Source organism: Arvicola amphibius, chromosome 1, assembly GCF_903992535.2.
Source record: "Arvicola amphibius chromosome 1, mArvAmp1.2, whole genome shotgun sequence".
Lineage (NCBI taxonomy): Eukaryota > Metazoa > Chordata > Mammalia > Rodentia > Cricetidae > Arvicola > Arvicola amphibius.
This window is the reverse complement of record NC_052047.1, coordinates 170807487-170951665: the sequence shown is the minus strand read 5'-3', so window position 1 is coordinate 170951665 and position 144179 is coordinate 170807487. Positions and strand designations below refer to the sequence as shown.

Sequence of the window (144179 nt, the reverse complement as noted above, 5' to 3'; positions counted from 1 at the left end):
TATTTGGATTCTCGCTAGAGAAAACATTGTTTCTAGGAACACCTTGCCTACAATCCCTTTTCATATGACCTTATTTACCATAATTAAAACATATTACCTTTTGAATTTTTCTTGAAGTTACTAGAAATTACTTCTACCAAAGTAGCATCATAAGCATGAGATCCAATATCAGCCATATTTCTAATCCATTCATCTATTGGTACTAATTGTGCCTTTAACGCCCTAATCACCCTTTTACATTCTGAATTAGCATTTTTAAAGCCAAAGATTCAGTTAATATTCATTTGACTTTCTGGATCTGATACTATTCTATTTACAAAGTCAATCTTTGTAAATAATCAGTGAAGGTTTCTTCTGGACTTTTATAATTTTAGTAATTGCCACATATGATTACACCAGAGAGTACACTTGCGATACACATGTATGCATACATATGATCACATACAAACACATACACCATGTGCCACACACATAAAAACAAGACAGTGTATTGTAAGATTTTGAAAGCAATCCTACTAGGGGATGGAAAGATGGATGGGTCAGTGGTCAAGAACACTTGATGGATTTGTTGAAATTTTTCCTATGAAGATACAGAGCAAAATGTGTTACAGAGAAACTGGAGAAAAATAATTTATGATGTTTCCCAGAAATAAAAATAAAGGTATATAAATAGCAATCACTTTACTAGTGGCGTGGAAATAAGGCATGAATATTTTTAAATTTGTTTTTATAACATAATTTTAAAATAGAAACTAAATGAAAACTAGTATATTGGATTCAGAAAGATTTAAGAATCATATTCAAGTAATACTTCATTTCATTGAAAAGAAGAAATGGCCAAAAAGAGAGTCATTTGAACATTTTTTGTTGTATATATTCATTGTGTATAATACTGTCTTACCTAAGAATGTTTTCATGCACATATATACCATAGAGTGAGGATATCCAGGTACACGCCTGCTCCTCCTCTTCTCCCTCCACCTCACATCAGTGGCCTTGTCCCCTACACAGTTTTACTTCTGCTTCATTGTAGCCACAGATGTGAGCCTGTTCCACTTTGACTAAAGGTCAGAGAGTTTTGAGCTTATTTTTGCTCTCTTGAAGCTGTTGACAACACGTGTGGCTAAATACCCTGACCTAGGGTGTGGTTACTTGGTGTTTTGGATATTAAGATGGCTCATAGAGGTGGATCTGCTTCACCTTGACCAAAGGTCAGAGAATTCAGGCCTACTCCTGTGCTCCTTCTTTTAAAATAGGAGTTTTGATATCGGGAGTGACTGCCTACAGGATACTTGGTCTAGGGTGTATTAGCTGCATACTCCTGTCCAAACATCAAATGCTTTACTCAGGAAATAATGGCTTGATGTCTCAAGTATTGAAGCAAGTAACTGTTCGGATTGTCCTTTGAGTCATGTTAAAGCAGTCTTTTGCTTTCTTTCCCCCTTTTGTTTTGGAATATAGAGGCATATTCCAAAATATAGAAGATTAAACGTGGAGGAATTCAGGATTTAGTATTCAGTGAATATCCCTCCCGAAGCTGTTCTGTGTTTCTGTCTCTTACTTCTCTTATATCTCTGTTCCTTTTGCTCAGTAATTCTGATCCTCACGCTCCTACCCTGGAATGTACAAGTTATGTTGAAGTTGGTCTCCAACACTTCATCATATGCAAATGATTTTATGTAGCTATACAAAATCAAAGAAAAATATGATATCTATCTTTCTTGAAACTGATTTAATTCACTTAATATTACTTCCAGTTGAATTCCATTTTCTGTAAATAATGTAGCTTCATTCTTCTCTGTGGATGAAGACATCCCATTGTGTATCCATCCCTCTGTCGTAGCCACCTGTGCTGGTTCTGTAACTTAGCTGATGGGAATAGTACTGCAATTAACAGTGGCATGAGTGTCTGTGGGGTGCAGTGACTTAGAGTCATCCAGATAGATACATAAGAGTGTTATAGCTGTGACATATGATAATTCTACTTTTAAATATGTGTTACTTGTTTGGTTAAAAACATCACCTCAGCTCCCTTACACCCCATTATACAAAGAGTCTGAAATGTCTAGTTGGGGGCTTCACCCCAGCCCTCTGGCATCCATCTTAAAATGTTGGGCAGAAAACTCCATTCCAAGGCCCCTCCCCTGGGAGTGGTTGCAGTCTGGCTGCAGTCCAAGAAAGCCTGGCAAATGGTGACTCCTCTCCAGGGAGGGTCAAGACCACTCCCAGAAGTTATTTAAAAGTCCCCCCCCCGCCAGAATGAACACATGGTCTTCTGGTTTTCAGTGGTCTTTCGGTTCTCTGATCCCCTTTCCATGCTTTCCTGGGAGGGGGGCCACCCATGAGTATTGCCATCCATTAAACCTGGGGGTCTTCTAATTCAGTCTGATTTGGTCTGATTGGGATTATTGCATCAGCACAGAGGTTTGTCAGCTAAGGAAAAATACTTAACAATACTTAACATTACTCTCATTATTAATAAAAAGCTGACTGGTCAATAGTTAAACAAGATTATCGAGTGAGAGAGAATGCTGGAGAGAAGAAAGGCAGAGTTTGAGAGTCTCGAGTCAGACAGCAAAACACAGAGAAACAAGGTAACAAGCCATGAGCCACGTGGTAGAACTTGGGTAAGAAATATGGATTAATTTAAGTTAAAAGAGCTAGCTAGTAAAAAGCCTAAGCTATCAGGTGAGCATTTAAAATTAATGTAAGTTCCTGCGTGGTTATTTGGGGAGCAGCTGGTAGGACAGAAAAGCTTATCAACATATAGTACCCAAATGTCCAGCACATAAAATCTAAGAAAGGTTTAAAAAGTCTTTAACACACAAAAAAATGGAGCCAAACACACTTCCTTGTCTTGTGTCTCCCATGCCAGCCACAGTACAGAAACATGTCTATTGGCACGTGCCAGCACACCCTGAGCTAAGCCATGTGGTGGGTTTCTGCAGTCTCTCACATGCAGCAGGAAAGAGAGGAACCTCCCCGCCACTGTCTTCATGCTTGAGTCACCAACTCTAGCTCTACCAGTGTGCTGCATGGAGGATTTGAGATTTGCTCATGCAACAGAAAAGGTTACAGATGCTCAGTAAAGACAGATCCAGGGGAAAACTTATAAATGGGTTACTGTGTGTTTAAAAATGTACAAAGTTTTAAAATAATAAAGTCCTTTAAAAAGGAGTAAAGTAATGTAAAAGAAAAAAGCCACATAAAAATGGGAAATACACAGAGTCTGAATTTTGTACTGAATCTGCTTTAATCCAAAAGAAACCAAACATTAATCTCTAAGTATTTTACATTGGTATGAATTTTGGTTTATTGATACAAATTTAAAGTTAATTTTATTATACTGTATTATGTTTCTACTTGTTTGGGGTATTGCTTTTACGCAGTTCATTTTAAAATGTAATGTATAGTTAAGAAATACAGATTAATAGTCATCTATAATACCCAAACTTATAGTCATGTTAGGTACATTTTCACGGTCATAAACAGATATATTGAGATAGATAAATGGTTTTCAAACACTTCAAAGGCCTACAGAATGTGGCATTTAAAATGTTTCAGTGACAAGACTTTTCTTGAGAGTAAAACATGTCTGTTCCTGGCAGCACCAATTACTTTACCAAAAAATAGATGATGGGCCATAAGTAGTTTGCTTTATTTATTGGAAAAGCTAGCCACTTGGGCAAATGAGCTGCCTTTTCCTTAATGGCTGACAGTATACTGTCCAGACTGGACCAGCAAATACAAAAGAAAGAGACTTCCAACCTTTGCCAAGACAAGGTAGGACAGTTCTTCAAAATTCCCTGCTTCCCAAAAATGTTTATCAGATATTCTAGACCTGCAGGCCACAGCTGGATGTCTCAACATTACAGAAGAACTTTGGGTGACTGTCCAGGCAGCCAGATGTTCCTGTTGTTAGGTAACATTTCACCCTTCTGGGGTCTTTGAAGGAGTTAAAGACTAAATAATTAGACATAAAGCTTTCCTTAGTGTGATAAAAAGTAAGTTAGGTATAAAACTTTGAGTCACAAGGATAAGATAAATAATAGAATGTTTTTTCTAATTTTGCCAAATATAAATGGTCTGAATATTATAACCATCATTCTTACTTGATAACTGTTTGTGTTGTATATAATTTTACTATGTTAAAGTTAAAAAAATCTTCTTTTTTAATTAGACAAAAAGGGGAATTGCTGTGGAACAATCTTTGTACATTGTAAATATGTGTTGCTCTCATTTTTAGTAAAAAGCTGATTGGCCAATAGTTAGGCAGGATTGGGGGGTAGAGAGAATGCTGGGAAGAAGGGCAGAATCTGAGAACCTTGAACCATATGAAGAGGCAGCAGGATGTGTAGAAAATGAGGTAACAAGCCATGAACCACATGGTAGAACTTGGATAAGAATTATGAATTAATTTAAGTTATAAGAACTAATTAGTTACCTATACTCTACAATGATTTCCACAGTAGCTAGACTAATTTACATTTCCCTCAGCTGATTATAAGGGTTCCCTTCTATACTTTCTGCTCTTCAACCAAGACTATACCAACAGCTCAATTAATGACTCAGTCAAGATCATTATAATGAGTAATTGAGTTAATTATGAACTACTTAATGGAGAAGTAGATAACTATGAACGGCTTCATTTTCTTGTTGCCACCCCAAAGTACCACACTCCCAATTAGATATGGCTCCATATCTACAACAGACTGATTTAAACTTGGGTTCTCATGGCTAATTACAATTAAACCAGTAGAGGTGACTGCAGACTCAGAAAACAGGCACAAACAAAAATCACACACTGGGAAATTTATTTTTATGTATATCCCACCCTTGTCTATACCAAGGAGTTACTGTCCACCCATTGGAAGAGCAGACTGTTTTGCTGCAATTTTGAACATAGAGCTGAACATTAGCTACAAGACAAAGTTACTAGAGTTACTAGAGTTGGGAGGCCTTGCCTCAATCTAAAGCAAAATAGGATAGCTAATACAATACTGATAAAAATTAGGAATATGAATGTTGCTTAAAGATTTGTAGTAATCATACACCATGCTGAAACTGAAATGACAGACACAGAAAGATCAGTGACACAAATAGAAAAATCCAGAAATAGAAATCTCAGAAGGTGATTTTAGGCAAAAATATAAGAGCACTAAATGGACAAAGGACAGTGTTTTCCAAAAATTATATGGAAAGCAGTGACCACCTGTATACAGAAAAAGAGACAGACTTTATACCTTATACCAACACTAGCACGAAACAGATCTAAAGATCCAAATACAAAATTATAAAAATTCTAAAAGAAAACACAGAACATTGATGTGACCCTTAATTTACTGATGAGTAATAAACAAACTCAAAATTCTTGAAATAAAATATGGACACTTGGTAGTTTATTAAAATTAAAAACTTTGGTTAAAGGTACTATTAAGAAGATGAAAATGTAAGCCACAAACTAGGAAAATACAAACTACAAATGTTTTAAAGGGCCATAGCCAAAAATATATAAACTACAGCTAAAATTCAATAGTAAGCAAATTTGAAAATTAAACAGATCTGAACAAATATCTCATCAATGAAGTGATAGATGGTTGGAAGGGGAAGACTTAATTACTGTCCAGTAGAGAGGTGTAACTAAAACAGCAATCAGGTATCAGGACACTTCTATTAAAATATTTCAAATCCAGCACACTGACATCACCCAATGCTGATGAGAACGTGGAGCGACAGAGTCACCCATGGCTGGAAGAGAGTGTGGTTATTTCTAACAAAGGTAGGCACATTCTCAGAGGACAGTTCAACAACTGCACTCAGTTTGTGCCTCATTCACCCAAACATGTTTGAGAACATGTTCACACAAACACCACACATGCATGTTTAGAGCGATGTTATTCATTGTCACCAAAAATAAGAGTACAAGAAAAAGATTTTAAAACCAGCTAAATAAAAATGTAGAGATACTTAAAGAGGAAATTAAGAAATCCCTTAAAGAAATCTAGAAAAACACACAAAAGAGGGTTAGAGGGAATGAATGAATCTCTTAAATAAAGCTAAGAAAAGATGAACAGTTGAAGGGAACAAAACTGTTCACGACCTGAAAATAGACATAGAATCAATAATGAATAAACAAACTGAGGGAATTCTGGAAATGAAATATTTAGGAATTTGAACAGGAAATATTGTGACAAGCTTCAACAACAGAATACAAGAGGTAGAAGAAAGAAACTCATGCATTGAAGAGATGATAGAAGACATGGATATATCAGGCAAAGAAAAGGTTAAATCCAAAAACACAAAATGTCTGGGAAATCTGGGGCCCTGAAAAATTAAAACTAGGAATAATAGGTATAGAGGAAGGAAAAGAAACTCAAGTCAAAGGTCCAGAAAGTGTCTCCAACAAAATCATGGAAGAAAATTTTCCTATCCTAAAGAAGGAGAACCTGTATCCACAGGTTCCAGACTAATGTGGTTTGATGGACCAATACCCTCTGAAAGGTTGCCCTGAACACCCCTCAAAAAATAATTTTGCCCAATAAACAGCAGGAAGTAGTTTAGAGAAGAACCATGCCCATATTCCCAAATATTGTCTATAAATGTTTGTTTATATTTAAAGGGGGTTATACTATAGAGATTTGCATTGGTATGGATCTTGGTTTATTGATACAAATTAAAGGTCAATTTTGCTATACTGTGTATATCTATTTCTGCTCGTGATTAAGGTATTGTGATATTTCAGATAGCTAGGGATTCTTCAAATCTTTAAAAGACTACAGAATATGGCGTTTAAAATGTTTTAAGAAGTTAGGACTTTTCATTACAGTGAGACACATCTGCTCCTGGCAGCACTAATCTATTTCAAGAGGATGATGGGCATTGAAGAGGCTCCTTATGGAGTTGGTTAGCCATTTGAGCTAGAAACTGCTCTTTCCTGGACTGCTTGATGGTATGCTCTGTGAACTGGACATGCAGGACCCACAGAAAAATGACTGCTGAACTTGCCAAAAGGTGAAATGATCTTTCGGGGTTCATGCTTCATGAAAGACTCTGCTGGACATTCTGCAGGACATAGAAAAAAGTTATGGACAAACTGCCAAATAGGTAGAACTGTCTTTGAAATTTCCAGCTTCATGGAAAAGTCTGCTGGATACTATGGGTCTGTAGGCTGAAGATGGATGCCCCAACATTACAAAAGAAATTTGGGTGACTGTCCAGACAGTGAGATGTCTCTGTCAATTCTAGAGTTTTGGCAGTTGCTTATAATAAACCTATTGTTTACTTAGGTAATATCATATCCTTCTGGAGTCTTTGATGGAGTTGAATAATTGATAGTTATAGTTTTCCTTAGTTATGATAAAAAGTAGATATAAATATTGTAACTGTAATTCTTGCTTGATACCTGTTTTGTTATATGCAATTTTACTGTATTAAAGTTAAAACCTTTTTCATTTAAACCAAGCAGTGATTTAAAAAAAAAAAGAATCATACAGAACAAATAAATTGGACCAAAAATGAAAATACTCTTGCCACATAAAAATCAAAACACTAAACATACAGATCAAAAAAAAGAATATAAAAAGCTGTAAGAGGAAAAGACCAAGTAACATGTAAGGCAGACCTATTAGAATTACCCCTGACCTGCACCCAGAGCAGCTGGGGGTCACGTTTATGTTCTGTGCTGTCACCAAAAAAGATGAGAAAGCCCATGATCTGTGGTCCCACTGACCATAAAAAGCAAGGAAGCTACTTTTGCAGTGGTATCAGTGACTGCAGACACACAGCTGAGAAAGAGGAACATGGAAGTTTTCTCTGACAATACCTATCCCCACCCCAATCCTCCTCCTCTCCTCCAAAAGTAACAGCCTAAACAGGAAGCCATTGAAGGGGATTCTTAAAAACTGTAACAAGGATGCTGATTGTAGTCTCTACAATTGATGGCTTCTGGCTGGGATATAGGAGGTGACAGATTCAGTTCTATTTAAGGGACATGTCATGGAGAATTTGACCCTGCTCCAGAGAGTATATAGGTAAAACCAACTAGAGTTGTCTTTTTTAAGTTTCTATTTTTTGAGGGGGTTAAAAGGGTGTTGGTACAGACATGAAAGGACTGGGAGATTAGTGTAATCAGGGTGTATGATGTGAAATTCCCAAAAAATCAATTTTTAAAAATCAGATAAACAATTTTAATAGCACTATAATCCTTAGTGAAATAGAAGCAGTCATTAAAAATATCCCAGACAGTTTTAGCACAGAATTCTACAAGATTTTCAAAGAAGAGATAATGCCAATACTCCAAATTACTCCACAAAATAGAAAGAGAAGAAACATTACCTGATTCATTTTATGAGTCCAAAGTTACCCTGATACCCAAACTGAATAGGGACCCAACAAAGAAGATTACAGACTGATTTCCCTTAGACGCAAACATAGATGCAAAAATATGCAATAAAATGCTTGCAAACTGAATCCAAGAAGACATTAAAAATATCATTCACCTAGCGAGCCGCGCGGTGGCTCATCGTGTAGGGCGCTTGCGAGTGAGTGCGTGTGCGTGTGTCTGCGAGTTCGAATCCCGTGTGTCTGTGTGCATGTGCTGCTTGTGCAAACTGTCCGTCCCACAGCTTCTTGTGGGAAAAAAATATCATTCACCATGATCAAATAGGCTTCATCCCAGAAATGCACAGATGATTCATTATAGAAAAATCAGTAAATGCCATCCACCATGTGAACAAACTCAAAGAAAAAAACCCACTTGATCATCTCAGTAGATGCCTTTGACAAAATCCAGCACCCCTTCATGAGAAAGGTCCTGGAGAAAGTACTTGTATCAAGGGAATTATCTAAAGATAATAAAGGTAATTTACAACAAGTGTATAGCCAACATCAAATTAAATGGAGAGAAACTCAAAGTAATTCCACTAAAATCAAGAATAAGACAAGGTTGTTCACTCTTTCCATATTTATTCAATATAATACTTGAGGTTTTAGCTGGAGCAATAAGACAACTGTAGGTCTTCAAGGGCATACAATTTGGAAAGGTAGAAGTCAAAGTATCTTTATTTGCAGATGATATGATACTATATATACATAAGTAACCCTAAAAATTCCACCAGGGAACTCTTATGACTAATAAATACTTTCAGTGAACTGGCTGGATACAAGATTAACTCAAAAGAATCAGTAGCCCACCTATATACAAATGATAAATGAACTTAGAAAGAAATCAGAGATATAACACTTTTCACAATAGCCTCAAATAACAGAAAATACCTTGGGTAACTCTAACCAAGCAAGTAAAAGACATGTATGACAAAAAAAAAAAATACCCTTTAAGTCTTTGAATAAAGATATTGAAGAAAATATCAGATGAAAAGATCTCCAATACTCATGGATTGGTAGGTTTAGCATAGTAAAAAAAAAATGGCCATCCTACCAAAAACAATCTGCAGATTCAGTGCAATCTCCTTCAAAATCCTAACATATACCCATCCTGAGTGAGGTAACTCAGATCCAGAAAGATAAAACATGATATGTACTCACTTATAAGTGGTTATTAGCTGTTAAGTAAATGATAACTAAGCTAAAATCCATAAACCCAGAGAGGTTAAGTAAAGAGGAAGAATGCCACACACGGTGCCTCCGTGTCTGCGTTCGGTGCGCTGGCACCCAGTTCGCGAGATTCAGGCAAGGGGCAGGAGGTTAAAATACACAGACACACACAGACAGAGAGACAGAGACAGCGGTCATCCTTGAATTCCCCAAGAATGCCCTGTTTATTGTGTTCAGGGGCAGATTATATAGAGATAGCCATGCCCCAGCCAAACCCACCAGAAACCACTCTGCCATCAGGAACTCCTGAAGGTCTCATGCTCAGAACAGCTGTAGACACTCAGATCAGGGAATTACAAGAAGGGATCTGGGGTGTCACTGCTCCCAACAGAAGAATCTAGAGGAGATGCATGGATAACCCTAAGAAGGGGAAATAGAATAGAGTGGGAGGGGTGGAGTTAGAGAGTACAGGGAAAGATGGCTGAAATTGAGGACATTTGAGGGGTGTTGAGAAAATCTAGGCAGTGAAAACTTCCAGGAATCTATAAAGGTGATCTTAATAAGAACTATTAGTAATGGGAGACATGAAATCAACTGGCCATATCTTGTAGCCAGGTAAGACTTCAGTGGTGGGGCTGGGTTGCTTTCAATTGAGTTGTTGGCCAAGGGTGAGAAGTCCCATGGAAATCCTCAAAAAACCCAGACTGACAAAGGGCTGCTCTCTGGACACTGACAGTGGGCTCCCACTGTTGAGGACAATATCCACACAACTCATTGAACACGGAAAAGTTGAGCTGGTACTGATGTGGAGCCTTCATCCCTAAGTTCTAGTCTCTTTGGTGCAGGAAGGTACTCTTCAAGCTACTAAAAATGAAATATGGGTGCCAACCCAGTCACTAAACCTTTGACTTACAATCTGTCTCTCTTGCAAAATAAGCTAGGGCAATGCTGACATAGAACTGGGAGCAATCAATCAATGTCTGATTTGACTTAGGGCCCACTCCGTAAGAAGTAGCCCCGCACCTGACACCAAGAACTAGATTGATGTAGAAATGATGAGAGAAAAGGGTAGATTATTGAATCTACTTTGATTCAACAATAAAAACAGCTGTTAATCTCAAAATATTTTACATTCACATAGATTTTAGTTTATTGATAAAAATGTAAGGTGAATTTTGTTATACTGTATATTTACTTCTACGCTTGTTTAAGGTATTATGTTTATGCAGAACATTTAAAAATGCAATATATTGGTAGTTTCTCAGAAAATTAGGAAACAACCTTCCTCAAGACCCAACAATACCACTTTTGGGTACATATCCAAAGGTTGCTCAATTGTACCACAAGGACATGCTCAACTATGTTCATAACAGCATTGTTTGTCATAGCCAGAACCTGGAAACAATGCCCTTCTACCAAAGAATGGATGAGGAAAATGTGGTACACTTGTACAATGGAGTACTACACAGCAGAAAAAAAATAATTACATTTTGAAATTTGCAGGCAAATGGATGGATAGAGAAAACATCATATTGAGTGAGGTAACCCAGAACCAGAAAGACAATATCATATGTACTCACTCATAAGTGGCTTTTAGACATAAAGCAAGGAAAACCAGAGTACAATTCACAATCCTAGACAACAATGAGGACCCTAAGTGAGACATACATGGATCTAATCTACATAGGAAGTAGAAGTAAATTGGGAGCATGGAGATTATGGGAGAAGGTTGAAGGGGAGGGGAGAGGAAGGGAGGGGAACAGAGAAAAATGTATATGCCAATAAGATCAATTTTTAAAAATGCAATATATAATTAAAAAGAGATTAATATTCATCTATAATAGTCAAACTTATAGCCTTATTAGTTAGGATGTTTAGGTATACAAAGATGTATTTCAATTAGATAGATAATCTTTAAACATTTCAAAGACCTACAGATTATGGCATTTAAAATGTTTTAAGAACTTAGACTTTTCTTAACAGTGAGCCACATCTGCTCCTGGCAGCACCAATTACTTCAAAGAGGGATGGTGGGCATCCAAAATATTCATTATGGTGTTTGCTTTCAATGTGGCAAGGCTAACTATTTGGGCAAGAAACTGCTCTTGCCTGGACTTGACAGTAGGCTGTATAAACTAGACATACAGGAACCACAGGAAAATGACAGCTAAACTTTGCCAAAATAAGGTGGGATGGTCCTTCAGGTTCCTGCTTTACAGAAGAAGCTGCCAGATAATCTGCAGGTCACAGAGGAAAGCAACTGATGGACTTTGCCAGAATGGGTGGGATGGTCCTTCAGGTTCCTGCTTCACTGAGAAGTCTGCCAGGTCTCTAAGCCTATAGGCTGAAGATGGATGCCCTAACATCACAGAAAAACTTCAGGTGACTGTCCAGGTAGCCAGATGTCTCTATCATTTCTAGAGTTTTGGAAGTTGCTTGCAATGCACTTCCTGTTTGCTCAAGAAATATATACTTCTGGAGTCTTTGATGGAGTTGAAGAATAGATAGTTATGTTTATAGTTTCCTCTGGTTATGATAAAAAATTAATTATATATAAAACAAGACTCACAAAGATAGAATAGATGATAGAGTATTTTCTTTAATTTTGGCAAATACAAATAGACTAGATATTGTAACTGTAATTCTTACTTGATAACTGTTTTTATATGTAATTTTGCTATGTTAAAGTAAAAACCTTCCTTTTAATTAAACAAATAGGGGGGAAAATACAGGCTGGTCTTTCTACATGCTGTGAATATGTGTTGCTCTCATTGGTTGATAAATAAAGCTACTTTGGCCTATGGAAAAGCAGGATAGAGCCAGATGTGAAATCCAAGCAGAGATACAGGAGAAGAAGGGAGGAGTCTAGGAGATGCCAGCCAGCCACTGAGGAATTAAGACATGTAAAAAATGGGGTGACAAGCCACAAACCTCGTGACAAAGCATAGATTAAAAATTATGGGTTAATTTAAATGTAACAGCTAGCTAATAATAAGCCCGAGTCATTGGCAAAACATTTATAAGTAATATTAATCCTCTGAGTGTTTATTTGGGAACTTGCAGGAAGGAGAGAAACCTTTGATTATACTAGCTAGCCCAGAGACCTAGGGTATAACCAACACTATTTGTTGGCTATATCAAATATATATATACATATACATATATATATATTAACGATGTGCTGCTACACTCATATATCAATGCCTTATCCAGCCCTCATCAGACAGGCTTTTTCTAGCAGCAGTCAGATACAGATGAAGAAATCCACAGCCAGACATTTTGCAGAGAAAGAGTCTAAATTAGAGGTCTCCATCAAATTCCTCCCCTCAAAGCTCAGGGAATCTCAAAGAAGAGGAGATAGAAAGATTGTGTCGAGGGGTTGGAGGACACCAGGAAAACACCAGGACACTTCTGAATCAACTAAGCAAGGCACATATGAGCTCACAGAGATTGAAGCAGCAAGCATGAGGTCTACATGGTTTCTCCCCAGGTCCTCTGTGTATATAGTATAGCTACTAGCTTAGTATTTGTATGGGACTCCTCACTATGAGAACGAGAGGGTCTCTGACTCTTGTCTGCTCTTGGGACTCTTTTTCTCCTGTTAGTTTGCTGTCTCCAGTTTTAAAACAATAGTTTTTACTTCATCTTATTATATTTTATTTTGTCATATTTGGTTGTTATCTCTTAGTAGTCTGTCCTTTTCTAATGAAAGGAAAGGGGGAGTGGATCTGGTGGAGAAGAAAGGTGAGGGAAAACTGGGAGGAGTAGAGAGACGGGAAACTACAATCTGGATAAATTGTATGAGAAAAGAATCTCTTTTCAATAGTGGGGGGAAAAACAAGGAAGGAAGGATGGAGTTCAGTTCTAAGAGCTGACCCAGATTCTGATGCTCCTGAGGCACAGTTGGACTGTGTGTTTATTTACAGAGTTGACAGCACTAGAGGGAAATCCACAGATTCCTAACAGTGTTTGCCTCTGTGAGAACCAGGAGAGAAATTGGCCCACGAATGTGAAGACAAGTGAGGAACTGGAAAGTCTTAAAATAATCCTACATAGCTTTTCTAAGTAAATACTCTGTGGCCTGCGCATACTTCGAGCATGCCCCACCAAATATGGTTCATGAGCTTGTGGACACAAGCCTCTGAGCTTGTGGCTCAGTTCTGGTGTCACAACCCAGAGGAGGTAGGAGCTTTAAGAGGTGGGAGTAGAAAGTAGATGGATCATTGGAAGAACTACTCTTGGTAATGGTTAATAAAGCTTTTCTGTTTGTTTGGCTTGAGTTTTGGTTTTTTGAAACAAGGTTTCTCTGTGTAGTCCTCACTGTCATGGAACTTGCTCTGTAGAGGATGGCCTGGGACTCAGAGAACTGCCTACCTCTGCCTCCCGAAGTGCTGGGATTAAAGGTGTGTACCACCACCTCCTGGCTAATAAAACTTTTGTAGGACCCAGGTTAGCTCCTGTGTGAGAAAAGAGCTGGCCTGGGCTTCGTAGCCTCCTGTCTACAATGTGATCTTTCTATCAAATCACAGTGCCATCTACTATGCTGTGAAATAGCCAAGATGGTTCCTACCAGATGGGGGCTGAATAGACAGGAACACCCAATCTTTCTTTACAGCCCCCAAAACAATGTGTTAAATAAGCTTATTTACACACAAAAATTTTAAAAAGTGACGTTAGGGCAAGCTGTTATGGGTAAATGTTATTTCTGTCTTCCAATGGCAGTGCTACACAAATTACTAATTTTCTATATAGTTACAATTTTAGCCCTAGTGAGAATACTTCTGATTTTATCTGGATATTTCGTGTAGCTTCCTTAAAGCTAAGTTCAATGATGTGGCTAAATTCTCATCGGTCAGGGTTCAGTTAGATGTTTGCATGGTCAGTGTCCAAAGCTGTATATGGTATACTTTGGTACTTTAAAAATATGTTTGAGCCCATAGCTTTTTCTACTCTCCAATGTCTCGCCGTAGCTGTTGTTCCTATTTCCTTAGCATTCAGAGAATCTGAAGTTAGTAAAGCATTATGCAATCTATTTCTGGGAGTCTTTTTCATCACTTCCTGTTTATTTGATATGTCCTTCAGAGTTCGATTTGATCTTTCTATAACTGCCTGCCCTTTAGAACTGTGTGGTATACTTGCAATATGCATTATATTATAATAAGCAGAAAACTCATTTTCTTAGAGACATATGCTAGAGCATTGTCTCTCTTTATTTGTACAGGTATACCCATGATGGTCATAACTTCTAGCAAATGTGTGATTACCAAACCAGCCTTTTCCAAACTCAAAGCAGTTGCCCATTAAAAATCTGAATAAGTATCAATGGTGTTGTGTGCATATATTTTTAGTTTTCCAAATTCTACAAAATGGAACACATCCATCTGCCAAATGCCATTCCTTTGAGTTACTTTGGGTTACTTCCTACAAGTAGTGCTGTTTGATTGTATAAATAACAAGTAGGACATTTCCTTATCATTTCCTTGGCTTGTTGTCACTTGATGGAAAAGTCTTTTTTATAAGCCTTTGCTATTGACATGATTTTTATAAAATTCTGAGGCTTCTAACACATTACCAATCAATAATTGATCAATTTCTACATTACCTTGTGCTACAGGACCTGGCAGACTAGTATGGGATTGGATGTGTGTTATGTATATGGGATGATACCTATTCCTGATTATATCTGGTACCTGAATAAATAATGAAGTAAAAAATATGTTAGAACAAGCTGGTTGAGCATAAGACTTCCATATGTCTCCTGAAGAGAAACAAGATGAACAATGCCTTTATCCTTTCTTCCAACCTGAGTTTTGGAATACCAACACTTAACTGTGTGAATTGCTTGGACCATGGGGTGAAGACTAGGAGCAGAGTAGTGACCGGAAGTAATTCTTATAACTACAAAACAACAACAACAACAACAACAACAAAAACCCTTATACTATGACATGGCCTCTCTGTACTTCCTTTACATACTAGTTAAAACAACATCAACTTTTTTAAGCTACTGGATTTTTTTTACTTATTTCCAGCAAACCCTAGTCTTACCAGGAGCTATGATTCATCTTGTAACAATAAAGTAGCAAAGTAGTTTCCAGGAAGATGGCAGAGAGCATGGGAGTGTCTCAATTAGGATTGAACTCCGGACAAAAGCCGCAGTTTTAGCTGGACAGAAGTTTATGTTTCTCCATTTGGTTTGGTCCCACTGACTTTTTCATAGCTACCCCTGAACCTGTGGGATGGGACACGTGACGCTTTGCTTGCATTGCCATGGAGTTTCCAAGAGGACTGCTGGGCACCTATTTGGGTACTGTGAAGGACCAATGCTAAGGTAATCTTAGTGAAAGGTGTTTGTACCTCTCCAGCTAGTAAAAAAACATAAAATGGATACACTTACATGGAGGTACCCAACTCCTCACCATTCTACAAACACAAAATGTAGTAATTCTACAAGCCATGAATGGGATAAAACTCAGCCTTACGATGTATGTCACTCCTGACATAGAACCTCTCCTAGGTCCCTGAGCAAGCCCAGCTAAGGCTAGGCCTACTTGGCATGCACATTGGATGGCTGAAAGAAACAGAGATAAGTCCCTGTCTCCTGGGAATTGCAGCTTAACAGATGTGAATGTGTAGGGACTGCCAGCAAAAGGAGATGCAAGACCTTGTCTACCAGAGAGATTTCACTTCTGCTTGACCCCCCCAGAGGATGTGAACACTCTTCAGGGTAAAACTCAAGAGGCCTGAGAAGACATGGGAGTCCTGAAACAAACTGATTCTTCAAGAACTACAGGGTCAGAGCAAGAGCCGCTAAACAGAGGCTGGGGGTCATGGTACAAGACTTTACGGCAGTCAGGAGGCTGAGGCAGGAGAATCACTACAAGTCTGATCCTGCTTTGACTATGCAGTGGGTTTGAGGTGAGACTGGACTACAAAGCAATCTCCTATTTCAGAATACTTAAGTGATATAATGTATTTTTTTTTTTTTAGTCTATCAGCCTTGCCTGGCTTTTTACATGAGAGCTGGGGATTCAAACTCAGGTCCTTGTGTTTACACAGCAAGTGCTTTACCCGTTGAGCCATCTCCACAGTCATGGATATCACCTACTTTTCATCCCAATGAAGGCTGGAAACGATCTGGGTTGCAAAGTAGTTATGCAGAACTGCAGGGCTGGAACAAGGCTTCCCAGATGTGCAAAGGCAAGAGAGCCGTTTCCCAGCTGTTTGGAGGTTTATAGGCCTGTGACTTCATGTCTTTTCGCTTCAGCTCCATTTAGTCCTAATTAAAGAGCAAAGACAAAAGGAAATTTCTCTTGTCCAACATTAAAGGAATACTTCTAGTAGATCTCCTGGTGCAATGACAAGTTTTGGTTACTTTCTTGACACACGTAGAATTCCTTGGTGGAAAAGCCTCAGTGAGGATTGTCCATAGTAGGTTGGTCTGAGGGATTTTTTTTCATAATTGGGTTAATTAAGTGAAGACTATGGCCATCTAAATAAATGTCCTCCACTGTCTTTGGCACTATAGGACAGTGAGGACAACAACAACTTCCTTCTCCTCCTCTTCCTTTTCTTCTCTTCTTTTTTTTTTTTTTAATACTTTTGAGACAGGGTTTCTCTGTACAGGCCTGACTGTCCTGGAACTCACTCTGTAGACCAGGTTAACCTCAAACTCACAGAGATCCACCTGCTGTCTCCCTCATGCTGGGATTAAAGGCGTGTGCCACCACAGCCTGGTCAATGAGGACTTCTTAATCATTGAGTAGGAGAGGTGAATTTTGGTGGTCGTGGTTGTGTGTGTGGCATTTGGTTAACTTTTCAGTGTTGCTGATCCCTTCCTTCTCTTTCTAACCTCATACTTCTCTATGGTCTCTTGTAACTATGACTACCTCGAAGAAAAATTTTCCAATTTTCCTTCTAGTTATTTGATTTTTCTAACATCAAACCAGACACTGAACTGTAATCACCATGACTTCAGGTCCCCCCACTGATTCGTTCACCATGTTCTCCAGAACCCAGCACAGAAAAGGTATTATGTAATATGAGTTGAACACATAAAGAATTAAGCGCGTGATTTCATTTTGCCAGGAGATAGCGGGCATATTGCAACACGAGTCAACATCATGTTTCCTCAAGACATGGCTCTGCCATGCTGGCTGTGATACTTGAGTGAACTCTTTGGGCCTCTGTCTTAAGGAGAAAAGCAAAGGCTATCTCATAGACGTGGTCCAAAAATGAATGACTGCATCAATAATGGAGACTTTATAATTCATTTCCTTATAAAGGCATACCTTCATTGCTCTTGTGTTTGTGTCTGCCACAGATCCCCTCTCTGTCTTGTGAGTTGTGCTTCCCTCCACCAAGAATGTCAACATTATTAACGAGGATAAAATATCACATTGTTTCTGTTGAGCCTGTTGTTAGGGAGGGAGCAGATAAGGCATAGAAGTTCACCTTCTGGATGCAGGGCTTAGCCCCGGGTGGGCACCCTTGGACGATGGCTCCTAAAGCAGACAGAGCTGGTGGACAAGAACGTTTGCATCTTTCCCCCATCTTCAGCAGTGGGGAGATGATACTGAGCTCCAGCAGTCTGGGGGGTATTTTCAGTCTATCAGGGGTATTGTTCTGGAAGTAGTGTGAGGGGATTTTGGACACTTAAAGAAAGGATTGTTTGCAAAGAATGTGAATAATGGAAGGTGTGCAAGGAAGGGAAACAGTACTTCAAGCCAAGAGGGATTTGTTCATTTTAACATTACAACTCAAATAATACAAGGGCAGGAAAGAACATGTACTTGAGTTCTCTTGGAAAGTTGCATAACTTTGATCTTGAACATTAGCTTTGGCTAGGAATGCAGGATCAAAGATAATTAGAGTAGCCTGGGAACCCGTGGGGGGAGTATGTGGAACAGATTCCAGAGACGATACAAGTGGCCAGGCAGCCCCTCGAGATATTTTTATCAAAACATCTGGCTTCTGGGCTTTGCTTGGCTACCTGACTGTGTCACCTGGGGTACACATCTTCACCAATGTTCACTTTCCTGTATGAATAATGGAGATAGAAGTGGTACTCACCCGAAAGACCCACTAAATAGTGCCCATAGTTCTCCTCATCGCCCCACTTCATAGGAAGCTTTCAACAAGTACTAGTCACTAGTTAGATTAAACTGTAAAGCCCATGCAAATGAAAGAATATCATCTCCTTACGTTTGTCCTTCAATATTTGTATTTCAACAGGGACTTTTTACAAACAGTGAAATAATTAAATTAAGAGATATTCATTACTGAGCTTCTTTTCTTGCTGAGTTTGAGAGATGATAATCTTCTCCTTCTTGGGCAACAGAGAGTTTGTTTAGCATGTGCAAGGCTTTGGGTTCAATTTCCAGTACTACAAAAAGAAAACCAGAAATATATTTTTGATGAAATCTTGGAGGTTACTTAATAGCATCACGAGAGAATGTAAAAGGCAATTCCAAGCCAGCTCTAGACAGTTCATCTCAATGTGAAATGCGTGTGTCTTGAAGCCACAGTTGTCTTGGAGCCGCTGGCATCTTGGCAAGGTGGGGAGAAAACACTGAGCCACGTTTCTCAGTTATTGCACCCAGGGGAATTTTTGCTAGTCTTGAATGAGATATTGGGAAGCTAAAGGAAACAAAACTGTCAACCCTTCAACACATCTCGTCTTTTGAGCATAGAATCATTTTCATCAAAGGAGTTTTGTGTTGAATTCTTGTATCTCAGTCTTCTTTGTCAGTTATGCCGTACTGGTCCTGGGGCTGCCTAAACGCCAGCTACGCCTGCGGGGCTGGAGGAGGAAGAAAGATGTGTGTTTACCTGTGTCTCTCAAAAGGCTTCTGTCAGATCACCATGTGAGTTCCTTCCACACTGGCAGCAGATTCCAATCGGCCGTCTTTCCAGAATTTACACAGCCAGCTTCATCATGCTTCTAACCTCAGGCGTAATAAAGAGCCAGTATCTCTCCTTACGGGCTTTGGGTTCTGGCCCACAGGACTCCTTGTTCCAACCCAGAGGCAACAGCTCAAGCTAAGCACAACCCTGTAGCTCCTCTCTTTCCCAGGATTGGAGACTGAAGCTTGTACCTGCACATTCTAGGCACGTTCTCTAACACTGAGCCATATTCCCTGCCCAGTTGACACATCCCTGTTGTGAAGCCTTGAGTTCGACCTCTCCCAAGCCCCTTCTTTAGTTGTCTAAGACCTAATTTATCAGCCGCCTCCTTCTACTTCTCCAAGACCCTTCCACAGTGGTAGGTCTTCTGGCAGTCGATAGCCACATGATAGCTCTGTGTTCTTTTGTTTTCATTCTTCAGCTTCCTAGTTATTGGCCTTGCATAAAAGTCTCTGTTAAGTAATTGGTGTGGCTTCTGTCTCCTGCTACAGTGTAAATAAATCTGTTTTCAAGACAGCTTTAAATTTTCAAGCGCAATTGCACAGCTTACTTTTAGGCTTGTAAAAACAATTACATCTATGGAGTACTCTTAAAATTTCAAATATAAGAAAGCACAGCCATTTCTGAGCAGCACTCTGTCTTGAATGATTCTACTCAACTTTATTTAAATGTTGAAAAGCAAGGAAGCCCTTCCTTACCAGTTCTGATCCAGGCAAGCTTTGGTAGTTTTTTCCTCTGGGAAGTATATATATATGTTTTTCACATTATGTACCTTGATCCCACTCATTCCTTATCCCTTCACATCTGCCCTTCACCCCTACACCCCTACCAGAATAAAATAAAATTCAAGAGAAAAAAATGAAGAAAATAAAATGAGAAAAAATTAAAGGGAAGGAATTAAAATTCTCGTCATGGAAATTTAATATTAAAATAGGCACAAGAATAACTCAAATTAGAATCTTTACTTCCGCCATATACTTAATCTAAAATAGAAGAATGATAATGAGTCTCCACGCTATGGTGGGTACCTATCTCTCAACACCATCGATTAAAATTTTTATTAGTAAGCTTCAATCTTGCTTCAAAAAATGTAAAACTATTCCATTTCAAATTTCAACAAAATTTAAAATTATAGTGGCATATTATTTGTACTTTAATAAATAAATCTTGCCTGAAGACCAGAGGCAAAACTAAAGCCACTAGAGGTCAGGTAATGTGACACATACCAGGATTTGGGAGACAGAGGCTGATGGATGTCTGTGAGTTCAAGGCTACCCTGGGCTACACAAGATCAATGCAGAAACATAGCCAGGTGGTGGTGACTCACACCTTTAATTCCAGTCCTAGGGAGGCACACGCCTTTAATCCCAGCACTAGAGGGAATATAAAATGAGAGGCGAGAAAGGCTCTTTCTGCTTAGTCAGTTTGGTCTGCAGTCACCCAGCTCTGGTAGAGGTAAGACTTCTCTAGTGATTTGGCTGCTTTGCTTTTCTGCTTTTCGGGTTGAATCCCCCCACTACCCCCACAAAAAAATCTTGTCATGGAAGATGCAATGTGACCCAACAGGTCATGCTGTATCCTCTTGGTCCATACATCTCAGCTTGCAAGTGTTCATTGCAAAGAGTCATTGGTCGGGTTCGAGGCCCCTGGTCTCCACTACACGTTTGATGCTGGACCCCCACTAGGATGCTTCCTTGACTTCCCGCTGGTGCTCTGTGTCGTGGAGATCCTGCAGCTTCGGGTCTGTGGGTCAGGTCCCTTCACATGCTCCAGCAGGTCATAGACAAGGTGAATGCTGGGACCGGCCAACTCATAGCCCTGGGTCTGGGTCTGGGCAGCTGTAGGGTTGGTCCAGCAGATGGGAAAGAGGCATGTTCTCCCATGGTTACAGTTTTGGGACAGGCTAACACACACCTGTGCTACCTGTATTGGCTCTAATGTGCTGCCCTGGCGAGGTGCAGGACCTGCTCTCCAGAGTGTTGCAGCTTGTAGGGGTCAGGGGTGATTCTCCCACTCTTGTGACCACTGGGCTATTTTTCCCACCTGCCTCCAACGTTAATGAGTGGAAGAAGGGACACTTCTCCCCTGCCCCTGTCGCCACAAGGCAGATGGGTAACAGGGACAGCTGTCCCACGCTCATGGTTTTGGAGCTGGCTCACCCTCACCTGCCCTGACTCTATTGTGCCCTTCTGGCGACCTGCAGAACCCACTCTCCTGAGTATTACAGATGGTGGGGGTCAGGGATAGCACTCCCGCTCTTCTGACCACTGGCGAGTTCTGCCCCAGGCATTGATGGGCTGGGGGAGGGGGCAACTCTCCACTGCTCATACTGCCATAAGGCAGATGGGTAATGGAGACAGCTCTGGGAAGTGTATTTTAAGTTGCATCACATGGCCGTCAGTTTGGTGGGGTTTAGAAGGGTATGCATGCACTTGAGGATCAGTTGACTCCAGAAATTTTTCTCTGACTCCACATTTTCACGCCCCTGTTATCACAGGATGTTTCTATGTTACTAAAATGGAACAGAGAACTCCACACCAATTGTGATCATATAGAGAGAATGAGTAGGCAAGGGCTGGGGTTCGGAGCCAATTTCTGTCAAGTATTTCTTCATCCCTGGTCCCGTCTCTTGCACACCTCCCAACAGTCCAGCCTTGCTGTTATCTGTATGTCTGCTTCACAGGTGAGTACAACCAGGGATCAATCTGTTCTGAGAGTATCCTCAAAGTCAGATTCCAATTCAGCTCCCTGAGATTCAAATCCCCTCTTTCCTTTAGAAAGTGCTAGGGAGAACTTGGCAGGGTAAAAATATTTGCTATTTAAGCCTAACAACCTGAGTTCCAACCAGGGAACCAACAGGAACCATCAGATGTGGTGGTGGCATCTGTCACACCGGGACATGGATAGCAAGACCAGTGACAGAATAAAGAAAATCACCCAGATGCTCTGGAGCCAGCTAGTCTGGAGTACACCATACGGCAGAAATAAGGGACACCCTGCCCAACAAGAGGAAAGGCAAGGATTGAGGACTGGTTCCCCAAAGGGAGCCTCTGACTTCACATGTATGTGATGGCATGCACATGTGTGCGGACAGGCACTCACACTGACACAGACACACACACACACACACACACACACATACACAGCCTCTCAATTCTAGGAACAAAGTGTAGTGATAATGCTGTAAACAGGTATTACTTGTTGACCGTGTCAATAGCAATCCAATTGTTTTATCCATTCACCTAGTCCTGCTTTCCCCATGCCCTTTATAAAAAGTTCACTGCCTTCTATCAGGAAAGCAGCTTTCAGAGCATATATCTCCGGGAATTTCAGAGCAACCAAATACCTGCATGGCACAATTTTCTAATATTTCTCCAGTGATGCTTGGCATACAAAAAACCTTCAGCAAGACACTCTGCCAAGAAAAATTAATATGGATCCAGGCATAAATACTGATGGAGATAAAGATGTTGCAGACATTGTGAAGAAAAATGTGGAAGAATCTGAGAAGAAGCCAACAATGGGAACCATGATGATGAAAACAGAGAGAGATAGAAATAGCAGGGCGAGATGAGCAAGCCCCTCTCAGCCTCCACCCCCACAGCACTGCCTGGTAGAAGAAAAAATACCATTTCTTAATCTCTGCTCCGTTTCTCATCTGGATCTTGCCTATGTCAGAGATTTTTCAGTAAGTGTGGTTTTCTGAATAGTTCTGCATTACTGTGGGTGGGACGGATTTGAGAGAAAGGGGAACCAATGAATGCAACGCTCGACAATTCCTAGGACAGTTCCCAGAAGCGGTTACTTGTTGCCAATGTGATTCCTTTCAAATGTAATTTCTCTTTGGGGGAACTAGCCTGAAACAATCCTTTTGCATATGTGTGTTTGTGGCATACACACGTGTGAGCACATGTGTGCAAGTGTGCCTGCCTGCAAGGGTGCAGATGAAGACCAGAGGTGAACATCAGAGTTTTCTTCAGTCGCTTCTTTGCCTTGTGTTTTTGAAACAAGGTTTCTCATTGAACCTGAAGATCACTGTCTCAGCTAGCCTGACTGGCCAGCAGTCTCCAAGAACCCTCCATCTCCACCCTCCACCCCAAAACATGGGTGTTACAGATGCAGGGGGCCACATTCAGCTTTTATGCCAGTGCTGGAGATCCAAAGTCAGTTCCTCACGTGATGTGGAATTCCCCTCTGTATGCTGTGAATACCATTACTTAATAACAAAACTGCCTTGACCCTATAACAGAGCAGGGCAGAACAGAGCTAAGTGGGGAAAATTGATGTGGGATTCCCCTCTGTATGCTGTGATTACCATTAATGAATAAAGAAAACTGTCTTGAGCCCACAATAGGGAAGAACTTAGGTAGGCAGGGAAAACTAAACTGAATGCTGAGAGAAAGAAAGGCAGAGTAAGAGAGAAGCCATGTAGCCCTGCTGGAGACAGACACGGGAACTTTTCCCAGTAAGCTACAGCCTCGTGGCAATACACAGATTAATAGAAATGGGTTAAATCAATATGTAAGCGTTAGCCAATAAGAGGCTAGAGCTAATGAGCCAAGGCAGTGATTTAATTAATACAGTTTCTGTGTGATTATTTCGGGGCTGGGCAGCCAGGAACCAATAAGCGGCTTTCCTTACAACAGAAAACTAAACTGAATGCTGGGAGAAGGAAGACAGAGTGAGGGGAAGACTTGGAGCCGCAACCCGAAACAGACATACTGAAATCTTGCTGGTAGTCCACAAGACTCATGGTAAAATATAAAATAATGGAGATGGGTTAATTCTAGATGTAAGAGCTAGCTAACAATACACTTAAGTAATTGGCCAAGCCATTATTTAATTAATACAATTTCTGTGTGGTTATTTCCAGAGTCTTGGAGGCTGGGAAATGAACAAGTGGAGGGCTGCCAGGAACACACTAGTGGCCTCCTACTACACTCATGCTTATGCAGCAAGCATGTTAACCACCAGGCTATCTCCACAGCCTAAGATTTTTTGAAATCAGCTAGGTTTGCCTCTAATACTGTTTCTTACCATTGCTCTGCTTCCTTTTCAAGGAGCCCTTGCTATGTGCAACCATCACCCACACTACCCCACCCTCCTGCCCTTATTCAGGCTTTTACCCTACCGAGTAACATACTAAGCATATAATGTACCCATGACGTCACCAAGAAGGTGCTGAGATATGGGGGTGGCTAAAAGCTCACCACCAAGTTATAAGAACTTACAATGTTTTCTGCTCCTTTTTGCCACGTTCATCGCTTCGATGGGTGAGGAACAGCAGTAGTATTATGATATAAGTGAAATTAAGTGCCTGAAGAAATGTCTGCATCCCCAGAGAGTCAAAATTCATCCCAAAGGGAAAATCCCACCGATAGGTGGATACCTCAGTAGACAGCGGGGGGGTGAGGGGGGGCTGGGGTCGTGATGCATGTTTAAGATATCACAGATAATTATATATATATATATAGTTATTTACACTTATTAGTAATTGTTTATCTATGTTAAATGGGCTCCACAGAACAGGTGAAACCCCGATACATTGGCATCTTGGGAACCCGTAAAGAAGGGTAATGGTAGACAGAGACACAAGACTTCAGGTTAACGTCAAGAATGAACAATTTTTATTTTCTCACTGCTGATTATATATTGTTTAGCTAACTATTAGAAATAGCATTGCAAGCAGCGTTTCAGCAAACAGAATCTTTGACCACCCCCCATCATCAATTCTTTTGGCTGTTCCTCCTTGTGGCCTTGTTTTGGCCCAGATGGCATTCCTCCTAGGCTTTATATTTCCTGCTTGAAGTTTTCCATGGTCATGGGGTCACATCAGGGTCAGAGTTTGTGCTTCAAGAAGGAACTTCAGAGTATCTGGACCCCAACAGATGAATGACCGACAATAATGGTAATGTCTGTGAAATCTTGTTACCTCTGTAATAAAAAAGAATTGACAAAGCAAGAAGAAAAAACTAAAGCCATCCTGGCCAGAGATGCTGAAGGACAGTCCTGAAACTCCTGGGGCTGGAGAAACAAAAGAAAGAGTTTGAGATGAAATCTTAGATGCTTAGTCCCATTGAGACAGAAAAGTACATAAGAAAAAAAAAAAGATAGCCAAGAATAGTGGTAAATGCTTTAAGGCCAGAAGGTAGGGAGTTCAAGGCCATCCTTAACTACACAGAAAGCTAAAGGCCAGTTTGGGCTCTGAGAAATGCCTCTCCCCAATGTAAACATTGCTTATTACCAACAAGTATTATAATATAATCGTATCATCCATAAAAATCCCTGATAATATATTAAAAATGATATCCATAGTGTAAAATGATTGAAAACTACACACAAAGATATAAAATGGAAATTAATGTACCCTCCTCAAATTGTTGTATTGAAGAACTTCAGAGACCTTACAAACCAAACTGCAGTATCTGTGGGTTTGGAGTCAACCTAATAATTTTTAAAAGATACTTACACTATATTTAGAAAGGGCTGAGCATTAGGATCAAATATATGAAAATAAGGAAATAAGTTAGGCTCAGAGATAAATATTCCTGATCTCATTTATATGTGGAATCTTAAAAAGTTCTTCCTGTTGGAGTAGAGAATAGGATGGTGGCTATCAAAGATCAGTGGAGGGCGGGGCTAAAAAGAGGACATACTGGCCAGTGGGTACAGTAATACAGTCAGAAAGAATCAATGCTGGTGTTCTAGGGCAAAACATAAACATTACATTCTTATATGTACTGTATTCCAGTTATTTTTTTAACAAAAGTCTTTATGTCAAACAGTTGTCTTGTCCAAAAAGGCACATACGGCTGTTTATATTTGGATTTAAGTCAGCGTTTGAAAATCTTAAGGACTTTCCTTCTTTTGTCACATTGACTACATTTCAAACACTCAAAAGACACAGACAGCTAGTGGTTCTAACAGAGAACGGATCTATAGAATACTTCCATCCCTGCAAAGTTTTATTAGACAATGCAAGGATTCACACAGAAGTAGCCGCTGGTGATTTTGTAGGTTGAGATTTGCTTGAAAATAGACCAGCGGAGATAGAAGTAGAGCAGGTAAAAATTTAGATAAAACAAGGTTGATCCTGAAGGGCTGATCTTTGAACCTCAGTATTGAGAAAGAAAGGATTATATAATCCTTTCTACTAACCATATATTTACATTTTTTTTTTCAGAAGAGAAAATTAAAGCATCTTTAAAACTCCTTGCCCCAATCATTTAAGGTGTGGGGTATACCTTCCTATGAACTGTTTTCTTCGCAATCCTTAAAAAAATAATAAAAATGGTCCACATGTGTTTGCAACAACATTTCACATATTATTGATACTTTAGCATGTATGATATTTGGTACTTTGTGACTGTTAAATAAAATATCTCAGAAAACTTTTTATCAAGCAAATGCATTCATTCTTTCTAAAGGCTACTGGGTTTTTACATAGTTTGAAGCAGTCATATTCAGATCGACGTAGAGATTGGATTGGGGAGGATCCTGAAATGTAAGAGGAAAAGACCTGAAGTTACCTCCCTGAGAGGAAATGATTCTGACAGAGCAATTGAATGCTATTGAGAAGAGCGTGCACCCACAAGCCTGTGGTTGATTACGTTTTGACAAAGCTATCAAGAACACACAATGAGAAAAGGATAATCTTTTCAGTGGGATAATCTTTTCAATAGACGGTGTTTGGGAAATGGAATATTCACATGCTGAAGAATGAAAACAGACCCTTCTCTCACTTTTTATGCAAGAATCGGCTAAAAAATAAAGGCTTAAATATAAGACCCCCAAATTAAGACTACCAGAAGAAAATGTATGGGAAAGACTCTGTGAAGTATGGAAGAGATTTCTTAGCTATGACCCAAAGATATTAACACTGTAAGCAACTATAGGCTAAGAGAATTACATAAAATGAAAAGGTTTCTGATGACAAGGATAAAATTAATGAACACACAGATTTGGAGAGGATATTTGTAAATATGCATACCTGAAATATGCAAAGAACTCAACAGCAAGAAAATAACTTTAAATATAGACAAAGGTCCTAAATGAACATTTTGTAAGACAAGACATACCAATGGATGACAGATAAATGAAAAAACACTTAACATCTCTAAACACCATGCGCATGCAAATTTAAACCGCAATGACTATCACTGTATACCTGTTATACCGGTTATGATCTTTAAAAAGAGATTAAAGATAATGTGGGAAAGGATGTAGAAAGGAGAATCCATACGGTGTTGCTGATTACATAAAGCCATACCTTCATTTTGGGAAATGTGAAATCTCCTCAAAACACTGGAATCAGCACACGATTCAGCTATCTCGCTGCTTGGTTTATCCCCAAAGTAAGTGGAGAAGAAAAAGTCTCCAGACTCGAATAGTCACGGCAAGATTATTCAAAACTCCAGACGCGAAAATTCATTATGCAGAATAGCTGTGATATGGAAAGACCCCAAGTACTCATTGATGGATGAATGGATGTTTTAAAAAGACATGCTTTAAATGCGGAATGGAATACTATCATCTTTAAGCAAATAAACAAAATGAATAGGACATTCTGTCATTTGTGGCAATGTGGGCAAACCTAGATGTTATATTGAACTAAGTTAGACACACAGAGAAATACTACATGATGTCATTTATATGAGAAATCTTTAAAAGGTGCACTTGTGTATTCAGTAGAGCATAGAATGGTGGTTTCCAAAGGCCAAAGGAGGGAGGAACTGATAAAGGACACATTGACAGTAGGTACACAGTTGCCTAGACAGGAAGAATTAATGCTGGTCACAGAGCAAAGCTTTGTGACTACAGTTAATAATGTAGGGATATTTTAAAATAGCTAAAAAGTATATTTAAGTGTTTTCACAGGGAAAGAATAAATGTTTGTGGTGATGGATTGGACAGTTAGCCTGACTTGGTCATTCCATAATGTACACATATAACAAAATATTGCGTTTTAATCTCATAAATATATACAACTATGTCAATTAAAAATAGGTTCAAAAAATAAACTTGCATGGTGTGGAGGATGAATATGAGAAGCTGACTTTCTGGAGTTGGTTCTCTCCTTGTGTATTTACATAAACTCCAGGACTGAACTCTGGTCATCAGACTTACAGACCAAGCATTTTTATCCACTGAACCATTATTGGCCTAGAACACAACTTTGGAGTTAACAAAACAAAACAAAACAAAACAAAACAAAAAGCAGAATTACATTACCAGCTACAGTGCATGAACTCTGCTGGTTTGGCTCCTTAAGTATGAAGAATGAGAGGACAGGAGGAGCACCTATGTCTTTCCAATTTGGATAAATTGCAATGCGGGTCCTAATGTGGCTAGAGGGAATAAACGGGTGGTTACATGCATCTAAAGAGAGACAGAGACTCTGAGGCAGAGACACTGGCAATACATTTTGCGATAGACACAAAATGAATGGATGAAATGACCTCTGGCTCTTCTGCACCTCATTCCCACCTCCATCTCTGCATCCTTATAGAGTGGGACTGTTCCCACGCCAAGTCCATGAATGTACTGCTGTGTGGCGCGCCCAGTGCTTACACAAGCATCCTTTGTGAACACAGAGAGCAATGTGATTTGTGCATCAGAAAGATTACGTGCTGGAAGAGGGAAAGTCGGGTTCTAATTGTTATTCTAATCAGCTACATCAAAAATAATGAAGGACTAACCTAATTAGTGCAATGGGCATAAACATGAGAGAACAGACTTAGGGAATACTTATGCTAATTAATCACTCTTACAAGATTCGCGGCACATAGCCCTCTCAGATTATCTCAAGTGACAGATTGTAAAGAGGAATGAGGAAATTAAAAATGAAACAATATTTACAGTAGAGAAATGGTTCATTGTCAGGATGTTACACATGCATCCTGTTATTTCAATTTTCTCAGATTTCTGGCTACACATGGCTTCAATACCCCATGACTTTTACTTTTAAATCGCTCCCCTCTCCCATTTCTGTATTCTTTAGCATTTGGATGCCTCTCAGTCTGTCTTACAATTTAACTCCCTAGGAGGAAATACACTGGGTTGAGTAAGCCATTAGCAAATATAGGATGGCCTTGTTAAAGAGAAAGCTTTTCTACTCCTTTGTAGTTTTCTTCTGAATCAGATTCCAATCATTCTTTATCTTAGTTTGTGTAATATGAGCAAAAATATCACCTGTTAAAGTTCAAAATAAAATTGAGCTTGCTTCCACTGTTGCCTGGGGAAGCTGGTAGGTGTCTATCTCCTGGAAAGTTTCCAAAACGATGGATTTCTCACAATTTCTTCCTTGGTCTTTAAGTCTAAAAAAGGAGTTTTTAAAAAATGTGCCATGATATCACTCAAGATGAATCACCAATAAAGATCCACAGAGTCTAATATAAAAAGCAGAGTGCCATTTACCAATTTGCAATGGGGAACTTTAAGTTATAAGGACCTAAATAATTGGTATGCAACTTCCACATTCTCTCCACTAGAAAGACTCATCTGCTACAAGAAGAAATATGCAGTCAACAATCCAAAAATTAAACTAAAAAAGTAGAAGGCTCATGGTACCAAGGAATCCATTGCAAGAGAAAAGTAGAGATGACCAAGATTGACAATGAAGGGAAGTTCCAGGATGAGAGTGCACAAAGCCTACAGAGGACCAGGTACACACGGCGTGTGAAACATGAGTTACCCGTGCATGCAGCAGATGAGTATGTTCACACCAACACTAGGTATGCAGCTCTGGTAGAACTTGGCACTTATTAATTAACGAACGGTACAGACTATCTAGCAATGAAAACAAAGGTGAGTAGAGCTACAAGAGAAAGAACTTTAAAGACATAAAATGTGATAGAGGCATTCTGGAAATGTATGGTGCATACTTTTAAAATATCATTGAGTCTCCATACAAAATTAACAACTGGTTGCCAGGTGATGGTAGTACGCACCTTTAATCCCAGCACTTGGGAGGCAGAGGCTGGCAGATCCCTGTGAGTTCGAGGCCAGCCTGGTCTGTAAAACTAGTTTTAGGACAGCCAAGACTACACAAAGAAACCTTATCTCAAAAAACCAAAAAAACAAATAAACAACAACAAACAAGCAAACAACTAGGCCTGGAAAGACAGCTCAAGTCTGGCAACCTGAGTTCAATCCTTGGGCCCCACATAGTGGAAGGAGAAAACGGACTCCTAAAAGTTGGCTTGAACATACACACACAACATGGCATGCACATGCCTTCTCTCTCGTGCACACATTCATAATATAATAGTAATAGTAATACAAAAACTTTAAAACTGCAGCTATATAGTATATCAAAAGACATCATTTAACAGTACAATTCTAAAACACAAGTAGATACAAAACTCCCAGAAGAAAATGCAGAAGAAAAATTCTGTAGTCTTTAGTGTACACAAAGATTTTTTAGGATATAAAAATCATGAATCACAAAAGAAAAGTTGATGATTTTAATATCATCAAAATTAAAATAATCACACTTCAAAAGACATTACTAATGTTCTGAAAAGACAAGACTGGCATAGTAGCAGACACCTATAATCCCAACACTCTAGAAGCTAAAGCAGGAAGGTGGAAAGCTTGAGAACAGTATCAGCAACACAGTGAGACCTTGCAACCTAAAAATGGATAGTATATACAAGATTTTATATAACTAACAAGGGACTTATATATTAAATAAAGAACTTAAAATTCAGTAAAAAGAGAACAACTTGATTTTAATTTTTTTAAAAGATTTATTTGTTTAATATGTGTACAGTGTTCTGCCTGCAAGTATGCCTGCAGGCCAGAAGAAGGCACCAGATCAGCTAAGAGTCAAATAAGAGTAAGTAGATCTACAGAGTTTATTTAGGTTTTCCCTCAGTAATAAGAATGCCAACTGTTGGTGAAAGCATAGGTCAGCTGCTTTCTTATGCTCTGGCCAACAAGGGAAGAGAAAAATTATTATGGTACACAATCGATTAAAGCAATCTATTAAGGGTTTACAATATACCTACCTTAGGACTCATCTGCTCCACCCCTAGCTATTAACCCAAGAGAAATGTAAACATACATTGCAATTCAAAATGGTTTTATTTAATAGTCATCCCAAATTTAAAATGATATAAATGTCCACCAAGAATGAAATATACCGATTCAAAAAAGTTTACTGAGCAATAAAAAGAAGCAAACTGCTAAACCAGGCTTAGCCATGTGTTTTAGCTTTCAAAGAACAGCGTTACAATGTTGTAAGGAGAGCGGGCTGCTTGTTGTCCCGCCGCCCAGCTATCTTCTGTATTTGTGTTGCTTTCATTGGTTAATAAAGAAATTGCCTTGGCCTAGTTGATAGGGCGGAACTCAGGTAGGCACAGAAGACAGAACAGAATTCTGGGAGGAAGAAAGCAGAGACAGGCAGACGCCATGGCTCTCCTGCCCAAAACAGACGCAGGTTAGACTCATGCCAGGGTAAGCCACAGTCAAGTGGCAATACACATTAATGGAGATGGGTTAATCAGGATGTGAGAGTTAGCCAATAGGAGGTTAGAGCTAATGGCCACGATGAAGGAAGCAATTGGGATGGAAAGAATCCACTGGGTTTGGCAGTTAGGTGGGTTCGAAAGCCTTGATTGCTGTGCAGGAGCCTGCAGATCCAGATGTGTGAAGACATCAATTCTTATGGGGAAGTAAGGAGTCCTACTCAACGATCCCATTTCCTTATTGCCTAGTCTAGTGACATTTCTGGGACAGGAAGGCTTTGCTTGGGACTAAATTGCTACCCGTACTTGACTTCTAGAAGCTCAGCTATTAACCCGCTCTTCCTGGTGTTTCTCATGATGAAGGATGAAGAAAGGCTACGCTTCCCTGTTCAGAACAGCACACAGGTGAGATGATGCTGGGATATCAGCTTAGGGACCACACTCATCCTTAACTCCTAACTGACGGCACAACACAAGAACTAAAAGTCAAAATGAAGAAATCTTGCTGTTTAACCCAACACACCCCCAAACTAGTGTGAGCCTACATGGCTTTTTTCTTTTTTAGGAATAGTATATCTTTTAAAAAGTTTTCTTGCTGTTTGCTTTTTTTAACATTTGTTTGTTTCCTTATTTATTCTATGTGCATACATCAGAGAACAACTTGTACCGGTTGGTTCTCTCTGTGCACTGTGTATGTACCAGGATCAACTCAGGTTGTTAAAATTGGCAGCAGGTGTCTTCATCCTCTGAGCCATCTCGCTAGCCCTAAATATTTTTCCAATTAACAACCAACAATTCCTGAGGCAACATTCCCTGGGACATCTTTTGAAAAGTATCTCTAGACGGTTCTCAGAACCCACATGGCAGTTCACACGTGCCTCTAACTCCAGTTCCAGGGGCTCTTATGCCCTTGACTTCCTCCCGCCTCCTCAGGCATTGAATACATGTGTTGTACATACATGCACGCAAGCAAAACACTCATACATATAAAACAAATTTCTTTAAAATTCTGCACCTTGAGGGATGAGGAGTATGTAATAATGGGACGGAGTAATGAATATCTGAACTGAATTCAAAATCGGACTGAGTAGAGTGAGGGAAGGAGAAAGAAATGATGAAGAAAGGAGAAGAGGAAGCTGTGGAGTTGAAGCTAGAACAATTCTGTATGGTGGGGATCTTAGATGGGAAGTCTTGAAGAATGTTTCTGGGAAGAAGAAAGAAATGGTCAAATGGCACATGACTGTGTAAGTTGAAGCGTCACATGGGGGTGGGGTCAAAGGAACCATCATGTCTGTGGGGGTTAATTAGGTTGAGCCAGTTCCTATAGTGATTTTGTGACAATCAGGCATTCTGGCTTGAATATGCTTCATCCTTTCTCAAATTCATGTTGAAATTTGGTCCTCGGTGTAACAATGCAGAGAGACTATCGTGGCCTGGAGCCTCTGCCCTCTGGAATGAATGGACACAGCTCTTGCAGGACTAGATTATCCACTCTAAGGATGAGTAATTCGAAATGAAGGTATGCTGGTTAGTTTTTGTCAATGTGACATGAACCAGGATCATTTGGGAAGAGAGAACGTCAATGGAGAAAATGCCTCCATCAGATTGACCTGTTGGTAAGACTGTGGTTCATTTTCTTGATTGATAGATGTGGGATGGCCCAGTCCACTGTGGGTGGTGGCATCCTTGGTCAAGTGGTTCTTGATTTTATATATTTTTATATAATGGTATATAATTATATATAACATTATTTATATTTATATACTATATAAATAGAAATACAAATATATTATATTTGTATATAATAATATATAACATATTTCTATTTATATAATATACATGTATTTACATGATTTCATATATATATGAAATTACTTCATATATATGTGAAAATATATATTTCATATATATATATATTGAGCAAGCCAGTAATCAGTGTTCCTCCATGGTCTCTGCTTGAGTTCCTGCCTCCAGGCTCCTGCTTTGAGTTCCTTCCCTGACTTCCCAGAGTGATGAACTGACCTGGAAGTTATTAAATGAAGCAAAGAGTTTCCTGCCCTTTGTTGTTTTGGGCCACAAAATATCACAGTAATAGAAGGCAAAGCAGGACACAAGGTCACCTCCTGTCCTGTGCATATTGTTTCTCACATCCATTTTCTAATTTCCTACGCTGCAGCTCTGGATCAAAAAAGTCATAAATCAAGTGAATGTATTCTCACTATAAATTATGCAGTCTCCCTTAGCCCAGTATAGCACAGAAAGCCGAGGTAGACCAGATGCTAAGAAACCATCATTCTGATTATTATGGGATTGTTGCAGAGGGGAAGTTATGATGGCAAGAGAAGAGCCAACCCACTAGAAATAAAACTCCAATATTGGAATGTGTCTGGAGGTAGTTAAATAAGCAGTGGAAAACATGAGTGAGGGCCAGGAGATGCCACCGTTGGTAAAAGTACTTGCAGTACTTTTGAATCCCTGGAACCCATGTGAAAACATGCTCTACATGTATGTTACAGCATGTGTTCATCCTCATGCAGCAACAGGTACAAACACATACACAAAAATAAATGAGTATTCAAGAAAGGTAAGAGGAGGGAGAGGAGGAGAGGGAGAGAGAGAGAGAGAGAGAGAGAGAGAGAGAGAGAGAGAGAGAGAGAGAGAGAGAGAGAGAGAGAGGAACAAACTGAGCCACCTTTGGTGTTCTATTTGGGAACTCCTGGCCATATTTGTTCCAGTGGATCATTGCCACGCACCCCACCCCCGTGTCTGCGTTCGGTGAGCTTGAACCCAGTTACCGAGCTTCGGGCAAGGGGCAGGAGGTTAAAATACACAAAGACTCACACAGAGAGACAATGACATGGATCATCCTTGAATTCCCCAAGAATGCCCCCTTTATTGTGTTCAGGGCAGATTATATAGAGATAGCCATGCCTCCGCCAAACCCACCAGAAACCACTCTCCTGCCATCAGGAACTCCTGAAGGTCTCGTGCTCAGAGCAGCTGTAGGCACTCAGATCAGTGGATTACAAGAAATTCAGGATCTGGGGTCTCACTGCTCCCAACAGATCATTAATATCACTAACATTTGTTTGATACCTACTGGACAAGATGACCCTTCAGAGATGTAAAGGAAATGACCACTTCCTGATGAAGTCCTGAGTGAGCTGGTAGGACCTTAACAATAGATACAATGATTTTAGGCCTGGGTCTATTTTAATAAATTGGGAGAATACTTAAAATAGTATGAAAGCAATATGTGTAAGTCAAAGACACGCCATTGCTAGGAAAAAATCATAAAGCGTGAAATCCAGCATCTTTCCAAAGTCTAGGTCAGTGCTGCAGCTGAGTTAACAGCCACAGTAATAAGAAAGCAGGAAGCAGTAGACACAAGGAACAGACAGAGGGGTGGTTTAGGGCTGGATCTCTGAATGCCATGTTAAGTTGGTGCTATGTGTGATCCCATGTCTATGCTCAGCATGGTTCCTGCGGCTTGGGATGAGCCTGGTGGAATTGTTCCAGCCAGCAGAAGAAAAGGAGGCAAAGGCGAAAGGATGGAGACTTGGGCTTGGGCGTTTCTCTAACGAGCTTGTACCGAAGAGTCTGTCATCTCAAAAGGATGGAAGAATCTTAAAGGCACAACTAAGTTGTCTATTAGATTAGAACATCCTAGTGATCCAGGAAGAAATACATTTCCTTATGTTAGTCAGCATCATACTGAAAATTTCTTACAGGAACAGAGAAAGCAACTGATGCCATGCTCCAGGGTTGACCCTCAGAAAAAAAAAGTAAACGAGTCTTTGCATAGAATCAAGTCCATTTTAGACTTTGTTTTGGCTTTTTAAATTTGTACCATTTTTAAAAATGTTTTTTTACTGAAGCAAAAGCAAATTTTCACTTGAAAAAAAAAAGTCAGTTCAGAAACAACTGTGGTTCTAACCAATTCTAGAGAAAGCCTTTGTGGAGGTATCAGGTGTCCCAGAAGACCCATGTCTGGTTTCTTAGTCCCTACAAACTCAGAGTCCAGACCACCTGTGAGCTGTAATAAAGTTATCAGTTCAAACTTGGATCCTACCATCCAAATTTGAATGTTTATCATCATTTCTGCTGGCAAGACCCTGCTGCCATATGCTTTGAGTTTTCTAGATTTCCTACCTAAGTGTCTGCCAAAAGAATATTTCTAAAGGCAGAATTACGACTATCTTGCACATAAAAACTGAGCATGTGCCAAAAGACTTTAACGTTTTGCCAAGGAACTAATAACTTTTTTATATCCTTTTCTGAGGAGAACTTGGAGATACATATGTGTACCTAGAGAGACAATGGGAATGCTGGAAATAACTGAAAACTGCAGCAAAACTGGATGAGAGTAGGTAAACAGATCGTCCCTCAACGAGACGGAACTCGCTTGCCCAACGTGAATTAGAATCTGGGTTGCTATTCGTTTTCTAAGTTTCTAGACCATTAGAGACACAAGCCTCATAGAATCCAATAACCTGGAAGGGGTTGTGCTAAGACTGCTGGATCCTACAGTCTTTCACAAGTTTTCCCTCCCTAACCCATCGTTGTGTGCTACTCTACTCTTCTACCGTGCATCCTTAAGGCCATATCTTTGACATTATTTTCCCAGAATAGAGCCTTCTAGGAATTAACCCTTCCGTGAACAAGGCTGCCCCAGTTTGCCAGATTTTCTGCAAGATTGCCATTCTATTGATTTTTGTTTTCCGTTCTCCTCTCTTTGTGTGTGTTGTGACATGGTTTCCTCAGGCAGCACCAGTTAGTCTTTAAATCTCTATGTGCTTCCTCCCACAGCCTCCAGACTACTAGGGTTGCAAATGCTTACCACCATAGCCAGCATGGGTTTTTTTTTTCTAAATTATTCTCCCTGATCTTTCTAGCTACAATATGAAAGACTGTGATAGTCCATGGCCTTCTGAATGTGAGCTCTGTTAAAGAGGAAACTGTAGTAGGCCATGGAATTTCATTGACAACCAGTCTATTAGAAATAAGTAGCCATGCAGTTCAGGAAGAGAGGAGGAACTGGGTCTGGGTGGAGTAAGTGGGGATTAGAGGCTATTAAATAGGGCTAGCTACTTAGGAAACAAAGATATGGTTGAGAGAGGAATAATGCTCTGGGAAAATGGGTATCGTATGACAGAGTAGCTTGACCCACTATGAAAAGATGAAGGACTACCAATTGCTCTGGAGAGGATGCAGCCGTCCTTAGTCATAGCATTGTGTTCTTTCCTTTGTCCAGAGTCCAAACTAAACACAGAAAGTATGCGCTGTGACACTCAGAGCTGCTATAGAACAAAAAGTCTTTATAATGCATTTCATGGCCTCTTGGCTTCAGGAATTCAGAAAAGAAATAGGACTGGTGTATCAAATTCCAGTGTTGTTTCCTTTAATGCCTTCAACTTTCAGTTAAAATATCTGCCCCAGAATGGATTTCCTCCTCACTGTTCTTACTACAGGTAAACATATAAATATTCTCAGGAACCCTGGGGCCAGTGCAGAGGCCCAAGGCCCACCTATATCTTGCCTCCAGGGTCTGGAGGACCACAGAAGACCTGCAGTCAAGTCAAAACACCAAGCAACCGGACTTGTTATCCAGTCAAAAGTCACTACTTGGGGGCTGGAGAGATGGCTCAGTGGTTAAGAGCACTGCCTGCTCTTCCAGAGGTCCTGAGTTCAATTCCCAGCAACCACACGGTGGCTCACAACCATCAGTAATGAGGTCTGGTGCTCCCTTCTGGCCTGCAGGCATACATGAACACAGAATATTAACATATAATAAATGAATAAAAAAATAGAGGCTGGCAGGAGGGCCAGCAAAACAAAAAAAAAGCAAAAAAAAAAAAAAGTCACTACTTGGCTTTCGGGTTATAAACAGAGGGAAAGACACTCATTTTAAAATAAAGCTTTTCTCCCAAGTATATTACCTAGAAGAAATTAAGTTCACTGGAGAGAAAATATAGAGTATAAAGGAGAAAAAAATCTAAAGTCCTACCAATAGCAAGGTTTGGTACTTGTGACAATTTCTATTTTTAAAAGTGGTTCTTGGCTGGGGAGATCATGCAAGTGTATGAAAATACTTCCCACACAAGCATGATGACCTGAGTTTAAATTCCCAGAACCTTCGTATGCCCCCAAAAAAACCCTAAACATAGATATTTTGCTTGAATGTTTACATCACAGTGCTCCTGCAGGGAGATGGAAGGCAGAAACTGGAGAGAACACACACACAACACACATACATACATACACACACATGCACACACATACACACATATCCATACACACATACACATATATACACACATACATACACACACATACACAAATACATACACGCATATACACACATACCCATGAATACACACATGCACCCAATGGTTCTGAGCCTACTGTGTGTGTGTGTGTGTGTGTGTGTGCGCGCTGGTTTTCATTAAGCATTTTATTAAAACTCACTAAGCTGAGACTACAATGTGTTCAGTTGGTAGAGTACTTTCAAACAATGAACAAAGCCCCAGGTTCCCTTCCAAGCAATACACAAATAGGCCTTGGTCACACATGCCTGTGCAATCCCAGAACTTGGGAGCTGGAGATAGGAGGATCAAAAGGTAAAAATCATAAATAAATAAAGGTAAAAGTCATCTTCTCTCAGATATAGAAGAGAGAGAGAGATAGAGAGAGAAAGAGAGAGAGAGAGAGGAGAGAGAGAAACTTTTTACTTAAAAATTTTCCTAAAACTGGTATTTACATAAATAAATATTAGTCTGGACCCATAACTCATACAACATTCACAAAATTCATTCTTTGTGGATCAAAGTTATAATAAAAACTGTGAAGCTAAACCATGAAATCCAAATGCATAAGCTTAAACTATGAAGAAAGTAGAAAAATATTTTTACAGTCGAAGCAAAGTATTTTTTTTTTTTTTTTTGGTTTTTCGAGACAGGGTTTCTCTGTGGCTTTGGAGCCTGTCCTGGAACTAGCTCTTGTAGACCAGGCTGGTCTTGAACTCACAGAGATCCGCCTGCCTCTGCCTCCCGAGTGCTGGGATTAAAGGCGTGCGCCACCACCGCCCGGCGAAGCAAAGTATTTTTAAAACAAAAAAGCCACTAACCATAAAGAAAAACAGATTAGATCCACTAAGCTTTAGATATCCTGCTCTCCCAGAAAAGCTCTTTTTAAAACTGAAAGAAAGCCTTTAATCCCAGCACTCGGGAGGCAGAGGCAGGCGGATCTCTGTGAGTTCGAGGCCAGCCTGGTCTACAAGAGCTAGTTCCAGGACAGGCTCTAAAAAAGCTGCAGAGAAACCCCGTCTCGAAAAACCAAAAAAAGAAAAAAGAAAAAAAAACTGAAAGAAAGAAGAGCAAGTGGAGACGTAACATCTTCCCACAGTGAAGTATTCTGAGTACCCACATTTCTCGAGCTATGTGGCAGTTTTGAAGCTGGCCCTGCTACAGTAATGAGCTGATGCAGAGGGAAAGGAAAACACACTTCTTTGTATAAACACCGTGTCCCAAGTGGAAAATGCAATGTCTAAAAGAAAACTATTTAAAATTAGCACCCCCAAAATAAAGAGAGAAGTAGCAGAATTGGAAGAAAATATTTACAACTCAAAAATCAAAGGATTTGTATATGAAATGTGCGGGTGATTCCCTAAAACAGTGGTCCTCAACTGCCCTTATGCTGAGACCCTTAAATACAGCTCCTCATGTCGTAATGACCCAACCATAAAATTATTCTACTGCTTCTTCATGACTGTAATTTGCTACTGTTATGAATCATAATGTACATATCTGATATGCAACCCCAAAGGGGTCATGACCCACAGGTTGAGAATCACTGCCCTGTGAGCTATAATGTGAAAAGGATAATCTAGTTTCATGGCTTGAATTCATTTCAAGGCATGGTCAGGTAGTCGCAGAGCAGGGGGATAGAGGCTGGGCAGATGAGCTCCTTAGCACTCTCCAAGGAACAGTGACATTAAAAGTATTTTAAGTCTTAAAACATATTTTTCTGCCCTGTGTGTAACCTCTGGCTATGGAAAGGGAAGCTTGTTACTCTTTGGGGAGACTATGAAGTTACTTTACATTTTGTAGTTAGCCATGGACAGTCAGGGCCTCTTATCCCTTGGTGTCTGAACAAAGGATAGAACTGAGGTTAGGAATCCGTGCAAAGAGTTAATGACTGTTTCTGGCACCGTGATTCCTTCGCATTATTTACCTTGGATCAATAAATGACACTGCTGGGTACGCGTCCTTATAAATAAGATTGTATTTTTCTGGTAAGAGTTTATCTTAAAATCCAGTAGCAGGACACCTAGTCTGATAAAAGGCTATTTAAATTTTGTATCAGTTTATAGTATTGGGCTATCTTGCAGCTGATTTTCTTAAGCTGTGCTCCAAGACAGTTCTTGATGGAAACTTATAACTCCCAACTTGGGCAGCATCTCTTTGTATTTATCTTATTCATCATAGGCTAACATTATTAATAACAATTGGACAATACAGCTAAGGAAAAGCCATCTTCTTGACACTCCACAGATAAAAAATGCCCAGTAGATAGGGACGGAATTTATTAAAAGCACATACACAAAATATACAGACTATGGGGAAATTCCCCACAGCCGCCAGGAAAAGAATTCAATCCGGCACATGTGTAAAACTACAGGCAGAAGTGACAGATATGCTGAGTCCACATATCTCACAGACTTTACAAAACAAGGTCCTCTCTCTATCAGAAATTATTGTCTGGTGGGTTGACGCCTTGAGTATCAATTGCTATGTCATATTTTTATGTCAATATGGCTTCCAGCAGGCTAAGATATCTCCACAGGGAGACCCTGTCTCAAAACAAAACAAAATGTGGGAAAACCACAAGACAAACAAATGAACAACACTCTCTGCTTTCAGAGTCGTGGCTTCTGGCTGGGGACAGTGTCTCTCAGGAGGACACTGATGATAATCATGCGGCACCTAGGGCTGCACACACAGTGCACGTGATGAGAAATGATTCTGATGGGTTAGAAACCAGGGGTGCTGCCAAAAACAAACATCCTGATGTGCTCAGGGATAACCCCCACCACACACAGCTGTTCCCCAAAATTCACTCTGTCTAATATCAGCTTGCTGACATTGAGAAACCCTGATTTAGAAGGAAAATTGACAAATTAGGCAATGATAGAGGGAAAGATATTGAATTGGGGCCATTTATTGAATCCTGACAGAGCTTAAATACTCTTATTAGGATTCCTCGCTGAAAGTTTTCATAAAGAGTTATCATCTAAAATTATGAAAAAGTGAAAGCTCTAAGCCTATAAGAAGTAAAACTTACGATAATAAACCTAACCTCGCAATTATCTATTAAAAATCTTTAGCTTCTGGATTATTTTCCCACGCCTTGTGTATTGGTTAGTGTTGTCAACAGAATCTAGAATCATCCTGGAGAAGGATCTCTGGGCATGCCTGCGAGGAATTACTTTGATTATGTGAGCTGGGGCGAGAAAGTCCACTAATGTGGATGGCATCCATCTCCAGGGCTGGGATTTTAGACTGTATGAAATAGGGAAAGCTAACTGAGTGTAGGCATCCACCACTCTCCACTTCCTAGTCCTGGGGTGGATGTGATGAGGCCTCGACTCCCCTACCATGATGGACCACACTTTGGTACTGTGAACTAGAATGACTCCTTCTTCCTCTAAGTGGGTTTTGTCGGACTTATTTTATCACAGACTCAGGAAGAGGAAGTAGACAGACCAAGAAGTGAGTGTCGCTGTGATAAATCCGACAATGTGGTTCTGAGGCCGTTGGCACTGTTTTGTAGCTGAAATGTGGAAGAGTTTGAGATCTGGGTTTAGAAAACTACAGAATGTGGGAAGCCTTCACTGTTCTCTGTTGGCTGCAGACACATAGGACCAGCTTAAAGCCGCTGATGCCTTAATCCCTTGCCTTTGTGGAGCTGTGAGCTAAAGCAAATCCTTTCTTCCTTAAGTCCCTTTCTTCAGGGTATTTCATTACAGCCAGAGGAAAAGAAACCGAGGCAGAAATAGAGATGGCATTGGGACGGTTGGGGTTAACTGCCAGCTTGACAGAATCTAGAATTCCCTGGGAACATCTGTGGGTAATTATCTTGATTATGTTGAGGTGGAAAGACTTGCCGATGAGGATCCTGGGCTGTGTGAGATGGAGAAAGCAAGGTGAGCACCAACCCTCCTCACTGCTTCCTCACCACAGACTCATGTGACCTCGACCTCCGGAGGTCATGACTTCCCCATCTCAAACTGTGAACCCAAATAAACGCTTCCTTCCTCGGGTTGTTTTTGGTCGGAGTATATATTTTTTTTTTTCAAGACAGAATTTCTTGGTGTAACAGCCCTGGCTGTCCTGGAACTCACTTTGTAGACCAAGCTTGCCTTGAACAGAGGTTCCCTTGCCTCTGCCTCCCAAGTGCTGGGATTGGATTACGGGCGTGCATCACCACTGGCTGGCTGGGTCAGAGTTCCTTATCACAGCAACAGGAAGAGAAATGAAGACATCCTGGCTCCACGCACTTCTCAGAAGTGATTAGTGTGTTGGTCTTGGATGCTTACAAGTGCTGTAGTTTCTTGAGCATGTAAATCTCTGTTCACAAACATGTCACTGGCAAATGTGCACAATGTCATTTCTGAAGCAGTTCGGGAAAGGGAGAATTCAGAAAAATATCCCCAAGAAGTCAAATTCCGGCAGTATTGCCTATTTTCAAAATCAGTGTCTGTTGACGCCAGTCCCTCTGGACTGGATGTCTGGCAGGAGATGGTCGTTGTTACTGTAAAAGTTAAAAACATTTCCAGAAGATGCCGGTGGAGGGAAGTTGGGTCAGATCCCTGATATCTGGTCTTGACCATAAATGACATTTCTTTTTTTTTTTTTTTTTTTTTTTTTTTTGGTTTTTCGAGACAGGGTTTCTCTGTAGCTTTGGAGCCTGTCCTGGAACTAGCTCTTGTAGACCAGGCTGGTCTCGAACTCACAGAGATCCGCCTGCCTCTGCCTCCCGAGTGCTGGGATTAAAGGCGTGCGCCACCGCCGCCCGGCCATAAATGACATTTCTAATGGTCCAGACTTTATGTTAGGAGCATCAGTAAAACTTTTAATCTTCTACACACCTGCCTTTAAATGTTACTTTAGAAATTTCTGTCTTAAAAACCAAACATCACGCCGGGCGGTGGTGGCGCACGCCTTTAATCCCAGCATTTGGGAGGCAGAGGCAGGCGGATCTCTGTGAGTTCGAGACCAGCCTGGTCTACAAGAGCTAGGTCCAGGACAGGCTCTAGAAACTACAGGGAAACCCTGTCTCGAAAAATCAAAAAAAAAAAAAAAAAACCAAACATCACAAACAAGGGAACAAAAAAGGAAAACTATCATATTATCACTGAACTTCATTGTAAAGTTAAGGTATTGTCTATGGGTGCCCTGAAATGTCACTTTGCCACGATGTGATTGGATGATGGCATTCAGTTACAAATCCATTTTCCCTTCATTAAAGGAAAACTTAGTGTAAAACATTATGGTCAAATTAAAAGATAGAGATTTAAAGCAGAAATCAAAATGTTAGCCAGTGAAAATTCCAGAGTATTAATACATATATGTAAGGATTTGGCTGATATGAACCTTAAATGATAGCATTTGCCTTTCAGGACCATATTGTTAGGGAACTTAGCAACCAACAAACAGAATTAACAACAGTTTAAGAAAGGAGAAAGAGGAGGAGGACAAAGGGGAGGAGGAGGTAGTAAGGGGATGCATTGAAGGCTACCTAGTTATTCACAGACTCTCTTGGCAGACTAGAAAGCAAAGGAATGCACAGCCTCACTGTGGGTGGAAACTAGCTTTCCTGGGTTCATCCCTGCCACTACCCTAAGTGCCAGACATATTCAGGCACCTATGATGCTTAGGACACAGGGCCAGAAGTTTATTTTCTTCCTGAGTCACACCATCCCTGCTGGCTCTAGCCCCTCTCCTCACTCTGCACTGGAAGAAATTGAAATCTGCTGGGAATCCATGTAGACTAGCAACCACCAACAATAATGTCTTAAATGAAACAGAAACGTGTTCCTGCACGGTCAAAGTCCACATCAGAGATGCGAAGACAGCATGATACCCAGCGGGATGGAAGCAAGGAGAATCTTCTGACCTTGCTAAAGTCCACAGCTTTCGCCTACAGGACAAACAGATGGCATGCTTGTGTTCTCTCTAAAACTGTCCCGTGAGATAAGGGAGTCCACAAGGGAAATCTCTGGTTCCTTGTGTAACTTCAAGCATTTACTGAGCCTGAAATGGGTTGAGCCATCTTGGCCCCACGATAGTCCAGCCTTTTCCTGACCTTCTCTTTGAACTTGTGCTTAGAAGGACAGCATCCCTAGCTATCCACTCATTCTCCCCTAGCCAAATACCACTTTCCCACACTTGCTCCTTGTCCCAGCTTTGTGCTGGTACTTAAACTCCTCATAGTCTTTCAGGGATATGCCATAATTTTCCATCTTTGGCACCTAACAGAAGGTCATCTCAGGAGGGATGGATGAGCAAAGACTCATACTGTGCAGAGGCTGCCCCCGGTTGATGTGAGAGCGCCTTCTAGAGCCCAAATGGGGTGTGAGGCAAAAGCCCTCTCTAGTCACTGCCCCTCAGTCTTTCTTCACCAGAGTCCTTAGTGGCCAGAACATGACACTCATGATTCTGGCTTCCTGCAAATTGTGTCATCTTCATCCTAAACTCTTTATGTCTTGGAAGAGCCTTAATGTTAAACAGAATGTGGAAGGGAAAATATTCAGGTTTCCAGTAAGATAACTGACTACATTACTAATAGGATTAGGAATAATTTTGGGTTTAATAGAATTACAAACTTTTTTTTTTCCTTTTTTTTTTTTTTTTTTTTTTTTGGTTTTTGTTGGGACAGGTTTCTTTGTTGCTTTGGAGCCTGTCCTGGAACTTGCTTTGTAGACCAGGCTGGCCTTGAATTCACAGAGATCCTCCAGCCTCTGCCTCCCAAGTGCTAGAAATAATGGCGTGCGCTACCACCTCCTGGCTACAATTTTTCTTTTAATTAAGAGACTAGAGTGCTGTGCTTGTATAGTAGATTAAATTGTTATTATTACTTGACCTTGTAAAACTAAAAATAGAAATTCCTCATTTATCTTATTCTGAAAAATCTTTTAAAATGGGGGTTTTCTCGGAGCACTGGCTGCTCTTTCGGGAGACACAGGTTTGATAGTTGCTCACAACTGTCTGCATTTCCAGTTCGGGGGGAGGGGATCTAATATCACTGCAGACACTTCATGCACATTGTGTGCATCGATACCTATAAAAAAATTTAACTCAAGAAGGGAAAACAAGGATTTTCTGAATGCTAAGGAAGAGCAGTTGAAAGGATTTTTTTTTACCCCCTTGTAGCGAGAACATGAGTGGAAACATTCATATATTTTAAAGTAATTTTATTAGCGCTTCAAAAATAATAAATTCCATGAATATATGTCTAAAACAATCTGGGAAAATCTTTTCTCAGAAGACATAAAACAGATTCCTTAAAGCAAGTATCTTTAAACGAATCATTGCTAATAATAATGAACTAGCTAGGTCTTCTCTGTTTTTTAGCCATGAAGAATTTACAGCAGTAAGAAGGAACATTGTCCCCCACTCCTTCATGCCTAAAGAAGCTATAATTCTTTGTCTTCCCCAATTCCAGATCCTCTACTGATGCTGTGACTTATCTCCTTACCCCAGACAAAAGGACAGGACAACTGAAATGTCACTAAAACGCTGACTTTCCAATGTTGAAAAATTGGTTTTCTCAATAAAAAAAAACAGTTAATCAATTGAGGCTTGAGCGGCATGACTCAGTAGTACACATTCATATGGTTTATTCATTTCCTGTGACCCACGGCTTCCTCTGTGGCGATACTTATCCCTTCCTTCCTACTAATTCTGCGGTTTGGTGTGTATTCTCACACAGTCTGCTTTGAAATTCACAAGTTCAGAAGTTCAGTCCTTTGACTCTGTTATCTTAAATATACATCGATTTTATTCCGAATGAAAATTTCAAATATATACACAAACATGGATTATATAAGAACCCTCTATTTATCACCCTGCTTTGGCAAGAGTCACTCAGAATTCTTACTTCATCTGCCCACTTCCCTACCACCACCTTATCCCCCCCCCCCTTTTTGGAGGAAAAAAGATTATTATTTGCAATTAGGTGTTGATTTTGTCACTATAACCGGCTCTGTGTTGTGCGGGTCCCTCTGTTTTACATACAAGACCATAACATCTTAGCTAGTGGACTTGCATTTTATTTGATAGAAATTTATAGCTTTCACTTACGATTTAGGAATATTGTACCTTTCTGGGGCCAATTCTCTTGGACTGTTCCTTAGCCGACTATGAAGTCCGGCCCTCTTGCCGTTGGCTCCCTCTTCCTGACTCTTGAAGCAAGGGTGCCACCTACTGGCAAGATTTAAAATGCTGTCTCACGGTGATGGTGATTTGAGAATGGCGCCCATAGACTCCGATGTTTGAATGCTTGAATCCCAGTTGGTGGGTATGTTTTGGGAAAGATTAGAAAGTGTGGCTTTGTTGAAGGAGGGGTGTCACCGGCGGTGAGTTTTGAGGTTTCAAAAGGCCAGACCATTTCCAGTCAGCTCCTTCTGCCACCTGCTTGTGGATCAAAGCACAAACTCTTAGCTATTGCCAGCCTGTAAACTGCAATCTCCCCGCCATGGTAGTCATGGACTCATCCTCTGAAACTGTAAATCTCCAATAAGCTCTTTCTTCTCTAAGTTGCTTCGCTCCGGGTGGTTTGTTATAACGATAGAAAGGTAACTAAGACATTGATTGAACGTAAAATTCTTTACCGTATCATTCCAGTTTGCTTTCTGTTATTGTGACAAATACCATGAAAAAGTAACTTGGAGAAGAAATTTCTTCTCGTCTTACAGTTTTACCTAGGGACGCGAAGGCAGAGGGACTCAGGGCAGGAACCTGGAAGCAGGAACTGAAGCAAAGACCCCAATCAAAAGCGGCTTACAAGCTTGCTTCCCTGGACCTGCTCAGCTTCCTTCTTATACAACCCAGGCCCCCTGCCCAGGGATGTTACCCTCCTCCACCAATTAGCAAATGAGAAGATGTTGCGCAGAGGAGCCCACAGACCAATCCAATAGAAGCATTTCCTCAGTTGTGACTCCCTCTTCTCACGCGTGTCAGCCTGGTTCCTGATACTGACTATGACACGTGCCAAGGAACTCTGCGGCACACTGGATTTTTAAACTCCTTCTCAGATTGGTTTTAACGTGTGTGTGTGTGTGTGTGTGTGTGTGTGTGTGTGTGTGTGTGTGGAGAGGGGAGAGTGAGGGAGGTCGGTCACAAAGGAAACAAATTGTGTGCGAACACTGTTGCAGGCAAGAGTCTATTGATTCCAATAAGAAACCACAACAAACTGAAAAGCTGTGATTATGTTTCCTATAGAAACAACTCCTCTCTCTTATTTTATGATTCAAGAATCATTATTCCAGAAAGGCTAATTACAATGTACCTTGTCCTCACCATTGTAAATATTTATATGTAATAAAAATGTAAAAAGGGGGCCGGGCGGTGGTGGCGCACGCCTTTAATCCCAGCACTCGGGAGGCAGAGGCAGGCGGATCTCTGTGAGTTCGAGACCAGCCTGGTCTACAAGAGCTAGTTCCAGGACAGGCTCCAAAGCCACAGAGGAACCCTGTCTCGAAAAACAAAACAAAACAAAAAAAAATGTAAAAAGGGTTATTGAACACATAAAGGAAGTTTCTATGTAATAAAAACTATTTACTTGGGCCCAGCAAGACAGTTCAGTAGGTAAAGGTATTGGTTGCCAAAACTCATAAACTGAGTTCCATCCACAGGACCTATGTGGTAGGCGGAGAGAACTGACATCCTTCAGTTGTTTCTACACACACAGACACACACACACACACACACACACACAAATTAATGAATATAATTTAAAATTTTTAAATTGGTGATTTGGAGGAAAATATTGGGTTTTGTGTCTAAGTTCTATAAATTCTGGAAATTTTGATGGTTTTGTCTAGGAGAAAAAGTAGGCTCCACAGAGCAGCTGAGAAGAGTGCTCTGTAGTGTCCACGCCTTCCTTCCCTGAATGGTTTTGCAAGGCCTACAAAGCAGGGTAGAGGACAAATAAATGCTATTCTTCAGCTCCTCAGTAGACCTGCAACTGAGCTTTCTGCTTTGTGGTTCTTATCCCACTAGAGGGCACTGTGAGCGCTGGTCAGATGGTGGGGCAGGACAGCCCGCCCTCTGGAATGAGATCCAAGATAGAGGCCTTGAGCCCCTTCCTTACAAATAACCTTCAAGGAAAAGGCGCACAAATGACCTCAGGAAGTGGAGAAGAGAAAACCAGAGACGGCAACGTTGTACAATGTTTTCTAAATTCTTATCCTCTCTCATTTAGATGCCACAAGTAGGGAAGTAGGTTTTATTATTCCTCATTTGAAATAAACATAAATTTTATTGTTCCTCGTTTAAAATAACAAAGAGGCATCTACTTTAGATCTTCCTGAGTTCCCTAAAGACCAGAAGTATCCAAGATAGTTATTCTACTAGCCTGAGACCCTGAGCAATTAAAAGGGGCAATGTCTGCCTGCTGATCCATGGTGGCCGTGTGACATCTGGAGATATTTGGAGATGAGGCATTATTACTCTTTACTCCAACATAATACATCTCATCTGCAGAGCTGTTTGAAGTCACTGAGAGCGAGGTGGGGTCATGAGCAGGGGCATCTTGTCTGTTCTGAGGTATTTCCCATAATCCTCCACCACTCATCCATTTTAGTGCTCCACAAACACTTCTCAGAACACCTCACATGCACCAAGTGCTCAGTGTGCTTTTTTTCTTTTATTTTTTGTTTTGTTTTGTTTTTTGTTTTGATTTTTTTCGAGACAGGGTCTTGCTGTAGCTTTGGAGCCCGTCCTGGAAATTAGCTCTTGTAAACCAGGCTGACCTCAAACTCACAGAGATCCTCCTGTCTCTGCCTCCAGAGTGTTGGGATTAAAGGTGTGCTCCGCCACCACCAGGCTGCTCAATGTGCTTTTAACTTTTTAAGAAATTAAATATTTGTACACACATTCCACAAAATGCACTTTTTCCCCAATCAAAAAACTATATAATGCTACATACCAGAGTTACAGACAAAATTCCCTAACTTTGTGAAGCTTGTAGTCTAGAGAAGAAAAATAATGAATATATATATATATACACACACACACACACACACACACACACACACACACACACACACACACTAAAAGGTACATGCTACATGCTAAGGACCTCCACAAGTCAGAGACAGCAGGTAAGCGACTCCTTGCATGAGATATACACACACATATTAAAGTTTGAGAAGTTCTGATAATTATGGAACAATGATCCATGTAATGATGTGATGTGGAATAAAGTACGGAAGCACCTGTCAGAAGCAAACCAGCTCTTTGGTAAGCAGGGAAAGACTGCACATCAGTTCCGGTGGGGGCCGGAGAAGCCTGACACTAACAGATACGGAGTCACAGCCTATCCTAAGTTTGGGGGCTTTTGTTTTGTTTTGTTTGTTTTTGTTTTGGGGGGTTCACTTGTCTCTGCCTCCCAAGTGCTGGGATTAAAGGTGTGCGCCACCACCCAGCAGCATCCTAAATTTTTTTTAAGGTGTTTCTTGGTTTTTATTTTAAGGCAGAGTTCTCACTAAGTCAGCAACACTGGCTGGCCTGGAACTTATATAGACTAGGCTGGCCTGGAACTCACAAAGATCTTTTGTATCTGACTTCCAGGTATTATGCTTAAGTAGCTCCATACTTAGCCCAAGATTTTTAGCCTTATACTTTAGATATGAGTATGTATGTATTTATATGTGAATGCTTATGGGTATTAGTGTATCATTAGAAGAAACCTTGTTTTTTTTTTTTTCCAAAATGCTTATAATACTGCCTATTTTGTTGCTATAGCAAAAATAAGCCCTAGACCACAAAGGATACAGAAAGATTACATTCACATTTAACCAGATCAAGCCTGCTTCTATTCCAAAAACTTATGAATTACTTTTTTAAATCAGAATAAAATGTAAAGCTCTCTGTGCCTCATATTCCTTAGTCATTATTAAGCTCTGCTTCCTGCGCCAAACACCTGGGCCCTTGCTTCATTTCTTCTAAGCCTTGGCTCTGGTTCCAGCCATGGCTACAGACGTCAAAGTTCCCTTCGAGGGTCACTCTCTTAGAAACGGTGCCTCATTTCAGGCATATGTCTAAGGTTCAGACACCTCCCGTTCAACTAAGCTTTTTGTGTTGTTTTGTTTTAAAGTCCCAGGGGCCTTATCAAGTAAAAAAAGCAAGTTGAGAACTCTCTCTGGGCTTTGGCCACAAGAGCCACCGCTACAAAAACCACCACTAAGATACTCATTACTCAAAATCAAGTGGCCCCTTTGGAAGTAGGCGGTTGTCATACGACCTCATTTTGTACATACTGATAATTGCCAGGGCTAGGAGCTTTGCAATTAATTAGCAACCAGTCTCCCCTTTCCAGCATGAGCCCTGTGAGAGGACCCAGCTCCGAAAAGCATAGTTCCCCATCCTCACAGAACCTCTCCCGATCCTGGCAGAAATAGCCGCTCTGCCATCTATTCTTAATTCTTTCCCTGAAAGGGCAGCCAGCATCCTCCCTGTTCCTTCTTCCCTTACCACACCCCTGACACAGTCTCCTTGACGAGCTAAAGTGTCTACAAAGTAGAGAAAAACTATCTTCAGGCAAAGGCTCCTTCCTTATAAATAGCCCCAAGAAAAAGTGCATAAATGACCTTGGGAAGTGGAGCCTAGAAAAAGTGAAGAACACAGTCTCGTATCAATTAATGTCATATAGTTTTTCTACACTCACATTTTCTCATATTTAGCTGCCATATTGACCCCGTGAAGTAGATTTCATTATTCCACACTTAAAACAAACAATGGTTTGGGGGAATGACTCAGTGTTTAAAGCCTTGCTGGGCAAGTGTGAGGGCTGTAGTTGGGGTCCCCGGAATTCACATAAATACTGGGAGCGTGACGGCAGCCCACCTGTAATTCCAACTTCCAAAGGCAGAGACGGGCTCCTCGGAGCAAGCCTGCTGGCCAGACTAGCCATATCTGACCTCTTTAGATATGATTGACAGATCCTGCCTTATGAAGAAGGTAGACAACAACCTTGAGCCTCCATTTGCAATGCAGTCACACACCTGTTCCCCCAACATATACACATATTCAGGTACACACCTGACGAATGGGGAGAAAGCAGATGGATGATAGATAGATAGATAGATAGATAGATAGATAGATAGATAGATAGATAGATAGATAGATATGGAACAAACCAGAAAAATTGGTAAATGCATGTGCTGCTTCAAGCCTGATGACCTGAGTTCAACTCCCAGAACCCACAGGGTGAGACTAATTCCTTCATATTGTCTCCTGACCTCCATATTTGAAGTTGGTGTGTGCACGGGCACCTGCATATGCATGTGCAAGCACACACACACACAACTCACTATGGATGGTATTTATCAGTATGGAATTTCATTTTGACTCTTGGTCTTTTGTCTTCAATTTCTGCTTCCTTTATTAAGAGAATCTTATGCTCTGGTGTTATTTCACGTTACGGGCATCTTCTTGTTTACCTTCCTCTGCTGTATTGATCCTTAAAGAAAGACCGAATTGAAGAATAATATTTCAAGAAACCAATTAGTATGCTTTAAAATTTCTGCTGAGAGGTGGGTGTGGTGATGTACACCTTTAATCCTAATACTTGGGAAGCACGGGCAGGCAGATCTCTGAAGTCAAACTGGTCTAAATAAAGATTATTTATGATACTGGACCCACCATGTAACCACAGTATCAACCCCCACCCAAAGATCTATATTGATACAAGTATAAACATAAAGAGAAATTCTGGGTCAGCCATAGAATTTCTACTATTACCACTTGTCACAGGTGACAGAATAGAACCTGGAATCCTTTGCCGTAGCTAGGAAGTTATCAATATCTAGATAAATGTAATCGTATCAGCCTTACAGCTCTTTTCTGGTGGCAATGGGTTCTAATGGACAGAAGTAAGCACTGTGACTCTTTGGCCTCCCACTCTAACAACAGCTGACCCAGATATCACTGTCTTTCCAGGACTGCCTCTGTTTGAAACTAAGTGACTTATGGGGCAACTTCATGCTGTGCAGGAAGGAGCCATGGCGGTGTTTCGATGGCTCTGAAGCTCCAAGTTTCCCTAGACAGGTTCTGGATCCTCCCTGTGGCAATGAGGACTCACACTCAAGTCAGGCACCAACAGACCACCATTTCACATTCATCGTGTTCTACACAAGTAGTGCAAAAAAACCACATCATTCAAAAGACTCAAACTGTACAAAAGTATGTAGACTAAATAGGACTGACCTTTTGTTACTGGGGGAAACTGGGGGTCTCTTTTCATGGCTCTTAGTCATTAATGAAACAAATTTAAAAGGGACTGAGGAGGAAATTCATGAACAGCTTTATTCAAGCTTGGAAGAAAAAGAAATAGGTGGGTGAACAAAAAATCTTGGCAGGTACCTAGAGGAGGGAATGGAGAAGAGGAAACCCAAGCCTTTTGCAGTGGAGGTTGGTAAGCAGCCATACGACTGAGGGGATGGTGGGCTTTAGAGAGAGAATAAGAAAGTCATGTGTGTCCGGGAGCGCATGCTTAGGCTTTGGGGCAGTGTAAGAAAGAAAAGACAGAGAGGAGAAAATAAGAAAAGTGTCGCACTCCTACTTCTCTGGCCCTGTCGTCTACAGCACACATGCAGCTGGTCCTGTTGGCTCGGGCTGGCTCTAGTCCACATCTGCTACTGTCCCCAGGGCTTGTCCAGTGGTCCTGGCATTTTGACTGTTAGGGGTCTCTACTGTAACTGAAGCTTCACATACATATGCACACCCATTCGTATATATGCACACATATTAAAAGTCAGGGGTATTGTATAATTTTAACGATGGCCACAGGTCTTACTATTCATCACTTCCCTTAGAATTCAGAGTAATGAATAAAGGCAGTTTACACAAATAAAACTTTTATGAACACAGTTAACCAAAAGCTACAGAATATACCAAAAATTACAACTCATTGAAATAAAAGGCTGTTATAGGAAGTCCCTGACCACATACCATTGCAATATATGAAGTTACCTAGAGTTCTGAGATTAATACTACAACGTTCAGCCCACTGAGACTGTGGCCAGACAGTGTTAGATTGCTTTATTGATGCCCACTGTGGAGAGACAAAAGGGGAGCAAGAGTCCTTGTGCCCTTGGATTTCCTCCTGGACGTGTGACCCGGTGTCACAACCAAAGTGAAGATGGTGGCCTAGAGCAGAGACTTCCCCACTGTGTGGTAACCCACCTTCTTGATGGTTTTATTAATTTACTTAAAAATGCCTTTATTTCTGACTTTCTTTGTTCTGCTACTATAAAACTCAATGAAACTATTGCAATATTAGACCGTGGAATTTGGAGTAACCTAATCTGTATTCCCAAGCCATGCTCCTCACTCACACTGGGCTGCTAAATAAACTATCTCGTATTCCCTCAGAGATGAGTTCTCTCCCTCCCTCCCCCCTCCCCCCCTCCCTCCCCCTCTCTCTCTTTGTGTGTGTGTGTGTGTGTGTATATGTGTGTGTGTGTGTGTGTGTTTAAGGGCTACAAGATACAAGAGAACCTTAGCATCAGAGAACTGATTATACAAGTATAGGCGGAGAGCTTAAGTCAACTGGCAAATGGTACTTCCAGTTTAAACCAAAAGTTTAAACAATGATTTCCAGTAGCTTCAGCCTAAACTCTCCACTTTAGAATTCCCAAGGTACATCTATCTCATCTACCAGTTTAACACCTGTTGGTTACCACTATCTTGATGCACTGCTTTGTTTGGTGCTGTGGAAGAGCAATTCTCTGACTGAAGCATCCTTTTTGCAGTTATTAGGTGGAGTCTGTACAGAGAAACATTCCCTTGCCAACTATTTGGTTGACTGTGAATTACAGTTTGTGCAGGAAAAGACAGAAGAAACTTGATTATTGCTCTTAGCCAACTTCCAGAGTTACCGACTTAGGAATCTAAAGATAATCAATGTCTTAGTAACTTTTGATGCTAGAAATCTGTAACATTTGTTCATATTTTTGTCTCTTTTAATCTACTGTAGGCCATTATTCTCTTTTTATATTCAGGTTTGCTCATTTTAGGCCATTTAAGTGTTCATGGCATTTTCAAGGCATTTTGTTTTGGTTTATTTTCTGTAATTTTTTTAGTTTTTCTGGATTATTCTTGAAAAAAATATTATGCATGATCAACTTAATCCTGTCCCTTTCATTTGACTCTAAATCTTTCAGTTCTTCTGTGAAATTAGCAACTTATCTTGAACTTTCCCTGACTTGGTAAGATGCTAACAAACACCTTAATTGTCTGGTGTTGGGCTACTCTGGGGAAATAATCTTGAGATGCCCTCTCCATTGCTGCAACAAAGCTACAGTTAATTACAGAACCTAAAATTGTTCAATTCTAACCAAACTGGAGTTTATGTGCACTTCTTATATGGGGAAAGGGAGGGACAATAACAATAAAAAGTAACTACAGGATAATTATTCATTCTAAAATGCAAGCTAAGATTTTAAATCATCCTGCATTTTTTCAAAAGTAGGAAGTCGTAAATGATTGCCTTAAAATGGGTTTAATTTTGCTCTTACTGTTGAAATTACAGCAGTCATGTTAGCGTGTGGAGAGCAATAAGAGAACAAAATGTGGACCCCCAAGATTCACTTTTCAGGGAAAGGATTTTTTCCTCCCAAATAGTACTGTTTTTTATTCTTTTAGAAATATATAAGCTGGCAGATAACAGCACCTTAAACCAAATGACCAGGGCAACTCTTGAGAAGATGTTTTAGTCTCCCCCTCGGATACTGTGTGCTATTAATACCTCTCCAGTTCTTGCCTTCTTTCCCACCATCAAAATTCAGCTACTGAAAATTTAGACTTTCTGGTTAACTGAACTGGGTGATTGACCAACATAATGTTTCTATTCTTTATGCATCAGATTTCCTGTTCTTGACAAAGAAATCATTCTAAAATTTGATTTATAGCACTCGATTAAAATCTTGCCACCATTAGGGAAAGAACCCACATTTCTTAGCATGGACTATGACACCCTTGATCATTTGGTCTCAACTTGTCTCCCTGTCTTCCTCCTCGCTGTCCCAGGCCCCTCGGGCCCCACACCTAATGCTCTGACTCTGGAACATTGGCAGAGAGTTCTCATGGTTTGCTTCAAGGCCTCTGCATTTCAGCAAGCTGCTCTCTTTCTCTTCAAATGGTTAGGACCCACTCATTCTTCAAAAGCCAGTTCAGATATCACCTCCATCTGACATTCCCATCACCCACTCTGAAAACTGACTAAGAGGAAATAATCAAGTTTTCTCCTGCCTTTCCCTGCACAAATTGTGGTTCACATTAACCAAACAATTGGTGAGGAAATGTTCTGGGCATACCCCAGAGTGTTAGGTGGCTTCTTAATGTCTCGGGCAGAATTGTTATCACACTAATTCCTTGAGTGTGTGACATTTCTATCTCCCGTAAGCATCTTCATGAAGTTGATCTTTGTGTGCGTGGTGTATGTGTGTGCTCATGTAGGTTTGTGCACATTTGTGGAAGTGGAGGTCAGAGGCCAACTTCTGGCGTCTTCCTAAATTTCCTGAGCTTATTGAGAAAGGGCCTCTGACTGAACTTAGAACTCATCAATTTGTCCAGGCTGAACACTGAGCTCTAGAGATCTGTTTGTCTCTTCCCGCTTCCACCCAGTGCTGGGTTATATATGTGCAGGGGGTGCCCAGCTTTCCCATAAGCATCAGAATCCAAACTCAGGTACTCATCGTGTTTACATAGTGGGAACTTTATCGACTGAGCCATTTCCCTAGCTCCTCTTGTATTTATAGCTTCAGTGAATAGTTTCTGGTGAAATAAATGCATGACTGAACAGCATTTCATCTATTCTCTCAAGTTGTACTACATTATATACACTCCCAATGTAATATAACCCAGCTCCCTGATGCTCTGCGTCTGCACCAGCCTTGGCTTTGTCAGTTATTTACATTCTGAGCACAGCAGTGGCTCTGTCATTGTACCTGACTGTAGCTTTAATAAGCCCTTAGTATGCTAATGGCTGGAGCTGTAAGGAAAACGTTTCTCCCACATTCATTAACATTTCCTAAAACTGCGGGCGCAGAGGCTTTTGCAGTAAGAAAACCAGGAAATGTGGTACAAGATGAAGAACTATAGGTAAGACCTTAGAATCAGAACAAAAACCGATTTGATCCATAATTCTCAAATTTGGGTATTTATGTGAATACTCACTGTGCATATTCAAATTACACATGCTGGGATTACAGGCCTCAGAATGCTAGGGTCGCTGTTTGGAAGCTGGTCCTAATACCTGCATTTTAAAATAAACATCCTAAGTGATCTTGACATGGTCCACAGAATGAGAAATACTATTCAGAGAATAGTTTCAAATTACAAATTAATTTAGGAGACCAGCTATTTGGTCTATCATCTTGTTAATGTGGAAACTGTCCTTTCTCCATCTTGTGGGTATAGACAGCAGAATTTTACAAAACTGAAATTCAGACTGCTTGGCCAAGTTTAAGACAAAAACAATAAATGAAGGTCTCTGATGATGTTGCAAAAGCAAGCTTAGTTAAGGAGAAATTTACCAGTAGTGAAAAAAGACACCACTCTAAGAATAGGCAGACTTTAGACTTGGCTGTTATCTTAGGTGAGGTCCTCCCGTCTCCCCAGCTCTCCACTTCTCACCTAAAAGCAGTACTATCCGGCCCTCAGCCTTACAGAATTACACAAGGCTTAAAGTGAGTGCGACAGCTGCGGACAGGACGATCTGACCACAGACGGTTACAACTTATAATTATGGTTTCAAACGATACACCTGTCTAAATTAAAGATACATAGCCTCGGGAATTTGTTCTTAGGATAACCTTTGCAGCGTCCTATTAAAGAGCAATTCGGATTCTAATCACAGAACGCGGTCATATTACAGTTTAGAAACACGTGTAAGGAGCATCTTGAGTAACAAAGATACAAAATTAATTTAGATAGAAGACCAGAATTGAAGAAGCTTATTATTACTCCAGATCATTTTCCCCATACTTATTTAGTAGCTTTTCCTAATCTCTATTATAATCCACAGGCCAAGGGATTCTGATGTACACCCGAATTTGAGAATCACCGGTCGTTTTCATTGGATGTGATAGTGGGAAGGAAATCGTTATCCTTTAATTGAGCTTATTGTGCAAACAGCTTTATTATGGTATTATTTATATACCCTATTCACCAATTTAAATTGTAGAACTCAGTAGTTCTTAATATAACAGTATGGCATTGGGGAAGCATCATCACTATCAATTACAGAGCATTTTCATTAACCCGCAAAAAGAAATCCCCGGAGCGGACAGCAGTTATACTCCATAGCAACCGCTAATTAAAATCCGTATAGACGAGCTTATTTGAGATCTTTTATAAAAGTAAGGGCATACAGTATGCAGACTTTCGGAGCGAATTTCCCCCCCATCTCCTTCCCGCCTCTGCAGGCGCACACGGATCGGGAAAACACAAGGACGATACCCGCAACCCGAAGGCTGCTCCCACAGAACCGTAAATCCCTATCCCCCGCCTTCCAGGGTTACCCCGGCGTCCGCCTGGGGAGCGCGCCCCGCCCATCCCCGCCGTCGCCTCATTGACGTCACTGCTCCAGCCGCAGACTGCTTGCCTCCTTCCCCGTCGCGGTAGCTTTGACAGGGCGCGATGGCGGCGCTCGGGTCTGCAGGGTTGCCGGCGACCGTGTCGGAAAAGCAGGAGTTTTACCAGCTTCTGAAGAACCTGATCAATCCCAGCTGTATGGTGCGGAGGCAAGCCGAGGAAGTCTATGAGAATATCCCAGGTCTGGGTAAGACTACATTCCTCTTAGACGCCGTCCGTAACAGAAGAGCAGGTTATGAGGTGAGACAAATGGCTGCCGCACTGCTACGACGGCTTTTGTCCTCTGGGTTTGAGGAGGTCTATCCAAATCTGCCTTCTGAGGTGCAGAGGGATGTCAAGATTGAGCTGATACTGGCCGTTAAGTTAGAAACACATGCTAGCATGAGGAAAAAGCTTTGTGATATTTTTGCGGTGCTGGCCAGGAATTTGATAGATGAGGATGGCACTAACCATTGGCCAGAAGGTCTGAAATTCCTCATTGATTCGATTCACTCTAAAAATGTGGTTCTGTGGGAAGTTGCACTTCACGTTTTCTGGCACTTTCCCGGGATTTTTGGGAACCAAGATCGCCACGATTTGGATATCATCAAGAGATTGCTGGACCAGTGTATTCAAGATCAAGAGCATCCAGCAATCAGGACATTATCTGCTAGAGCTGCAGCTGCCTTTGTCCTTGCTAATGAAAACAATATTGCGCTTTTCAAAGACTTCGCAGACCTGCTTCCTGGCATCTTGCAGGCTGTGAATGATTCCTGCTACCAGGATGATGATTCGGTGCTAGAGTCCCTTGTTGAGATTGCGGACACGGTGCCCAAGTATTTGGGTCCCTATTTAGAAGATACTCTGCAGTTGAGCCTGAAGTTATGCGGAGACTCTAGGCTTAGTAACCTGCAACGCCAGCTGGCTCTGGAAGTAATAGTGACCTTATCCGAGACGGCAACGCCGATGTTGAAAAAACATACGAATATTATTGCACAGGCTGTGCCTCATATATTAGCGATGATGGTTGACCTGCAAGATGATGAGGACTGGGTAAATGCTGACGAGATGGAAGAAGATGATTTTGACAGCAATGCCGTTGCTGCCGAGAGTGCACTAGACAGACTGGCTTGTGGACTTGGTGGAAAAATCGTTTTGCCCATGACCAAGGAGCATATCATGCAGATGCTTCAGAGCCCTGACTGGAAATGTCGCCATGCTGGATTAATGGCCTTATCGGCCATCGGAGAAGGTTGCCATCAGCAAATGGAACCGATTCTAGATGAAACAGTTAACTCCGTTTTGCTTTTTCTTCAGGATCCTCATCCAAGGGTGAGGGCTGCTGCCTGCACCACACTTGGACAGATGGCTACCGATTTTGCACCTAACTTCCAAAAGAAATTCCATGAAATAGTGATTCCAGCTTTGCTGCGAACCATGGAAAATCAAGGTAATCAGCGTGTGCAGTCTCATGCAGCGTCTGCTCTTGTTATTTTTATCGAAGACTGCCCCAAGTCATTGCTAGTTCTGTATTTGGAAAATATGGTAAAAAGTCTACATTCCATCTTGGTAATTAAACTGCAAGAGCTGATTCGGAACGGAACTAAGTTGGCCTTAGAACAGCTTGTGACAACCATTGCCTCAGTTGCAGATGCCATAGAAGAAAGCTTCGTTCCGTATTATGATTTATTTATGCCCTCCCTCACACACGTTGTTGAGCTCGCAGTTCAAAAGGAACTCAAGCTTCTTCGAGGAAAAACTATTGAGTGCATTAGCCATGTGGGTCTTGCCGTGGGGAAGGAAAAATTTCTTCAGGACGCATCGAATGTGATGCAGTTACTGCTGAAGACACAGTTAGACTTAAATGCTATGGAAGACGACGACCCTCAGACCTCCTACATGGTGTCAGCCTGGGCTCGGATGTGTAAAGTTCTTGGGAAAGACTTTGAGCAGTATCTTCCACTGGTGGTCGAGCCCCTCATTAAGACTGCCTCGGCTAAACCTGATGTCGCTCTCTTGGACACCCAAGATGTGGAGGCCATGAGTGACGATGATGGCTGGCAGTTTGTAAATCTTGGGGACCAGCAGAGCTTCGGGATTAAAACCTCAGGACTCGAGGCAAAAGCGACTGCTTGCCAGATGTTGGTTTACTATGCTAAGGAGTTAAGAGAAGGATTCGTGGAATATACAGAACAAGTTGTGAAGCTGATGGTTCCTTTGCTGAAGTTTTATTTTCATGACAATGTTCGGGTGGCGGCTGCAGAAGCCATGCCCTTCCTCCTGGAATGTGCAAGGATCCGGGGCTCGGAGTACCTTTCACAGATGTGGCAGTTGATATGCGACCCCTTAATCAAGGCCATTGGAACTGAACCTGACACAGATGTACTCTCAGAAATAATGAACTCTTTTGCAAAGTCCATTGAGGTGATGGGAGATGGTTGTCTTAATGATGAGCACTTGGAGGAGCTGGGAGGCATTTTGAAGGCAAAGCTCGAAGGGCACTTTAAGAACCAGGAGTTGCGGCAGGTGAAAAGGCAGGAAGAAAATTACGACCAGCAGGTCGAGATGTCGCTTCAGGATGAAGATGAGTGTGACGTGTATATCCTGACCAAAGTGTCGGATATCCTGCACTCACTATTTAGCACTTACAGGGAGAAGATTCTGCCGTGGTTTGAGCAGCTCCTTCCGTTGATTGTGAATCTAATTTGCTCAAGTAGGCCGTGGCCAGACAGACAGTGGGGACTGTGCATATTTGATGATATCATTGAGCACTGCAGCCCAACCTCGTTCAAATATGTGGAGTATTTTCGGTGGCCGATGCTACTCAATATGCGAGATAACAACCCCGAAGTCAGGCAAGCTGCCGCCTATGGATTGGGTGTGATGGCACAGTTTGGTGGAGACGATTATCGTTCTTTGTGTTCAGAAGCTGTTCCGCTGTTGGTAAAGGTCATTAAGTGTGCAAATTCCAAAACCAAAAAGAATGTCATTGCCACAGAGAACTGTATCTCAGCAATAGGGAAGATTATGAAGTTCAAGCCCAACTGTGTAAACGTAGATGAGGTTCTCCCACACTGGCTGTCATGGCTTCCGCTGCATGAAGATAAAGAGGAAGCTATTCAGACTTTGAATTTTCTTTGTGACCTGATTGAAAGTAACCATCCGGTTGTGATTGGTCCCAATAATTCCAATCTTCCTAAAATCATCAGTATAATTGCAGAAGGAAAAATTAATGAGACTATTAGCCATGAAGACCCCTGTGCCAAACGCCTAGCTAACGTTGTTAGGCAGATACAGACTTCTGAAGAATTATGGCTGCAATGTATAGCCCACCTCGATGAAGACCAGCAGGAAGCTTTACGAGAATTGCTCAGTTTTGCTTGAAGTACCTTACTGTCACTTGAGTATCAGCTATCATACAAGTAGCTACAAAGTGTTGTGAGTGGAGCCGTTACACATGAGAGACACCACTTCTCTCTGCTAAGCAGTTCATACTTCCGTGTCTCCCCAGGATAGTGTTGAGGTCTTCTGTTTATTTTGCATGTGTCATCTCTTAAAGGAACTGTGATTGTAACTCGTGCTTCCAGTTGTCTTAAAGTTATTTGTCACCTGCCCTATTTAGTGTGAAATGTATAACTCACTGCTGTTTGTCTCAACTGTTGCTGCTGGGTAAACGGTATTCGCAGTGCCAAGATGTCTGTGACATCTTGTAAAGAGCTCACGAAGGAAGGGAAACTTGCGGGGTAAGCATCTTTGGAGTTGAGGGTGGAGTGTGTTGGCAGGCTCTCTTCCTTGGTAATACTTCTGTTCGTTATGGTGATGGAAGGAGGCAGAATGGAAAGAGTTTCAAGGTACTGCAGTGGATGTAGGAGGTTTTTTCCTATAATATAAGTGAACTTTTCATACAGAGCTCCTGTGAAGTGGTCGGAGCGTGACTAATTCCAGTTCCCAAGGTGTTCAGCTGAGAGCTATAAGAGCCAAATTGGTTTTAAAAATTTGTCAATTGAAACATCCATGGGTGTGGAGAAGGAAGTGCTGGTACAGTTCATCCTGTAAGCATGTGACAGGCCATGACAGAGCTTAATAAATAATCAATAGTCAATGCTTGTGGGTGTCAGTTATTGTTACATGTTTAGCAGAATATTGCTCTGTGTTTGTATGTATTATCCCCCTACCCTCACACCAAACAAGGAACCCTTCCTTTCAGGATGGGGCTTAAATAAATTTCTGTTTTGAAGCAGTTCCTGACAGATTCTACAGAAACAGTGAAACAAACTTAATTTTATCTTTAAACATTAAAAAGAAAAGAGCTTTAAGATTAGTCATGTATCCGTGTATTCTATAAAACAACTCTATGAATTTAGGGTTAGTTACATGAATCGAAATGTCTAACTGCTGAAGGTGTTTTGTAGAGTAGAAAAAAGTTTCTACTTAGCAAAACTTCATTCAAAACTTACAAACAAGAATGTCTCTTGTGACTCCCTGAGCCTGTTGTGAGTGCTGTGTGTGTAACAGAGCAAATATCTCAGACCCAGTAAGTGTTCAATAAATTGTCAGTGTTACTACCATTGGTGTTTTTCTGCTGTGTTCTTTATACTTCAGAATTTGGTTTACACAGAATCTCTTCCCTACTAGGTCTATCTAGATTACTGTGGACAGGAATATAAAGCTTTTTTTTATATTTTTAGGATTTTTATATTTCTGGATAGTTCAGAATTTGATATTTGGTATGGTTACAAGTATATTTAAGATAAGTAGAAAAAAAGCTACCTTGATGTGGAATAGTTTTCTCTGGGTGGTGGGATTAAACGGCAACTTCTCCTCTTGTCTATTATTTACCTACAAACAATGCATTTTCATCAAGTGTTTTGTAGCCTTCAAGGACCTGGTTTACTATCATCTTGACCCCTTCATGAACTGGAGTTAAGGCTCCTTCTACTCATCTATAACCCTTTCTCATCAATGTGTGGTTTGCAATTCATACAGTCTTGTGAAACTCAGGCGAATGATTTGTAATTGGGTACTTGAAGTTTTGAAGTAAGGGAGTTTTTAAATTTGAATCTTGGCAAACTATTTTCCCAAGTGTTTGTTTCCCCATCTGCAAGATATGAATAATACGTAGTTTATGTGATTGTTGTGAGAATCAAAGGCGATAATGAACACAAGTGCTGAGCAGCACGAGGTCAATAAGTGGAAGCTATTGTGTGAGAATTTTCAAATAGATCTGGTGGCTAAAAGGGAGTGGGCATTTGCTTGAGTTTGGTAGGCTTTAGATTCTTCAGTTTTGTCAAAGGAAACAAAGGAAGCCCAACCAGACATATTTGCCAGTTCATGAGCTATGTCTGCATGCATGTGTGTAATCCAGATGGGTGCATGCATGCGTGTAAGTCTGTGCATGTGTCTGTACTCCAAGAATTCATGTTCCTTTTTCACTATTTTTACCTACAACTATTATTTAACTTATTGAGGCCCCTCCCCACACAAAAAGTCTTAAGGCATTACATTTTACCAGTCCTTTTGTTTATACAAAAGTAAACAATCTTGAAGGTGAGAATATCTCAACCATTCAGTTACAAATTTCATGTTCAAATTGCATTTCTATAGTATTGGTTTGATGTATCATTTCAAGTTTCAAGCAAGTAAGTGAATATCATGTGCATTAGAAAGCAGTAATATGTTTTATATCTAATATCTCATTTCCCTTATTTTATGCAGTATGTTAACTCTTGTGAATGATGAGTCCACTTTTTAGTCGTTTACAAATAAAAATATGTAGCGAGATTGTTAAAGCTACACCAATCACAAGCTGTACAGCTTAGTTTGAGTAGAAATGTTTGGAGACATTTGAGCGAGATTGCATTCCCATAATTGTTAGCTAAACTTAAGAATCCAGGTGTTTTCCGTTTTTAAAATTTCAATAGAAAACAGGATTTGGTTGACAAATATGTTTTAAAGTGTTAACCGGGAGCTGGAGTTTCGAGAACTAAAGTTCTACAATCCTCCACTCTTCTTTTGCGCAGTGCTCAAACTTTACTTTCTTATTTTTCTTAACTGCTAGTTTTATGTAGAGACCGGCAAGTCACAGGGAAGGGTGCAAAGATAGTATTTTACAACGGAGAGGATTTACTTTTGTGCGTTCTGGTTATTCATTTGTCCTTAATAAAGGTCAACTAGTTAACTGCTTTGAAAAAACTTATATTAAAACTTTTAGGACCAGTAAGGGTCTCACGAAGGTAAGTTTTACGCTTTTGGTCACTTTCCCGAGACCGTGCGCTCGCGCAGGCGCTCTGCTTCTCCCTCCACCCCACCCCTCGCCCAAATCCGCATATTGATGACATCATCGGCCCGCCTCCATACTCGGCCTCCCGGCCGGCGGAGGAGCCAAGTCGGCGGGACGAAAGGGGGCGGGGCCACCTCGTGCCACTACGCATGCGCGCCGGGAATGGCGACGGCCCTTCTTTCTTTGCCGCTCTACACAGCGCTCCCCGGCCGGGGGGGCTGAGTGCCCTCCCCCTTTCCTCTCCGCCCCTCCCCTCGCCCCCCCCCCCCCGCCCCAGCAGGGCTTCTAACTGACAGTTGTCGCCGGCCCGGTCAGTGCGCCGCCTCCTCCTGCCCAGGTCCCCCGCAGGTAGACAGGGCCGGGAGGGGGTGTGAGGGAGAAGGAGGAGCCCGAGCCGCGGCGGCCCGGTGCTGCGGCCCACTCGGGAAGGAGTAGCGCCCTCTTCCTCCTCGCCCCCTCCCAGCGCCCCGTCGGCCCGGGAGGGGGTGGGGCGCCGAGGCCCCGGCGGCCAGGCCGGTGAGCGGGCGGGCGGAGGGTGAAGCCGGCGCGGGCCTCGCGCCGCCGCGGGGAGGGGAGAGGAGGGCACCTAGGCTCTCCTCTCCCCCCCTCCCCCGCGCGCCATGTAACCCCGCCCCGCGGGCGCGAGCCTGAGACCCCCGCGCGCGCGGGTCCCGGCCGGCGACTGGAGAGCGAGGCCCGATGCGGCAGGGGCTGCGCGGCGGCGCCTCGGCTCTCTAAGGAGGCGGCCGGCGCTCACGCGTCTCCCGGCGCCTCGAGCGGTCGCTCCTCACCGCCCAGCCTGGGCCTGCCGGGAGACGTGAGCGAACCGGGGACGCCGGGGGAGATGGAGCGGGCCGCGGAGGAGCGGCCGCCACCGACGACCCGGGAAGGGAACGAGGAGGAGGAGGAGGTGGCAGCGGCGGCCCGGGCCTCGGAGCTGGTCCGCAGGAGGAGTGCCTCCTCGTTGGAGGACGACGACGAGGAGGAGGTGGCGGAGGCGACGGTGGTCGCGGGCGGTGGCTGCAGGGAGCAGGACCTGACCTACGAGCTGCAGCAGGGCTACCGCATCCTGGGCGAGTTCCTGCAGGAGAAGCACCGCGGCCTCACCGCCCCTTTCCTGCAGCCCTTGGGGGGCGTTGCCGCCGGGGAAGAAGAGGTGGCCGAAGGGCGGCGCGCCGGGGGCCGGGGCGGTCGCGTCGTCCCGCCGCAGCCCGGCCAGGGCATGTGTCTGTTGAAGATGGAGGAGAAGTTCTCCAGCGGCCAGTACAGGGGCATCACCGAGTTTGTGGCGGACTTCAGGCTGATGCTGGAGACGTGCTACCGTCTGCACGGAGTCGACCACTGGATCTCCAAACAGGGCCAGAAGCTGGAGATGTTGCTGGAGCAGAAGTTGGCCCTTCTCTCTCGGTAAGCGAGCCGGGTCCCCAGTGGGACTGACAGACAGACACAAACACACCCGCACACGTGTCCGAGGAGGGGCTGGGCCAGGGCCTGGGGGCGGCGCTGATAGGTGCTGAGTTGGTGCTGGCACCTCGGGAGGAGGAGCAGCAGCGCTGGGCGCGGAACCGGAGGGGTGTGATGGGCATGGCTCGAAGGGCGAGTGCATCCACGGAGAAGCCCAGAAGGAACCCCAGTCCTGGGAGCCCAGAACTCCCGAGGACATCAGAGAGGTTCCAGATGTCACACGAGTCACACGAGTAGGCAGAAGGGAAAGCCTTTTGTAGGATGGAAGCTGAACCCGCCACTTGTAGACATTTTTAGCATGGCGTCTAAAACAGCATGTAGGGCGAAAAACCTTTAGAAAGTAATTTTGGCTCGTGTAGAAAGATGATCCCTTAAAATTTTTATCTTCTAGCAGTTTCAGCCATTGGAAATTTAGTGTTATTAGGTGTTTGTTTCATCTGAGGAAGTTAAATTTTTGCAATGACACCAAATGAATGCATCAACACAACGTCTTTCATAGGTTTAGACTTGTACTGTGTGTGTGTCTGTTTGTCCGTCTTTTTCTTCTTCCAGTGCTAGATAGAACATACGAGACAAGCAATCTACCACGGAATTAAGTATAGAGCCTTAGAAATTTTTATTCTACTAGAAATTATAGGTAGTTCAAATTGTACCATCGTTTTGATATACATCACCTATATCCTCCTCTCCCCCCTTTTAGGAAGATAAAATAAGTTAACATAGGACACTAAAATTGAACAATCTCTATATACTGGACATGAGCTCGGTTAATTAAAAATTTTCAGTAATAGAAACGTCTTTAAATATTAGGAGTGTTAATAAAGGTGGAATAATATATTGCCAAGATTTTATACTTTGTGTGTGTGTGAGAGAGAGATATGTGCTCCTGCGTGTATGGGAGCATGATCAGGAAGTGGAAGCTGGGAGCAAATGTCTAGTGTGTGCTATTACCCTCCATCTTTTCCCGTGCGGCATGGCTCCTCCCTAAATGTGAGACTTGCATTTTCTTAGGGATTGGAAGCCAGCAATACCCAGCTAGCCTTCTGTCTTCGTCTCCTGTGGAGCCGGGGTTATGGGCTTGTTCTGTGGTAATGGGATCTGAACGAATCGAATGGATCGTCTTGATTGGGTGTCAAGGGTTGGTTAACTACTGAACCATCTATCTCTCTAGTCCTCGGAATAGGAGTTTGGCTATTTATTAGCTGAATGAACTTGACTGATTGAATTTTTTGGCCTATTTCCTTGCATGTAAAATGGGAATAGTATCATCTCATCTACTTCAAAAAATTACTATGAGAACTAAATGGGTTTTTTAAAAACAAAGTCAATACCGCTCGTTGGTCATGTAACTCAATGTATTAATCACAGTAGTGCAGTAAAATGAATATTATCTCAAATCTGGACCTGGGCATTGCATATATGTAAAATAATCTATTCTTCATTTGTCTTTGGCTGCTCATATACTAATTCCAAATCTGTTGCTTACTAATTTCACTAAAAGAGTAATATAGTGAGTGCTTAAGTCACTAAAGGCAAATTCCCTTTAAACAAACTAAAGATGTTTTTGCATTCTTCAATAAAATAGAATTATTTGGCAATAGGTTAACTATTTGCAAATAGCTATAGATTATTTTTAATATTTTTATTTGGTGATTGATATTTCTTACTGTGTTTATAGCTTACCTTTACAGGGCATTGTGGCAGAGATGGTACATATAAAAAGCCAGTTTATTCACATGTCGTCATTTTATAAAGAAAGCTTTTTAAAAAAAGATTTTATTTTTAAGTGTGTATGTGTGGTGTGAGTGTGTATGCACGTGCGTGTGCACACATGTAGTGGGGTGTTAATATGCATGCGAGTGCAGCCACCCTTGGAGACCAGAAGAGTTTGTCAGACCCGCTGGAGCTCCATTTACAGGTGGTTTGAGAGCCGAGCCACTGGAAGTGAGTGCTAGGAGTCCAGCTCTGGTCCTCTGGGGGAGCAGTAAGTGCTCTTAACCATCTGAGCCATCTCTCCAGCCCCACATGTCACTATTTTTAAATAGCGAAATATACTCAAAACTGATGTCACAGGATTTTAAACACAGAAGGAACCTTAGCATTCTTGTAGTCCATTCTAGTTTGCAGATGGAGAAACAGGCATGTAGAATGAGATAAAATAGCTACCTAGAAGTTGTAGAAAGTAACAGATATAACTCGACTGTAGATATTTTCAAAGTTACTGTGCATAAGAAATCTTTTCCTTTAAAAGGACAAGTTTTTTTCTTTCTCATAAAAATTTACAAACATCATTATGCCCAGTGACTTATGCTCAGAAATAATCCCATGTGATCAATAGTGTCTACACTTAGAAGTTAAACTTACAATGTTGTAAAGTTAATAAAAATAATGTAGCTCTGATTTTTTTAGGCCAAAAGAAAGAAAAGTCTTGCATTTTAGTAGTAAAAGTAATTTGATAGTCTCAAGTAGATAGTTTTGAATCTCTCATGTTTTTGTACCAGTATACATGTATTTGATGTATGCAAACATTTTGTAAGTGCTAGACTATATTTGTAGATACTAAAAAAGATTCTTATATATTAGCTTAAAATATGAGTCATAACTGAGTAAGTGTTTTGAGTGGGCAGAACTTGATGAAAGCTACAGTTGCTGGAATATAAGTTAGATAAATAGATGTGCTAGAGCAGTGTTCTACAGACTTATGTGTTTCAGGAAATAGATGACTTTGTAACTATCTTAAAGTCATGTGTGCTATGTTAGTAATTAAGCCAGTATCACAGATTGTTTTCATTTGTCTTTTGAGGTGTATTTCTTAGACACCTAGTTAACTATTGTTTTCAAACGGTAAAGATTACTTTAAAGGTGCTGCATATATGAAGCTGACAAGAAGGCTTAGTAGGTAAAGGCAGCTGCTGCCAAGTGTGAGAACATGAATTTGATCCCTGGAACTCGTGGTAGAGGGAGAGAATAGATTCCGGAAAGTTGTCCTCTTTCACTTGTGAGGATACACACATACCCTCTAAAAATAAATGTTTCTTTTTTTTTTTTTTTGAGCTGCTACACATACTGTTGAGCTTTCCATTAAGCATTTGATGAGGTATAATAGGTAAAGAGGATGTCACATTATCATTAGAGAACAGCTTAGTGATACTGGAGCTAGGAACATGTATAACAAAACTCAGTTTCTTCATCCATACAACAAAAATGTTAGACTAGCTTAGTTGGTGGTACAAATATTTCTTTTTTTTTTTTAAGATTTATTTATTTATTATGTATTCAACATTCTGTCTCCATGTATGCCTGCACGCCAGAAGAGGGCGCCAGATCTCATTACAGATGGTTGTGAGCCACCATGTGGTTGCTGTGAATTGAACTCAGGACCTCTGGAAGAGCAGTCAGTGATCTTAACCACTGAGCCATCTCTCCAGCCCCTACAAATATTTCTTTAGTGGAGTTAGGCATTGTTCTTGAAATGAAAACATCAAGGCCAAGAGTGGTTTTGCTCACCTTTAATCCCAGCACCAAGAGGCAGACAGGTGGATCTCTGTGAGTTTGAAGCCAGGCTAGTCTACAAAGCAAGTTCCAGAACAGTCAGGGCTACACTGAAAAACCCTGTATCAAAAAAACCAACCGGGAAGGGGGGGTAGAAAAAGAAATGAAAATATTAGTTCTTTGCCTCCAAGTGGTATGGAAACATTTAAAATAATACTTGTATATGATCATTATAATAATTGTATAATGGATATACAGAACAGAAATCTAAAGGAAGTTGACTTAAAGCTAAGGGAGAGTAGGATGGCAAGTGGGGGTTGGGAGGAGAAGGGGAGAGAGTAGTTTAAAGCTGCTAGAGAGGTTACACTTGAACTGATTCTTAAAGGAACTGAATAATGCTCGTGGAATTTTCAGGAGTTATATGGGGACATTCCAGTACACTACAGTGAATGCAAGGTGTGAAACAAGTTTCTAGAAAGCACAAATTATTCTGTATGCTTTAGTAGGGGTCTAAATCATATCTATGCTGCAGGAAGCTATGTAGTATCTAGGAAGGGAAGAAAATATTAGAACCTAAGTAGACTCTTGTTTTGGCTTGTATCTTTGTGGCATTTATAGTAGTGCTATAAATAGAAACCTATAAGCAAAATTTGTATATGTTATTGAATTGTTCCTTTCAGAAGTAGGATTGAGGCTTAGGTCTTGTTCTTTCAATTTCCAAAACCTAATTAAATGTTTGCATACATTCTGAATTGAACTACAGATGTGTATGTTTCTTCCCTAAAGTGACACCATATTTTTGAAAGACACAACATAATTTTTTAAGTAATTAATTTTAAAACTGTAATTTATACCACTTGTCTTAGTTTCTATTGCTGTGTTAAAACATCATGACCAATAGCAACTTGAGGAGGAAAGGTTTTATTTCATCTTACAGTTCCATAGTACACTCTGTCACTGAGGGAAGTCTGGACAGGAACTCAAACAAGGCTGGAACTGAAGGAGAAGGCAGTGAGGAGTGCTGCATACCGACTTGCTCTCCATGCTCTCTAGCCAGCCTTTTTATAACTTCCAGGACCTTCTGCTCAGGGTGTCACTGCCCACAGTGAGCTGGTTTCTCTCACATCAATCATCAGGCCAGGTTAGTGGGGGAATTTTCTAAACTCATGTTCCCATTTCTAAAATGATACTAGCTTATGTCAAGTTGACAATTAGCCAGGATTCTTTCCATCCCTTTGGACTCTCTTCTCTTTAGACAATGTGTGTATTTAGAAGGAATATCATTTATCATTTAAGGCAACTGAGAAACACTAGTTAGCATTACAAATAGGGATTAAGCTCGGCGTGGTAATGCACACCTTCAATCCCAGAATTCAAGAGTTAGAGGACAGCCTGCTTTTATATATCTCTGTCTCTCTGTCTCTCTCTCTCTCTCTCTCTCTCTCTCTCTCTCTCTCTGTCTCTCTGTCTATCTATCTATCTATCTATCAATCTATCTATCTATCTATCTTGAGATCCCTGTAGGCCAACTGGAGCTACATAGTGAGACCTTGTCTTACAAAAATAAAAACCAGAAATTGAGTAAAGTTATATAAGTGGAAAGGAATAGAATAGATTGTAGTAGGAAATTATGTATACAAGATTTAGGAAAATGGACTGAGAGCTGCTTCAGCATTTGTTGATCTTCCAGCAGGCCTTATTCCACATCGCAGCACGTATGTCAAGAGACTCATAGGTGATCGAGACAGGCACACACAACCACACACACTCACATACACAAAATCTTTTAAAAGAAAGATTTAGAAAAATGACAAATTTTAAGATTCTCTCAAAATTGATCAATGGAGGTATTTTTGAAGGTTTTAAGAATATTTGCATGGGGCTGAAAAGATGGTTCAGTGGCTAAGAGGACTGACTGTTCTTCCAGAGGACCCAGGTTCAATTCCTAGCACCCACATGGCAGCTTAAAAGTGTCTGTAATTCCAGTTCCGTGGCCTCAGCATGCTCACACAGACAAGACACCAGTGCACATAAAGTTAAAAATAAGTAAATCCATTTTTAAAAGAAGAAAAGAAAAGCCAGGCTGTCGTGGTGCACGCCTTTAATCCCAGCACTCAGGAGGCAGAGTCAGGCAGATCTTTGTGAGTTCGAGGCCAGCCTGGGCTACAAGAGCTAGTTCCAGGACAGGCTCCAGAGAAACCCTGTCTCTAAAACCCCCCCCAAAAAAAAGAAGAAGAAGAAGAAAATAAAATAAAAAGAATATTTTTACATATAGTCTAAGAATAGCTTTTTCTAGTTTTAAAAGGTTGATGTTATAAAATATCCATCATTGATAACACTAATGAAGGTGAATTAAGATTTTTTGCATTTGAACATTTCAGATATTTTGATGAAAATAATCAAATGATTATTAAAATGATACATATATGGGTTAAAATATCTCTTAAAACTGGTTCTCAACCTTCCTAATGCTTTAGCTCAGTTTTAATTTTGTGGTGACTCCCAACTATAAAATTAATTTTACTGATACTTCATAACCGTAATTTCTCTACTGTTATGAATCCTAATGTTATTATGATATATGTTTTCCAGTGGTCTGTGAAAGGGTCATTCGACGTCCCCCAAGGGGTCGAGCCCCACAGGTAGAGAAATCCTGTCTTAAAATAGAGCTGAAGGTTGGTTTAGAAATTTCTTTTTAATTGGCAAAAAATGTTTTCCTTGGAAACAGAAATATAAAAGAATCATTATAGTGGACAAAAGCCTCAAAATTTTAAAAATCAAGATGTCTAAGTTCAAGTAGTAATTGAATCAAAGTGAATTCTGTAGACTGATTTTAATACTGTCTAAGTCAAATTTGAGGTTTGGCTGTTTTGATTAAGATCGAAATTTAGAAATTGGTTGAAAAATTTGACAAGAGGCTTGTTCTGAGTAGTCCCACCAAGTTCTGTCATTCTCTTTTATGAAAAAGTAAAACATTTATAGGAGCTCAAGAGAACCCAAAGGATAGAACTCCTTTTTATATATATTTAAACATTGGAGACTTTTACCCTTTAGTGATAGAATCTGGACTTTCCTCTTGTTCAGAACTATAGAATATTAAGAGTTTGATATTGCATGTAATTCTATTATAATTGCCATTTGTTTTAGAATAGTTTTATTCAGAAAAGGCCCTGAAAATGTTTAAATGTGGGATGAAAATAGAATTCAGTAAGACATTTATTGATCACTTCTTTTGTTCTAGGATTTGAGATCACTCCCTCTTTCCAAAAGATTTAAAAACACATGCCCAGGTGTGGTAAAAGGTAAAGCCTCCTCTGTGGTTATAAAATAGGTCCATTGACAGAACACTTAGATGGCTTAGTGCTATATTCACAGCCCTCATGCAGTTAGTTGTATGTCGCTCACTTTGTTTTTTTCTCAGGGGTCCAAAAAGCTTAAGACAATTAAAGGAGGAATGCCCTCCTGGAAGAGAGTCTATCTAGATCTTATCTACCCCAGCTTGAGAAAAGCAATTTCTTGATGGAGGTTGATTGGTAAATCTTGGCTTAGTTTCTAAATAAAGTACTCTTTGTGTTGTGTTCCATGGGCGCATACTTCAGGATTACTGTGGTCAGCTATGTTCTAGAGTGTTAGAGGTATGTAGAGATAGTATAACTGGTATCGGGGCAGGGGTGAAGTTTAAAATATCTTTCTATATTTTATTCAAGACATTGTAGTTTTGAGCTAGATGAAATTGATCTCATTGAATAAGTATTTGAGCAGTACTAGATGATGCATAAAATCCTCTAGATATATTGGTAAACATTGTCTTGTTCCTTCAAGGAGATACGTGAAGAAATCACGTAGATCTGGAGATAGGAGAGTACTGTACTGGACAAGGATACCAAACCAAAGCTTCATTTGAGAATTGATTTTCTTTTTTTTTTTTTTTTTTTTTTTTTTTTTTTTTTTTGGTTTTTCGAGACAGGGTTTCCCTGTAGTTTCTAGCGCCTGTCCTGGAACTAGCTCTTGTAGACCAGGCTGGCCTCGAACTCACAGAGATCCGCCTGCCTCTGCCTCCCGAGTGCTGGGATTAAAGGCGTGCGCCACCACCGCCCGGCCGAGAATTGATTTTCTTTATCAGTCTTTTGGGAGAGAAAAAATTGTGGAAGATTGCGATTAAAATGAATATACCATATATTAAAAACTGGACAGCTTGGTAGGAGGCAGCTAGTGAGGCTAGAAAGAGTATATTATACTACCAATAAAAGGTATTATTTTCAGTACTATAAACTTTATTGTCTAGAAAAATATTGTAGATCTCATATAATAACATTGCCTTGGTAGAGCAGTGTTTCTTTACTTTCTAGCCTGTTTGTTTAAATTCTTATTAAATTACCTAATGTTTGTTTGTTTTGCTTTAGTTGGGAAAGACTAATAAATGTCAGTGGTAGGTAATATTATCTATCCAAACCTTTGGCTGTATCATCTTTCACCTAAGATTTGTAAAAGTTCTAGAATTATTCATGCTTAGGTCTCAGGATATCGGGTATTACTACTTTGAAACAAGAAAAATCAGCAAAATAATAATTATAGTTATTGCCAAGTAGAAAGTTACTAGATTTATCTACCCACCCTGTTTCTTTTTCTTTCCATAGTCTCCTAAATGTCCTAAACTGACCTTGAATTCATTGTGTAGTCTCACAACACATCCAGTTATGTAGTGCTGGGGTTTGTGTATGTTAGGCAGGCACTATGCCAGCTGAACTACATCCTTAGCTCCTCGTAAAAACTTTTTCTACGTGTACTCCTAGAGTTTCTGTAGTAAGTGTATAACTTTATGTTGAAAGCTTTGATCGAAAAATATTTATAATTTTGACTAAATAGGTAAAAAGTAGTGTTGAATGTGAATAATCAGGGCAGTGATATATGTATGTATTTGTGACTACATAGTAGAACTGTGGATATTTAATCTTTTTACTCCTTAATTTTTCTGCAAAGGCATGTATTACAGTTCTATTTTAAATTTTACTCAAAATAAAGTTTTCCAGATGTTTTAAAATTTTAGAATAGCTAGTAGGGCTAGAAAGAGGGCTCATCTGTTAAAGGCTTGGCTCATAACCAAAAATAGAACAGCTAGTACTAAGGTAGAATCCGTATTTTACTGTCCAAAGCTTTTGGGCACAGACATCCAAAAGCATTTTCATATAGAAGTATCTCTTCTGATAGTATTTTATGCCTTTACAAATGTTAGTGACTCTTAGAGTCCACATTTGCTCATTTGATATGGGATCCACTAAAATATTAAAAAGTAGTGAATGTAGAAGATAAAACTTCTTCCTCTTATAAATGTTGCTCATCTGTGAGGTTTGTCTTTTGTGTTAAAAATCAGTGAAAATCAGTGCTAAGAGATACAATGTAGAAAGTGTTGGAAGTGGTAATTTAGAATATGAAATGTGCTTGGGATCTTCTTTTCCCAAAGGATAGCCTTCTTCAGATTCGTCCCATTTGTTAAGGATGAAATTTGTAAAGACTACAGCCTTAGTTTGCAAAAGCTTGAAGGTTAGCTATGTTAGCAATTGTAAAAAATTTCTCATCCAACCCAATCTAACAAAGACAAGTTATCATATGATTTTTTTTGTATGTAGAATGGTGGGGGACATATCATGAAAGTAAAAGTTGGATTATCAGGCATGTGAAAGGGTAGAAATGGAGAGTCAGAGATGATGGGATGGACTTGAGCAAGTACACTGTATTCATATATAGAAATGTCACAATGAAACTCCCTTGTACAATTAATATATGCTAACAAAAATAATTTTTAAGAGGAAAAAAATTGTGGTGGAGACATGTTTCGGTCAATAAATGCCTTTCCTGGAAGGACACATGAGGACCTGAGTTTGGATCTTCAATGCTTTTTTAAAAGCTGGATATGATGGCACTGGGAGGGAGGGAGGGAGACACAAAGAGAGGCAGGCAGGTCCTCAGGACTTTCTGGCTAGCCAGTGTAGCCGACTGGTAAGCTCTGGGTTCGGGGCGAGTCCCTTTCTCAGAACAGAAGGTAGAAAGGGTTGGAGAGATGGCTTGGTGGTTAAGATCACCCAGAGAACCCAGGTTTGATCCCAAGCACCTTCATGATGGTTCTGCAAGCATCCCTAACTCTAGTTCCGGAAGATCCAGTGTTCTTTCGTGGTTTCCATGGGCCCCAGGTCTGCACATTTTGTACAACATGCAAGCAGGTAAAACAGTTGTAGACATAAAATAAAGTAAGTCTTGCCAAAATAGTAAGATGGGGAGTTGTGGAGAAAGACAGCCAGCCTTGATCTCTGGCCTACATATGCATGTCTGCACTAACTCATACATATGCACAAACATGCAACATATACAATTTCTTTAAAGGAAGAAATTACAGTTTACTAGCATAGTATATGACTTTTGTAGTAGTATATGTTCTCAGCCTTTTTGGTTGACATTAAGAAAACTTTTCCACAAAATATGCACTCAGGGGGGCTGGAGAGATGGCTCAGTGGTTAAGAGCACTGTCTGCTCTTCCGGAGGTCCTGAGTTCAATTCCCGGCAACCACATGGTGGCTCACAACCATCTGTAATGGGGTCTGGTGCCCTCTTCTGGCCTGCAGACATATACACAGACAGAAAATAAATAAATAAATATTGGGGGCTGGAGAGATGGCTCAGAGGTTAAGAGCATTGCCTGCTCTTCCAAAAAGGTCCTGAGTTCAATTCCCAGCAACCACATGGTGGCTCACAACCATCTGTAATGAGGTCTGGTGCCCTCTTCTGGCCTGCAGGCATACACACAGACAGAATATTGTATACATATTAAATAAATAAATATTTTTAAAAAATACGCACTCAGAACACTATTTTCCCAGGAGCATCTTACGTTTTGTCTTTATTTTTTATATTTATTTCTTACTACATCTATTTATTTGTATGTTTATGTGTTTTTGTTCATACATACACGGCAATAAGCTTGTAGAGGTCAGTGAACAGCTCTTTTTATTATGTGTGTCCTAAGAATCAGTCTCAGGTCATCAGACTTACCTGCCAAACAGTCTTACTGGCTCATAATTTTGTTTTTAAATTGCCTTCAGACAGGCCTGATTACCTAGGCCTATAAATTCCAGCACCTGGAAGGTCAAATAGACTAAGCTGTTCAAGGCCTGCTAGGCTCTATGAGACCCTATGCTGGGGAAAAAAAAAAAAACCAGAAACAAAATACTATACCAGATGTTGTGGAGCATTCTTTAGATTGTAGTGCTTGATCGTGGAGGCAGGCAAAAAAATCCAAAAATCTAGAAAACAAAAAAATTTTTTTAGAAATATTGTTAAATAAATAATTACTAGAAAGACAGTTCAGAGTATTTTCTCAGGTTTGTCCTAAAAAGGAAGAGTCCACATCATTTCACACAGAATGCAACAGGCTGTTTAAAACTCTCATTGCATACTTTTCTGCTACAGTTACAAAAACATTTTTTAAATATCTGGATATTTTATATTTGAAGATGAAGATATTAGAAAATAACAAAGCTGAAGACATTGTAATATTTGCTTTGAATATTTGTGTTTGTACTTGGAATATACTACATATACATTCGTTCACGACTCCCTTATTTTCCTTTCTGATACTGCCTTATCTAGAATTTCCTAACCGTCCTTTCTTAATAATTTTCCTCTTCTGGGTCATTATCACCTTTAAAGTGCTTTGTTCTTAATAGGTTTTTATTTTCTTTCATTTTGCAACCTAACACATAATGTGTATGTATTCAGTTTGTTATAGATAAGCTATTTCTCTATAATCTATTTCTCTCCTCTCAGTAGAATATAAACTGAATACAGGGACATTTTTCTACTTGGTTTGCTGCTACTTTTGTGAATATCACTGTAATTTTGCTGCTGTTATGAATTATAATATGAATGTCTGATATGCAGGATTTCTGATATGCAAACCCTGAGAAAGTCATTTGATTTCCAAAGGGGTTATGACCCACAAGTTGAGAACCACTGGTCTAGAGCAAGCAATAGAAAAAGAGCCTGTCCTGGTTGCTTTTAATATACAAAATCCCAACAAACGTTTTGAAATACATTTTGACATAATGTTTTAACACTAGTTAACATTTATTGTCACTGCTGCCTTGTTTGAAGGGCTTCACATACATTGTTAATTCCATAGTGCTTAAGATACTTATTTTTTTTTCTTTTTTTTTTCTTTTTTTTTTGGTTTTTCGAGACAGGGTTTCTCTGCAGCTTTTTTAGAGCCTGTCCTGGAACTAGCTCTTGTAGACCAGGCTGACCTTGAACTCAAAGAGATCCGCCTGCCTCTGCCTCCCGAGTGCTGGGATTAAAGGCGTGCGCCACCACCACCCGGCTTTAAGATACTTATTAAGAGGCCAGAGACATGACTCAGACTAAAAGCACTAGCTGCTTTTGCAGAGGATCCCGGTTCAGTTCCCAGCACCCACATCAGGTGACTCAAAACCGTCTGGAACTCTAGTTCTGGGGGATCCAGTACCACTGTCTGTCACCTTTGGGCACTGACACACATATGGTACACATGAATACATGCAGGCACTAATACACATATATAAAACAAAATTTTGAAAAAAGATAGGTATTAATTTCATGAGCTATTTTACAATTGGAAAAATTGGGGCACTAAAAGATTAGTTTGCCCAAACTAATTAGTGGCAGAATCTGGATATGACTGCAGGTGGTTTGGATTAAAAGCCAGCATTTAATCACTGGGCTGTGTTGCCAAAAAATGTAGGGATTGAGAAAAGGAGTCTTTTCTACTGAGACAGACTGGGAGGAAAAGATTATAAGGGATTTTAAGGAACATTGGCCAGTTAGAGACCTAGGGCTGTAGGATTGACAGTATTTGCAATATTATTTAAAAAATAACATAGGCAAGGTGTGGTGGCACATGCTTTTAATGCTAGCACTTCAGAGGCCAAGGGAAAGATCTCTGAGTTCGAGAGCAGCCTTCTGCTCTCTACATAGCGAGTTTTGGGCTAGCTAGAGTTACACAGTGAGACCATGTTTCAAAAAGCCAAGCCAACAGCTAAACATATAAAATAACTATTAAGGAACTCTAAAGGAAGTGATTGAAATATGTCTAATGTGTGTTGAATCCAGTGATTAATGTTTGCATTGTTAATTGTTTATTAATTTAAGAAATAGCATGTGTATCTGCTAGCAAAAGCTAAATATATATATAAATATATATATTATATATATATAAATATATATAAATATAAATATATAAGAAGAAAGTAAAGTTTTTCTAAGACGTCTCCCTGACTAGGGAGTTAAGTGCTTACTGTATAAGCTAAGAACGTCAGCACCCACATAAAAACTGGGTGTGACAATGTATTCCTATAATCCTACCTAGTATTGGGAAGCAGATATGGGAAGGTGCTGGAGAGCTCAGCAGACCAACCAGTTTAGCCAGTTAGTGAGCTCCAGGTTCAGTGAGAGATCCTGTTCTAGAAAATGAGGAGGAGACAATTGAGAACTAGACCAGATGTCAGCTTCTGCCCTCCACAGCCCTCCACACAGGCATGGCACTTGCACAGATATGTGTAGTGCCCACACATGCACTCTTAAATAAGTAAATAAATAGTACCTTCTTTTACCAGTCATAGGGTCTCTTCCTGATTTGAGACCACAATTGTTTCCTTTATCTGATTGGTATCTAATAACTGTTTCAGACCTGTATTTGTGGCTTGTTTTCTTATGGTAGTGGTTATAGTTTTACTGTTGATAAACTTGTGTAGCTGTGGCCAAAAAAACCTTTGTTTTTCAAGTTTCTTTCCAGTTCATTTCCCTTATTAAAAAATATCAGTTCTGAGTTTGTGTATTTCTGATGTTGCCACTTAAGTCTAGGCCATTACCATTTTGTACCTGTAGTTTTCTAATTTCAGTTTTTTCCTTTGAGATCGTTTTCTGCCATCAGCCATTTAAAAATATACATTAAGAGAAATCAATAAGTACTGTTACAGATAAATGCTTCACTGGCATTTTGGGTATATTAAAGAATTTACTCTGTTCTTCCTACATACCTGCCAGACACCGACACACCAACCCTTTCCACTTTCCATTATTCATTTGGTGTTTGGGGGAGTGTGCTCTGGTTCTAGAGTAGAGGTCAGGTGACAAGCTGGGGTTCTTTCTTTCCTTCCACCACATAGTTCTGGGGATTAAACTTGGGTCATTAGACTTGACAGCAAGCACGTTACACGCTGAGCCAACTCATCATCCCTAAACCATTTCTCACCTCATGGCCTTTGTACTTAGTCTTTATTTTGAACACATACTCCTAAGTTGTTTTTACTATTTTGATTTGTTTTTTTGCATGTTTGGCTCCCCTGTTGCTTCCTCAGAGAAATTATTCTTGACTGAACCAAGAGTATATAACTTAGAAATTATGTATATGTTTGCTTGCTTTGATTTTATATATCTTTGCTATAGTAGTTGTACCAGTACCTAGCCACACTACCTATAAGCATTTTACTAATGTTGAATAAAAGCATAAGTGAAATGAAATAAATTAATGAATCTGTCTAGGATTTGTTGGTCAAGAAATGAAGTTGAATTCCAGCAGTTTTGTTATTCTCATGTGTAGCCAGTTGTTGCAACATCACTTTTCTTCACTGATTTGAAGTATTATCTTTATAACATCTGTAGTGTATTTTTAACTCTCCGCTCTGTTGCTGATCTTTATTTATTGATATATTTCTTTATTTTGTGACTTTAAATTTATTTGTGTGTGTGTGTGTGTGTGTGTGTGTGTGTGTGAGAGAGAGAGAGAGAGAGAGAGAGAGAGAGAGAGAGAGAGAGAGAGAATATACTTGTGCACTCTGCTCTGCTCACATGTGTATGGAGGCCAGAGAACAACTTGGGTGTCATCCCGGGAACACTGCCCACCTCTTTTGAGACAGGCTTAGACTAGCCGACAAACAAGTTCCAGGGATCCTCCTGTCTTCACAGTATTGGAATTACAGGTATATTTGTCCCACCCAGATTTTCTTACCTGGGTTTTCATGATTGAACGTAGGCCCTCGTGTTTGTAAAGCAAGTGCTTTTTACTAATTGAACCACTTCTTCAGCCCCTAAAATCCTTTACTACCTTGTAAAATGGGTCTTCTGCCAACACAAATTGATGTTTTTTTTTCCCTAAAGTTGCTTTTGTTCTGTTTTTCCATAACAAGTGTGTCTTTTTAGTAACTCAATGGATTCAGCATTTGTAAAAACATAAGATATATATATGAGAAAACTGTACAAATTACTGGTTTGTACGCTTGTGAAATGAAAGAATAAACGAACAGTTGAGGTGTTGGGTATTTTCTGTAGATATCACAATATTCAGTTGTCAGATCCTCTTAATTTCAATTTTGTTTTTAACTTTGCTAGGTTCCTTTCTTTGTTAGGACTTGTTACTTTGTTACATGTTGTCAAAGGCAAAACTTGGTGGGTTTTCCTGTGTCTATGTGCAATTATCTAAATCTGAAAGTTTCCAAATTTGTAGTGTTTCAAAGCCTTATTGCTGCTTGGTAGATATAGAGAAGAGCCAGGGCCAGGATGATAAGGTATCTACTTGCCTCAAGTATCTTTGATATAGCACCAACATATTTGGGCAATGAGTTACTAACTCACTCAGTAATGAGCTTATTTATGTTCTGCCTACGCTGAGATCTCTTGAATTTTTCTGTGTGGCGAGAAATAGCCCTAAGTAATAGTAATCTGTCTGGGAGAGCAGCCCTAGCTAACTAAAAAAACCAACTTGTCAAGGTTGGTAAGACACTTTTCAAACACATTTTTTTTATAAAAGTAGAGAACTTCTTTTTAACCAAAAAATCTTAAATTGAAGTAAACAAAATCAAGACATAGATTTATTCTAAGAAAAATGTGTGGTTTGAAAAACTTACAGTTTAGAATAGTATGTTTATCTGCTGCTGTTTCAGAAAATGTCTAAGACATAGAAATGTTTAGTTTCAAGGGTCTTTGCATTTAGTTCCTTCTCAGGTTGTCTTGACTTTTACTAATGATTGATGCCTTCTTTCTCAATCCTTGGCTTTTACTTTGTTCTGTCTCAGTCCTATTTGGAAAATTAAGAGTTTAGCTTATTTAACAGTTAAACTTTTGGTCTCTTTTTTGCATTTTTAAATTATTCCTTAACCCATCTTTGCAGTGCTCTTTTGCTATTTTTTTCTTGTATTTGTAGGTAATTCTTGTTGTTATGCCTTTAGAGTTTGTATTTCTGTGTTTGGTCCCCTTGATACATTATTTATTTCCCATGGCATTACTTACCATGAGATACTTAGAGCAGTATTTGAAGACCTCCTTTCCTTTTAAAAAATAGTTTATTTCTGTCTGCAGGACTTTTCTAGTTAGTTATACGACTGCTACCTCAAAACTGTTAACTATTTCTCACCCAAATCTCATTGTTTTTCTTTTGAACTTTCATATTTTTTTAGGTTTTTGTTGGTGTTGTCACCATTGTTTCAACCTGAATATATTTATCATCTTTGATATTTATGCCTTTAATTCCATATATATAAATTGTCAATATATTCATTGTTAAATCTTTATTGTTTAGTAGATATCTGAATGCATTTGAATTGTATGAATGGATATTCCCTCCACTTTTCTATCCCCAAAAGTCTTAATTGTGCTAAGTTACAGTTAATGGTCTTGAGAACAGAGCAACCAGATGATAGAGAGCTTGAATAAGGTAAACACTGAAAAATATTTCTTGAGTTTCATAGCAAGCACATTGGGAAGAATGGTTCAGTGGAGTCTGCAGGTAGTTGCCATGTTATAATAGATTGAGGTGTGAACACAAGGACTTTTTGTGCTTAGGTTTGGATATTTTCAAGGGGAGTGGCTGTTTTTAATCAGACTTGGACATGATTTTATGCTAAAGGAGCACACAGAAGAATTCATGAAATACAGATACTAAAAACCTGTGAAACATTTGGTTTTGGATTAGAGATATTTTCACTGAAACATTAAGACATGCCTAAATTCAGATAGCCTTGGTTTTTCAAAAGCAGAAAATAATGAATATCTTACTTAAGAACTACCTTACTAAGTTGTGGGCAATAAGATGGGTCTTTTACATGATAGCGTTCAAAGTGTCTTTTATGGAGAACAACAGAGATGATCTTAGTACAGATTGAACTCAGCTGTTAGTAGCTGGAAGAAAAACTGTAAGGTTTTGTTTTGTTATCAGCAGTAGTGCTTTAGTAGTAGAAGTATGAGCAGAGGGACTTTAAGCTAAGAGTTAAGAGAAGCTACATGCAAGGACAATAAGAAAAATTGAGTTCCACCTTCTTTTCATGATTGGTGAAAAGAAGCTGAATTGTTTGAGCAAATGAAAGTCAAGACAAGATACTACTTCTCTGGGGAGCTGAGAATTTCAAGGGGAGTAGGAATAATGATTGAGGCAACAAAAGGGAAAGAACAAATAAGTAATAGTTTGTGATTAGTGCTTTCTTGCAGATTATTTTTTTCTGGAAAAAAATCTTGGATATTAAGTAGCTTAAAGATGAAAGCAGTAGTCCCCAAACTTGTTTTTTTTTTAATTTTTAGGAAAAAATGATCGTGTATACTATAGTATGTTTATACTTATTTATAAATTGCATTTAAGAATTTCTCAACATTAATAATACAAAAATTTTATGAGAGCATTCTGATTTGTTTGTCAAGGTTGGTTTAATATTTGACTGTTGAGATATTTGAAAAACTAATATGTGGATACTGGGTTTTGATGATTGGTGCATCTCAGAGCTCATAAAGATACTCATATTTAGAGTACACTGCCAGCCACAATGACTACGTTGTTTATCTCTCAAATGTGCCTAAGTTTTTGTCGAAGTTCTAGTAAATTCTGTCTTTTCTAATTTCATTCAATTGTTCTTGAAAACTAACACTCAGGTTGTGCTGTGCTGTTAGTCATCATATGCTTTTCCAAATGCAATCTCCACCCTTTTGTATACTCTGCTCTGTGCCCCAGGAGGCTGATTTCTAAGGACTGCATCAACTGGTCTGCCTTGTCCCCTGACTTCTGATTGGGTTCAGCCAATGGAAGGCACTGACAGGAGGACCAAGAGGTAGGAGTATTTAACATCTTCCTCTTTCCTGACCTTCAGTTTGTCAGTAACTATGCTCAGTTATTGTGTGATTCTCTTCTTTAGTTATAGCTCTCTTGGTCTGGTAACTATTCCCCATTCCCTTCACTTCCTCTTTTAGGCTTACAATTGGAATAACTCCTTGTTGTGGTTGATCCAAGAACACTTCATCATCTCTTCCTATCTTCTCTTAGCCTTGCCTGCCATTTGTAAACAGTCCCTGCATCGATTATCACTCAGTCTTTTACATGGCCTTTCTTGCTAGGACCTTGGGGCTTATAGGGTTGTAGTTGAATTTTAATGTTTTTTTTAAATGAACTGAGCTAACAAAGTGAACTTTTCACTTAGAATATGAAATAAATTAGGTAATTTTATTTCTAGATTATAATTGTAGATTGTGTGTACGCGCGTACGTGTGTGTGTGTGTGTGTGTGTGTGTGTGTGTGTGTTGAGGATTGAATCCATGGCCTTGTGCATACTAAATATGTTATCTACTTTTGAGCTCTACTTCCATACAAATAGTTATACTGTTAATGATATTCACATTGCTTTTAATAGTAACAACCAAAAAACCCGACATAATAATGGAAACATTCCTAAATACCTATTTTTAGTAGGTGGCAGTATCTGTTTGTATTGATTTTAAGTAAATATCAAGTATATATTAGTATTAAGTATTGATTATTTAACATCAATTTGCTTCTTGTTGATACTTGTTTTAGTAATTGTAAGTAGAATTTAGCCTCTGAACTCTGAAATTCAGGATGTATTAGCATAGAAATTTTATGCCTTAAAGGAAAAAAAACAGTAGAAATGATGACACAAAGTCACCTATAATTATTGCTAAGGTTTTGTGTATAGTTGTCAGTATATTATCTTCAAACTACTGACATTGATTTCATGAATAATTTTCCTCATAGGAAGAAAAGAACTTGGTTTCTTGTTGGTTTTATTTGTTTGTTTGTTTTTTAAGGGAAGGATTACTTTAGTGTGTTTATAAAGTCCTTGATTGTGTGACAATTCCTGTTTGGAGATGAGGTGAGATTTTATATTACTTTATGGTATTTTATTCTCTTATGAATAAAAACCAAATAACACATTTAATCAGGACTCTTACTATAGACAATACATCGATTGGAGTTTTAAATATATTTGTAACTGAAAAATGTGAACCAACTTGGCTTATAGCCTTTTGAAGATATTTAAACATGTATTCACACAAATATATACACCTATTTATTATAGTTTGCGGTCAGAAAATGCAGCCAATAAGGGGAGAAAGGCCCTTATATTTCTGGCTCTTTCCTTCTGGTTGGGGAATAGATAATTATTTTTTAAATTGAAAATTTTTTCATACAATATATTTTGATCATATTCATCCCCTTCCAGATCTTCCCCACCTCCTACAAACCCAATTTTATGTTCTTTTTTCCTCCCTTCCTCTTTAAAAAAAAACAAAATTAAGAAACAGGTACATACATACATAAAACACATATAAAAATAGAAACCAAATTATACAAGCAAAAGACCATAATACAAAAAAAATGCCCAAACAAAGCAAAATGAGACAAAAAGTCTTCAGAAAAAAATACTATTGAAACTGTTTTTTGTTGTCCAGTTTCTCTTGGGCATGGAGCCTACCTTGAAGTGCTTGCAGATAGCTTCTTGATTGGGGATGGGAGCCCATTTTTCTCTCAGTGCTGGGACCCCGTCTGAATTGAGCCTATATGGGCTTTGTGTGTGCTTCCATAGTCGCTGAGTTTTTGTATTTTTCAGTCATGTTGTGTCTCGAAGACGCCGTTTCCTTGGAGTCATCCTTCACCTTACAGTCTTTTCACCTCCATTTTGCATCGACCCTGAGCTTTTTCGGGAGATCGGGTGGGGGGAGGGTAGACAATTATTAAATAAATGCTAATTAACACAGTGTGGTGATAAGTAAAATAAAGACAAAGAAATCAATATAAGGGCATAGAATGCTAGGGAAGCTGTTATTAAACATTACAATCAGGAAAAAAACCCTCTCAGACTTGGTGTCTTTGAAACTTGGTTCAAATGACAGACCTACATGTGAATAGCTGTGGAAGAGTATGTTTATGGAAGAAGAATGGTGCGAAGAGACTCTAGGGAAATAAATGTGTTGGTGTGGCTCCAGACTAGATGGAAGACTGACTAGAATTCAGAGAGCAAAGACTTAGAAATGCAAAGAGAGGCCTTAAGGAGGTAAGGACCATATCACACCAGGTCTTAGAGGTTAAAAGAATATCAGATGTGTTCTAAGTATGACTGGAAGATTTTAGAGGAGACAGCAAGGTAATGACATACTCCAAGTAGCTTTTGAAAGTATTGCACAGATTTGTGTATTGATAGAGCAGAATGAAAGGAAAAAACCTTGTCATGAAGCATTTGTGGTAATCTAGGTTAAGAGTTTGGACTCATGTATACACAAGCACACATACTTCTAGATGCCGTTTATATTTGTGATATTTATAGGTTAAGTGTTCTATTCAAAAACTTTTTTGCACAACATATAATGATGTCTTTTTTTATTGAGTACATATACACGTACCTGGTCTTTTTAGATGAATGGTGCATTAACTAATGTAATCTGGCCCTTGGGGATGGCTCAGCAGGTAAAGGTACTTAATACCAAATTTAATAACCAGAGTTCCTTCCTTGGAACCCCCATGGTGGAAGGAAAGAACCAATTTTCCGAAGTTGTCCTCTGACCTCCACATATACCTACCTGTGTACACAGACAATAAATAAATAAATGTAAAATTTTGTTTAGAGGTGGAAAGAATATACTGACACTTGAAAGCAGTTTCCTAATCACTACAGACATAGTGACATGTTGCCCCCCCAGTACACAATAAAAATAAAATTTTAATTAAAAAATTAATTTTTACAAAAGGGTAACAGCAGCCTAAAATAGCACAGCAAATGATGAACCAAATTCCTCACTGTTAGAAAACTAATGTTCTTATCCTGTGAGGAGCTAAATCAGTTAGTGCCATCTCCTTGTAACAGAGAACAGAACAGTAGTTTAGTAGGCCCTGTTCATGGGACCCAGATGCCAGTGAAGGTAAGAGTGGTAAGTTACCCTCATTTATAATGGTAAACTGCTGTGGACACAATGAGAGAAGGGAGGGAATGGTGTATCTTACAGTGTTTTAAAGGGTTGTGTTTCAGTGAACTTTTTGACGCTTTTTAGGAAAATGGAAATAAAGCCATAACCAACATTTAATTCATGTAAATTCTTTTTTTATTTTTGCATGTGTGGTTTGTTTAAACAGAGGGAATATAGATTTATTAAGAAAAAGTAAGAAAAGAACATTCAAGGGTGTGAGGGGCTCCAAGGGAGAAAAATCCTCATATAAATTATTATGCAGTATTTTGAGTGATTACCTTTCGAACTGACTTAAATTCGCCATTGTAGAAATAACATATAAAATTTTCAGAGGATTTGGCATATTTTACAAAGGTCAAAAGATGTTTTCTCTGATTTTTTTTTACAATTACTGTTTATATAATTGATACAGACCTAGAAATCAATAGTTAAGACTAGCCATTAAAACTTTGCAAGATCAGTGTAATGTTTCCTTTTCTAGTGTAAATATGTTTTTATTGACTTTTTTTTGCAGTACTGTAGGTCAGTAATTGTGTCTTATGCTTGCTACTTCTGAGCTACATCCCTAGGTCTATTATAGTAGATGTTTTTAATCATTTCAAATTCATTAAAGTGATTTGTGCACAATTAAGTGAACCTGCTGGGATACTATTTTTAAGCATTAGACCAGTATCTCAATGAATTAATAAAAATATCTGAAGGACACATACACTGAGAATGAAGAGGAATTCTAGAATTTTAAATTCTGAATCTGTTCAGTCAGAAGGCAGATTACATTGTTCGTTCTTTTTGTACTAATATTTTCTCTTTTATTGATAAGTAATTAATGTTACAGAGATCACTTGGTAAAAACACATTTAAGCAAACCTCTACTTTATCTGTTCAGGGATTGTTATTACGATGCAGCTGTTTTCCTTGAGCCTTATAATTTCTTTCTCTTGGGGCTCAATGTAATATATTGCCAAATATTGTAATTCTGTCCTTGTTTATAATTTCCCCAAAGTGTTTATGTATCAAAATCTTCTTTCCCAAAATGTTTTCATATCATTGTACATTTTCTCATACATCAATAAACAGTGTACCTATTGTAAACAAAAACTTTCTATTGATTTTTTTAATAGAATTAGTGTTGTTAGTCTTTAACTTGAATGCTTCATGCTTATGCTTTTTTTTAATGTAGAGGAGGGATTCTCATTGAATTTTATATGAAAGAAATTAGACTCTTATGTGGAACAGATAAAACTCTAGAACATGGCAAAGAAAGTTTTAACTAAGTGTTTTGTAGTAGTCAACAAAAGAAGTTCTACTTAAGGTACTGGTGAAAGGGTGTGTTGATTATCCAGAAGATTTGACTTGTGAATTGACTTATTCTTCTCCAAGGCACTTGAGAGAAAAGACAACGATAGCAGTTACATCTAGAGGCTATTATGGATTGGAGGAGGAGAAGGGAACTGCATGTACTTCAACAAGGCGCCGGTCAACACCTCGAAGTTTGGCAGGTTTGACAAGTGGAGTTTTTGAGTCTATAATGGTTCAAGTTTTGAGACAGGAAGAACAGCTGAGAGCAAAAGAAGAAAAAAGGTAAATGTTAAAATGTTAAATGTAGAGATTTTCAAGAATAGCTGCATTTATATGCCAATATCACATTTTTGGTCCCGTTCTAGTAGTATTCCATATTTAGTAGAATTAGTAGTAATGCACTATCAACAAAGGATGGATTGTTAATGAATCACAGTGAAATTTTTTTAAGTGTAGCTTTATTAAATTTTAAAACAATTTTTTGACAATATACAAAAATAATTTTTACAAAAGATTTTCAAGTTTTCTAGAAATAGTCTCAAGGAACTTCAGATTATAGTAATTTTTACATGCACTTGTATTTTTAGAATAGAATCACATGCCATTAAATTATTACCAACTGCAGAAATAGTGATGTTCAAGAATGATATAGGGGCTGGAAGCACTTGCTGCTTCCACAGAAGATCCAGGTTCAATTCCCAGTACCCACATGGTAGCTTACAACTGTCCAACTCTAGTTCCAGGGAATCCAGTGCCCTCTTCTGGCCAGGCATGCACATGATAAACAGGCAGACATACCTGGGTCAAAAAAACCCACAAACATAAAATGAAAATTAAATTTAGATAAAAAATGACAGAAATACACCTCTGCCATTTCTTTCAGTAATATTATTACCTTCTTGGATAACTATTTGATTTATATTCTTCAGAAAAGAGTCTTGTACTCAATTTATGGTACCTTTTTGTGCCAGTGAACATAGAGCGATGGCCTTATATAACATTTTATATGTAAAAAAAGGAAAGTAGAGCCCCCAAGAGGTAAGTGAAACTCAAGTTTCTGTAATTTACTAGTGATTTTACACCAAATCAAATCTCAGACTATGCAAGGAATGTTTGCTGATATAATTAAGATTTCCTAATGCTAGTTGAAGGCAACTTAAAACATTTTGTTGTTCTTATATTAATAAATGCAACTTGCTTTGATAATTATAGGGCTAAAACAGTCATGATGCTTTCAGCAATCATACTTTTTATAGCTTTTATAGCAGTGATTAATTTGGGAAACAACTATGAAAAACATTTTTCCCCCTTGTTCAGTGCCTCAGTTTTTCTGCTGTAGGAAATGGGAATTTTGGAAAGAATTAAAATTAAACTGATAGTAGTACATAATTGATTAGAATGGGAGGAACCAAAAAATTGAAAGGCTGATGGAAGAAAATGCCTCCATTACTGCATCTCCATTACTAGTTATCACAAATAGAGAGATTGTTCAGGGAAGAGATAGCAGAACTTATCCCTTGCTTGATATAAGTAGAGCAAGGAAAGAATAAAAAATGGAGCTCAGCTGGGTGAGTTGGCCCTTACCTTTAATTCCAGTACTCAGGAGGTGAGGCGGGTGGCCCTCTGTGAGTTTGAAGCCAGTCTCAGGCAGTAGTAATGGCACTTTTATGACAAGGAAGAGAACTTTGGGTGTAGTATTTATTTATTGAGACCGAATTAGCTCTCAACATGTGTAGTCACCTTTGTATCATGAGTCACAGAGTAAGTAGTTTGCCCAAAGTCACTCCATGATACTAGGCAGTATACCATCCTGTGATGTTTAAAACCCTGAAATAGTAAAGAAGCTGTAAGCTTGAAAATTTGAGCTGAAAAGGAAGGAACAGTAGTGAACTTGTCTAAAATTAAAGGGATTGAAATGATGATAAATGTTGAAGCATCCAAGTGTGATTGTATAGTGGGACACTAGAATAGTCCCAAATCATCTTCTTTTTTCAGGCTTACATGTTATTGATGTTACCCTAAATGACCCAGGCACCACTACACCCAACTCCTATATATTTTCTTACTTAATTGCAAGTATTCTCTATATATTCAAGATACAAGTCCTTTACCAGGTAAATATGACTTGCAGATGCTTCTTCTAAAATGTGTCCTGCTGGGCAGCAGTAGCACACACATTTAATCCTGGCACTCAGGAGACAGAGGAGGTTGGAACTCTTGAGTTTGAGGCCAGCCTGGTCTACAAAGTGAGTTCTAGAACTGTTACACAAAAACGTTGTCTTGAGAAACAAACAAACAAAAAAAGCAAACAAAACAAAAACCTGTGTCCTGCCTTTCTGTTTTCATTCTCTTTCAAGAAGAAATTTTTACCTTTGACATTCAGTCGATATAGGAATTTCTCTTGTAGCTTTGGTGGCTGCCCTGGAACTGGCTCTTGTAGATCAGGCTGCCCTCAAACTCACAGCGATCCAGCTGCCTCTGCCTCCCGAGTGCTGGGATTAAAGGCATGTGCCACCGCTGCCCAGCTTTTTGCATGTAATTTTAGAATGCTGTAAATTTCTTTACAAAAAAAAATAGGTCCAGGGGACTTTTTATTAATAATGCATGGATATTACTGATTAATTTCTGGGTAATTGTTTTACCCAGAATTTAATTTCTCTTAGAAATATTTTGTATTATGAATCATTTTAACTTGTAATTATGTAGTTTGGTGACCTTTTGTCAGACTGCACTTCGTCTATTTCAAAATGTTACTACATACTTGTAAGTTTGGGGAATTTTTGTTTGCTTGTTTTTTTCTGAGACAGGGTTTCGTTATGTAACCTTCACTGCCCTAGAACTTACTCTGTAGAATAGACTGGCCTGGAACTTACTCCGCCTGCCTCTGCCTCTTGAGTTTTGGGATTGAAGGCATGCACCACCACTGCCCAGCTTACTTCTAATTTTTTTAATTATACAGTCAACTCGTTATTGTAAAAATTAGCTGGGCATGGTGGTGCACACCTTTAATCTCAACACTTGGAAAATCAAGAGTTGGCTACATAGGGAATTTGAGGGTCAATAATGATCTTTATCAGATTCTGTCTCATAATTTGGGCTAGAGAGAAGGCTTAGTGGGTAAAGTGTTTGCTGGGCAAGCATATGGACCTGTGTTTGATCTCTAGCACTTACACAAACAGCTGCGTGTGATCCCACACATCTAGTGCTGGGAGGCAGAGATAGGGATCCCATGACTGTGCCACCCATCCAGTCTAACCACTTGGTGAGCTCCAAGCTCAATTGGATACTCTGCTTCAAAAATAAGTTGGAAAACTGTAGAGAAAAGCACAGGCGTCAACCTGTAGCCTCGCCATGCCCGCCTACACACGCACTTATGCACACATACATGCACAGACATTTTTTAATTAAACAATAAAGGAAAATTGTAACATACTAGCATACTGTATAGACTAATAGTGTACGTTGTCAGCTGTTTGGGTTGATAACAGAAAAAACACATGATAAGTCATGTGTTTAGGTAGAATATTGGTTCCTCACTAGCGTTTCATGTTTTTACTCAGTAAAAGACTTTTTCTCCACAAAGTAAGATAAAGTGCCTGGCGGAATGGCACGTGCCATTGGTTTCAGCACTTAGAAAGATCTTAGTGAGTCCCAGCCCACTCTGGTCCACATAGAGAGTTAAGGACAGCAGGGTTGCATATGGTACCCTAGATCAGACACACCAAGCAACCAAACCAAACCAAACCAAAACGAGGAGGAGCACTGTAGAAGAAAACAGTCAACATTGACTTCTTGCCTCCACAATGCCACAGGCATATCCCATACACACACCTAAGATGAAAGTACATTGTACATATTAATTGTTCAGTTTGGATTTTGAGTATTTTATTGAATACTCTTGCATAAATGTTCATTAAGAATCTTGCCCTGTAGTTTTCTTTTTGTTGTGCTTTTATTAGTTTTGATATCAGAGTAGGACTGATGATGGGGGTGGTCGATCGGTACATTAGAATTAACCAGACCAGTTTAATATAATAGATTCAGCTTTAATAAACAGAAGAAAGGGAACTTACAATACCAGGGTTCCAGCGATACGGGAGCGCAGGAAACAAAAGAGGAAGGGGTAAGCGCACCTGGATCTTTTATCTGTTTTACTTGGCCCTATGGGGACATACCCTAAGCAGAATGTGATTGGCTGAACTTCCCCATCAGACTGACATTGTAAAAATGAATTTGGAAGCATTTCTTCCCTGCTGTTTTATAGAATAGTTTTAGAGAGTAGTTACTGATACTCAGGAGGGAGTTATAAAAAGGTTGTTTTGAAAGTATGACATCTCTTATTGAAGAGTTTAACTCAAGCTAAGGAGAGAACCCAAAGAATAAAATCAATTCTTTCTGATCAATTCCCAGAGGTCTCCACGAGGGGTGAGGTTTCTGGTCGATAATCTGTACTGCAACGGGTGGGGTAAATGCAGAGGGAAACAAAAGATATTTTGTGTAGGAGGAGAAGCCACTTGTTTGTCCCAGTCACCCAGAACCAAAATAACCACACAGAAACTGTAATATTTAAAACACTGCTTGGCCCATTAGCTCTAGCTTCTTATAGGCTAAATCTTATATTAATTTAACCCATTTCTATTAATCTGTATATTGCCACGTGGCAGTAGCTTACCGGCAAAGATTCGGCATATCTGTCTCTGGTGGCTCCATGGCGGCTCTCTCACTCTGCCTTCTTCCTCCCAGCACTCAGTTCCGTCTTCCCCACCTACCTAAGTTCTGCCCTATCAACAGGCCAAGGCAGTTTTCTTTATTCATTAATGGTAATCACAGCACACAGAGGGGATACCCATATCAATTTGGTATAGTATCTTTAAATTGTTTGTATTTAAAATGAATTATGAATATATGGGCTTACTTCTTAAGACTTAACATTACTGCAGGGCCCCCTTTTGGTGAATGATGTTATCTTCTGTTCATTTATTCAGGTGAGAAATCTGGGGTTCATCCTGGAAATGTTCCTATTTCTTACATTTCTTTTTTTTTTTTTTTTTTTTTTTTTTTGGTTTTTCGAGACAGGGTTTCTCTGTAGCTTTGGAGCCTGTCCTGGAACTAGCTCTTGTAGACCAGGCTGGTCTCGAACTCACAGAGATCCGCCTGCCTCTGCCTCCCGAGTGCTGGGATTAAAGGCGTGCGCCACCATCGCCCGGTCTTACATACATTTCAAATACTCTCCTAGATTTCAACAGCTTATTTCCCAAATATCTTTCAAATCTATATGTGTCTCTTGTTTCTGATTTCATCTATTTCTTTTATCTCTCATTTAGACTAATGAGACTATTTCTTAATTGCTTTAACAGTATCCGTGCTCTACTCATTCTAGTGTGTTTTGCACATTAAAACTATATTGCGGGCTGCATATCAGATGAACTATCTTTAAGAAAATGCTGACAGGACGCGGGAAGTACAGAGAGGGCCTTTTGGTTTAGGAAACATCAGCACTGTTAGTCAGAGACTTAGAACATTGAATTAGATGTAGTGAATTTATGGTGGTGAGACAACGTTGGCACTATCCCTACCACTTCATTTCATTTCTGTTGGTGACTTCAAACCGTTTAAGGAAGGAATATATTTTGTAGACCTGTTTATTAAGCAAAGAAAGTATGTAACACTTTGAAAAAGTAAAATTTGTTAAAAGGACATACTGATTCTCCTTATATAAATTCTGTTTGTCTGAATTTTTATTATGTTTGTGTGCTCATTCACTTTAGTTTCTTTGTCTTATGGGATAAGTGTTGAGATCTCAGGCATGCACCATCTTACTCAACATAGAATATGACATCAGATAGTAGTTTTTGATACCTTAACTGTATTAAAAATATCCTCACAATTGCTTTTTGTAAAATTTAATGTTTAAATGACCAGAAACTGTATTCTTTAATATTCATTGCTTCACATACCTATAAAAACCAACTCATCTTTTGATTGGGAAATCACCGTAACTAAAATAGTAAGTAGTGTCTCTATTTTTGTAAAATAAAAATCCTGACTTTATAATCCATTTCAAATTCTTTAACAAAAAAATAGCAATGTAATTATAGTCACTCTGCATTTTTTAATAGCTTTCCAGACTTTCATTAATTTCCCTTGCAAATCTTGACATTCCAGGACAAATGTTCAAAATTTCATATTTTCATACCCACTCACATCTAAGGTGTGAGCATGTGATCAGATACATATTCTTACATGAAAATGTATAGATACAACATGAAGCAGCAGTCTGAGGTAGGAGACTTTATATCTTGGCAAAAGTGGTAGTAGGGAGTTTCTGATTATTCTAGGTTTTTATTTTCAGAAGTGTAAAATACTACTGAAAGTCTTAATTCTCCTGGAAAAGTACATAGATATAGTTTAGGTTACTTTGTGGCTTCTTTTAAATTTGTGTCTCAGACCCTACACAGGGCTTCTATAAATTCCCTACTAACCTTTAAATTCCTTTTTGGTTTTCACTGTGAGACTGTTGTTAAGAGATAAGTTTAAAATCTCTCTAATAAATTTGATATGAGTGGTTAATGAAGTCTCTCTAATAAATTTGATATGAGTGGTTAATATTCCTAAAATATAATATATATTACTCATTTTAAAATACAAATGCTTTAGCTTTCCTTTGTCATGCCATTAGTTTTCTTACATCGTAGTGTTTTTTAAAAGGATAATTTTTAATTGAAGCTTCTGTGTTTTTTCTAGATTGCAAACTTGATAAGAAGAGGTCTATATTTTTTTTCTTCATTTATAATAAACATTCACTAAAAGTTTACAAAACTAGTAGGGTCACTTTCAGATGTGATTTTTTTTTGTAAAATCGTTCATTAGCAATGCTTTTTCTAAATTATATATGCATGGATAAGATAACACTAATTAGAATTTCTGTTTGTATTTTATACAGTAGCATGTAAATATTCTCCAGGCCTATAAGGAACAACAATAAAAGAAGCTTATGTAGAAAAAAGAAATGAGGGCCAGTTTTTTGTTCATTTGATTTTTAATGAGTGATTGTGGGTTTTATGATTAGTCTTTTACTATTTCTCCAAACAGAAGGCTTAGTATCTTGAGTTAACATTTTAAAACTATGTACTGCTTTCTTTCTTTATTTTTATTTATACGTGCTCCGTCTACATGTATGCCTGCATGCTAGAAGAGGGCGTAAGATCTCATTCCAGATGGTTATGAGTTACCATGTGGTTGCTGGGAGTTAAATTGAAGAACTTTGAAAGAACAACCAGCACACTTAACCACTAAGCCCTTCTTTCTTTTACTTTACTACTGTGCCTTTAAACAAATTTTTGGAGAGCTGGTTTAAAAGTCTGTCTTTATCAGCAAAATGTGGTTAGGTTCAACCTGCTTGTCTTGTTTTGTTTTGTTTTCCTTTAAGACAGATCTCACTATGTACCTTTGACTGGCCTGTTAACTTACTATGTAGATCATGCTGGTCTTGACCTCCCAGAATACACCTGAAGACATAGTTCCAGTGGTTGGTTAACCACTGACTGTTCTTGTAGAGAACCAAGGTTCAATTTTCAGCACCTACTGTCTTCTGCATGCATTAGGCACACATGTGGTGCATATACATACATGCAGACAAAACATACATACAAGATAAATTTAGATTTTGTAGATTACATACATTATCTTTAGAGCTCTGGATACTAAGGCCATCCCATTCCCTATTCACCACTTGTTGAGAATCAATTGAAAGACTCCACATTCTTGTTTCCACAGGATTAGAGTAAGCCTGGAGTAGTGGTATTAATCTAGTATTTAATGTTCCTTCATAGGAGTTGAGCATATTGGATTTAAATTTAAAAGTTTTAATGCTCCAGAATCTGATGCTTTTAAGCTCTGATAACACCAGAAATGGAAAATTCCATACCTGATGAAATTTACACTCAAATCTATAAAGTTTATATGGGTTGCACTCAGTGCACAGGTTCATTAAAATGCTGCATATCCACAAAACTAACTTCAGTCAGCATGTATATGATATATATGAAACATAAATTAATTTTATGTTTAAATTTGGATTCATCTTTAAGATGCTTTATTTTGTATGTGTGTATGTAAAAACTGTGTAATCCAGAACATTTTCTTCCCAGCATTTCAGATAGAGATACTCAGCCTGTGAGTTCATTCTCTGAGGGGAAAAAAAAAAGGATTACATATTTTGATTTTTTTAAATTATGTTTTTCATTTATATTTTATGTGTATGAATTTTTGCTTGCATGTATATATGTACACCATGTATGTGCCAGGTGCCTGTGGAGACCAGAAGAGGGTGTCTGACTCCTTGGAACTGCAGTTAAAATCAGTTGTGAATTGCCCTGAGGGTACTGGGAACTGAACCTGGGCTATCTGCAAGATCAGCAAATGCTCTTAATTGCCAAGCCATTTCTCTAGCCAAAATGTGTTTGAGATGTGTGTGGGAGTGGGATGGGGGGACGTGCATTCCTCAGTGTGTATGTGTAAGTCAGAGGACAACTTTACAGACTGAGCCATGTCCCAGGCTCTTACATTTTGATTTTAAAAATAGAAATCTTTCATAAACGTAATTAAGTTTAGTTTGTGTATACATTTACATAAAGATGATCTGTAGGCTTAGTATCAGATTTTTCTAATTACTAAGTGATTTTACAGTAAGTTTACAGTTAAAGGTTATAATGAAAAAGTTGATCAAAAACAGTGACATAGTGAGTAAACCACCTTTTTTGATGTTTAATATTCTAACAGATACAGGATCTTGCAACAAACTTTTTAAGTTCTTGTTTAAATTTTATGGAAAATGTCTCAGAACCTTTTATATAGTTAGCAGAACTTTGAAGAGGAAATTCTTCTTATCTTAGTTTATAAGTCTATAGAGACTCCATTTATTGGTAAGATAAATAGAATCTATAATTCATATTAGATAAACAGGATCTTCAAATGATCTGATTCATCTTTAGTTTTTAAATTTTTGAGTTAAGATTTTTTTTGTTTGCTTTATTTGTTTGTTTTTCAAGACAGGGTTTCTCTGTGTATTCCTGGCTACCCTGAAACTCACTCTGTAGATCAGACTGACCTCAAACTCACAGAGATCTCCTGTCTCTGCTCCCAGATGCTGGGTACAAAGGACCATGTACTGCCCAGCTAAGTTTTTTTTCAGTTTGTAGAATATATCATTTACAAGCCTATATAGTAATGTTTATAGGCTTGTAATAAAAGAGAACAGTCTCATTACACCTCATCTTCAAGTCCCAGATTTAGAATCACCCACTTTATTGCTTAGCTATTTCTTATAATTATTTTCACATTTCCAATGGTTATATCACTGTTTGTTGACTTAAGTATAGCATTATATATTGTTAGCCTGTGTGGAAAGATTTAGTTCTATTGAAACTATTTCCACAGGTAGAAAAGTTGCATGTTCTACTTCTGTCTTGATTTTGACTTCTGCTTCATATTTTGTTTTGTTTTGGGTCTTTTTTTTTGAGATAGGGTCTCACTGTGCAACCATGGCTGTCCTGGGACTCAGTAGGTAGATCAGACTGACCTTCAACTCCTCCTTTGTGCCATCAGTTTTAGATTGTTTTGATTGATTTATTTTTTGAGAATTTCATGCAATGTAATTTGATTATATTTAACCCCCATTCCTTTCTCTAACTCCTCAGTCTGACCTCTGTTACCTTCTCCCTCATGTATGCATCCTCTTTCTCTTTTCAGAATAACCTATTAAGTCCAGTTTGTGCTGCTCATGTCCTATTGGGTGTGTCAGTAACCAGTGGAGAAACCTACCAGTGTAGTGAGAGTGTGTTAGTGTTTTAACAAATGAAGATCAGAGTGCAGAGCTAATACACTAGGGCCAGGCAGTGGTGGCACACACCTTTACTCCCAGGACTCAAGAGACAGAGACAGAGGCAGAGGGATCTCTGTTAGTTCAAGGCCACCGTGGGCTACACGAAATTGATCTAATCTGTAAAAGAAACAGAGTTCGCACCGAGGTGATCCCAGCACCAGGGAGATGGAGACAGGAGTGATATGGTTAGGTAGAGAGGGGAATATAAGGCTGGAGGATACAGGAGCTTATTGCAGTCTAAGGATGCACTCAGAGGTGCAGTCTAAAGCAGTCAGTCAGAGGACAGAATTGCCCTTTTGGTCTGAGGATTCAGTAGAGGTAAAAGGTCTTTCTAATGGTTGGCTGTTCTGCTTCTCTGATCTCTCAGCTTTCACTCCCCACCCCATACCTGACTCCAGGTTTTTATTAAGAACAATCAGAATTCGAGCTACATACTAGGGGCCACACTCCTAAAGAAAACTGACTCTTCCTCCCTAAGGAACCATCACCTGTCTATAGCATGGGACTTATGAATCCTTTCTCTTCCGTTTTAACATGTTAACTGCTTTAATCTGGTGTGGGTCTTAATGCCAGCATCTGTTCATGATTGTGACATTTCTGTCATGTCCTGAAGACAGTGTTTGATTCCCTGACGCCTTGCTCTTACAACCCCTCTTTCCGACCCCTCTGGGGTGTGACCTTATTATGACCGTGCATTCCATTGCCACATATTTGCCCCATTTTTGACTAGTTATGAGTTCCTGTGTTTACCATCACTCGCTGTATATCTCTAATAAGATCTGATAGCTGTATTAATCTGTGTGCAGAGAGAGATGGGTTTATATAGTCTATCCATTTAGCAGAATAATTGTAGGTTCATTCCTGGGGTCTGTGAGCTTCCTAACCGTGGGTGTAGATGGAGCTGCGGGCAGGCCTGCTTTTCATCCCGCTCAGCTCCTGGCCGCCTGGCTAACTTATGCCCAGAAATAACAACACACAAATTGTATTCTTTTAAACACTGCCTGGCCCATTAGTTTCAGCCTCTTATTGGCTAACTCTCACATCTTGCTTTAACCCATATTTAGTAATCTGTGTAGCACCACGAGGTGGTCACTTACCAGGAGAGATCTTAACCTGCGGCTGTCTGGGAGAGGAGAGGCATGGCGACTGCCTGAAGCGTCTGCCTCACTCACCTTTCTTTCTCCCACAATTCTGTTCTGTCTACTCCGCCTACCTAATTTTCTGTCCTATTAAAGGGCCAAGGCAGTTTCTTTATTAACCAATGAAAGTAACATAGACAGATGACTCTCCTCCATCACATGGGTCCTTGACCAAGTTGGCAGAACCAGGTATGGTAGATAGGGTTTCTCTTACTGTGAAGAGACACCATGATCATGACGACTCCTATAAAGGAAAACATTTCCTTGGGGCTGGCTTACAGTTTCAGAGGTTTACTCTATACCATCATGACAGGACATGGCAGCATATAGGCAGCCATGGTGCTGGAGAAGGAGCTGAGAGTTCTACATCTTGATCTCCAGGAAGCAGAAGCAACTGTGTGTCACACTGAGTATAGTTTGAACAAAGGAGATCTCAAAGCCCATCCCCACAGTGACACACTTCCTCCAGTAAGGCCACACCTCCTAATAGTGTCACTGCCTATAAGGGGCCGTTTTCTTTCAAACCACCACATCAGGCATTCATTTTCTTCTGTGGAACAGACTTTAATAAACCCAACCGGAAAGTGGTTAGTTATCCCCATAACATTTGTACCACTTATTGCACCTGTAAGCATAGCTTATTACCATAGTAGTTATTATTATAGCTCTCAGGGTTCTCAGCTGGCTGAGACTGTTGACTTTTTTACCCAGCAGCCAAGCAGTCAACATCATACCTTCCAGTACTATGAAAGCCAGCAGGGAAGAAGCTTGCTTTTTTTTTTTTTCAGATGCATTAATTATGTATAGTGTTATGCCTGCAGGCCTGAAGAGGACACCAGATCCCACTACAGATGGTTGTGAGTCACCATGTTGTTGGGAATAGAACTCAGGTCCTCTAGAAGAACAACAGGCAGTGCTTTTAACCCCTGTGCCATCTCTCCAGCCTGTGAAGAAGCTCTCTGTTCTTTTGCCATGTCCTGTGACTTATATATGTGGTGTCTTCAGCAATAGGGTCTTAACATTATATCCTAGTAGGCAACCGAGAGCAAGGTCAGTAGACTGTATTGCTTTGACAGTCTCTAGGATACCTCTGAGCAACTACTTGAGGGAAGGTAACACGTACCTGGGACTGGCTTTTTATTTGGCAGTGTATGGCTTTGCAGAAAAGCAGAATTCCCTGTGTATGGGTAACTAACTAAATGCTTATAAAATGAGTTTCCATATGGCTTTTTAAAATATCCTTAGTGCTAGTTATATATAATGTATACCATTTGATAATCTATTCCTGACATTTTAAATAGCTTCCTCCATTCTTTTGGTCAAAGGTTTAACATATTCTATAACCTCTTTCTTAGTGTGTTGTTTCTTCAGAACAATACTTAAACGTATTTTTGTTGTGGGAAATGTGGGATAACTAGACATTGAATCGTGGGTGCTTTGATCCTGGCTTTTGGCCCTTATTTAAGGGTTTTCTGACAGATGTCTGAAAAGTGTATGGATTCTGCTAGCCCTTTAGGGCCTGAATTGCTAAGGCACAGATGAATCTATTGGTCTAGGAATGTATTCTTTCCTTTCTTTTTTTTTTTTATAATTAAGTTGAAACCTCTCAGATTGGTATCTTTATAAAAGGAAGAAGCCAGTTTCTAACAGCATACTACTCCTGCCACTACCATGTAGTAAAAATAAAATTCTTCAAAATTATAAACTTATTTTAGAGGGAATAGATTTTTTGTTTATTCTGTTTTGTCTTTTGAAGTATAGTATCATGAAATTTAAAAAGTTCAATATATTTGTGTTTGCTCCTTACCTGTATATAGCATGTATTTGGAAGTCAGAGGACAACTTTTGGGAACTGATTCTTTCTTTGCATCCTAGAGGTCAAATTCAGGTCATCAGCCTTAGCAATAAGTAGCTTTCCCTCTGAGCCATCTTGCTAGCCCTCAACAGCTGAATTTTGTTTATAATATTTAACATTGTTTGACTGGCCAAATGCACTAACAGAGGTATCTGTATTAACCTTATTTAATGAACTAAGTCTATAAAATAGCTGGTTGCATTTTAATATAAGTGAGATAACAGTGTGCGTTCTTAGCCAAAACTATAAAATAGGGTTATTCTGTAAAAGAATTAAAAAAAAGATATTTGTCTGTTTGTCAGTGTGGGTTGGTGTTTGTTTGTTTGTTTGTTTGTTTGTTTGAGACAGGGTTTCTCTGTAGCTTTGGAGCCTGTCCTGGAACTAGCTCTTGTACACCAGGCTGGCCTCGAACTCAGAAAGATCTGCCTGCCTCTGCCTCCCGAGTGCTAGCATTAGTGTGTGCCACCAGCCTGGCTTCAGTGTGGTTTTCTTACTATGTATTTGTCTTAGAAGATTACAGTTGCTAAAACACAGAATTCTTTCTGTTTATGTTTTGGTATTCTCTGACTGCATTCTACATGCTCCTTTTTCCTGGTCTCTTGTGTTCATTATTTCATTTGGTTCTTGTAACCTTTGTCTTTCTGTATCTGGTTTATTACTCTTACATATGGTTTCCAGTTCTGCTCATATTGATAATAACAAAATTAATTTTCTTTAATGGATGAGTAATATACCATTGTATATATGTTACTGCATTTTCCTTACCCATTTATCTGTGATGGGTATCTTTGCTCATTTTATATATTGACTAGTAATATAATTTCTTTTTTGTGTTTGTGGTGTGTGTGCACGTATCTGAGGTATGTGTTCATGTGTGTGCAGTTGCATATGCTCAGCATCAGATTTCTTCCTCTATCACTCTCCACCTTATTTTTTTCAGACAGGGTTTCTCACCAAACCTATAGCTCACTACTTGCCACAACAGTCCAGTCAGTGAGCTTCTGGGATCCACCTGTCTTTATCATTTTATACTCCCCACACACACACAAGTACGGGGCTCACACTTGCACACCACTGTGCTCAGCTTTTCATGGGTGCTGGGATCTGAACTCACAACCTCATGCTTATGCATCAGGCATTTTACCAGTGAAGCCATCTGTCCGTCCCCTATGATTTCTTTATAGTTCTGTTTTTTCTATCTAATAAATCTCCATGTAACACTGACAAGCACATAATCTTTTGCATAAATTATTATTATTATTATTATTATTATTAACTATTGTAATCTATTCTTTTTTCTGAGTCGGTGTTTTTCATATTCCAGATTGGTCTCATAGTCTTATTATAGCTTAGAATGGCCTTGAGCACTCAGTTTTTATGAAGTACTTGGGATCAAACCCAGAGCTTCTTACATGCTAGACATTCTACAAATTCTTTACACTCCCAGCCCCATTACTGTAATCTTATAGAAATGAAATGGTGTGGTTAAAATATAAACATTTTTATAGTTTTTAAATGAAGTCAACATAAAGAAATAACTACAGTCAAATTCACTGTGTTTTATTACCTAAAGTAGATATATATACACACACACACACACACACACACACACACACACACAAGTTAAAGTGTTTCACCCTGGAGATGGTATTAGTGAAAAGTCTCCGTCCATAAAACTGAGGATACAGAGGAATATGTATTTCCTTATAGGGATTGAGTTACAACATACTTTTAATGGGGCACTTAGTAGTGATGTGAAAAATGAAAACAGTTGTCTCAATTACAGAAGATAATATTACTTTAAATTTCAATGTTTTAAGCTACTGTCTTTAAGTAATAGTAGTATAATTTAAATTTTGTTTAGGCTTCGGGAGCAAGAAAAAAAAGAAGCAGAAGAAGCTTGCCAAAAGGAAATAGAAGAATGGGAAAGAAAACTCCTTGCTCAAGCAGCTCCAGCCTGTATGGAGAACATGTGGGAAATTCCAGCCATTGGGCATTTCCTTTGTTTAGCCCAACAGATTCTAAACTTGCCGGAAATTGTCTTTTATGAACTGGAACGTTGTCTTCTGATGCCTCAGTGTAATGCCTTTCTGTCCAAAATAATGACTTCTTTACTAAGTCCTCCCCACCGCAGACCGACCTTACATCGAAGACCTACTTTGCCTTACAGGACTTGGGAAGCAGTGCTGAGGCAGAAAGTGCAGCAGTGGTATACTGCTGTAGGACAGACTGAAAATCCTGATAACTGCGCTGAAAAACTTGGCCTTTGCCCTCAGTTTTTTAAAGTTCTTGGAGAAGTGAATCCATTGGAAGAAAAACCTTTTCATGAGCTACCTTTCTATCAGAAAGTGTGGTTACTTAAAGGACTCTGTGACTTTGTGTATGAGACACAGAAGGAAGTTCAGGATGCAGTGCTTGGGCAGCCCATTCATGAGTGCAGGGAGGTCATCCTTGGCTACGACTATCTGGAGAACGCTTATGTGCACTTTCCACAGTTCTGTGGTGCAGATGTACGGATTTATAAACAAAGACCCTTTCAGGCCCCAGAATTTCCAGTTCCACCCATTAAAGTAAAAAGAGTACCTCGAATTAAACTGGAGAAATTGAAGTGTGACTACATTAGTACAAGGAATGGAGAACATAGATGTAATAGAGAAAGTCTGCCCTCGGCCTTCAAGAAAGAGCAGGAAATTGATTTTGATCCAGCCTGTTGTCCTGCTAAAATGAACTTTGATAATTATGATGTTTCTGTTGAGATGGAAGTAAAACCCAACTGTGACATTAAAGTCCACAGGCCCTGTGCAATTGAAAAAACTGATAGTTGTAAAGAAAATTTGGAGAAGCCCGGAAGTCCAGGAGAAGTTACTGGCTTTGGAGAGCCACTCAGTCCAGGTGAAATAAGGTTTATAGAAAATCAGGGAAAATATGGTGAAGCTTCCAGAATAAAGACAGAACCGAGTCCCTTAAAAGAAAATGCTCTGAAATCTTGCCAAATTCATATAAATGGAAGTCACATTGATCATCAGGACATAAACTGCCACAAAGTTGTAAGAGATATATTGTTAGAGCAATCGTTGCAGAGTCACAAAAAACTCAAACTAACTAAAATGAGGGCAAAAAAGAAGAAAAAGAAAAAAAAGAAATTGAAAGATGTTTTGAATGAAAATTTGCAAAGAAAGCGTGAAGGTCTTCATTCTCTTGCCTTCAAGTCTTACAAACCTGAGATCCAAAATAAGTTATTGATCATTAAAAAGAAAGGCAAACACAAGAAGCACAAGTCTGGTAAGCTGACCTAATTGGCAAGACTACATTAAGTGTCTTTACATTTTTCTTTTTGATTTATGCATCATGAAAGCTCTGATTGATAGAATGAAATGCATGTGTGTACTTACTTGAATGTATGTGGGAGTCAAGTTTTATTTCACATGATTTAAAAAAACCCAGGGCAGAAAAGATTTTTACATACTAACAAAAAATAACTAGTATAATATATTTGAATGCATCTCAATTACATATTTGGATATGTAATTATATTATATTATATTCTTATATTTTCCCCTGTAATTATGTGTCTCATCACTTATCTTAAGTGATTTTTTTTTTCTTCCAAGCTAAGGACAGCACAAGTATAGCAGCTCATTTCTTTATCTAGAGAAATAGGATTATTTACTGGGTCTGAACTTACTCTCCATATTACATATTTTTAGTACTTGTTTTCAGTATATATTTTCATATCTAAAAAACTGAACCTAGCAATTATGTCAACTAATCAAATACCAGATATAAAGCATATACTTATAAAAGGGTTTGTAAGCCAGCAGTGGTGGCTCACACCTTTAATCCTAGCACTAGGGGAGGTAGAGGCAGGCAGGTCCCTGTGATTTCTAGGTAAGCCTGGTCTACAAAGCAAGTTCTAAGATACTCAGAGCTGTTAGGCAGAGAAACTCAAAAAGAATTTTTAAGTGTGTTTTTTTCCCAATTTAAATACCCTATATACTTGTCAGCAGCCTGGTTGAACAACAAAAGTTCTGTGCTGGTTCATTGTCCCCATTCCTTTTTCTTTTTCTTTTCTTTTTTCTTCTATTTTTTTGGGATTCTGTTGCTTCTGCTTTTCCTGTTTCTTGATCAGTTTATGCCTCATTTACCACAGGATAGGTGAGACAAAAAACATATGGTCAGTTTTATTAGCCTTTATAAAAAAATTGCTTGATGGAACTAAAAATAAGAATTGCTTACTAAAATGAGTTGTGGTTCCAGTCATCATTGTGGGTTCCATTTTCATGTCTTCCAACAACAGCATAGTTAATGAAATTGGCAGAAATTTACTACTGAGTCGTCAAATGAGGGAGTGAGTTTTTAGTTGCTTAAATCATTAAATAGGGCCAGAGAGATGATTGAGCAAGTAAAAGCTCTTGCCACCAAGCCTGATGACCTGAGTTCTAACAAGTACACACATGGTGTGTGTACACATGGTGTGTGTGTGTGGGGGGGGGGAGTTAGATAACACACAATGAATATGTTTTTAAAGTAGAAGTGTAATGTTTCCTACCAAAACCAGGCCTCGCTTGTTTGACTAAAACTTCCAAAGTGATCCATATTGACCTAACTTTTTAAAGTAACTTTCAGAAATAAGCCTGTGGAGTGAAAGTTGACAAAGACCGTGTGGTGGTCTTCATTCTCTTGCTTTCAGGTATCACAACCTTAGATGTAATGATATTGCATCAGATGCTATAAGGTAAAACCTTGGTTTCAGACCACTTGTTCTGTAAATTTTTATTAGGTTTTGAGCGAGCAGGGTCTTTTAAAAGTTGAGTTTCCATCATGTTTGAGTGCAGTACTTCCTTTTTATATTTTTTAGAAATTGAGCTCTGTAGTCATAGTTTGAAAAGGTTTCCTCTTACTATGTCTTAGTATAAGTTCATGGAGCATTCTGGGAAACTCCTACCACATTTGTTTTGAAATTTGGAACTCTTTAGATTTTTTTTTTTTTTTTTTTTTTTTTTTTTTTTGGTTTTTTGAGACAGGGTTTCTCTGTGGCTTTGGAGCCTGTCCTGGAACTAGCTCTTGTAGACCAGGCTGGTCTCGAACTCACAGAGATCCGCCTGCCTCTGCCTCCCGAGTGCTGGGATTAAAGGCGTGCGCCACCACTGCCCGGCGAACTCTTCAGATTTTAAAGGAATATTATGATATATCTAGTACTTACTAAATAGCATTGCTAGTAGAGCTTGTGGGTGACTAGAGCAGAGGAAATGAAGTTGTTTTTGGAATCTTATAACAGTTCAGTGCTGAATTTGTTAAGCATATTTAGTTTTCAGAGCCTTTTCAACTTAAAATTTTAGATAAATGATTTGGGGCCCATGTATTAAGAATTCTGGACGACTTCAAAGGAATGAAAACTTTGTTTTGATTAATATAGTATTTATTCTCTTTAAGTTTACTTTAAAACAACTTTTCAAGCAATGGTTAGCTCATGTGCTTTATAGAGCATACCCTGGGGTAAATGATGTCACCCATGACTGATTTATGAACTTACACTAGAGTGGACTAAATTCTTCATGTAGTTATCTAGTCCACAGTGGTACAGGCTTTAAATTTTTAGGTATTTCTGAATTTTAGTTAATTGTGATGGGAGATGATAATTAGAAGGTACAAAGGTAAATCAATTTGAATGATTTGATAATTTTAGTGCACTGTGATCTAGTTTTGTAACTTTTAAGCATTTTGCTTGCCTTTTAGACTTGGGTTTTATTTCTGTTTTATAGATTGTGGTTTCATTTTTTTAGTCATTTATGCCTTTTACCCTTGTCATTAAAGGTGAGCTAGTGAGATTAACTGAGAATAGACTAAAAATAATTCTTTTTTATTTGCATTTTCTTTTTTAATTTGATTTTTTAAAAAATTTTATTTTACAGTTCTCCTTCTCACCCCTCCTCCTTCCCCCCCACATTTCCCCCTCCAGCCCATCTCCCATCTACTCCTCCCAGTGGGTAAGGGCTCACATAAAAAGTCAACAAAGTCTGGCACATTAAGTTGGAGCAGGACCAGGTCCCTTCCCACTGCATCAAGGCTGAGCATGGTATCCCACAATAAGGAATGGGCTCCATTGAACCAGCTCATGCACCAGGGCTAGATCCTGGTCCTACTGCCAGGGGCCCTTCAGATAGTCCAAGCTTCATCACTGTCTCCCCCATATTGAGGGCCTAGTTCAATCCCATGGAGACTCCATAACTGTCAGTCTAGAGTTCATGATTTTCTATGAGCTTAATTTAGCTATCTGTAGATTTCTCCATCTTGATCCTCACATCCCTTGCTCATATATTCTTCCTCCCTCTTTTTGACTGGACACCTAGAGCTCTTGATCTCTGCATCTTGTTCCATCCGTAATTGGATGAAGGCTTTGTTATGATAGTTGGGGTGTTCACCAATCTTATTACAGGGGAAGGTCAGTTTGGGTATTTTATTATTTTCTGAGAATCTAATACATGATTATGTATAAAATATGTACATCATTTCCACTCTACACTTTCTCAGCTACAGCTCTTCCCTAATCCCTAAGAAACTATGGTCATCAAGATGGCCAAGTTGAGTAAAGAAAGGCTCTTGCTGCCAGGCTTGATGGTCTGAGGTCATTCCTGGGACCCCTAGGGTAGAAAAAAAAGAAGCAACTCCTACAAGTTGTCCTTTGACCTAAACTCACACTCTCTCTCTCTCTCTCTCTCTCTCTCTCTCTCTCTCTCTCTCTCTCTCTCTGTCTCTCTGTGTGTGTGTGTGTGTGTGTGTGTGTGTGTGTCTCTCTCTGTCTCTCAAAAAAAACCAAAAAAAGTGTGTGTGTAATTTTTTTGCTTTAGAGACAGGGTCTTACTGTGTAGCTCTGGCTAGCCTGGAACTCTATATATAGGACCAGGCAAACCTTGAGCTCAAAGGGATCCACCTACCTTTGCCTTACGAGTACTAGAATTAAAGGCATGCCTGACTAATTAAAAAAGAAAGGGAAAATCAAGTTCAAAACTAATAAATATGAATCTGTGGAGGTGGCTCAGCTATTGAGAGCATTTGCTGCTCTTTCAGAGGACCTGAGTTCAGTCCCTAGCTCTCACAAGGGGCTCATAGCCATCTGTAACTCTTCTTCCAGGGGATCTGACACTCTTTTGGCCCCTGCTGGCTACAGGCATACATGTGGTGCACATACATGCATGCAAACAAACACTTATAAGAATATATAAATCTTAAAAAAATTTGATAAATAGCCTTCTCAATTTAATAAGACCACACAACAAAAAGAGGAAGCAAACGGAAAACTCAGTGTGTGCCAAGGGAAGGTTTCATAAAGAGTGAAGAACTTTGAAGAATAATTAGGCTTGAATATGTAAGCAGTGATTAATATCATAAGTAAAGCATATTTATAATTAAGTGATTTTTTTTAAAAAAAGCACAATAAAAATCTTTGAAGTGCCTGGTCTACAAGGGCTAGTTCCAGGACAGGCTCCAAAGCCACAGAGAAACCCTGTCTCGAAAAACCAAAAAAAAAAAAAAAAAAAAAAAAATCTTTGAAGTAAAAGTTGAGGTGTTCGAATCTTTTCAAGAGTATGCCATTTGGGAGAGACCTTTTTCTAGGCGTATGATGCCAGCTTAAATAATTGGATCATGATCCCAAGAGCAAATGAATGAGCTGTATATGAGATGTGTCTGATATATGAAAAGCAGTTTATAGAAAATAACAGAAATAACATAATTCGTAATATTTGGTTACTTATAAGGCTATATTTGTGAAAAGTTTGTAGAATTCTATATTGATAGCATCTAGAATCTAACTTTATGTGTCTTCGTGGAAAATATTTTTAGAGTACCAACTAGAGACTGCAAGATTATGTGAGAGTGAAAGAATTCACTGTACATCTTGTCAGTTTATTTTTATTTTTAGTACTGTGCAGTGCTAGAAAAGAAATCCAGGTCTTCATGCTGCCAGGCATGTGTTCATCCACTAAGTTACATCTTGTCCCTTGTGTTTTTTTCCTCAGGAGAATTAATACTCATCTAACACTAAATGTTAGCCTGTGTACATATTATTTTATTTAATGATAAAACTCTAAAAATGGATAACTACTGTTAGTCTTATACTTATTTACTTATTTGTTTATTTATTATATGTTTTTGAGGAGTTATTTTTATTTTATGTATGTAAGTGTTTTGCCTTCGTTTGTATATGTACATCACTTGGGTGCCTGTGCTGGATGAGGCCAGAAGAAGTATTGGATCCACTTGAAATGGAGTTGGAGGTGGTTGTGAGCTAATATGTGGGTACTGGGAATTAAACCCTGGTCTTCCACAAGAATAGCAACTGCTTTTAACTCCTGAATCATCTCTCCAGGACCAAGATTTTATAGATATTCTTTAAAATGAGAAACAAGATCTATTTACTTATCTAATGTTACATAGCTAATAAATTGTGGAATTCAAGGAAAAAAATCTTGAAAGATAATTCGGGTGCCCTAAATAGCCATGGAAAGAAGCTGATAGAGTTTAAATGAAAAGCTGGAAGATGACTGAGGAGAAAATTAAACACAAATATGCATGCCATGTAACTTTTCTATTACATTGGCGGAAAAAAAAGTGTTCCCTATTAAGAGAGGTGTACAAGAAGTAGCAGACCTTGGCACTTAACTTCTATTTATTTTTCAGTTCCTTCTACTGCCCCCCCCAGAACTAATATTCATTTAACACTAAGTTAAAGAGAAAGATACTGGATGTTCAAGAGTTACCGTGTTGTATGACTAGGTAAAAGAATTGCCCATCATGACAAGAACATTTCTCATAAGCAAGGAGAACAATATGAAAAATCAGTTGTTTAATTAAGATCAAGTTGTTTACTTAGAGGAGTTCAGAAGTCCTATAGACTAAATATTAGTTTAAGACATGTTTATGTGGTAAATAAGACACAAGTGAACTCCATTTCTGTGGCTTCCCAGATCCTCTATTTAATATCATACAGTGCCCTTGGATTTTTCACTTTAACAGTACCTTAGGCCTTTCACCCATTCACATAATAATATTCCTAAACTGCAAAAATTGAGGAGATAATGCATATGTTGGGAGAATTTAAAACCATGAGAAAGTTAGAGCCAGAAAAGATTGTTGAAATCATTGAGTAGCCCAGTGGGCTAAGGGATGAAACCAGACATAGGAAAACAGATGAAGAATGGGATTATAGATAAGGATCAGGATGAAGGAAAGAGAACTCAAATTTCCAGCTCCAAATTATAAAGACGAAGGAGGCATTTGTGCTTTGGTTAGAGGATAATATACTTTTTAGTTATAATTTCATCTTAGGTAGAATATGAGTTTCTTAAGCTGTTCTGTGCATGGTGTTTTAGAAAGCTTCATTAAGTATACTATTGTAGCATTAATTGCTAAGTTTTATTATTAGAATTATTAAGATATTCTTTTACATTTTCCCAGGCACAAATTAACTTTTTGTACATAACAGTGTTTTAAAGTCAGTGGTGTGAGATTAAAACATCATTTTTTATAGTCTGCTTTGTATTTTAAAAGGACTTTGGATTCACACACAATCTTAGGTCTGGATTATGGTTGGTTTTATGGGGCCAGGTGATTTGGGGCTCTGGGAATAAAAGCCTTGAGTATGCTCAAGCCATGAGAATGCCCTACTGGTGGCAGTTAGTATATGTCTTGTCCTGAAACAAAAGCAAATTACCAAATAACTGGAATATGAAGGTGATCTGGCTGTGCCTTCTTTTATTCCATTAGTCAGCCAGAGTTGATCTGCCTTACCTGGCCAGCCAGCCCAGTGCCCTCTCCTCACGGCTGTTTATGGATCCCTTGCCAAGCTGCCTGCTCAGTGAGTGAGGACGGCTTTTCCCTGAAAGAAAAGGACTGTTTTCAGTTGTAGCTCTAGGTGTCCGTACTTCACTGTTAGCTTCTCCAAATAAACCCAAATAACAGCTGTGTGGTTTTGTACTAACCTATGCTTCTTTTAAAAAGTGTTTAATTTTAAAGGCTTGAAATTTAACAAACAAGGAGAAAACAAATATCCAGACTATGTTTTGAAGTTGCACAAGGTGTTAAGTAACAGTGAATGTGCAAATCTTTTAATTCTGGTTTAAAAAAATGATTACTCTGAAGTCAATCATAAGCATATTTCATCCCTGTGTAAATCTGAAAGGAAACAACACAGAATTGAAGTGAGGAAAATGTAGCTGATAATATCTGCTCCAGTACATAGCAGCGATAAAGCCTCCTTTGATTTCTGTTTATAGTCTGTTCATTAGTATAAATGAGCTAATATAGACTCTAGTTTGCTAATTTGCTATCAAGATAGAGTAGCAAATTCCTAAAACCTATCATGCTCGTCACTTGCTTCATAGAATCAACAAATGGTAACTGATTTTTGTGAAATAGAATTATGTAATGGAGGAACTTGGACTTTGAAGTTAGAATCCCTGGGTGTGGTGCTTACTTACTGGCACTTGAGTAAGTTAACTGATCCTTGATCCTTTTGATCTTTAGTTAACCTCTAGCATCTCTAGTAAAATATTGGTTTCAACAGTTTTGAAAAATAAAATCATAGCCGGGCGGTGGTGGCGCACGCCTTTAATCCCAGCACTTGGGAGGCAGAGGCAGGCGGATCTCTGTGAGTTCGAGACCAGCCTGGTCTACAAGAGCTAGTTCCAGGACAGGCTCTAAAGCCACAGAGAAACCCTGTCTCGAAAAACCAAAAAAAAAAGAAAAATAAAAATAAAATCATTTATATAAAATCATTTTAGTAAGTATATGCCATATATTATATGACAATATTCCAGTAAATACTAGTCCTCTTATTACCACTATAAACATTAGTCCTTTTATGTCTATGGTAAATAGTATAAATTAAATCAGGAATGATCATACCCACCTATAATCCCAGGTGCTACAGAGGCTGAGGCCAGAGGATCTCAAGTTCAAAAACAACCTGTACAATTTACCAAGACCCTATCTCAAAATAAAAAAAAAAAACAGTTGGACATAGAACCCAGTGATAGAGTATTGTTCAAGAAAACATGGTACTCTTAGGTTCAATTCCCAGTACTGAAGAAAAAAGTATTAATTACTTAAAATCATTTTGGTGTGGTCTTCACCACACCAAATGGAGTGAAATAGATGCACATAATAGTTAAGATGTGACTTGCCTCTCTTTTTCCCTACCACTACACTATCACAATTTCTGGTGAAAAGTGGGATTCTAGTATTTGAGGATCACTTCTTGGAAGCTGTGCATTGTGTATCGTAAGTAATATATTTTCTATCATCAGTGGGGAAAACATTTGGTATGATGCCCTGATGGGTGTCACATCAGTGGACTTACTGTAAAATAATAATAATAATAACAACAACAACAACATCAAGAAACATGGATATAAGAACAAAAATGATTCTGCAACACAGCGAAACCCTGTCTCGAAAAGCCAAAGAGAGAGAGAGAGAGAGAAACAAAAGCTATGAAGAAAAAACAATGGGGGGGGGGAGCAGGGCCTAGTGAGATGGTACATCATATTAATTAAAGATACTTGCTCCCAAGCCTGATAGCCTGAGTTCAGTCCCCAGAACCTATACTGTGGACCGAGAGAACCAATTTTCACAAGCTATGTAGCACACGGATAAAAACCCAGAGACAAATATTGGGGTTCAAACCAAAACAGAAAAGCACAGCAGCCAAGCCCCTAGAAAAGTCTTACCTCTACCAAGACTGGGTGACCATAAACTAAAACAGACTAAGCATCTCTCTCTACTCCCATTTTATATTCCTTGTAGTGCTGGAATTAAAGGTGTGAGCCACCACCGCCTGGATTTGTTTCTGCCTTGATCTTATGTAGCCAACGGTGGCTTTGAAATCACAGAGAAACCACCTGCCTCTGTCTCCCAAATCCTGGGATCTGTCACATTACCTGACCTCTAATGACTTTGGCTTTGCCTCTGGTCTTCAGGCAAGTTTTATTTATCAAAATACATATAACATGCCACTACAAAGCTGTTTACCGACCTACATGCTAAGGTCATGTTGCTAGTAGGTGGCTGTAGCAGATATCCGAGTCCACATAACTTGGTTCTAGAACTCAATCTTAAAGCCCCCACATGACTACTGATGCATCAGTAAGACAAGAAACTTAATAGCATTTAATCATCCTAATGATTGTTGAAGGTCATAACCACGTAAATTTCCTAAATTCATTGACATAAGAGTGGCTGCTAAAATTTATTGGGAATTTACTGCCTAAGTTTAAAAGACTATGAGACAACATTTGCATTTGATTCTTTTTTTTTTTTTTTTTTTTTTTTTTGGTTTTTTGAGACAGGATTTCCCTGTAGTTTCTAGAGCCTGTCCTGGAACTAGCTCTTGTAGACCAGGCTGGCCTCGAACTCAGAGATCCTCCTGCCTCTGCCTCCCGAGTGCTGGGATTAAAGGTGTGCGCCACCACCGCCCGGCTTGCATTTGATTCTTAAAGGTGTCTGTAATTGGAGGAACTGGAGATGAGGCTCAGTTGGTGTAAAGTGCTTGCCCAGCATGAATGTAGCCCACGCATGATTCCCAAGCATGGTACAAATGGCATTGTAGTACACATGCATACTCCCAACAGTAAGGAAACAGATTGTAGAATTACCATGAGTTTGAGGACAGTTGGGACTATATGGCAAAAAAAAAAAAAAAAAAAAAGTGGTTTTGGGACCTGCAAGAAGAACAGGTTTAACAGCCTGCCTCCAAGCTAGACATTCTGAGTTGATCCCCTCAACCCACATAGAAGAAGGAGGGAACATACTCCCACTAGTTGCCCTCTGTCCTCCACAAGTGTGCCGTGACACATGACTACCCACATACATGGATATACATGCACACTAAATAAATACCTATTTTTAAAGTAATGGAACATGCTTATTACTCAGCTATTGGAGGCAGGATCAAAAATTCAAGACCATCTTCGACTCTAAAGATCTAGGGTAGCCTAGGATACAGGAAACAGTATCTAAATAAATCCTGTTAGAACAGGATTGGGGATAGTTTTCTTTTGTTCAAATTGTCTTTTAAAAGGCGTCCCATAAAATGTAAGGCAGATTTACTTAGAAAATCTTTTCCGTCCTACGTACTGTCTAAAAAATAAAAATAATAATGGTGAGATGGCTCAGCAGTTAAAAATACTTGTTTCTTCATAAGATCTGAGACCTCCCCAGTGACTTGGTGTTCCAGAACACCAGTTCAGGGTATTCAATAGCCTCTTCCTATCTCCTTGGGCACACATACAATACATATACATGCAGGCAAACAGCTCATACACATAAAAATATACCTAAAGAACTTTACAATGATAAGTAGAAAAGGCATCCTGGCATTCAGATTTCGAAGACTCCTTGAGCTAGCTATATTTTACAGACACTAAGAATTGAGTCATTTCTGCTTGAATATTGCTCATTTAACAGCTCACTCGCTTCTCTAGTTTCCTAGATTTAGTGCTATCATAGGTGACAGTGTAAGCACAGAAGCAAGTAATGGTGATGAGAAAGGAAATGTATGTTGGGTAATTATATACTCATTTAATTGAAGTAAGAGTTAAGTAACAGCAGATTGATGCTTATTTAAACCAAACACTGAAATCTGTATGAACGTAAGCACCTCAAAATTCACATAGTTATTCATAGTATACATACATTTTTAGTCAGATGTTAGGAATTATCCAATTATAATTTTGTGATTTCATTGAAAGGGAATACAGAAAATAACAATTTTATTATAATTAGAAATTGTTTTAGTTGGGCTTAGTAAAATATTGCTACAAAATTAACATCTTTCATGTGAAATCTTATCAATTTAAAAAATTGTTTAGGGAAGATTATTAGAATTATGTAATTTTATTTATTTTCTCTTCTGAAAAAGTTAATGTTAAGTTGATTTTAGCCTAGAAATAACTGTGAATCAAAATTAACAGAGGACTGCAGATGCAGCTCTGAGGCAGAGCACTTGCCTAACTTGCCCAAGGCTTTGGATTTCATCTCCAGCACACATCGAAATATTAACAGAAATATTTTCATACTCTTAGAAATTGTGAGCTTCTAGAAGAAATGATCTCCATTTAATAATTCCTTACTCATAAACTAGTGCACTATGTATATAATTTGTTGAAAATTAAGTAAATATGTTCATTTTTCATATTTTATTCTGTATATGCATGTTTTGCCTTTATATGTGTCTGTACACCATGTGCATGCAGAGCCTGTGAAGGCCAGAAGAAAATGATCTCATGAAACTAGAGTTGTAAGCCTCCATCTGTGGTTGCTAGAAATGGAACCTAAGTCCTCTGGAAGAGCAGCCAGTGCTTTTAGAACCCTGGAGCTATTTCTCCAGCCTACAATTAAATAAATTTATTATTTGATAATTCCACATGAGAGCAAAATGTGATAGTTCACACATGTAATACCAGTTCTTGGGGCCTGTGGGAAGAGAAATTTTGTGAGGTTGAGCCCAAGCAGCCTTGGTTACAGTGTGAGATCCTCAACATTAAAACAAAATAAGGAAAAATTTTAGCATGTTCCTTGCCAAAAGTGCATTTATGTATGTTTTACTTTATGACATTAAATGCAAAGAAGTAGATATATATCAGGTGTATTCTAGAAGTTTGATTCCTTAAGAATGAGGTTTAATTTCCCTCATGATTTCTGAGTGCCCAAAGTACTAATTGAACATTAAAGGAATATATTAATTACCCTTTCTAAAAACCTGGGTATCAAATACTGCCCAAAGCAACTCACTAAACAAATACAGAGCTAAAGGAAGGCAGGCGTCCTTATGTTACTAAGGGGTTTCCGCTTTTGATTGAGAAGTCCATAATCTTTAGATAAAATGCTTACCCAGATTCCTGACTGCAGAAGTCATTGTTAAGGTAAGGCTCTTTTCAGTCTCTTGTAAGTTGTGAATGTAGATTTTAATTGAGCAGTAGTTTTGTTTGTGGCTTTCATGCCTACTCCTCTTAATAAACTCTAATGTTTTTATATCACCTTGAACAGTGTAGTAGTTCTGGTTCTTACATAAAGAGGCAGGGTTATGTGTCTGTTACGGTGGTTACAGTTTAATATTTGCTTTCACTGAGGCTTGTTTGATTCATTATTTTCGTTTGACTTACTAGCAACCATCTGTTAGTTACTGTTTAACTTTCAAGGCTCTATGTAATTTGGTTTCTGTTAATGAGGTGCTGTAAACAGCATTATGAAGTCTTTCTCTTTTAATCTTGAAAGGAAAAAAATCCATATCTAAAAAAGCAATCACAAAGAAGAGGAAAACTGTCACAAAGTCACCTGCTGTGCCGGAATTTCAGGTAATGTTTCAACATTGTCACAAGTTCTTCTGTTTCATTTTTTTCTTCAGTGTCATTCCTTGAGAGAATGGCCGAATTTCTAGAAACTACAAGGTGTATACTTTTAATGACTTTTTCACAGTGTGCTTTCCTTTAAAGTACAGATGTAGGCAAAAGTGTAATTTTTTTATTTCTTTGTCTTACAAACCTTGGTGTTTTTAGTTTCCAACCTATACTAACTTTTGTAGATGTGGTTTAATGGAGATGTGTATATACATTTCTGTCTTCCTTCTGTCTATGCATATTCCTCAGTATGTGTAAACAAATATGTAAATGAAAGTCTTCTAAGGAAAAAAGTCATGGTTAATACACAGTAATGTTATTCTGCCAAGCCATTCTTATGTATTTAACCAATATGGGAGTGGTGAACTGATTTACATGAATATAGGTATTTTTAACTCTTAGCTATAAATAAGCTTCAGAGAGAATATTCAGTAAAGGCTAAATATAAGCCTTTAAACATTTTTGCAAAATAAAATTTGCTGTCATATGTGAAGTGCTAATACTGAAAATAAACAACATCATTGTGAGGGAGAATGCTTTTATTTTCTATTTATCCGGTAAGTGTTTTCTTCAACAAATGACACTTTCTTTACAAGTTTTTCTTTGTAGTATTGTGGCCAGTCCATTTCCAAAATTTTATAAACTCATAAAATAAAAGTGATATATTTGAATTTGTAGTCTCAAGTAGTTATGAAAATAAAGGGACAAGAAAAATACTGTGTGACAGTATCATACATCCTCTTCTCAGTAAAAATCCTATTGGGGAAAGTTGAAAATTGATAAAAATCAGATATAATAAAAGGAAAAATATATATATAATAGACTACTTTAATGACATTGTTATGATAAATTATATTCTTTAGAATTTTTTACATAACCTTTATATTATTCAGTAAAATATAACTTACTGTTTGGTTGGAGGCCATCCTGCCCAATTCATTGCTTATAGCATGTAATGGTATGATATTACATTTTTATGCTTCCACTAGTAGTCATGCTAGCTTTTATTATTTCTCTCATTCATTTTTTCCTCAATTTTTTTACTATAAAATTCTATATAGCTTAGAAAAGAATGGTCCATTTTTAATATTTTCCTTGTTTTTATATTAATGAATAGACTTTTGTATGTAATAGTAACACAGACCACATAAGTATTGTGCTTTGTACAGGTGCGGGTGGTGTTAGTGATTTATGAAATCAATGAAGTGGATTGCATGACCAGTGTTTCTTTTTTAAGTTATCAATATTAAAAATTATAAGTATATCACATCTATTCAGTGTGTACATACAATACCATTATATGTATAGTTGAATATATTGTTTTATTAAACTTTGGTTTTAGTTTCCTCTGTGTGTATGTGTGTTGACATGCATGGTAAAATGTATTTTTGACTCTGGCTCATGGAAAAAAGTTGGAAAACGTTGTGAGTGTTAGTTATTGACCATTTGCTTATCACTCAGAAATTTAAGGTCAAAAGTACATGTTTTGTTAGATTGAACGGTTCAAAATAAATAAAGTCCCTTTCCTGGTTCTTAAGGCATGGGGGTAGAGGAGAGCTCTCTCTCTCTCTCTCTCTCTCTCTCTCTCTCTCTCTCTCTCTCTCTCTCTCTCTCTCTCTCTCTCTCTCTCTGTGTGTGTGTGTGTGTGTGTGTGTGTAGCTATCTTTTTGGTGAGTTTGTAAGGTAGTTCTCATTTCTAGTTTGCAGTGTGAGTGCTGTGTTGTGATTCATGAAGAGAAACTGAACTGTCTTCTAAATAGAGATGGAAGGGAATGGAGCAGTAGCTCAGCTCTAAGGAGCTTCTGCTGTACCTGCAGAGGAACCAGCTTTGGTTCCTAGCATCTACATGGTGTCTCACAACTATATGTACCTCTAGTTCCTGGGACCCAGCATCCTCTTAAAAGAACCAAGGCATATGTGTGGTGTACATACATACATGAAGGCAAACACTCATATGCATAAAATAAAAATAGGTTAATCATAAAATACCAATTATTATATAATAAAGAAGTTAATTTTTTTCTTCCCAAAGTACTGACAGTATATTTAGCACCTTGTTTATTAGTAGTGAACATAAAAATACTTTGTAAAAATAGTTAAATAAGATTTTAATAGTAGCCATTCTAAACTAAAATATCCATTTTTATTACTGAAAATAAAACTTTGATGCATAAATATAAAATCACTTTTATAAAACCTGACATATTTACTAAAAGGCTGATCTTTGATTGCTAAAAAATATGCTTAGAGAGAAACAATTTAAAGAATTAAATTTTTTAAGTCTTAATGAGCTAAAAAAAAAGCCTGTTTTGACTTCAATTTCTTTGACAGTGTTTTTGTTGACTTGTTAAATGCTAGAAGTTAAATTTGCTTCCCTTATTTGTTTCATGAGAATTCATGTTTATATGTATACTATAAAACTCCATGTCAGAAAATATCTTGCCATTTGGATTTAGGGTATGCACTAGGGATACTGAAGTGATGGCTTTGGTTTCATTTTGTGTGTATATTGTAAAGAAACTAAGTGTTTATGTTACTATACCCTTGGTTCTTTTAAGTTTATAAAGTATTAAAATAATCTGATGCCTTTATTAAAAGTGAAGATTTTTCATCCTCTTCACAGACATTAAGTGAGTAGTGGTTATCCGTGATATACACAGTAGTTAAAACATGTGGATCTTGGCTACATGAATTTGAACACCAAACCTACCACCTGACTATTCATTCTGTCACCTTAGGTAAGTTAGTCAGCCTCTGAGTCAAGTTCTTCATTGCACAGAGAAGTGATAGTAACATTCTTAGAGTCGTTGTGAGGATTAATTTCATAGTTTACTTTTCTAGCTGTTCTTTTTATTTGTCAAATAGACTTAGATTTCTGTTGGAAAATACTGCATTTTAATTAGGACAGTTAAGTTAGGGATTTAGCTAATTGCATCTATTGTACTAAGTGATAAATGACTTTAGCACTTTTCTCACTATTTATGACATTGAAATAAGTTTTGAGTTTGCTCTTATTAAAATAGTGCTTGATGGAAACTAACAAGAATTTTAAAGTGAAAAACCAAATAACAACATCTGACAGCAGAGCGAAAACTCAGACTTGCTTACTCTAGTGTCCCAATTAGTGTACAGTGGACATGGCAGCAGAATTAAAAAAGAAGAAAAAAGTTTTTTATTTCAGATGGTTTTTTTATTTTTGATGGTTCTATATCAAATTTAACAGTTATGCTTTTATAAATTAATTCTTTATTTTGTAACATAAAGACTCTTAGACTCAAAAGTAAATGTCAGTTTTCCTGTTAAAGTTGATTCTTGCCCCCTTGAGAACATTTTTTTTCAGTATTTTAGAGCTGTAATTGTATATCAGTTCTCTTTTTTGTGCTTAATTAAGTTAGAAAGTATTTTTAAACTTGATGTGTCTAGTTCCATTAAGCCACATTTGTAAAAGGAGAGGCTGGAAAGACAGTTCATTAGCTAAGAATACTCAGTGCTCTTCCAGGGATCTGAGTTCAGTTCCCAGCACACATATCAGGCAGCTCACAAACTGACTGCCAGTAACGTTAGCTCTAGAGGATCCCAGTGCCTCTGACCTCTGCAGTCACCTGTGCTTGCTGTGCATAGACACAGACAGATACACTCATACACACAGTTAAAAATGATCAAAATAATTTCTTAAAGTGCTAGTAGGGGTTGGAGAAAGGCTCAGCAATTAAGAGCACTTGCTATTCTTCCAGAGGATACAGGTTCTGTTCCCAGCAACATGTGATTTGGTTCATAAGAGCTTGTAACTCCTGCTGCAAGGGATCTCGTGCCATCTTCTGACCTCCAGCCACTCACATGCTTGGTATTCACTTAAACAAACATAAATAATAACAGATAAAATCTAAAAGTGTAAGAATAATTAAGTGACCTTAATTATTGCCATGATTCTGTTTTTCATTGGTAATCTCTATACACACAAACACAAAAGTACTTTATTGAAGAGTGTGTACTTGGCATCTGTTCTATGTATGTTATTCATTCTTCAGGTTAATTTGGAAAGCACAGTCCATATGCTAAGACTTACATAATTTTGTTTACAAACATAAAAATTTTAACTAATATCCCAGGAAAAAAAGAATTGTATTTCTCCACCTAGCCAATTTAAGAATAAGGAACCAAGTATTAATTATCTTAATAAAACAAATTGGGACTAAAATTAAAATCAGAATTTTTAACTTTACTATGTTATAAGGACCTATAGATTAAATCATATTTTAATTGCTACCATTTAAAATACATATTTTCAACTTTACTTTTTAAAAACTATTCAATTTTCTTTAAAGCATTGAAAATATTTTTAATTGCATGGTATTTTAAAATACTTTGTTAATTTGTTTGTCAAGATTATTTTGTCTTTATGTCAAATTAATATTTTTTGTAATTTATTGTCCTTGTGGCATAGTGATCTGAAGAAATAAGTAATTTTTCTATCTGCATAATTCTAACAACTATTAATATAGTTTTTTGTTTAAATACTGTATGGATTTTTAATTTGAATCATGTTTAGTATTTTAGTTATAATTTTTTAAACAAATTATAGGATTTTTTATTAGAATGGTAGCAAAAATAATCCATTTTGTTGGAACTTACCTATTTTTACTTTCACTTTTTAAATATAACTTACATTTTTTTATTTTGTATGATATTTTATTGAAAATGTCTTTCAAACCTAGTGAGCCTCTACCAGAATGGCATGATTTCGGTGATTGATGTTTATGTAAGGAAATTTTTATTATGTAATTTTTCTGAAATATGGCCATGAAATTCTTTTAATTATATAATACTTCCCTTGCCCTAATACATCCATTCCTAATTTTTCAGAGGAAGCCTTTTAATACTGTCACTCAGTATAAATAATAAGTTGTGAATTGTATCCTAAAACTATGCCTTCAGCTTTTACTAGTTTTAAGTTTTTTTATTTTGTTTAAAAAGACCCCTTGTAGATTGTGATATAGTAGATGGAGCTTAAAGTTGTGTTGTTTCCTCTCCCAGGTCTTTATCTTAGTCACTTTACATCCACTGCTTTTAAATGTGTGTCAGTTGAAGAGACCCCTTCCTAGCCTACTCTAAGCCTTGAACCAAGTTACATAACTAATCCATTTCATCTGTAAATTGGTTGATTGTGGCTCAGCCTTGATTGAGTCAAGTGAAAGACATACTTTAACATGAGTGTGTTACTCTTAATGTTCTCCCTGCAGGGAAGCCTCTCAGAGTTTGATAATCCCAGCTGCTCAGGAGGAGTCTTTTTCACCCAGGAGGCCCTGTGTTTCAGAAGCACTTTATAAATTAATACTAATAAGAAAGGGATTTAATGAGATGCTTTTCTTTGTTCTTAGTAAATGCATCTGTCCTCTTACTACAGTGAATTTTTACTGTGTTGACACTAGTTTTCTTAGGATCACCATCTGAAATTGAAGACCTTCATTTTTTAAAAAGTAGGAATTGATTGTGTCATAAAGTTGGCATAAATCAGACTGTTTCTATCCCAGAATTTTCTAATTGCTTAGCATGATTTAACATATTGTATATTAGGTATACATTAGGTATATAGAAATATAAAGAATATATTTACATATTAAGAGTATAAACCAGGCCAGGTGGTGATAGCACATATCTATGACCCCAGCACTTAGAACGCTGAGACTAGCCTAGGCTACATAATAAGTTTGAGGGCATCTTGTTCTATGTAGTGAGATCCTATCTCCACAGCAACAAAGCCTGTAAATTATTATGTAGATATTAAGTTATTTTAATGTACCTTCAAGAGAAATATCATTAAAAATATTTTGACCCTTAAATGTAGAAAAATTACATTTAGAACTTAGATAGGGTAATTTAAGAACATTATCCTAAAAATACCTCATCCCCTTCAATTCAGAAATTATTTTGAATTTGCATGTTCATTAGCTACATAGCACCAGAATGTTTTAATGTCCCAGTAGCTGTGCTGGTTTATAATTCACAGTCATTAAGTACATAACTACTCAAAGATGTGATCCACTGACTATTTCAATAAACTTGTCAGATATGGGACATGCTAAATACGAAACTATAAAGGTTCCCTGTAGTTCTTAGGCTCACTCAAATTTGATAAGCATTGATTTAACACAGCTTATTAACTCAGTCAGCCACTAAGAAGTGTTACTTCGTATAGCTTTTAACACTTTGGCCTCAACTATGTCGCAGTAGATGAAATATAATTATTTATTACCATGACTGCCTGATATTTAAAGTTTTTAGGATGTGTTTAGTTTGTTGGGTATATGCCTTCATTGTTCCTGTAAATTTCTACATGCTGCACATAAAGCATGCTCGTCCATTTTACATGTAATCCTAAAATAAAAGGAAACTTTCTCTGAGCCTTGCCATGTAGGTAAGTGAAAATCTATGCTGTGATATTAACCAGTACATCAAGTTCAGTGACAAGAACAGATTTTTTTTTTTTTTTTTTTTTTTTTTTTTTTTTTTTTTTTTTTTTTTGGTTTTTCGAGACAAGGTTTCTCTGTGGCTTTGGAGCCTGTCCTGGAACTAGCTCTTGTAGACCAGGCTGGTCTCGAACTCACAGAGATCCGCCTGCCTCTGCCTCCCAAGTGCTGGGATTAAAGGCGTGCGCCACCACCGCCCGGCACAAGAACAGATTTGATGTAGTAGTAATAACAACAGCTAAAATCCACTGGAAAGCTGTGCTTTGTGACTTCATAGATACAATAGAAGCTGACTGTGTTACCTAGTTGTACAAGTGCTTACATAGTTGTCAGTCTCCTGCTTGACCATCATCGTTTCTTTTATAACCAGATTTAGCACATTGGAATGTGTGATTTCTAATAATTATCAATTATTCTCTCCCACTACAATACTGTGTAATGCTTTCTACTCTGAAATTGCTTTTGTTTTTGCATTTTGCAAGTACTCTACCACTGAGCATATCCCCAGTCCTCAAATTGTTTAATTTGGATTACTTAAATATATACTTCCCTGCTTTATCAATACATTTAGAGTTTTATAGATATTTCTGATAAGTAATTATTAGTACTAATTATGGTATAGTATCTGTAATAATTTTTTAATCTCTTAGGTTGAACCAAATTGCCATTTTTGTAGGTAAATGTATTTCTAAATTTCTTAGTCTTAACCAAATTTAAATCATTTCCTGTCTTCTCTTTTAATCAACTCAATAACAACTAGCATGTATCTTGTGTGACCCACTTTTGCTTGTTACTTTTGTGTGATCTTAATAATAAAGAAAGTCTATGTTTTAAGGAAACAGTGACTACACTACTGAATGCAGTGATGATAAATGTTGGTGATGATTTGTAAATATATAGTGTATTTTAAGTTATACGGTATAAACATCAAAATTTTCTTGACTCTGAAACTTTTTTCTATGTAGATGGTGTTTTGTTTCTGAATTTTCTGTTCCTTTAGATGCTCTTGTTTAAATTATTGTAGGAAAAGGGTTAAATATATTAAACTCATTGGAAATTTAATATAATTTTACAGGAACCAAATGGAGTAGCTATTATTTTTTGTTAGTATTTCTGATGCTTTAGTTTATAAAACTGCAATTAAACCAGGATAGGTCAGTTAATAACTAAGAATTCATTATTTTGGTCATTTGCCAGAGTTAACCAACTAAAATAAAATGAATCACACAGTTACAGAAGGAAATAGATAATGCTTGTAAAGATGGTTTTACTAAAACCTTTTAAGGTCAGTTGGGCTGGGTGGCACATGTCTGAAATCTAGCACCTGGTGGCTGAGCAGGACATTATAAGTTTGAGGCCAGCCAGGGATACATAGTAAGACCTTTTCTCAAAAAAAAAAAAGAACAAAAACAGCAACAGTAAAATCTATTAAACTCCTGACAAGAATGTGTACTTAATTTTGTTCATGTCTTTGAATATATTACACATAGTTTAAGTCCTCCTTTAGTACTCCTGCCAGCAGCAATAACTCAGTTTGTTAAATTATATAATTAGCAAGCCAAAGCAAAGGGAAAGCGGCCACTCTCACAGGGCTGCACTTCACCTTCTCGGAGACTGCCTGTTGCAATTATTTCTTACAGGTGATTCAGTCACCTGTGAAATCTAATGAGTTTCCAGATCTTTGTCATTCTGGGCTTAAAGCTAATAATACTAAAAAGTAACGGATTATAATGCAAACTTTTAGAGGTGTGGGATGAGAGTACCAGTGTTGTAATTTTAGTTTATTTTATATGAAACCTGCAGTTCATACATCATAACAAATATCTCAGATAGTAACTGTAGAGCTTTCCTTTTATTATTGCAGAGAAGTAGTCTTAATTTCAGTGTATGTTAAACAGTTTCTGTTACCACATTTTTGGTGTTTTATATTATGTGTTATCAAGCTGTGTTTTTGTGTTTTATTTTAGCTTATTTGCACTAATCTTGATGAACTCAGGGAATTAATCACAAAAATCGAGAATGAACTCAAAGATCTGGAAAACAGTAGAAAAAAATCGGTAGGTGTTTATCCAAAAGTTCTATCTGTTATTGTCAGCATTAAAATTTATCCTGCTTTTTTCCAAAGTTTTTAAAAATCTTGTTCTCCTAATTACATGAAAATTTACAATTAAAGATAGAAGCATTGTTTCTTCCATTTCTCCCATGTGGTCTAATTTTTATTTTTAATACAAAAAGATGGTATCGGGGCAAGAAGATTCATTTTCTTTGCCTGGTTTATAACAAGTAGTCTTAGATATTACTCAGTATATTGATTGTTTTCAAACTGGTAGCTTTCTAGATACTGCATATTCTTAATTACATATCTTTAATGGAAGCCTATTACATAGTAACAAACTTTTAATTATGTGTAGTATAAAACATATACCAGACCATAAATTCTTTTTATTCTTACCAGATAACTCCTAAAAAAAAAAAAGTTCAGACTGTAGGTTTTTAAGATCAGTTTTTACTGTATTTCCTAACAATAGTTGATCATCTAATTTCCTGAAGTTTTCATTGAGTCACTACAGCATGAGATGTCGCACACACGCACTCACTTGGTAAAGTGCTCCATGTTGTTCTTTACCAAGTAGATCACACCTACTTAACTGCATTTATACCTGGACTATGTCATAGTGGAAACATAATTATATATCAGTAGATAAACAGGGAAAGTGTCAAATATTTAAGAAAAATTAATCATACAAGAACCCTTTTATCATGAAACCACTTGCTTTGTACTAAAAACCTGTTAATATAAATATGTATAATAATGATGACTGATTCAGCAGATTTACAGTAGCCATTTTACATGCTGTTAGGAATGACATGTGAAAGTACTTTGAAGGGAGTAGACGGAAGTATCAGAAAACTTCAGCATTCTGGAGTTATTTAGCGCAAAAATGAAAGAACCTTAAATATTTCAGAAGTCTTAGATGACTGTGATCTAAGAGGTGAAATAAATGTTCAGAATAGTCATCAGCCAAATGTGGTGGCACACACCTTTAATACCAGCACTTAGGAGAGGCAGTGCCTAAAGGATCTCTGTGAGAATTCAAAGCCAGCCTGGTCTGCGTAGTGAGTTCCAGGCCAACCAACACTGCTGAATGAGACCCTGTCTCAAAAAGACACAAAAACAAAATTAGCCGTCATCAGTTAGCAAGAAAAACCTTATGGTCAGTATACCATCAGAGAGTAAGGAAACATTTCAGAAATACTTCCATTTAAAAATAGTAAAGACCTGTATGTTTTCATATGTACTTTAGTTATCTGGGAAGTCTCTTGATGTGGAAGACTTTTATTAAAATTTACTGCAGTAGTATGTTCTACCAAAAAAATAATTCATGTGAGAATATTTTCAGCCAGAATTATTATCATATTTAATATTTTATGTTCATAAAAGAATGATTATTTAGGAGGAAAGGATAATATTTTTTAAAAATCAGAGCATAACATACTTTTGCAGAAGCTGTTGCTTTTAGTTATAGCCTCAGAAGCTATTGTTTTCATAGTTCACAACCGAACAGAATTCTGTAAATTGCTAAACCTTTATATACTTAACCATAACATTATTCTGTGTATATAAAAATGTTTTTTCCTACTGTGTACTTTAAGCATAGCTGATTGAAGTACTTACGGCACTTATTACAGGAGGAATACTTTTGCAAGCACTCAGGATTTTCCACAAAGTCGTCCTCCTCCCTTAGTGGAGCGGACTGCAGTGTTAGCACATTGCCTTCCTTCACAGGGTCACATAGAAGAAAAAGTAAACAAAGTAAAGGTAGCTGACAGTATAGTCTGTGAGAATCTGTTTATTAAAAGTTTTAGATTTTATGTAGAGTTTGATGGATTCCCTCTTGTGTCTCCAGACTACATTCTTTTGTATTCACAGGTTGCTTTTAATATTTCTTGAAGATACGGGGTTCTTGGAACTGTACTTTATAGGGATAATTTTACTGATGTACCAGCATAGAGTATAAACTATTTCCCCCTGACTGAAACTGCCTAGAGGATTATTACATAGACAATTGTCTCAGCCAGCGAAAATGACCACAGAGCATAAAATAAATAAACTTTCATTTTAGAATTCTCTCTTCCCCCAAACACACCTTTTTCCTTTACAAAATCTATTAATGAATATCTGTAAGTTGCAGAAATTACCTTATTGAGCATTTGTTACTATTTAATAGTGGCTTGTATTTGGTATCATTTAAGAGTCCTATGCTCTCCTTAACAGAATTTTTACATAAACTAAAACATTAGTAAACATAAATAATGTCAAAAATCCTTATATTAATCATTTAATGCGCTTTCTTGCCTCCTACTATCTGGTAACAATGTAAGCTTTTGTAATTGATTCCAGGGTCACTGTTGTGAATACCAGTTGTCTTATTACTGTAAATATCTGTTGCTATCACTTGTTCTTATTAAAAATTCATTCATATATTTTGAAGGATTATTTTGGTATGTTTGCTTCTCGTCTTTTTTTTTCCCATTACCAGGCTGTCAGTTGTCCCCTCTTGTTGTGTCAGTTTATTTGCCCTAGTTGGAGTGCTGTGGACTAAAAACTCAGGTAACCATACTTAACAGGATTGGGCTTGCAGTGAAGACCATAATAGAATGTATGAACTTCACCATAGAGATAGCTGCCTTGACTTACTCCTCTGTAATAGATGAAGGATTGATATTTATCCCCTAAGGATTAATGTCAAGACTAAAATGATATTTAGAATCAAACATTTCTTTAATTTAATAATGATTTTAATTTTTCAATAAAAGTGACTAACAGAAGATGTTAATGTTTAGTTCCCCATAAGCGTCACTACTGAATTTAGAAATTGCACATGGTATATTGATGTAATACAGATTCATATAATAAGCACTTAGCTGTTTCAGAGAGTTCTTCTCTCTGGGGTCTATCCAGATACTGTTTCATACCAAATAACAAGATAAACCAGGCATTCTGTACATCTCTGTAATCCTAGCAGTAGGGTACAGGGAAAGGCAGATCAGAAGTTCCAGGTTATCCTCATCCACATAGTGAGCTTGAAGCCAACCTGGACTACCTGTGACCTTGTCCTGGGGGTAGAAAAAAATCTATTTTCTTATCTAGTCAACAGTACGTTAAAAGGGTTATTTTTGTTTTCTAATTTAACAGACTTTATATTCTAGAGCACTTAATAGTTAAAAGGCTTTAAATATATCAGACTTTTCCATTGAGCTGCTTATTACAATGAAAGGTTGTAATTTCTTAAATCAAGGTTGTTTCCTTTCGATTCTGTAATGTTGTACTTAATCATCTGCCTAGCTTTGTCTAAAGTGAAGCATCTGGTTGAGATGGAGAGAAACATAGTTTGACAAAACCTTTTAATTTTTCTCATCATAATTTAGGTTGCATGAGTTTTTAGTGTTCTCAAAGACGAATCCCATTTTTACTGCGTGTGTTCTTGTGACTTTAGTTGACAGAAAAATTTCCATTGTACTGAATTATTTGGAAAACATTCTTTCTAGTCTGATTTTTTTTTCCTGAAATAGCATTAATGTTTTAATAAATACTCAGTCTTACTGTGTTTAGAATTTTTTGGACATACTACCTTTTAGCTAGTAAAAACATGAAAGATTTTTGCTATTCTTTAAGAACTTTCCATATGAGCCTGTTTTATCATCATGTTTACTCAATTTGTGCTTTATCATAGTTTATCCAAAGAGGCATCTGCCTTTAAGCAAACATTTGCACAGAGATTGAGCATAAGAAAAAAGTCAATGTCTTTTTTTTTCTCTAGTGAAAAGTAAGCTGCCTCACTAGGAATGTGATCTCTGTTTCTCTGTACAAAGCAGTGGTGCAGTAATTGTGTACCTTTGTACTTGGTTTTCATGCTAATTTGATGTATAATGAAATGTTATATACTCTTAGATATGAGACTTACTCTTAAGTGAAAATTGGTAAGAGCATCAAGAGAAAATTTTATCTGGCATTGTTAAAATACTGTTTTAACTTTTTCCATAGTAATGTGCAGTCATTTCACTGTATTCTAAAGCGACCACTTTTCAAAAGGCTATGTAACACACTATGTAACAGTGTGGTCAGGGTGATCTGTCTTCTGAATGTGCAGGAGATAGTTTTTCTAGGTAAGAAATTGCAAAAGCAGAAAATACTTAGTGATGTAGTATTCAATTTTCACTTAATATTACTTAGACTACAAAAATGTCAAGTAACTTAGTTTATTAAAATAGTTTGTGTTTTCTGGGGGGTGGGTTTTGGGGTTTGTTGTTGTTGTTGTTGTTTCAAGACAAGTTCTCACTGTGTAGCCCTGCTTGACTTGGAACTCAGAGATCTACCTGTCCCTGCCTCCTCAGTGCTGGGATCAAAGGAGTCTGCCACTATCTCTGGCTAAAACAGTTAAATTTTATTTGTGCTGTTTTTGTTCATATGAGTTTACATTCTTTACAAGTCACCTTTGGATTGGATTTGGTTTTAAATGAGCCATCATCATTAGGGATCCACTGACACTTTGACAGTTTATTTTCATTTTTCTTGAAAATTATAATGCAGTTATATTAATAAATTGACAGTTCTTTTCCACCATAGGATATTTGTTCATTGTAAGAATTAGGCCTATAATATAAGTACTTTGCCTTGCGATTTTTTTTTTTTTTTTATGCACTGGCATTTGTAAGCAAAGCATTTTAGAAAGTAGCATTTAAAAAGAATCTTGTGCATTTATACATGACTTAACTTCCTTAATATATGGCTCCTCATAACCTTTTTTGATTATATACAACATTACAAGAAAATCTACATAAGAAATTGGATGGTTTGTAAAAGTAGGTTTACCATTTATTAATATATAAACATATCCATAATGATGAGATAATTAATACGTCTAGAATTTGTTTTCCTATTTTTTTCTCTTAGGTTTCCAGTGTCCCCAGCATTAGTAGATTGCCAGCTCCCTCTTTTCGGTAAGCACCCTAGCAAGTGTTAAACTGGCATTGTCAAATCCACCCCTGCTACTGCAGCAGCATGAGTTGTTCTCTGGGCATTAGGTAAGTCCCCATGCTCATTTCACACTTATTGAGATGCAGTTTTCATTTTACAGTATTGTGTAGTTTTGTAAGTTTTTTTCCTCATATAATTCCTTAGGTTATACACTAAAAAACTTAGGAAACTGCATAATATAATAAAGGACTTACCTTGTGACCATAGATCAGCTTCTTTAAGTAATATTCCCTAGAGAGTCATTTAAAAGCTCCATGGTTTGGTAGTTGAGCATCTAATACAAAGGGAGCTGGCAAACTATAAATGCTGTGGACATTGGATGAGAAGCAATGAAAGGTAAGCTGCAAATTTCGACTATTGGCTGTTGTTGTTTTTCTGCTGTATGTTCACATTAAAGTTTACAATCTGTTAATTTAATATATATATATTCTCTTTGGGCTGGAAAAATGGCTCAGTAGTTAAGAGCAGTTATTTTGCAGAGGACCAGATTCACTTCTCAGCAACCATATGGTGCTTTACAGCCACCGTAACTCTAGTTCTGTGCCCTCTTCTGACTTCCTTAGGTATGAAGTACACACATGATGCACATATATACACGCAGGCAAAACACACATAAAATAAAATAAACAAATCTTTTTTAAAAACTACCCTATTTTGCTTCCTTTTTATTGATTTATTGAGCTATACATTTTTCTCTGCTCTCCTCCCTTCCTCTCCCCTCCAACCCTCTCCCATGGTCCCCACACTCCCAATTTACTCAGGAGAGCTTGCCTTTTTCTACTTCCCATGTAGATTAGATCCATGTATGTCTCTCTTAGGATCCTCGTTGTCTAGGTTCTCTGGGGTTGTGATTTGTAGGGTGGTTTTCTTTGTTTTATGTTTAAAAACCACTTATTATCTTATGTACTCACTCATAAGTGATTTTTATATATAAAACAAAGAATACCGTATTTTCTTAAAGTGACCTTTAGCGTTCATAATGCTAAGTGTATATAATATGTTTAAATTTTACCTTTAAAAATTTTTAAGCCCTGAAAATGATCATAATTTTGATAAAAATGTTGAAAATTGTGCCTGTGTTCACTTATTTATTAGTGTACTAATCAGATTATATGCATAATTTATGTTAAATATTATACTAAGACATTTTTACTAATGTTTTAGCACTGGGGCACCTGACTAGTTGTCCCAACTACCTGTCCTGACTGTTGATTCATCTGTCTACCAGTTTGATTGTTAGTTCTGTAATCAGTACACATGAAGATTTTGTCTTTCTTGAAATCAGTGAATTTTACATTAATAAGGTAAGGGAGCACACTATTCCACTCTTAGTTTTCCTGGACATACACTCTGTAGTGTGACCAGGCTGACCTCAGATTTGCAGCAATCCTCCTGTCTCCAACTCCAAAGTGCTGGAAGTGGTTGCTTGTGCCACCATGCCAATTGTTTTCCTTTGCTTCGATTTAGTTTTAAAATATGTCATTATTTTAATTACTATTATACTTTAATCTTTAGAGATTGTAATTTTTAAGATTGCAAGGGTATCTGTACAATATAACTTATGTTATAATATCAGTACTTATGAATTAGTAGTTGCACAATATAATTTATTAGTACTTATTTAGGAATTGGCTCTGTGGGGACCAGGAGAGACACAGCATGGTGATTTAGAAGGAGAGTAGATTTTAACATTTGTGAGATACAGAATTTTAGTCTGAAGTCAATTCTATTTTACAAGTATTTGCTGGGGTGATTTTAAGACAGCTTTCTTCTATAAAATTATGCCCTTTAAAGTTTTAATAGATCCATCTTGGAAGGAATATTAAAATTGTGTTTTCTCATATCTATATATGATCTATAAAGTTGGTCAGTCAGAAGAGCTCTTTCTGGCTTGTGGTTACTTACTTAGTTTAAACAACAATAAATATTTGTTTATTTGAAGTAGATTTTTATATTGAACCAAAGTTAAAGAAGATTTTTATTAACTCTAATTGCTTATTAAAAATAGATAACTTTTAAGCCTGGCAATAGTGGCACATGCCTTTAATCCCAGCACTCGGGAGGCAGCAGGAGGATCTCTGTGAATTCAAAGCCAGCCTGGTTCCAGGACAGGCTCCAAAGCTATAGAGAAACCCTGTCTCGAGAAACCAAAAAAAAAAAAAAAAAAAGCTTCTAGTGGTTTTTGTTTAGTTCCATTGTGCACTATAAAAATGAGGTCCCAATCAGTAGGAAGCAACAGTGTTAGGACTAAGGAGTTAGTTTGGTGGTACAGTGCAAGGCTCAGGATTCAGTCCTTAGCACAGTGGTGTGGGGCACAAAATGCTGTTACTTTAATTGCATTTGGATTGTTAAGCATCATATTTTATCCCAGTAACACTTGAAGCTGATTTCCCCCTCCATTTGAGTAGTTGAGTGAAAACCCTGTTTAAACACCAGTACAAGCAGTGATTCTGCCCTTTTAATCACCTCAAGACCATAGATTCACATCCCATGGCAGTGTATAGGTTCCTTTTACTGGAGTCATTATAGCTTTATAGTTTTAGACATTTTATTAATCTTCTATGATAGAACACCATAGATATTTCAAAACAGGTTAATGGGTAAGGTACTTGTATGAAAATTATAAATCTGTTCTCTGATTAAATATTTAAGTTCCCTTCCTTGTATAGAATCTTTTGGCCAGTCATATATTTTGTAGACATTAATTAATTTTAAAAAATCAGAATTAAATGTAAAATCTTCTTAATCATTTTTAAAATCTTATAAAGCAAAAATTAATTTAGTAATTTAACAGAAACACCACTACAGCAATGTCTTGATATAAAGATGTACAGATATACGTCTACCCTTCCTGTTCCTCACCTTCCTAGCCCTAACCGATGTCATCTGAATTCCCTATCCTGTCACCACTGTACTTAGCCAGACAGTAACTGTACAAGCCAGGTTAGTTCCGCAGGCGTCACTTTTCTCCTTTGGTCCCCACTAGTTTTCTCAAAGACTTTAATCCTTTTTCTAATGAATTCTACCACAAACAGGATATTCTTTCTGCTTTCTTCCTTAACATTCTCCCTTCTCTTAAGTTTGAGGAAAATTGAATTCTATTCTCTCACCATTTCGTTTTCCATCAAGTAGTTGCTGAGTATATGATTGGCACCAGTAATTCCAACACTTGAGAGGCTGTAGCAGGAAGCTCGAAAGTTCCAGACTAGCCTGAGCTACATAGCAAGTCAAAGGGTTGCATAGTGAAATCCTGTCTAAAACCAAAAGTGTGGTTGCCCTACGTGAATACTAGCTCTTGTTCCGTTTAATAGTTCTGATTCATGGGTTAGAATAAGCACTTCATACTATCTCACCAATTCTTTTAGAAAAGTTTTCCCTTTTAAGGTATAACTCACTGCTTACTTGGGTCTGACTTATGCTTTTCTTAGAATATATTTGAAAATGAATGACTATTTTAATATGCTATAGCAGTGTCTCTCAAGCTGTTGGTCATGACTCCTTTGGAGGTTGAACAGCCCTTTCATAAGGGTTGCCTAAGACCATCTGCATATCAAGCATTCATATTGTGGTTCGTTATGAGATAGCAACAAAAATAATTTTATAGTTGGGGTGACCACAATGTTAGAAACTAACTGTATTAAAGGGTTATGGCATTAGGAAGCTTGAGAACCACTGTGTGGTAGGAAATAAAAATTTTCTTAAACTGGGTGGTGGTGGCACACGCCTTTAATCCCAGGGCTCAAGAGGCAGAAGCAGGTAGATCTTTGAGTTCGAAGCCAACCTAGTCTACAGAGAAAGTTCCAGGGCAACCAGTGCTATGTGGAGAGACTCTGTCTGGGAGGGGAGGGATTTTTCTTAAAATTTTCCTTAAAACCATGATCCGACATCCTATTAAGATGCAAATTAGGGGTGACTACAGTTGTTAATACGTGCTGCTCTTGCAGAAGACCAGCACCCACGTGGAGGTGCACACGTACCTGTAAACAGTTCCAGAAGATTCAACTCCCTCTTCGAGTTTCATATGCATTACACACATGTGGTGCACTTATATACATGCAGGCAAAACAGTCATGCACATAAAATAATCTTTTTTAAGACATAAATTAGCATAGGGTTTATATTTGGTGTGTCCACAGCATAAAATCCTACATCTTCCTACTCTTCTAATAAACAGTTCCCCTTCTAAGATTCAAAACCTCAGAAGAAATGCAGCTCTTTGTATATATGTAAATATATATCCTGTTGCTTTAAAGTTCTGAAACCTTTGGGGTTATAAAGTTATAGACTTGTCATTTAAAATAACAAAGATACTATGTGTGTGCATGTGTATGTGTGTGTATAGAAGAAATTGGCAACTCCGTTTACACCTAGAATATACTTTTGCTATAGATAGTGACCTTATTATTCTTGATATGGGCAGATAGACTTGATAGGATGAAGTGATTTTATGCATGTTAAATGTGATCTGTAATATATGATTGTGTGACTTCTGTTGGAAATAATACATATGGATTATATGATGCAAGATACTTCTTCCTTTTGTAAACTCTCGTTTTGATTTTCTATGCTAGAAACTGCTAAAATAATTGTAGCAATTTCTTAGGGAGTTTGTTTTAAAAGTCTCTCTTTTTTTCCCTCTCTTGGAAGTTACAAAAACTTTGCTTCATGGCTTAATTTACTTATTTTGTGAATTTATTTAAATTATTTGTGCCTTTAAATGGTTTTGATCATTTGTTGGTGGGCCCCTCCCCTTTGGCACTAGAACTCAAACCCAAGACTACATACATTTGGTAAATGATTTATTAAGGTATTTATAACTGACATAATTACACTTTTTTAAGTATGCATTTCCTACTTAGATGATAAACGTTTGGAATTTATTCTGGAGAACTGAAGATCACTAGATGTAGTGATATTTCATTTGTATTTTAATAAATAAAGCTTGCCTGAAGATCGGAGAGTAAGACAGCTGCACTGATCAGCATACAGACCAGGCAGTGGTGCACACACCTTTAATTTTGGTAGCCCCACTAGTTCGCTATAGAGGCTAGGCAGTAGTGGTTATACACCTTTAATCTCAGCACGAGAGAAGAATATAAAAAGGAAGGAGAAAGATTTCTGTCTCAGTGTCGTTCTGAGGGTTCCTGGAGGCAGGATCATCATTTTTTGGACTGAGTTAGAGGTAAGAGCCAGTGTCTGACTGCCTTGCTTTTCTGGTCTTCAGGTTGAACTCCAATATCTGTCTCTGGGTTTTTATTAATCATAAACATATTCAGATTTCTTAAAAGATATTTCCTCTTTTTGTGTATTTTTGATGAGTTATTGACATTTTATTACTTTATTAAAGGATAAAATTTGATATTGATTTTCGAGTAAGTCTAGGAAATTTACTTTTTAAACTTATGTTTCTAGGGCAAATGGTACCATCGGAGGCAAGCTGTAAAAGAATTGCATAGTACACTGATACGCCTTTTAAATGAATTGCTGCCATGGGAACCAAAGTTAATGAAGGCATTTCAGAGAAACAGGTAACAAACTGTACAATGTATTTAACTTATCCTGAGGCCCTTATTTTATGATTTGGGGTTTTTCCATTCATTTGCATTTCGTCAAATACAAAAACGTGTTCTGTGATTTGCTTTCTAATGGAAGAAACATACGGACTCAAAGGTGATGAATATTAGTGGGGAGGATCATGATGGAGGGGATGTTTGAGACTGAGACTGGGAAGGCTACTCGTAAAGGAAATAAGGTGCACATTGGAGGGAAAGTGCACATTTTTCCTCTAAGGGCACACTCTCTAAGAATAGAAGTGTATTTGGCATTTGGAGGAAGCACAAAGAGTCAGTTATAACCAAAGAAAAATGATTGATGAAGATTGACATAGGACATAAATGTCAGAGGTCAAGTAGCCAGGTCAGGTAGGACTTAATCTCTTAAGAGTTTACATGGACCAAGATGAAAAGCTTTTGAAAGGGTTTTACAGAGACAGGATGTTATCTTCTGTGTTTCTTGCTTACTTGCCTGCTTGCATTCAGTGCTAAGACTTGAACCCAGAGCTTTGCACGTGGCCAGGTACGTACCACCGAGCTATATCTCTCACCTTGAGGTTGGTTTGGTTTTTTTTTTCCACATTGATTGTTTCTGTGTGTGTGTGGAGGATGGGCACTGGAATTATACTTGTGTTTACCGTGGTCACAAGTGGAGGTTAGAGAACAGTCTGCAGGGAGTTGGTTCTTTCCTTCCTCTTATGTGTGTCTTGGTGGAAGGCACTTTTATCCATTTGAACCATCACTGAGGCTATCTGGCCTTAAGTTTTAAAGTGCTCACTCTAGCTGCCATGTTGAAATTGTTGTAAAGGTGAAAGCAGATGAATTAGTTATACTATAGTAGTTACCCTGAAAAAAGTGGGAGTAGCTGGTAGCATTGCACATGACAGGAAGTGGTTGGGTTTTAGATATAGCTTCAAAGTAGGGTTGGTAAAATTTGCCTAAAGAGTGTGCTTCAGAGTGTATGGTAGGTTAATCCTATCATCAACTTGATAGTCTTCCAAAATAGTATGGAAACAAACTTCAGGCATGTCTGTATGGGATTTCCTAGATTAGATTAATTGAGGTGGTTCACCTTCACCTGCGTCCCTGGACTGAACAAAAAAGAGAAGAGGAGCTGAGCTGCAGCATTAGTCTGTTTTCTGATGGGTGCAGGGAACAGCCACTCAACGCTCCTGTCGCTATAACTTTAACTTCTCTGCCATAATATACCCTCAGACTGAAATAATATGCCCCTTCCTTCCATAAGTTACCTCTGTCAAGTATTTTATACCAACAGTTAATGAAGTAGCTAATATAAATGTGATAGATATTGATGAGTAAAAGTTAAATTTGGTCTAAATGATTATCATCGTGGATTTGCCATTAGCTGAGACAGGAGTGACTAAAGGAGAATCAGGTTTGAAGAATAACAGGGATGGAATAGTTGTATTTAAACATGTTAAGTTTGTTATACTTTCTAGACACCTATTTTGTGGTGTTGAGTAGGCATTATCTGAGTTATATAAGTAATTCAAGACTTCACTAGACTTGAGGTACAAATTTGGGAGTTATCAACATTGATTATATTTAAGGCCATGACAGTGGAAATTATGTAGACATTGAACATTGCAATATTTAGAAGTAAGGTAAGCACTTGGAAGGCAGAGGTAGGCACACACGTACACACACAAACACACGCACACTAATAACAAAAATAAAATGCAAGCCGGGTGGTGGTGGCAGACACCTTTAATCCCAGCACTCGGGAGGCAGAGGTAAGCTGATCTCTGTGAGTTCAAGGCCAGCCTGGTATACAAGAGCTAGTTTCTAGGACAGGCTCCAAAGCTACAGAGAAATCCTGTCTTGGGGGGGGGGGGCACTAAATGAATAAATAAATAAATAAATAAATAAATAAATGCAAAGTTATTATTACTTCAATTATTTGTTTTAATATTTATTTTATTTATTTATTATGTATACAGTATTCTATCTGTGTGTATGCCTGTAGGCCAGAAGAGGGCACCAAACTTCATTTCAGATGGTTGTGAGCCACCATGTGGTTGCTGGGAATTGAACTCAGGACCTTTGGAAGAGCAGGCAATGCTCTTAACCGCTGAGCCATCTCTCCAGCCCCCTTCAATTATTTTTTAATGATTTTTCTAGACTGAAATAGTGGTATATACACTTGTAATCCCAGCAACTAGGAGTCTGAATTGTAAATCTGAGATAAGCCTAGACTGCTACATAGTAAGACCTTGTTTTTAAAACCAAGAAAAAAATATAAACTCTACTGTAATGAGTAATTTAGGGCTGTATCAGCCTGGAGTAGTAGTTCAGTTGGTAGAATACTTGTCTTGTAGTAAAGTGATTGCCTTGCAAGCACAAGGACCAGAATTCAATCCCCAAAACCTATTTTAATGCCAGGTATTGTGGTTCATACCTTTAATCCCAACACCTAAGAGGTAGAGGCAGGCATCTCTATGAGTTCAATACAAACTTGTTTATCATAGCAAGTTCCAGAATGGCCAGAGCTATATAGTGCCGTTCTAGCTTTTAAAAACAAACAAAAGGGGAAAAAGTCAAGCATTCACAGGGCATGCAGATAGCTAGGGCTTGCTGGCCAGTCTACCTGCTGAGCCTGGGCCAGTGACTCAAGGCTCATTTTTCAATTCAGATAGAAAATTTTAGTTATTTATTGTTTTTCTTAATAATTCTAACTACAACCCTCAGAAAGACAAATAGATGGTGTATTCAAATTTTAAGATATAACCTTTAATTTCTTAAGCATATATCATAAGTTTTGTCTTCTTGGGTAATTAATAATTGGCAAGACTAAACTAATAGGCATTTTAGATACACTTAAAACATAATTTTAAGACAATTGAAAATTTTTCAAGATTTATTTTAAAATGCTAATTAATTTAGCTTCCAAAAATTCCATGTTACATTGATTTATTTCAGGAGCCGCCTGAAGAAAGACTATGATGATTTCCGAAGACAACCTGATCATGGTCAGTTCACTAGGGAACTATGGACTACTGAAGAATGTGAAGGGAACCCTGAGAGAGAGCCCCCTACAGCAGAAATCAGTAAGTCTGTAGATGCAGCAGAACCTCTAGACAACCTGGAGAAAGAGCACGTGGATTCTGGTAGGCATTCAAACTTTTTAAATATAAGCACAAAGAGAACTTTCTGTTTGTTGTGAAGGCAAAAGGTAATCGGGTCAGTGAATGTTGATGAGGAAATCTAATAATTTACAAAAAGCTCTCCATATTCTTGTAAGCAATTTCTTGGCAATCATTATTAAATTTCTGAGAGTTTCTGAAGCCAGTGCCTAACCCTAAGTTATATATGTGTCATTGCCTGTTGCAGATCATACACTGCTAAATTGTTACCTGTTTAGAATTTATTGTTTTTTTTTTTTATTGTTACTACTCTTAAAGCTCTGTTGGTAAAGTTTGCCATAAATGAATTTGAGAAATCCTAAGATTGTGAATATTTTTTAAAATGAGGTGTGGCCAGAGTTAATGGCTGAGACCAAAGTAAACACATATAAGTATGAGTAGCTAGACCAATTTACATGTGATTCATTTCAGCTCATCAGTGGCATTATTTAGTTAAATGAGAAGTTAATATGAAAAACTTGTAGTTAGTAATATGTTAACATATTTCATATCTTGTGTGAATTGTAAGAGTGAACTTCTTTTGATCAGAAATGAACACAATTTTATAAGGATAAAGAACAAGAAAGAGCCAAGTGGTGGTGGTGCACGCCTTTAATCCCAGCACTCAGGAGGCAGAGGCAGGCAGATCTCTGAGTTTGAGGCCAGCCTAGTCTACAAGAGCTAGTTCCAGGACAGGCTCTAGAAACTACAGGGAAACCCTGTCTCGAAAAACCAAAAAAAAGAACAAAAAAGGCTAAGCATTTGTTTTCATTTTTTGTCTCTACTGACTAAAGTACAGAATTGTAACCATTCCTCTATTGTATAAAGGTTTCCCTATCTAGAGAAAGAAAACTAGCCAGATTAAACTGAGTATCTTTTGAAAAGCTGTGAGTTTTTCCTTAATGCTTATGCCTTGGCAGCAGGATAGTCCAAAATTAATCTCAGTAATAGGTTGCTCTTAATCTATTGTAATTGGGATATAGGAAGTCAGCATGTTTAAGGTCACTGTTAACTTCTTCGGTAGTGCTGAAGCTTTGGAATGACTGGACCATAGACTTTTTAAATTGCCTGCTCAAAAATTGATTATAATTTTTTGTAATTAGTGTTACTTAGTCACTGTTTTCTATAAACAAAATGCTTGTTTTTATAATTTTCAGATGATATGAAATTATCAGAAATAGGCTTTCCTTTGGCCAGAAGCAAGTTGTTGAAAAAAGAATTGTCATCTAAAGATGTAGTGAAGACACTGCCTAAAACACTTAAACGACAGTCTAAACAGAGTAATTATCTGGACGATAGCACAAAAGAGCTTTCCCCAAGGAAGAGAGCAAAGCTAAGCACAAATGAGGGATCACTTGAGAACTTAGAAGTTGATATGCAGATTGACTGTTTGAATGAGTCAAAACATACAGAACTGCCATTTTCAGAATCATTTGCCTCAAAGGACTCAGTACCAGTGTCTGCTCTCCAGAAAGGGACCAAACCTATTCAGGCCTTGCTTGCAAAGAATATTGGGAACAAAGTGACCTTAACAAATCAACTGCCCCCTTCCACAGGTGGAAGTGTTCCTGCTGTGGAAAAGCCAGCTCTATCTCCTGCAGAAACAAGTCCCCTAAAGCCAGCATTGACTTGCCTCGCCAGTACAAAAGGACCTTTGCAGATGGTATACAAAATGCCCTGTGGTCAGTGGTTGCCAGTAGACCTTCACAATAGTTCTGTCAAGATTCAAATGCAGCCTGTGCTGGATTCTAAAACAGGAGAAAAGATCTTGCAGCAAGTTCTTATTCTGCCTAAGAATTTTGTGATTCAGCACAAAGAAGGAAAAGCAATTGCAAAAGAGCTAGCAGCCCCTCCGCAGAAAGGTGCCGAGCACTGTTCATCTTGCCCACAGACGACAAGTGTGACCTGTTCTTTAGTGTCTGTTCCTATCACCTCAGTAGGGACAATATCCACCCAACTGCCTAATACAGTTTTCAGTAAGACAGTTACACCTTCATCAAATCCTAGATCACAGCCTTTGTCACCTGTAAGCTCTGTAAGTAATGCATTAGCGGCTCCAGTTCAGACTAGCCAGAGTGACGCAGGAAAAGTCAAGAGTGCAGTTTCATCAGCCCCATTCCCCCAGCCTCTTACTTCCCCCAGCATTTCCTCAACAGTTCAGCCTCTCTTACCAGCAACAACACTAGATGAATCTACAGATTCTGGCAGTTCCCTCGCCTGCTTTTCACAGCAAACTGTTGATACTTCTGAAGCAAAGCAAGAACTAAAAACTGTATGTATAAGAGATTCACAGTCGATTCTTGTTAGGACTCGAGGTGGGAACACTGGAGTTGTAAAAGTACAAACTAATCCAGAACAAAATTCACCCAACAGTTTATCTTCAAGTTCTGTTTTCTCCTTTGCACCTCAACTTCAGGCATTTCTGGTGCCAAAATCAACATCATCCCCTGCTTTTTCACAAGTAGCTGGAATGACTACTACATCTAACCTCCCATCTTTCAGCCAAACGCCTACTTCTGTTTCTATTTCATGTGGCTTTCATCCATCTGTAGGGAAAAACCTCAAACCTATGTTAAACCAACCCTCCAACAGTGGCTATGTGGGCCCCGTGGTAGAAAAAACCTCATACGTGCCCTCTTCACCCTTGAAGCCCTCTGTTTCTTCCAGCTCGTCGCTACCATCAACAACAAATAATTCAGTTAGTGTAATTAGCATATCAACAGGAAATTTTGGACAAACCAATACAAGTGTTATTCATACTAAACCACAAGTAGATTATATTCCAAAAACCTACCCAGTTACAAGATCAGAAGCAGCAGCTGCAGTGAACGGAGATGTGCTCAGTGAGACTCCTGTTCAGAAACTTATGCTGGTATCAGCTCCACCTGTTCTTCCTTGTAGCAGTGGACCCTTAGTTAATATGGCACCAGCACCAACATCTACAAGTGTTTCTACCCAGAAAGTAGTTTTTATTAATGCTCCAGTTCCTGGTGGCACTTCAGCCTCAACAACTATTGTTGCAGAATCATTAAAACAGACACTTCCTCCTTCCCTGAGTAAAACATATGTTAAGACTCCAGAACAACCCCAAATAGTACTGATTCCATCTACAGTGGGAGCACCAATAAAGATAAATTCTTCACCAACTGTGTCTCAGATTAAAGATGTAAAAATTGGGCTAAACATAGGTCAAGCAATTATAAACCCTCCAGGAAATCTGCCAGCTATATCATCAGTTAATATATTGCAAAATGTAATAGCAAAAGGAGAAGACAAAAGTAGTAAGGGCTGTGTTTCTCCCTTGTCAGCAAGTGGTAACTCAGTCCCAGCAAGCTCAAATATTGTGAGTCAAAATCTTCCTCCTGTTAATGAGTCAGTGGTTTCTTCAGCAAGAGCTGCAAACATGTTTTCAGGAACAGGAGCAAATGTACCTTTGAACCCCCTCTCAGTGACCTCATCCTCTGCTTCAGCTGGAACACGACCTCCTGTTTTAGTCAGTGGGAACGATACCTCTTCAAGGATTATGCCTGTTTTGTCAAATAGACTTTGCACATCAAATCTGGGAAACACTGTGGCTATATCAACTGTAAAAACAGGACACCTTGCATCATCTGTTCTCATTTCAACTACACAACCAACAGTGTCTTCTAAATGTTTGACATCAGCTTTGCAAATCCCTGTTACTGTTGCCCTGCCCACACCTGTGACTACATCTCCAAAAGTAATCAACACAGTTTCACATTCAGCAACAGTACCAGGAGCCACACGCCCTGTATCCCTTTCCAAAAGACAGTCTCAGACTTCTCTCCAGTTTCATTCACCAGGGACTTCAGCTACAGTGCCAACAAATGCAAACACAAATAAACCTCAAGCTGAAATATCATCCCTCTCACCAAGTCCAGGTAAAATAATCAATACTTCCAATGTTACATCTATGCCAAACCAGCATATATCCCCTTCATTAGTAAAAACAACTCCCGGTAACAATTCTACTACAGGCGGCTCTGCCATTCACACTTGTACAGCACCATTAAATATAACTAGTCTGGCAGGTGTTCCATTCAGTGAACCTTGTATTCATCAAAAAATAGTTATCAACACCAGTACACCTTTGGCACCAGGTACTCAAATCATGATGAACGGAGCCCGGTTTATTGTTCCACCGCAAGGTCTTGGAGCTGGTAGCCATGTCCTCCTTATCTCTACTAATCCAAAATGCGGACCTCCCTTAGCTCCCAACAGCGCCCAGAGCACACCGGCCACGCCTGTGGATGGTCCTGTCCAGAAGATCAGACAGACGCCAAACAATTCTGTAAGTGGGCAGCCTTTAAAGCATTCTGTAAGAAACTCTACAAAGATTGTAAACTGCCTTGGAAGCCCAAGCTCTCTCTCTACAGTACATTCAACACCACAGATCATAAACACACCTGCTAAAGTTTATGTTCCATCTGTACCAACGGTGCCATTGACTTCGGTAATTAAGTCCCCTCCAGCTACTCTTTTGGGTAAGACATCTTTGATTTCTGCCATTTCCTCCAATAATCCTCCACTGCCAAGTAGCACATCGGTATTTCATTTGGATACCTCTGTCAAAAAGTTACTGGTTAGCCCAGAAGGAGCCATTTTAAATACCATAAATACTCCAGCATCTAAGGTATCTTCATTGTCTTCATCTCTTTCTCAAGTTGTATCTGTTGGTCAAAATCCTGCCTCTGTCTTCCCTGCTTTTCAATCATCTGGTTCAGAGAAGCCTGACACAGCTGCATCTTGAATTTAGACTAAATGAGCCAGTTTTTTTAAAAATGGGGCATTGTTGTAACTCCCATAGAAATTTTAGCTGTTTATTATACTGTTGGAAACATACTGTTTATTATTGTGTGTATGTTACAAGTTGTGTGTATGTGTGTGTGTGTGTGTTAATGTGTCTTCATTAGCTTGCACAAGACTTTGTTTTCTTGGGGAGGGCAAAGTATACCATTTCACTTGTTGGTGTAAGGATGTTTTCCAAGGTTCTTTGTTCAAAATTGTCATCAAGATTTGCCTGTCTATATAACATAAACTGAACAAAGTTAAGTTTGACTACTTTAAGTAAGCTAGCCTTTTCATAATTGATGTTTCTTCTTAAATTTGGATGGTTGTGGTGTATCTACAGTATAGTATTCTGTGTCATTAGTGACATTTTTTGTTTCTGTAAAAATATATACATATATATTTATGCATTAAGAAAATGCAGTCCATGGTGTAAAATTGTACATATTCCTTAAATCCCTAATAATCTGTACTAAATATATGTACAAAGAACAATACTGTCTTTATTTATGTTTTGTTTACATAATGTATAGTTTTTTAAGTATTTTAGTAATTTTGGACCAGTGAACTGTTAGCAACAATGCAGAAGAATCTGCATATAATAAACTGAGTTGCTGTATTTCTTTGTTTGAATGCCATTTTTAAAATGTGTTCTTGTCCATTGGGAAAAAATGATATTAATGAGAACAGTCCTTTAAAAATGTGTTGAAATTGGGAAATATATAGAAACAGTAGCACTCACACAGGCTTTACACTTGACAGAGCTTCCTTTCATGTATCTCATTTGATTTGCGCAGTAATCTTGGGAGCCGAGTGGCATGTCCAGACTTCCTGGTTCGGGGGAGTAGAGCCAGGACGTGGATCAGATGCTTCACATTCTTTCGCCATAGTCCTACTTTACTTTACTTTTGTTTTGAGGTTTTCATTCAAAATTTTGTGGTTCCAAACATTAAAAAATAAATAAATAAAAAGTTGGGCCGCCACCAAATTCTATATCAACCAAAACAAATATGTGGTATTGTTGTTTTTCAGATAAGAATATTTGGTTTATGTCTATACATCCAAAACATGTTTCTTAAAACTTTTTTTTAAGGTTTCTTTATGTCCTGAACAGGCCTGGAACTTTCCATATAGCCCAGACTGGCCTTGCCTCAGCCCCCTGAGTATACCAGGATTGTAGACATGTATGCACTGCCATGCCTGGCAAAACTTATTTTTTAATAACCTGGGTTCATAAGAGGTTGCAAAGTAATGCGGAGTGATAGTGTCACTCTGCACCATCCTTCTCCACATTTCTGTTTAAATTGAGGTCT

General features: G+C 38.5%; 2 protein-coding genes across 2 annotated transcripts; both read left to right on the top strand.

The window, feature by feature from the left end:
• Positions 1-57832: 57832 nt before the first annotated feature.
• On the top strand, positions 57833-62358 carry Ranbp6 (RAN binding protein 6). The gene has a single exon (XM_038328989.1). It carries the CDS (start codon positions 57857-57859, stop codon positions 61172-61174), a length of 3318 nt encoding a protein of 1105 aa, XP_038184917.1. The 5' UTR covers positions 57833-57856; the 3' UTR covers positions 61175-62358.
• A 2458-nt stretch (positions 62359-64816) lies between these two features.
• On the top strand, positions 64817-143485 carry Kiaa2026 (KIAA2026 ortholog). The gene is made up of 8 exons (XM_042054592.1): positions 64817-65477; positions 87666-87866; positions 102326-103743; positions 115735-115814; positions 124291-124380; positions 134775-134890; positions 137855-137982; positions 139215-143485. Exons 1-8 carry the CDS (start codon positions 64915-64917, stop codon positions 142826-142828), a joined length of 6210 nt encoding a protein of 2069 aa, XP_041910526.1. The 5' UTR covers positions 64817-64914; the 3' UTR covers positions 142829-143485.
• Positions 143486-144179: the final 694 nt, after the last annotated feature.

Bases quoted from the DNA above. Each gene is read 5' to 3' on its own strand.
- Ranbp6 (XM_038328989.1), top strand. From the start codon at position 57,857: ATGGCGGCGCTCGGGTCTGCAGGGTTGCCGGCGACCGTGTCGGAAAAG.
- Kiaa2026 (XM_042054592.1), top strand. From the start codon at position 64,915: ATGGAGCGGGCCGCGGAGGAGCGGCCGCCACCGACGACCCGGGAAGGG. The intron at 115,815-124,290 runs GTAATGTTTCAA...GTTTTATTTTAG, and splicing joins CTGCTGTGCCGGAATTTCAG to CTTATTTGCACTAATCTTGA. The intron at 137,983-139,214 runs GTAAGTCTGTAG...TATAATTTTCAG, and splicing joins GCCCCCTACAGCAGAAATCA to ATGATATGAAATTATCAGAA.